General features: G+C 49.4%; 1 protein-coding gene and 1 long non-coding RNA gene across 4 annotated transcripts; one reads left to right on the plus strand and one right to left on the minus strand.

Moving 5' to 3' along the window:
- Window positions 1–5,503: 5,503 nt before the first annotated feature.
- SH3BP4 (SH3 domain binding protein 4) lies at window positions 5,504–85,074 on the minus strand. 3 transcript variants are annotated; one of them, XM_073217950.1, is made up of 5 exons: window positions 84,881–85,074; window positions 24,284–24,529; window positions 17,651–20,007; window positions 8,332–8,520; window positions 5,504–7,523 (listed from the first exon to the last, which is right to left on the minus strand). In XM_073217950.1, exons 2-5 carry the CDS (start codon window positions 24,399–24,401, stop codon window positions 7,299–7,301), a joined length of 2,889 nt encoding a protein of 962 aa, XP_073074051.1. In that variant the 5' UTR covers window positions 24,402–24,529; window positions 84,881–85,074; the 3' UTR covers window positions 5,504–7,298. The 3 variants fall into 3 exon arrangements, with proteins under 3 accessions (XP_073074051.1, XP_073074052.1, XP_073074053.1); XM_073217951.1 differs by lacking the exon at window positions 84,881–85,074 and adding an exon at window positions 83,673–83,935; XM_073217952.1 differs by lacking the exon at window positions 84,881–85,074 and adding an exon at window positions 44,666–45,534.
- On the plus strand, window positions 15,470–17,635 carry LOC140844908 (uncharacterized). Its single transcript, XR_012123441.1, has 3 exons — window positions 15,470–15,726; window positions 16,546–16,635; window positions 17,112–17,635. It is a non-coding gene; the product is annotated as an uncharacterized lncRNA (long non-coding RNA).
- Window positions 85,075–144,179: the final 59,105 nt, after the last annotated feature.

The following is a 144,179-nucleotide window of genomic DNA, read 5'->3' on the forward strand; positions in this document are numbered from 1 at the left end:
GGATAATTGGGTAATTCCCCAGAGGGTTGGGGCAGCTGAAGCACCATGCTCAATGCCGAGTATCCAGAATGGGCCTGATGAAGAATATGCCGCTGCATTGGGCCCCCCAGCCATGGAAACTGCCACGGCCGTGCAGCCCACTGACGCCACGGCTGGGCCAGGATCTCGCCCCGTGACCCTCTGCTCTGAATGCCGGGTGCTTCCACCAACGCCCTTGCCTTCTTCTGCAGGTTGCTGACCTCCGCATCAGAGGGCTGTGTGGTGGAACTAGTCACACACCTGCCCTTAGCTGCACCAGAAGTGTGAGTTTGCGTTTTCTGGGTTCCAAATATAGCAAGACTGTTGTCAGGATGCTGAGCACCCAAAACACACACTAAAGCCACCATCGCAGTGAGGAGCGGGGGTCTAGGTGGAAGCGGCCACAAATGTAAAGATCTGGAAACAGACACTCTCAACTTATATCCTCCTTTTTTGTCCAACAATCTAAGTCTTGGAAGGCGGGGCCAGCATCGTACGTACTTTGCCTAGAGAGGCATTAAAGTAACAGCTGCCCGATTTGCTATCCTTATCAGTTACCAAAATAGACATTTTCACACCAAACAGGATGAAGAGCTTGCTCGCAGCATTAGGAACAGTGATTCGGTTTGCATAAATCTGGTTTAGTGAAAACCCGCAGTGCCTTGTCCTTATTCCTCTGATTTGGTGTGTGGAGGCTGAAGCTTCCCTGGGGCTGCCGGGGACCTGTGAGCGGGCACTGGGGGGGCATCTTCTCACCTGCTCTACACACAGGGACGTGAAAGGCAGAGGGACAGTTGGGGGACGCGGCTGGAGCTGCAGGCACAGGGGAGCGGCTGTGGTGGCCGGACTAAAGTAGCAGCGTGAAGGGGGAGAGGAGATGAAGGGAGGCGGCACGGGAAACCTGAACGGCCCCTCCGGGAAGCGGGTGTGTGAGGGGGACCCCGTGGATGCTGCCAGGCCCTTCAGTGAGTTCTGCCTCTTCTCACTGGCTTTCCTGGTCTGAAATCTTTCAGCTACGCCTTAAGTCTTTCTAGGTGGAGCCGGAGTCCCAGAACTGCTTACCCTGCCACATTCTCCCTCCCACACTTACGCGGGGCTCAGCCTCACCTCCTCAGCCCAGCTTTAACCATTCTCTCCCCACTTCCCAGTAAAGCCACTCATGACACCTGGGACGCTGCCAGTCCTGACCCAGCCTGGCCCACTCTGTTGACGGGCTTCAATCCCCCCTGAGCCTCAGGTATTGCTCCCGGGTCTGGGTCTTCCCTACTGGAATACATACTTCAGCAGGGCCAGGAACTGACTCTACTCTCCCTTGAAGAGTCTCCTTCCACCCTCTGTGTGCCCAAGACTGGCATCCACACAGCACACACTGGATGGTCCTTCTGCCGGGTGGCCCACATCTCCTTGAGGCTCGGCTGTCAGTGGGCTCTGGTGTTTGCTGCTGCCCCCAAAGTGAAAATTACATACAAATGACATACATATACATGTGACATGGGTATACAGATATGCTTTTGAAAAGTAAACCAACTGAAACGGAGAATAAGAAAAATGATGTTGGATACGGAAAAAGCCATGGACGTGGCCAAGGAATTTCTTCAAGTTTTTCTTTCCCCTACTTAGGTAGAACATGGGCTCAGGGACACAAGCCTTGAAAACGCTGTGCTTGCTGACCTGGAGCAGGAAACAGCAATACACGCAATTCACAACAGGATCTGGGGCGACTTCAGTCCCCTGAGGATGAGCTCTTTTGATTTTAAATAAAAATGTTACATCCTTATTTTCATTAACCTCTAACCGAACATCAGCCTCTCCTTCAAGTGTGCACATAGTCAAGGACCCTCACAATATAAGAAAGCCCTCGTTTTGTTAACATCTAAATCTCAGATATTGTTATCCATTAAAGGTTTTGCAGCAGCTACTACACTGCTCCTCACCATTCTGAGCTCACTTATTGCTAGTAGGTTACTATTTGGAGCATGAGAAGACACAATTTAAAAAACATATTTTGGAAACTGAATGTATAATGGCTTTGGGACCCCAGGCTTATTTATGCATTTACATAATTCTGAGGAGTCTACAGGCTTCATCAAACTGACAATGGGGTCCGTGACACAGGAAGAATTCAAAGCCTTGAATTTCACTCCGCCCCTCACTTCACTCCCTGCTTTCTATGACCAGATGGGTGGGGGGTGTCAGGGAAGAGGCTGTGACATGCGTTCCCCACTTCACTTAAAAAAACCTACAGTAACAAAATCGGCCACCTTGACCATTTTTAAGTGGTTTCCTACAGTTCAATAGTCAAGGACATTCACGATGTGCAAAGCCACCTGGGATGAGCCCTTTGATGGGAATGACAGGGTCGTGGTTTTAGGGAAATGGGCACAAAATAGTAATGCGTTATCTGCACATACCCATGCCAGCAGACATCAGTGACGGCGGTGGAGGGACACCCCTTGCCTGCCTCCCTCCCACGCCCCCAGGCTCAGGGCAGTGGATTCTCAGGCAATGGATTTCATGCCTTTTTATTTCTAACGCTCTGACGTGGCTTGACGTCATCATGGCCGGGGTGGATGGCGCTCAGGACTGGCCACTGCGCCAGCTGGGCCTGTTCGCCCTCCCTCAGCCTGTTTCCTCGTCTTTGAAATCACGGTCATCATGCAGATTAAACAGGACAAACCCTTCATGTAACACAGGTGGGAAGCAAAGGCTGGGCACTTGGTGGCGCCCTCACTGCCTCCCAAAGTCAGGTTGTCTGCTTAGGATGAAAACATTTCAATTTATTTTATGCAAACCTGAACTTTATCACAGCATAAATCATAGCCCAAACTGACAGTTTACTTCATGCTAAAAAATGAGCTCTTAGGAAATTGGGGTACACCTCACTGAGTTTCACCCCTGCCACAAGTTCCCCTTTGAACTCTTCTTAAAATCTAAGCTGGGTTTGAACTCACTGATGGACACATTTTCATGTGCATTTTCTGTTGGTTTAAATCTAGCACGAAGCCCATTCTGACCGCTCCAGCAGCCAACACCATCCACATTCTGAGATGCACTTCTACCTCCCAGATATGGTCAATGCCCTCCCGCAACAGTTATTGCACCAGGCCCTGGGGATTTGGGGCAAGTTTAGACAGTCGGTGCCCTCCAGATGCTCAGGGTGGCTAATGGAGGAAAAGGTGTTTCAGCTCTGGGAACAGCCTACAGGCCGGGTGGTTTCACAAGGGGAGATGGGCCACGGGGTTCAAAGCTGTTAGTATGAGGGAGTGGAGAGCCCGGAGCTGGCCAGACAGCAGGAAGCACGGGGGTCTCAGGGTCTTAGTCCCCCCCAGGGATGGGGGGAGGTAGGCAGTGGGTAGGTGGACCAGGTGGGACAGTGTCGTAGTGGTTTTGCTAAAACAGGAGTGAGAGCAAAGGGAGAAAGCAAAGTCTGGTCATGACAGTGGGAATGGCTGGGAGACCTATGGGTGCTGGTGTCCGGCAACTGCCGGGGGCAGAAGGTCCCAGGACCAAGCCTGGGCTTGGCCACTGTCGCCAGGAAACATGAGACTCCTTGGAGGGGTGGGGGCTGGGTGATCACAACAGGTCTATCTCATGCCTGTTTGCTAGGACTGCAAGAGGGCCAGGAATAGGGGACTTACCATGCACAAAACCTGTCCTTTCCTTGGGAAATTGGAGCAGTTTTTCCACTAAATCTTCTTCCTGAATATTTGGTCGCCCAAAACACTGACAAGTATGGAAACATTATACACAAACTATTATCATTTTCAATGTCAAAATCGGTATCAGCAAAGGACTGGCGATTTTAACTGAACCTTCTTGAACTGGCCTGGAGAATATTCAGTGAAAGTATAAATAAAAGCCGTTCATATTCAGACTAGTACTTATTCTGGAGGCACACAGGCCAGGAGAAAGAAGTAAGGAAATTCTAAACTTTACCAGACATGATCCACACGTGGAAGGGATGTTTCCCTTTTAAGGACAGAGCCCTCTCCCCTCCAGCTTTTCTGTGACAGTGGTGGCAATCTGGCCACACTGTCCCTAAGGTCCAAGTCATGCCCGCTGCCTGAACAAAAACCTTCACAGCCTCCGTGGCCTGAGGTGACCGGACCGAAAGCCGCCGGGGGTCCACGCAGGAACCTGGGATCCTGCTGCCTTGACTCTTCACCTTTACACCCTCCGAGTTCTTTTTGTTTGCTCAGGACTGGAGAAAATATGTGGAAGATTCTGTAGCTTTAATGGCCATTTCCGGCACACTAGCCTCCACTGGCCGGAATCACGGGGTCCCATGGCCACACCCACAAAGGCTCATGGGAAAGTCTAGCTGTTTGCTCAAGAACCAGGTTTTAGTGAACACAGCAGGTGCCATCAGAAATGTTTCCCCTTTTAAAGAATTACCTCCCGCACCTGTGCAGTGCAGCGGGCAAGAGCAAACCGACCTCTCAGCCATTCTCCCAGGCAAGCCGCATCCAAAGGCCGTGGTGTTAGAGGCAGTGTTGGGGGTTGTACTTGCCCATGAGTCCCAAACTCCCCACCTCCCATCTGCAGATTTGGAAAGAGGGTCCTCACAGATGTACTTCAAGCTACGATGAGTTCATCCTCAATTCAGGTGGGCCCCCCTCCTGTCCTCATCAGGGGAGGGGTTTGGAGACAGACACAGACACAGAGGGAGACGGTCACATCAGATCTCTGGCCTTGGGAGTGACAGGGTAACTTCCCGGCTGTGGCACTTTGTGGCAGCCTTGATTAAAATGCTCACCTTTGCAAACTGTGTGTGCAGGACCCAAACATGCGCCGGTGCCTCAAATGTCACAGATTCCGAGGTCACAGCTCACATGTGCAGGCAGGGCTGGCAGGAGGCGGAGCAGCCCCAGAGGCCCTTGCCCGCTGGAGCCAGCCTGCGGAAGGGCTGCCTCTGTGGTCTCAGCCCTGCACATGCCGTTCCTCAGGTCTCGCCTGGCCTCCGCCTTCCCAGTTTGGATCCGTCGCCTCTCAAGGAGGCTCCCTTAGCCCCACCCCTCCCCTTCCTCCATTCAGCTCTGGTCCCATCCCTGTTCTCTCCCCCGACAACACAGTATTCTCAGGGCCTGCTCAGAGAAGGGCCCCTGGGAGTCCTGTTTGCTCCAAGTAGCACCTAATGGATGATGCCTGACACACAGAAATGGTTCAGTCCTAAACTGATCTGTGGGCCTGGGACTGCCAGTTCCAGGTGCGTGGGGCCAAGAAACAGGGAAGTCATCCCCTTGTGTCCTTGGGATGCTCTGGGCAACACTAATTCCCGCTGGTCAGTGATGGCAGAGACCCCCGTGCTCCCAAAGCAGTTATATTAATAGCAGGAAAACAGACACCTGTTCAACCAAGTGACGTCCAGGGCTGACTGGCAGGGGAGGGGGCCGGTAGTCTATGCACAGGTATTTACATATTTACACTAAGTCTTACCGTTTTACTTAAAGTTTGATTGGGTACAGAAAAAAACACACACACTTAATAGGTTAAAATATCCAAATAAAATTTACTGCAACTTTTGTAGAATTTGATTTGTGCTACAAGACATGTTGCATAGGAAACTATTTAAAGCCCCTGAGGAAAAATATTCATGGTTTAAGGTGCAACTGGTTTGTTTCTTTTTTGGGGAAAAGGTGAGATGACCTCTGGGAAGGATGAAGGCGGAGAGCTGAGGAGCAGAGTTTAAGGTCCATCTGTGTGGTGGGCAGGGCGGGTGTGTCTCGGTTCTTGCAGCTTAAGGGACGTAGTGTTTTCTTTTGGTCTGTGTGTTGTTGTTGTTTTTAGCCAGTTGGGCTTCAGTATCTGAATCAATAGATATGTAAGAATGTTTCAACCCAAGAAGGGATTATACCTTGACTATACTAATCGACATGTTTCAAGAAAACAGATTTACAGAATGAAAAGTCAAGATTCACAGATGGCCAACATCACGTCCTAAAAGATGGTGCACGTCTTGGCACATTCCTGGATTGCCAGATGTTTCTTCAATGCTACCCCTTATGCCCTTTGGAGATGCCATCACCAGAATGTAATCCCAGAACTCAACACAGCATGCCCGCACATGCCCTCCCTGACCTACGGCCGTAAGGGTCATCGATGCGACCCCCTGCCACGGCCCTGCTGGAAACATTTTCATTTTTATGTAGCATTCATCCTGCTCAGGTATTTATACTGTACAGAAAGACGGTTTCCCTTAGACTATTTAGTTCCTAGGAGACGTGGGTATACCAGGAAGAGAGATGGGTTAAATTTTAGGTGAAATGGAGTAGAGATTTGGCAAATGGCAGCTGGCACCTTTGCACACCAGTGAAGGTGTCCCTTGTGGGAAGTTTCCTTCAGGCCCACAGAGACGAGGGGCTTCCAGCCCTGCAGGGAACAACACTCCCTGCCCCAGTAAGGAATGGGACAATGGCATTGCGGAGGGGTAGGGACCACCTACCTCACTGGCAAAGGCATTCTTCTTTTGAATGACTAACTGCACGCAGGCAGGGGCTATAAAGACTGTCGACTCCTAGCCGCCACCTCATTTCAAGGGCACCTAATCGTTCTGGTAGATTGAACTCTGCCCACTTAAACCTCAACCAAGCCTCCTAGTCGATCATTTACTGCAACGTGAGGCAAAAATGAGGAGCAGAATAAAATAAGAGGGGTGAGTGGGACCTGGGACATTCTCAGAAAGAGTGCCATGGCTGCACTCATTTACTGAAACACTGCAATTCCTATTTGATTCACTCTTTATAAGTGTGGAGCAGAAAAAGCTTCAACACATACACAAGTGTTTTTCTGTGCTCAGTGTTGAAATGCAGTGTGGCTGGGGATCAGAAATGCCCCCCAATGACCTTAAATAGATACACCTGTAACATAATTTAAAAAGGTCTTTATAGAACATAAAAACCTCAACAGCATCTGCCTCTATTTAATTTTTTTTTTTTTTACTTTTATCGTCTGTTAAAAAATTAGATACTACCTTTCTCATATCCTTCCCCCCATACTTTAAAAAAAGTGATTTTAAATTTAAATGTATACTTAACAAATAGAAAGCTATTTGATTGGCAACAAACTGCAGTAGAAATTCCCTTGGGGCCTCCCCTGGGGAGGAGGAGACCGTGGAGCATTGCGTGTGCTTGGTCCTTGAGGGTGGCCCCCCTGGAGGGCCCCAGCGTCTGTCTGAGCAGCTGACCCTCTTCCCTCCCCAGCTCCAGCCCCATCCAGCACGGGCATCCAGGGCAGGTGGAGGGCACGGGCCCCAGAGCAGCAGCAGGTGGGGGGCCGCCCGTTCAAATCACAAAGTCGTCATGGTCCACAGGACTGAAGGCAGCGGCTCTCAGAATGTCCAGGGTGTTCACCAGGATCAGCGTCCCCGTGAGGTGCTTCCAGCGCTTGGTGATGGGGTTTTTCATCCTGTCCAGGCCTGTGTGCAGTTCCTGGATGACGTCCCGGTAGCTGTCCCCGATCTGGTGGCTCCAGGTTAGTAAAAAGTCATAGGCGGGTTTCCACATGGCCTAGACGGTTGAGTGGTCCGAGGTAAAGGGAGGGAGGGGGGGAAAGACGAGGGGACAGTGAGAGATGCGACCCGGTTACCTGTTCCAGCTCCTCCGCTCATTGTTTATGCAACTCTTTTAAGAGTGAAACAAACCCAGTGGCAGGTGGACCATCTCTGTCCAGGGCCAGCACATCTCTGAGGAAGAATGTGCTTTGTGCAACCATAGGTGTGTAGCAAACAGTGTCTGAACAAACAGAAAGGGCCTCTCTCCTCCTGTCCCACCGCCCTTTCTAGCGCTGCCACTTATTTAGAATAGAGGATGCCCTTATTCTTGGGACTTCCTGCTTCCCGGGGCCCCCAAGCCTGAATCATCTCTCCAGAAGCTTAAAGTGAGCTCCGCAAACCAGTGAGAGGACCAAGACTCTGTTATTCTGTGCAGGACCCCGACCAGCTCTGGCCAGAGGCCTACATCATCCCAGGCATTGGGTTGCACCCAGTCCTGGGGAGCGACCCAGACCAGGACTGGTCACAAGGGCTCTGCTCATGTGCTACTCAGCCTGACTAAAGGTAATTTAAGACGAGGCTTAGTGAGGGGCAGCCGGTTCTGCTGACGCTGTTCCAACATCCTGTCTGGAGGCCCAGCGGCCGCCAGCCAGAGCAGCACCGGCCAGCAAACCCCCTGCATGGGCCGAGCACCCTCAGGGAGGGCCTGCAGCGTGCCAGGCACATGCTTCCCCACTTAAATCCATTTTCCCCCATCAAAGCGCTATAAAGCAGATCCTGTTGTGATTGCACTTCATGGCTGGGAAGGCCCAGGCCCCGCTCACCTCACTGTCCACAACCCCGTTCCTGTCCCGGTGCGGAGACTCGTATGCGTCCATCTGCTGCTTGGACACCCTGGCGAGCTTCTCGGCCAGTTCCCGCCAGCGCTGCGCCACCTCGACGGCCGTGGTCAGGAGCACGAAGTCCTGGATGAGTCGGACCACCAGGCCTTGGCAGTCCATTTTCAGTAAGGCCTGCGGGGGAAGGAGCAGGCATGAGGTGGATGGATGGCAGGTCTGGCTGTGCTGTTCCAAAGCAGACGCGAGGCGCCCTTTACCCTGGAAGCGCTAAGCCCTATAGGTGTCCCCCCACCCCGGCTCCGGCCCCTCTGTGACTCACAGGATGGAAGAAGAGCCATGACTTACAGGTGCCCCGTGTTTAACAGTGTCCCCCACATTCATGTCCACCTGGAATCTCAGGATGTGTCCCCTCAAAAGTGGGGTCTTTGCAGACGGGGACTAGTTAAAACGAGGTCACGATGGAGTAGGGCAGGCCCCTCATCCAATGGGTGTGTAAGGGGAGAAACAAATCCAGAAACCCAGAGACGGAAGGAAGAGGCCCACGTAAGGGTGGAGGCAGAGGGGCGAGGCAGCCACAGGCCAGGAGCACGGCGGCTGCCGGGCAACCAGGAGCAGAGAGAGAGGCACGCGGCAGATTCCCCGCAGAGCCTCCAGCAGAACACACAGCCGCCGGCCGGTGACCCATGCGAGCACGTGTTCCTGTTGTCTGTCTGGGCCCCCAGTCTGTGGCCCTCTGCCAGGGCATGACACATGGGGAGGGCAGTGTGCGGCTGCGGGGAGTGCTGCTCTCCGCCAAGGCTGCGGCTCACGGGGGGGTGGGGTGGGGCTGGGGGATGGGGGCACGCAGCGCCAGTGGCCAGCGGGGTGGGGGGCTTCAACAGGCAGAAGAGATGCACTTGGTGGGCTCAGACGGGCTGGGTGCTCAGGTTTGGGAGACAAAGTGAAGGCCTCTTGTGGGGGAGAAAGAGAACGGAGGGCTGAGGCCAGAACTGAGAGTCCAGACACCTTCCAGAGCCACTGGGATGGCCCTCTCCCCAAAGCTGCAGAGTTTTCTGGGGTGCCTTTAGGACAGGGTTACTCACTGCAGAGGGGCTCAGCAGGGAAGGGAATGCCACCACCCTGGGAAGGACGTGTGTGCCTGCCCGGCCCAAGTCCCTGAGCAGCCCCAACCAGCCGGGGGCCACCGTGGGACTTGATTCCCCATCCGGGAAAGGGGCTGGATCAGGCGGGCTTCCAGCACAGGGCTGGATGGTCCAAGGTATTCTGCGCAATCCCGGGCTTACAGACACAGAATCAAGTCAGCTAGCAGGAGCCAGCAGGACCCCTGGGCTGCACATGGTGAGGAGCACATGGCACTGTATGCCCCAGGGTACATGACCGCTGCCATGTGCCGTGCATGTGGGTCTGAGCCGGCCAGGAGGATGTCACCCAACGGGAGGGCTGCCCTCTCACGCTTCCACGACGCCCCTGCCATCCAGCACACTGCCTGAGTATACCCCACCAGGGGGAAGACCTGGCTTCCTGGGAAAAGGGCCTCACGGCCACCATTAGACTCCCTGGGGCCCTGGGACACCTGAGGATAAAACCAAAGAGATGCTGGCAGCAGAAAACGTCACCAGGCCTGGATCCTTCCTGCCCCTCTACACTGTCCGAGCACCTCACGTCCATCAAGACTCCGAAGAGAAAGTGTCGCAAACAATGTACCAAACCAACCCTCCCGAGGACTGACCGGTGCTCTTGCAAGAACTCTGTCAGCTGTCTCGCCAAGACGGCAAGCGGCCTTGACTCGGGGCGTGCCAGTGGCCCCCGCTGGGCTGCTTACTTTAAAGAGCACAGCTATTTCAGACTGAGTACTTAATCCGCATTTTATGTTACATTGGGGGATTGTAACAATAGGAAGGCACGGGGACCGTTTGGGGACTTCTGGGTGCATTGCCCCACTGCCCTGGCACCTTGATCTGAGGCCACCCTGGACCTGAAAGGATGACAATTAACCAAAAACACAGCTAGAAAGAGGGAGTTTGGGGACCACGTGGCCTCTTCTCGTTTTTAATAAACTAGTACTACTTAGTACTTATTGTGGGCTGGGTGCTGGGCCCACCCACTCCTCAGAACCCCCACCCCAGGTGAGCATCAGAGGCAGAGGCTGACCCAGATTCCTGGTGCTCAGACCAATGGCCTATCCAGGTCTGTGACACTACATGACACCAGGAATTGACCCAAATAAAATGGTTGCCTGGATTACACTTGAACTACTTGTACGTTTCAGAAAAAGGTCGGTTTCCATTTGGATTTTGATAAATTCAGTGAAATTGTTTTAAAAAACTTAAATGTTTACTAGATTTGTGCTTCAGAAGATACAAACAGCATGTATGTTCATGTATGGCATAAGGATGTGTGATAAATCAGTGGAATTCCAGATTTAAATGTTTTTGGTGTGGTGTGGTTTAAGCCCCGATGTGCCGAGGCAGGCAGGGGCCCTGCAGCCAAGCTTGCTGTCCTGAGGGCTTCCTGGATGAACCACGAGGCTCGACCAGGCCACCGATGCTGACGCAAAAGCAAACATGTCTGTGTGCCCAGCTGCTTGGCACGGAGGCTGCCTTGTTTTCTAGGTAGCAGAACCTGTCAGAGTCACCTGCTGCTTCAGGTCATTCCTGGCAGGAGGAATGAGAAGGGCCTTATCCCTGGGGAAACAGGGCCCAGGACCTGTGCAGGGCAGCCCACGGCTCCATTCCAGGGAGTGCAATGCATGTAGGGATGCGTGTAGGGATGAAGGCGTCTTTTGTTGACTAGCTCGGGCTCCCTTACACAACTTGTATTGAGCCAGCACTGGTCTCGTTTGCCACAAAGCGCCCACACCATCGACGAGGAGCAGCCTAAGCATCGTGGGTGCCTACCAAGTCTTAGTAGTAGAAAATTGCACAGCTGGGCTCTGGTTCTGGAACCTCCCCCTGCAGTTTCCTTTTTAATTTTTGCACACACACAAGTTCACACAGGCTAGAAAAATACCCAATGAGCAGAGCACGGTGCTGATTCTGGCTGGAATTTCAGTAACTGAGTGTATGATTTAAGTCAGGGCAACGAAAGGGCAAGAGAGGCTCTGCGGGCCAGGAGCTCTCCTGTAAAGCCCGCTGGCATGGAGTGTAGACAGCAGTGTAGACAGTATATAAACGAGTGGGCATGGCTGCGTTACGGCAAAACTTCATTTACAAAAGCAGACAATCCATGGGCCATTGTTTACCAACTCCCGTTTTAAGAGCGATTCTTATGAAAATACGGCCAAGTATAATTTTAGTTTTGCCGTATGTTAATTCCACCCTTGCTTCCTTCCCATGAGGCTCCGACATCAAAAGGGCTGCCAAGCCTCTTGCTGTGGGGCCGCCACGCAGGAACCCTCAAGAATGTGCTACCTAAATGCGCACTGGTTAGCTAACTGCCTTCCCCTCTCGGGGATAAGGTGGCTTTTCTGCGGATTCAGAGAATGACTACCTACCATTCTCCTGGCACCCAGACCTCCCTCTCCCGCCTCACCCCTTATTTCCAGGAGCTCTCACGCTCTGGGTGGTCATTTTACCTGCACCCTCACTCCTAAAAACCACCCCTCCCATTTGCATGCTGCAGTGACTTCCCCTTTTTCAGAGAGACTCCTGCAAAGAGCCCACAGCACCCCTATTCCTCCTTCCCACAGCTCAGACTCAAAGCCACCCGGGCCACAGCCATCACCAGTGACTCGGGGTCACTATGCTCCAGTGGCTTCATTCTGGATCAGTTCTGGCGGCAGCCTGGGCCCCTTCGGGAAGGTGAGCCCACCCCCGAGGTCGGCTCTCCACCCCGCTGACTCAACTAGCCTCCCTGCAACAAGCCGGTGCCTCACCCGTGAGGGGATCCAGGCACCAGGAATGACCGCTTACATGGAAAGCATGTCACTGAATGAAAACCCAGTTCTTAGAAATCCGGGTCTCCAGGTTCTGTCTGCCTGTGCGCGCGCACACACACACGCACACGCACAATCACACGATGGACACTGCCCAAATACACACAGGTCTGCAGCTTGAGCCACACCCGCCTCTTCACTCAGCACTTGTAACTCATGGTACAAACACACACCAGTATGTGGTTCCCACAAACTACATCAGAAGAGGCACTACAGGACTCTGACACCCTGAAAATGAAGAATAGACTGTAGTTTCTCCCCTTCCTAAAACAAAACAAGAAACTCCAACGTGGAACCCAATGGCTAAAGTGGGGTGGGCACACACTCGGACGGGCTCACTCGGTCTCAGCACAGTGACCCTGACACGGGCACAACTTCAGTTCCTGCCACATTCAGGCCTTGCTCTTCCCACAGGCACCGGCCACCATGTAGCGAACGACGGCTTCTCAAGTCTGAGGTGGGCCTACCGCTTATGGGACACGGTTGGAAGCATTGTAGTGTGGACAAGCCCGCAGACGCACGGACATGGAGGTGCCAGGTAGCAGCGTCCCTAACGGGGGACAGCGGCCATGGGCCTCTGCAGACCTAGGAGCCAGCACCTCCCAGGATGAGGCCGCAGGCTGCCGGCAAGCACAGCTTCTATCCACCCCCCTGGGGACAAGCAGGACATGGGACGGCCACATGCCAAGTCCCACGGCATCCACAGTATCCACGGCGTCTCACACTGACGCGCTCGCAGAGGCCACCCGGAGCAAACGGGCTGGGAGGACCTCTGCTTTCATCTTCAGGATTGTGAAACGCCAATTCGAGAAGCACGCGCCATCTTTACAGAGAAATCCGTGAGGGTGAATTTCATTCTCGAGGAAACAAAACCTAGATGAGCCAGGGCAGTGGGCAGACCCAATACCTGGGAGCTCTGAAGGTCAGCGCTGGCGTCACGCGGCCTGCGGACAGTGCCTCTGACCAACACCGCAGCAAAGGGCCGACCGCCGGCCCTGTGGCTGGCCAGCCACCAGCACCGACCTGCCAGGTGAGGAGGTGGCAGCGGCTGCAAACCAACCGAAAGGGGCAGGGTGTGCTCTGTGCCGTGGCTGCCAGGCTCGAAAATCGGATGGCGGATAAAAGTCCAAAGGCATCTGTGCACACGCCATGAGGCTGTGCCAACCTGGCAGCCCGTGGATTGGACCTGTATTGCTCACCTCCAACCTCTGCTAAATATGAAATGCCCGCTCGTTGCTGCAACAAGAGTAAACCAGGGAGGAGTGTGAGAACCAGGTCCTCCAGCCCCAGGCATCCCGGGATTCTGAGGCAGTGAACGCCGAGCTGGGCACACCACGGACGGCTGCCCTCCGTGACCCCGAGGCTGTGGGATGTGGCAAGCAGCAAGCCCACCTGGGCTCCCGGAGCAGGGACACACCTGGGCCCGCCTTGATTCCTTCATGCTCCCCTCAACACTTCACCCCCTCAAGATCCACAGAAAGCACTTGCCGGCCCTGGTGGCTCCAGGCCACGACCCCCCTGCCCCATGGAGCACCGCACTGCCGCAGCTACAGCCTCTCCAAGCCTCTGGTTCTACCCCCACCCCAGGATCTCCCCCCACCTCCGCCCACGCTGTGCCTCCAACCTGAGCCTGGTCCTTCCAGGTGGGCTCCTGCGCCTGCCCACCGCTGCACCCTCCCCCAGCTCGGCCTCTCCCTGCAGGCCCGCACCGAGGGCCCTTCTCTTCGGAGCTCATTACAAGCCTCTCCTGCGCTCAGGGGTTGTTCCCTTGAGTCTTCCTCACGTGAAAGGCCTGTGTTCTTGAAAACCAGCACCCGGCATGGCCCCTGGGCACCGCAGGAAGGTTTAATGGCTGTGACGTACAGATGCCCACTCCCAGCTGCTTCTGTTAGAAGCTGCGGTGACGCACATTCCCCCACCATTACCACTGTCCTGCCTTTGACAACAGAATTTGACTTCAAAAGCTTTTCAAATATGGGTGCTCATCCCAACCCACAATCCCACCAGCAAAGAGATCCCCTGGGGTCCATCCACTGCCCTCTGAAACCCAGGGGCTCCATCCACGGGGCCCTGCCCACTGCCCTCTAATACCCAGGGCTCCATCCACCCTAGGTTCTCTCCTTCGTCAGTGCCACTAACACCCAGCAAAGCCCTGGTCACTTTCAGTGTGGTCTGGGGACTCATCGGTGCTGATGGCCAAACTCTGTCAGGGACAGTCGTGGCTTCCACTGGAGAGCTAGGTGGGCTGGGACAGAAGGGACATTTTCTGACCATGGTCACAAATCCCCTGGGTGATGAAGGGCAGACAGAAGCCCACACGGTCATGCAAGATGCCCTGCAGATGAGGCCTGATGCTGACAACACGCACTGTGACAATGACCGAGAAGCGTGGCCTGACCCCGTGGACTCCGCCAGCTCAGCTTCCTGACCCGGCCGAGGCCTGCCTGCATCATTCATTCATCGGCTCTCGGAGGCTTCCCTCTGCACCAGTGTCCTTGCTCCCCTGGAGTTTATGTTCACTTCAGGTAGTAACAGGAACCACGAATATAATAAGTAAACAAGACTGTTTGTAAATGAGACCATTTTGGATTTGAGAAGGCACGTGAAGACTACGGTTCAGGACGATGAGGTCAGTGACCCAGAGGCACAGGGTTCCCTGACTGAGGGGAGCAGGAAAGGTCTGATGGGATGACCTTTGCGCCGATACCTGGAGAAGATGAAGAACCAGCCACATAAGACTGGCGGCAGAGAGAACAGTGTATGCAAAGGCCTGAGGAACAGAGAGCTGGGCATGTTCAAGGTAGAGAGAAAAGGCGGCAGGGGCTGGTTTGCAGGGTGCACAGGTGGGTCCCCAGCAGCGTGAGAGGGGCAGGCCTTGTGGGGCAGAGGAAGGGGCCTGTGCCCCACTCTGACAGCAGTGGAGACATTCAGTCCCTGTACCTAAACAGAACACTCTCTTCAAAATGAGAGGAGTGGGGAGAGGTGGTCTGGGGGCTGGTTGAATCACAGCAGGACCCTCAGCTCTTCAGTTATTTGCTGTCCTCCAGGTGTTGGGGGCACCCAGTTTCCAGTGGCCCCCCTGAATGCACTGGAAGAAATTAGTTGAAAGTTTGCCCAGTTGTTCACATTTGCCTGCTCACAAGATGCTAGCGGAGAGGAGGGGCAGTGAGGGGGGGAAATGTTGCAGAACCAGTTCTTCTTTGCACCACAAGGGGAACCTCACCTGGGGCAAGGTTCCTGCCAAGGTCAAGTTTCATTTTCTCTTGGGAGTGCAGGCCGAGTGGGGGAGGGCTGGCAGCGCAGCGGGAAGAGGGTCCCGGCTGCAGACCCCCATCCCTCATACAAACTAACTCCAGCCAACAGCAGACAGCGCCTCTGACCAACACTGCAGCGAAGGGCCGACCGCCGGCCCTGCAGCCGGCCAGCCACCAGCACCGACCTGCCAGGTGAGGAGGCGGCAGCGGCTGCAAACCAACTGAAAGGGGCAGGGTGTGCTCTGTGCCGCGGCTGCCGGCTCTCAGAGAGAGAGTGCCCCAAGTTGAATCAAAGGGGGGAATCACTTAATTCTGACACGACTTTAACAGAATCCAGGAGGAAGCGGACATAAATGCCACGGCCTCAGTCATGGTTTTCCACGGCTGGGAGGGGGCTGCTCCCTGGACCTCATTTTTCACCTCTGCCCATTCAGGGCGAGCATTTTGACAGCTGTAATGAATGAACGATCGATATACCCTTTACGTTCCATGCAAGCACGTAATTCTACAATGCATGGAGTAGCCCAGCTTGAGGCCCCAGTGAGGGGGGAGGCACCCTGCCCACTGCGCAAGGTCCTCGAGGAGGAGGCCGGGCCTGGTGGGCCTGACCTGAGCTCTGGGAAGTGATTTCACAGGCGGACCAGCCAGGCACGCCCTGGAAAGAGGGATCTGAGTCATCGCTGCGGGAGACCCACACCCAGGGCCCGGGAGGCCCCCGGCACCTCTGCTCCCCACTAGCCACGACAGTCCTGCACCTCCCACTGGGTCTGCCGCAAACGCCCAACCACCTCCTGGTGGCCGAGGGTGCCCCTGACCCCAACCAAGTCCAGCTCCCTCTCCCTCCCCTGGGCAATGCCAGGGTCTCACTCTGCCTCATCCTCCTGCACCTGGTATTAGTGGGCCCGTCAAGGGGCCTTTCTTCATGCCCCACTCCCTACCAGGCCGCAGTGCTGCCCACACTGCCTGGCCCTGCCGCAGTGGTCTGTATCCCTTGTCTCCCTGGCTCCACAGACGGGCAACGAATGGACTCAGCTGTGTGCCTGCATCCACACGGGCATCCTCAGACTCACTCAGACACACCTGGCGCATCTGCTCCCACAGGTACTCCACAAGGAGGCAGGTATGGGGTGGGAGGAGTAAGTGGAGGAAGGCCGGGGGTGCTGAGAGCCGCATGGCACAAAGGCGAGGAGGCATAGACCACTGCTGGAGCCGGGGGGAGAAGGAGGCAAAGCCCACGGCCATGTCGCAAAGGCTTTCCCACAGGACTGAAACCCAGCGACGTGTCCCTACCGGAACGGGGAAGGGAGCTACGGCCGAAGGAAGTCAGCAGGGAATGCACAGTACAGGGCGAGGGGGCATCGAGGAGGAGCGCCAGGAGAACGCTGGGCAGCATCTCCAGGGCAATTCTCCAATGCGGCCGCCCGACTGAGGCGTTCCGAGTGGGGCGGCCGTGGGGGGGCACTGGGCAGGGCCCAGCCGGTAGGAGGCTGTGGAGAAGCCCCAGACGTGCCTCCCCGCTGGCTTGTGGGCCACAGTGTGTCCCACAGTGACATCAGTACCCTGCTCTCACTTGTTAGGATCCTAACACCCAGCTGTGCTGCAGGAAGAGGCTGCCTCAACCCCGGCCCACACACAGGAGGAGGAGGAAGCCAGAGCAGCCCAAGCCTCGAGGTAAGAACAAGAGCCAGCAACAAAGCCGCCCAGGGCAAGTGGGGTCCCAACTTCCGGATCACAGGTCCTGTCGGGAATCCAATCACAGGTGGATCTTCTCCCAAGAGATCTACACAGAGGCGGTTGGAGCACAGGCCTCCCCCCAACCCCACACACTCGGGCACACGGAGACCCACCCCGAGACCTCTGAGCAGCTCACAAATCCAGCAGGAGAGAACGAGCTGGTCCTCCCCATGGTGGCTTCTGTGCTGTTGGGGTGCTGAGGGCCCCAAGTAAATGCCCACCTCCAGGCGCACATGCAGGCTCGATCCCTGTGCTTGAGGAATTACGACAAGCCTGACACTGGTCCAGGGAGTCCCAGACCACAGCCACATGCATCAGGGAAAGGCCGGGAAGCTGGCCTCAGCTGTCCGCGGAGCCGCACGCTCGCCAAGCACTCACTCACCATCATGAGCTCCTTCTGGAACGATTTCCGGTCCCTGTTCTCTGCGTTGTTACAGTCCTCTTTTAGCTTCTCCAGGACGGACGCCACACGCTCGGGCTCACTGTCCAGCTCCGCCCGGCAGAAGAAGGTGAGCGGCAGGTCCCCGTAGCCCAGGGCATCGGCGAAGGAGCGCCAGCTGCTGATGTTCTCCATGAGCTGCGTGCGCACGGAGGCGTAGATGTAGGTGAGGAACTTGCAGGGCCGCAGAATCTGCTCCAGCAGCACCGAGGTGCTGAGCTCGGGCCCCGAGAGAAGGCTCGGCCGGGCCTTGCCCACCACGAGCACGTTCTTGGCGTGCACGAGGCCCACCTTCCCCTGGTGGTAGCCGATGTACCACTCCTTGGTCCAGAGCTGCCCCTTGAGGCGGATCTTCTCCTCGCTGAGCAGGGCGATGGAATCCCCCTTCTTGTACTCCAGTAGGTAGTGGTTCTTGCTCTGTCGCACCACCGTCTTCAGCAACTTGCCGAACTTGAGACTGGACACCGGCCGGTCCTGGAAGGTCGGGTACTTGGTGGTGGCAGCAAACGGAGACAGAATGATTTTCCCAACCTCATTCTTCTTGAGAAACCGTCTCTGCCCGGACGGCTTGACGGCACTTTTTGGGGGCGGTTGCGGAGTCTGCACGCAAAACTGGGTCAGGATGGCCTCCTGGTCGTCTTTCACCTGGACCCTCAGGGTGAAGTCGGAGAGCTCGCCGGGGTTCTGGCAGGTGATGGGGAAGATGAGGCGGCTCACCTTGCCCAGCTTCACCTGGAACCCCCTCACTGCTTTGGCCTGCTCATTGGCTTTGACCTCGTAATTGGTCATGTTGGAAAACATGCAGACTTGGAGGTCCTGGGGCCTGGACAGGACAAACTGGTGTTTGCCCCAGAGCTGGAGCGCCACCGGGGCTGGGCTAGGGGCCTGGCGGGTGACCTCGCTGACCAGGAGAGTCTTTGGGGCACAATCATGCCCAAAAATGGTCACCACGGTCTTGAAGGACGGGTGAATGTGTCTGGGGCCATAGAGCCCTACTGTGACTTTCTTATTGATGAAGTCCCACACCGTGGAAGGGTAGAGAATGTTCGGGCCGTGGGCAACAATGGCCAGGTACATACAGGGCTCCAGGTTGTCCAGCTGCACCTGGACCGTGTCCCCATAGCTGTAGGTGAGTGGGATGGGGAGGTAGGGCCCCTCCTTCGAGTCACTCCTCAGGCACTGGAGGCCCACTGTGCTTTTGCTAAAAATGTCATTTTTCACCTCGGCTGAAACTTTCATCTCCAAGATGATAAAGGTCCTCACCTCCAGAGCGCTCAGCTTCACCTCCAACACGGGGCTGACACAGCTGCACCGGTCACTGTTGAGTTCCAGCGGGGGGTCCAGCAGGGCTTTCATGGAGATCTGCTGTGTCTCGCCCGGAGCCACGTGGCCCTCGGGCACGTGGATGCTGATATTGGTGTCCGGCAGCTGCACGGCACCCCCGGTACTGTCCAGCTTGCACACGATGTTGGTCTCCACCGCTTGAGTCTGGCCCCATCCTGGGCTTTGGCCCAGCAAATCCAAGTCGTGGCAGGACCGGGCCAGCTTCCGGTGGCTCAGCCAGGCAGCTCGGAAGTCCTCCCGGCTCTGGAATTGCTCTGGGGCCGGTGACTTCAAGCCTGTGAAAAACCCCGATGATGCAGGAGTGTCGGACTTTGCCTGCAGGACAGAGAGTTCTGACAGACTGTAGGAGCGTTTGCTTCTGAAAAACGGGTTGTCCCTCTTGACCGGCAGCTCTGCGTGGAGTCGATGTGTGGCCGGCAGCTCGTCAAAGATGTTGCCAGTGCTGTTTGTGGTCACTGAGCTGGATTCAGTGAAGGAAGATGTGCCTGTATCAAAAAGCAGCAAATCCACATTACTTCTGGGGGTCATCTCACCCACACTGGGCATCACCGGCCCGTTGCCATTCAGAAAGGGGTTTGTCTGGGCCCCACTCCAGAAGGGGTTATTACTGTAGGTTTTGCTGGAGCCCTTTTCATCTGTCCATCCTCCGAGCAAATCTAACTCCTTGGCTACTTCGTCTGGGCTGTCTGGAAGATTGTCTATCATCCCGCTGTCACTCAGCGTGGAGTTCCGGTAGTTTAAGGGCTGCACGTAGGAGGAGGGGATGTAGCCTATTTCCGTGGTATTGTGTGCATACCACCACTCCCCACCAGACGTGTCCAAGACGTAGAGATGGTCACCCTTGGAGAACTTCAGGGTGGTGAAGTTGGTTGGGCAGTAGTCCTTGATTGCAATCACCTCCTTTGCATTTCCGAAAGGTGTGGGATTGTCTGCTAGCAAGGCACTGGGAGAAGGCACTGCGCAAAACACAAAGGGACAGATGGTGAGGATACCGCAGAGCGCTGTCCGACGCTACGGAGGGAGGCGGTCCCGAAGCGTACCCACGTGGACGCTGAGCCCGGCAAGCAACCAGAGTGAAACCCGGGGGTGGGTCACTGGCCAACACAACTGGCTAATAAGAGCCCCGGTTTTGCCACACTCGACCACGTCCCACTCAACAGTCTAAGTCAGGCGAAAGGCCATGAGATCTCTGCATCACCTACAGAAATGAGAAGCAACGTGACAGAACAGTAACACGTCCCTGTGCTTCAACAGTCCATTCTGACCAAATATTTCCTTATGTAACCAAGTGGACCTGCTACTAGGTAGAGAAGTTGAATGTGATTTACTTGGAAACAGTGATATTCTGAGTTCAGTGAGCCACTGCACATGAGCAGGGTCTGGGAATGAGCCTCAGCAGAGTCTGGTTTGAAGAGCTTTTCCTGCTCTGCTCCACCTTCCACAGGAACTGCAGAAATGGGGGGAAGGCTCCCCGACAATCAAGCCTGTGTCTTACCTTTCCAAGCTGAACCCATTCTTTACCAAACTTATATGAAAACAGATTTTTAAGATCCATCACTTTTGTTTAAATGATCGTTCAAAACAACATGGAAACGACCTGTCCCACGTACCTTGAAAATCAAAGGTTTGTGTCTCTGGCTACGGTTCCCATTATTTCTAACTGTCTGAACAGCCTCAGAAACCCCAACACTCTGAACAGGGACTCAAGCTGATTTACGGTTCTTGGCACTCAACGATGTGTGTTACCAATGTAGTTAGCAACTGGAACAGCAAAAAGTCACCTGAACAAGTGGTGTGTGTTCTGAAAATAATGGATAATGAAATAACTATGTGCTTTCTCTCCCTCTCATACATACACAACCAAGTGTATTGAGAAGACGAAGAAAGTTCATACACTTCAACCCCGCCAACCCTAATTGTGCCTTGTTTTAGGGTTGTGGCTATTTTGGCTTCCTGTAACAAACACTGAGAGAAAGGAAACTATTTTTACTTGCCTAAGTAAACAAGCAAAGAAAGAACCATGTTTTTAGTTGAGCTATACCTACATTTCCTCTAATATATGATTAAGTCAGCGGAGTTTCTAGTCTATTCCAATTGGCCCGCCAAAAAAAATCATCTGCCTGTTTTCCTCCCTCCTGAAAGGAAATAATGAAAATTAAATTGTATTTCCTTGGCACAGTCTAAGGAAATAAAGCAGGATGCTTCTACTCACTTACACAGATTAGGTTAGAGAGTTATGTTTGGTAGGAAGCATACCTGGGCCTTGAAGGCTGTCACCTCCCACCCTCCGTGCGGAAGGTCAGGGAGGAGCCGGGTCTGGGCTCCCGGGAGCAGGGCTTCAGCCCAGGCCCTGGACGCCGTGTGGCCTCAGGGGCCGAAGAGTCTGCAGTATGGAGGGGAAACACCCTTCCGCCACGGGCTCTGGGGAGGGCGAGGCGGGATGACACCGATAACGTGTGTGGCATGATGATGCTTTGCCCAAAGTACAGACTCACAAAAACGCATGTTAAAGAGACCGCTCCTCCCCCTCCTGATTTTCGTTTTCCTCCCTAGCACTTAGCACGTACCTTACATACCTGTTTTGTCTTTCTCGGGGGAGGGCTGTATTGCCCATTAGTCTGTTTTGCTCCCACTGGTATTCCAGGGCAGGGCCTGGCACAGAGCAGGTGCTCAGTAAGCACTCAGGGGATGAGCAGTCGTCTCACACACACAGCAAGACAGGCCACCCCCGTGTTACTGGGTCAAGGTGTTGACCAAAGGCAAAGTTAGGAGTCCCCCAGGCGGAGCCCTCCTGCTCAATCACCCCAAAGACAGATCGCTTAACACCCAAGGGAGAGGAAGTGAAGAGCAACTGCCACATACAAGCAAATGGTTCGGAGAGGAAGGGAGAGGGGGGAAGGATCAGGCTGGGGTCGGGGACAGTGACGATCTTCTCTCCTGCTCTGGTTCCCAGGCACCATCTCCAGGAACATAAGCCACTTTGCGAGAAGCATCTAATGAAAACGTCACATAAAAATTAAAACCAAATGACAATTAAAGAAAGCTTGCTGGCTGTTAAAATCTTGTTGGGATCCCTCAGAAGTTATATCCCTATTATGTCCCCTCAGAACAATCCCCTTACAGTAATATTGTTAACATTAAAAACCCAAGCCATTCAGCAGGCTTTGCACATAGCCTAAGAAACAGCATCAGTGCAAAATATAACTTTGGCTTCACCAGCTTGAAGAATAAAAATGGTTCTCCTTAAAATTCCAATGCAGTGTCCTTAGCAGAGAAGCCGTAATGTACTTCGCTCAAGGACATGGCTCATCTCGGGGAGCCACTCGCTGTGCAGGTGGCAGGGCACCGCGGTGTGGTCTTTCCAGACAGGTCCTCTGTCGGTCAGCTGCCACAGAGCAGCCAGGGAGCGGAGCTGGGTCCTCTAGCCAACCAAACACAGGAAAATCCCTATCGAATTTCATCTTAACAAATTCTCCAGACGGCTGCCCAGATTCACAGCCACCTTGATTTCAATACAAAAAACTCCATGTGTCAGGAAGTTAGTTCAGTGCACTGCAAAATACATTTCCTAGTCCTCTGCCTCAGTTCTCAGGCAGGCAAAACAGTCATCAGGGCCTCAAGATTTCACAGTCAGATCCTTGGGCTGCAATACACTCCCACCTTGAAGCCTGTTTTTCCCTTGGGATGTGAGAGGCTGCCGGGCTGGAATGCCGCCCAGGCCACACACACACTGTCTCCTGGGAGTTGAGTCCAGGGGGTCTCTGGGCATCCCGCCCCCAGCGCACACACAAGCCAACCTGCTCCTCACATTTCCCAGGCCAGCTCCTTTGTTTTCCCCAGTGTGGAGTGCTTTCAGGAACGACAGCTCCTCCCAGAACATCAGCATTGGTAAAAAAAAAAAAAAAATTCAGCTCTCTGCCCCTTGTGTTTCAGGATGCCTGCTCAAACCCTTTATTTTATGCTCACATTTTCCAGCTTTAACTGTGATTAGCTTGGCTAGAAAGTAAGAAAATAATGTCCATTACTGGACTATGAAAAATAAATGGTTCAATTATTTAGCAACACCCACTAACTCTGCTGCTCTGATTAATAAAACCTCATGATTCCCTTTGCCAGGCTTTACTTTTGAAGAACATTTCAGGCAATGCTCAGAGCCCGGAGCATAAAGCATGGACAGGAAGAGGGAGGAGATGAGGATAAGCTGAAGGGAGAAGAGGTAAGAGATAAGCATGGTGCGCACAGTTTTTAGTACATTCGGGTAGAGAGCCTCAATTTCACCTGGGAGATAGCACTTTTAGCTCAAGAAACATTTACTTAGCACTGACTTTGTGCCAAGGGCTAAAGACATCAAGGTAAAGATAAAGCCCCCCCTGTTAGCTGTCCTGGAAAAGGCCTGATGGGGAATTTCAACAGAATGTCACAAATGCTGTGAGAACATCAGCGGGTGATGATGACGTGGCACACAGTACCCGGAGCACCCAGGAGACCCTGGCCATGGCCTGGGGAGGTCAGGATAGGCTTCCGGGAAGAAAACGGCCCACTGGTATTCACCTCAGTGTTCAAAAGGTAGGTTTTCTCATCACCCAGCTTTATGTAGGTCTTAGAGAAACCTGGAGACTCATGATTACACCCTGGGGTCACCTCCGGGTCAGCAAACTACGTATGCCCCCTGGACCAAATCCGATGGTTGTTTTTATAAATATGTTTTTGTGTTTTATTGAAACACAGTCCATCTGTTTGCTCTCTTCTACGGCTGCTTCAGAGCTGCAGTGGCAGGGCTGAGTGGCTGGGCCAGACCCTGGGGCCTGCAAGGATGTGAAAACAGACCCTATCTGGCCTTTTACGGAGAAAGCTTGCTGACCCCTGTCCTAGACCCCCCTTCTTCTAATGCTCTCGACATTGCACTGACTTGCCTCACTCTCCTCTCCTAGCTTTCTGTTCCACCAAGCTCCCTACCTCAGCGTCGCCAAAACTCAACAGAAAAACAAAACATGTTCTATACGAGTAAGTTCATTACTAAAGGGGAAGTTCCAAACCACCTCCCAACACATCAAAAAAACAAAACAGGACAAGTGGCTATAGTTCCAGGGCTGCAGTTATAAGATGATGAGGTTTCAGAGAGCTAAACTTCAGTTATCTGAACATGAACTTGACAGCCTTTCAGGAGAGAGGTCCTTGGGTCTTAGAGAGCTTGTAAATCCCTCTGCCGCCGTTCTGTCCCCAGGAGCTCACCTTTGACATCGTTAAAGCTCGTTTCTGAGAACCCTTCGCTCAGGTCGATCAGGGTCCCCTCGGACTTGCACCGAGGGAGGCCGCTGGAGTTGGCGGCTCGGATCCGTTGAGCTGCCATCCTGAAGCTCTCTTCCTGGGTAAACTACTAAGGTTTCATATTTCTTCCTCCAGTTTTTCCAGCAACTGCTGATCCTTCTGGCTCAGGGACCCATGCCGCACTATGTCAGCTCTGCAATGTGTTTCTTCCTGAAAGCACGAAAGAAAAAAGAAGGAAATTTCCTTGAGCAAGAGAAACATGGGTTAAATCGTAATTTTACAGGAATTAGGAATGCTTTCTTCCAGAGGACATTCCAGTGAAAGCAGCCCTACATCATCTTCCCTGGTCCTGGAAAGCAGAGGAGGCCCCCTCCTGGCTTTTATGCCCACTTTATGCCCATCTCACCAGTTCCCTAGGCACCTGGCTTGCACCCTCTCCTCCTGGGGCACAATGGGGTTGTGAAATTTGTTCCAGCACCTGGCCAGCCTATTCATTACAGTCAAAGAGAAGGACAAAACAGGATCTATAGAGTCCACATTACTCGTTTCAGCGCTCAGGAAAGGGGAAATCCACCTCTGCCCAGAGAGTGGCTGGTCACAGCGTCAGGAGCCGCAGCTGTGACTCCAGCACCTGGGAGAGCAGAACTCAGCGCGGCTCGGTGCGGCTCAGCGCGGCTGGAGGGGACGTCCCCTCCACACTCTCCTTAGATCTCCCTGGACCCCAAGTGAACAGTTACAGGTAAAACATACAAGTGGCCATTTTTGTGTATCTGGTATTCTTGTGTAACTCATTCAGATGGAACCATGGGATATTTGCTGAGTCACTGTGTTGCTGCTGAGTCAGCAGAGGGAGTGAATGCAGGAAGGCCACAGGAACCACGCCTTCAGGTTTTTCTGGGAAGGGGAACCAGGTAGTGAGGGGGCTCTGGAGATGAAGGTGATGCCTGGCTTCTTCCCAGAGCCCCAGGACAGGAAGAGAAGGGCTAAGAGCCAATCTCACGGCAGGGACTCTCACAGGGTCCCGACAGAACTGGGCGGACACCACGGCTGGGCCACAGCGCTCAGAACAGAGAGCCACCTTGAGCAGGAAAATTTCACCCCAATTTAACTGGGTTCATGTGACCCTGTTCTGAGGTCCGTCCCTTGTTCCCCAATTGCTCTATCTAAAAATGGCTGGAAACGTGGCTTCTGATGCAGGTGTGTGGTCTTTACTAGTCAGAGGGACTTGGAAGTCCAGGGGTCCTGTTGGGGGTGGCGGGTGACCTAGTCTGACCACTGCCACCCTTCCCCCCGACTCGCCTGCAGCATGCCTGGCTGAGCGCCAGCAGGGCAGAGAGCAGACTCCAGCGCTCACGGGATACCTTGTGTCTGATATTTAATTCCTCTAGGACTCGGTTTTTGTATTTGTGACCTGAGGCAACGACAGCACGGTCCTGATTTGATTTGTATGCAAAGTATGACAATCCATGTAAAGCACTTGGAGCAAGGATGGGCTCGTGCCTCCACTGCCATAGCTGCATGTGAGCGACCCCAGTCCTGCCTCTAGGGTGTGTTTCCTTCCACCTCTGGGCACAGAATGCCACAGTTTTTTACCTGAATGCTCTTGAAGAAAGGCATGTGCTATAGACCGATGTCCCCAAATTTACATATGGAAACCCTAACAACACCCAATGTGGTGGTATTTGGAGGTGGGGTCTTAAGAGGAGATGAGGGTTATATGAGGTCATGGGAGAGCTTCCTGGATGGGCTCAGCACCCCAACAACTAGAGAGACATGAGAGAGCTTGCTCTCTCTCCACCATGTGAGGCCAGAGTGAGCAGATGGCTGTCTACAAGCCAGTGAGACGGCCTTCACTAGGAACGTATGAGCCAGCGCCTTGATCTTGGACTTCCCAATTTCCGGAACTGTGAGGAAAACATTTGTACTGTGTAAGTCGTCCTCCCCACCTCCCAGCCCCAGCCCCAGCCTGGCCCCAAGTCTGCACCATTTTGTTACTGTAACTGGAGATGACCAATATGGTGTGTGAACAGTGGGTGGAAGCGGGCAGCAGCGGCCTGGATGTCCTGAAGCCTGGGCCAGGCTGGACGCTTATGCCAGGAAGCAAGGCCTCAGGGGCTGCTTCTTGGGTGGGGGAGCAACGCTGCCATTCTGGGGCTGATGCTTCCCTTAAAAAACACCCAGCTTGGGCCCAGCTTTACCGCCCCTCCCACCCCCGTCCCTCCCAGAGCTCAGGAGGTCGGTCCCAAGCTGGAGTTAGAAGTGTAAGGAAGGCCCAAGCTTGAGCCGCAAACACACACACATTTACTGTGACGTGTGCATCACGGCTCACATGTAGCCCAGCACAGTTAACTGAAGGATGCAACAAAGCACTTGGTGGCCCTCCCCGACTGAGAGTGATCACAGACTGCTCCTGCCTTCCCCTGTGAAGTCATACCTGCGTGCTCTCACCCCGCCACGCCAGCCCTCCTCTCCAGCGTGTGCAGGGGAGATGACAGGGCTCCCGAGCAGGCTCCAGACCCAGGCTGTGAGCCTGGGGGAGCTGTCTCCTCCCCACCCAGAGCCCACCCTCCAGGGAGACATGGGGCACGGACGGGACCCGGGGCCTATCAGCAGCCGTGGCTGCATGGGTCGCTGTGCACAGGCCAGGTGCACAGCTGGGTGCAGAGGCGGCACTGCCCAACCAGACGCGTGGCAGCCCACAGGCCCCGCTCCTGGCGTGGCCCCTCTGAAGGGGAACCATGACACTGTGCTACATGCCTGAGATGAGAGGAGGGGAAAATCCTTTGGGTCTAAAATTCTAAGTCTTATTTACTGGAGAGAATCAACACAGAAAAAATGGGATTGTGTGCGGGCAGGAGGCAGGGAGGGTGAGCTTTAGGATGCTCCAAGTCCATTAACCTGTATTTGTAAGATGGACACGCAAATTTAATGACAACTAAGATTCTAGGTCTGACAGCACCTCTTGGGTGGGTAGCAGCAGACACAGAAAAGGAAGGAATTGGGGCTGGTGGGAGGTGGGGACGTGGGGAAAGCCTGAATCTGGCGGTTAGCTGTGCAATCTGGCTGCCGCCCACTCCGCCTATCCTGCAAGGGCCCCCCTGCCCAGTCCAGGGCTTCCCCAAGGACCCACCGAACAAGGAAAATAACTGCCTGACACTCACAGAGGGACACCCTTCCTCCCACGCCCACCCCGCACCTCCAGCACTCCTGTTTAGGACACATGTAGCCCAGCACAGGTGTGCTCTAGGAAAAAGGAGCCCAGGGGTTCTCCAGGAGGGTCCGTCTGACCAGCTGCACAGAGGCCCAGAATCAAAAGCGGCTGCATCTGCCATTCCACCTCCCTTTGTGAAGGTGTACCTGCGAGTTCCCACTCAGCCAGGAGAAATGATTTCATGGCGGCAGGAAAGGGCCGCGTGGGGATCAACAACAAGTCAAACCAGGTGCAATCATGAGGCGTTAGTACAAAGTGTTGCCTTGGCCCCCACAGATCCCAGGGCTGCTGGGGGAGCCCTGTGCTGTGACGGGGAGGGTCCTGAAAAGATGCAGAGAAGGTGAAATGCCAGTCACCAGACAAGTGGACATGGCAACAGGGAGGAGACGGGAGGGGACAGCAGGATGAGCCCACCTCCCTCAAAGGCCACGCCTGCAACATACGAGCTGGGTGAGGTCCAGACAAGGCAAATTTTACACAGGGCCGGCAGGGTGAGCGCCGACAGCTGGCCCGAGGCACCGGAGGACGCGGAGGCAGCTTCCGTGGGGTGCTCGGAGGACTCTGGAGGTAAAAGTGGAAGCAAGCATTTAGGGGCGGTCAGACTCCCGCACTCCCCGTCACTCCCCAGCCGCAGCCGGGGTGGAGTCCCGGTCTCAGGGGTGGGCAGAGGAGAAGCACAGAAGCCACTGGAATTTTTGGAGGCTGACCACAGTTTTTGTTTATTACTGATGAGGCTTATAGTAATTACACTGGCCCAGTGGCGAGACAAAAGGGGTGCTAGCAGTTACATAGAGGTCAGCAATCCTTTAAAAATGCAAGGTACCCTCATAGAGGCTGCCGTTCAGGGACTAGGTAAGCCCCTAACTGTGTAGCCCCAACAACGTCCCCACTCACTCCTCAGCTGGAGCGAAGCCAAGGAGTTCAAGTTCAATTCCCAGAAAACCAAAGCGTCCCATTCACACTCTTCCAGGGACGTGGCACATTCTGTCCCGTGGTGCTCAGTGCCCCATGCAAAGGCCAGAATGGCAACCTGCTCTCCAGGGATGGTGGGAGACTGTCCTTGGATGGAGTCTGGACACCCACCAGTACATTCCCCATCAGGACTAGAGAGACACCAGCCATCACCCCTTGGGATGTTATTTTACAGCAAGAGGCAGCCAGCCCCTGCTGGACCTCCCTCCTGGAACCCCACTGCGGCTCGGATACAATCAGGTGAGGGTTCACGGTGAGTCTCTCACCTCCACCAACTGCGGGGCCAGGCGACCCCCGGATAATGTGCCCAGGGTAACGCGCCAGCAGACAACCCACAAATCACCCTCTGCTCTCCTGCCTTGCTAACCACATAGTCACTGTCAGTGGCTGTCAGGCCCCTGATTCCTTCCACTGTCCATTCCGGGGGGCCCTAGATTCTCTGAAGCTGTCCTTCGTGGCCAGGCCATTCCCCAGTTCAAAACCCTCTAGGGGTCTCCTGTGGAACTTACACCAGCTAAGTCCAACCCCCTACCCTGGCGCAGAGAGCCCTCCCCCAGTGGCTCTCACCGCCCTCCCGCGTGTGTCACTTACTGCCACACCCAAGTGCATCAGCGACCACACTCAGACATGCTGCTTTTCCAGCGTGGCGGCACCTGCCAGCCTCTGCCGCCTGGAACTCACTCCCCTCACCTGTGCCCCCAGGGAAACTGTCCTTTCTCTCTCTGCCTTTTCTGCCCCACCTTCCTCCCATAGCCCTAGACTGACTCATGAGCTGGCCTCAGATCTGTAGTCAATGGCCCCGAGCCTCAAATTCAAGCCACCCAACTCAAGGACCACGCCCCTGGAATTAGTCTCTGCTTTATTAGAAAAGTAATGTTGAGGTAAGTGACATAATGCTCTGACTTGCTTTACAATGAGTTCATGAAGGTTCACTCTACTGTATTTTGCATTATACTGTGTTCCCTACTTATTTCTTGCCATTTCCTTATTTTATTATGTATTTTTACTAGTATTACTTTTTAAAATTATTTATAATTTTTTCTATTTTCCTTTTTGTGTACATGTTCCAAAATGTCTACAATAAAACATTTTTAAAAATCAGGAAAGTATTACCAAGAAACACATCACTTGTCTTCTCAGACACGTGTCCGGGGTGACTATGTGTGTGTGTCCCTGACAGGCAGTCTGAGCCTTCACAGTCAGATGGGCATAGCTGGGTTGTGCTTACTTGACAGGTGACCCTGAACCAGACTCAGACCACCAAGAGCTCCCCTTCAGGGGATGGTGAACCTCAAACTTCCCAGGTCCAAACCCAGTTCTGGGTTGCCCCAAACCTCCTCCTGAGGCTTCACCATCTCAGTCAACCGTTCAGCCAGCCAAAGACCCGACACCCCTCCCACCGCCCCTCCCCCCTGTGTACACCCTGTCTCCACCCCGGGCAGCTCCACTGTCAGAACAGGCCCTCCATCTGGCCTCGGAGCACCTGCATACCACGGTCCTCTCCTTTGCAGTAGTTGGCTCCTCTCCACCTGGTCTATGCATCTGACTCCGGCCTCCGGTAGTCCATCCCTCGACTGGCAGCCAGAACATTATATAGTCGGGCCTCTGTTCAAAGCCCTTGAAAGACGCCTTGACTTCAGTGGGCTTGCAGTGCCCTCAAGGCCCTACATATGCCTCCTGGCTAGCTCTCTGGTCCCGCTGCCTGAACTTAGACTCTCCCCCAACCACGGGGCCTTAAATGTGCTGTTCCCGCAGCCCGAGAGGCCCCTAGCTCGGGGCATTTACTGCCTGGGCATTGATCCCTCACTCAATCCAGGCCCACTCAAAGGTCACTACGTCAGCAGGGCAAGAGTAACATCCCTCAGCCACCCTCTTTCCCTACTTTCTTTCTCCACACTAGATATACCATGTGTTTTTTTGTTTCTAGCATTTTTTCTCCAAGAGAATGCAAGTTCTCTAAAGACACGGGACTTGCCGTTTCTGTATCTGTGCTGTGACAGACCTGTGTAGAGCAAGCTCTCAAACACGAATGAGTGACTGACTGACTGACTGACTGACTGACTGACTGAATGAATGAATGAATGAATGAATTCCCTCTCAATAAAGACGAAAGCTTCAGAGATACTCTGATAGTTTTGGTAGGAATTATTTCTGATTTCTTTTAAAGAGCCAAAATCTCAAACAAATGTCAAGTGTCCCTCCCCCCAGATGGCCATGTGACTTAATTACACAAAGCAGGCTGAATTTTGGAATCTTTATCTTATTTTGCAAATTCTAGCTTAACACACTGACGCGTCACCTTGGACGGCACCTCAGATGTACCTGGATTGCCAGGCCTACAATCTCCGCCCCTAGATTCTGGACCTCACCTGAAGGGCCCGGAGGCAGGTCACCTCTCCAGGACAGCCAGCAGCTGCATGCAACCTTGGTGGCAGCCAGGACTGGCCCCCAGGGCACCACAGGAGGGTAGGCTGGAGCAGCCACTGCACCCCGCAGTCCCCCAGCCCGTGCCTGGAGTCAGGCATAGAATACAGGCAGGGGTATCAAAGCTTACTTGTGTCTGACTCATAGCTAATGAGTTTTCTTTTTTTTTTTAGTAAAAAGGCTGATTCATTTAGAGAGAAAAGAGCCTGCTTCCAGCGTCTTCCCAGGAACCAGGAGTCTGGCCTCTGAACAGATGACATAGTTGTTCTCGGACGGAATTATTTACAGATGCTGGTGGCGAAGCTGGGAACCCACATGCGGCCCCTCAGCCACTCGCCCGCTTGCATATTCTTGCGGGGTCAGTCTGCCAGCGCTCTGCCCCAGACCAACCAACCAGGAACCACGACAGAACCTGAGCATCTCGGGGGCCTCCTACGTGGGAGCCCCGGGGGCACAGTGTCGTTCTGGTGGCCCTGACCCACGAAGGGGCCGGGCCTGAACCCCGCCTGCAGGAGGAACGAGCATAAAGACCGCTCTGCGTTCCTCCCTGGCGATTTCTGCCGGGGCCTTAAGATGACTCATTCTCCACATTTGATTTTAATTTTTGCAGTAAGAGTGTCATGTGGATTTTATCAGATTTCCTGTGTGTTAAAAAGAAAGCATGAGTTTCGACCCTCTGGGAGATCTCGCTGCCCGGGCTCTGCGGTTGGAAACCACACCAGGTGGGCCCACCTCGCTCCCTCCCCACACAGCGTGTTCCGGGGGACCACGATCATCCCAAGACCCCAGCCAGCCGATCCGCCTTCCCAGACGCACTGCCTTGAAATGCAGCACCCCGGGACCCCGACCGACGGGCGGGCCACAGGGAGTTGTGTGTGGCTGCCAGCCTCGGGGGCCGTGGGGACGCCTGGCTTTCCCGGAGGCCCACTGAGGAGACAGAGGGAGGTAAGTTGGTGGTGACCCAGCGAGGCAAGAATGGGCCTGTTGGTACATCTAGAAGCCTCTCAAACAACCCTTTCCCTTGACGCAAAGAGCCAGGAGAGAGGCTGGTCCTGCAGCCTCCAAATGGGCACCCGTCCATGTTCCAACCCGTGGTCCCACCGGTCTGGGCAATGACCCAAGTGCGATGTCACACGTGACTGGGATCCCCTTTCCGGGCTCTCCTCAGGCTCAGGTTACAGAGAGGATAGGATGGAGATGGCAGGGGAACTCGAGACTCCCTGTCACCTTGGTGGATGCTTCCGCTCACACACAGGAGGCTGAGCTCCACGCCCTTTCTGATTCCACCTACGCACCAGAGGAAGGGCTGCCCAGTGGCCCCGGGGAGAGGGGGTGCTGCCTCCTTTTGGGGGTAGAAAGAGCACGGACCCACTGAGCAAGTGGAGTATCTATCTGGGTGCATTTTGCTTTGGCTCAACAACTGAGCTCAGTGCGGGGGCAGCAGCAGTTGGGAGCCCCTGCCGGGTACAGAATCATGTACCCAGTCCCAGAGTCTGAGAAGGGCGGGCGTGCCCTGGGCGGGGCGCCACATCGCCTGCGTGAGGACCCCTTAGCACCTCCTTCTAGGAACAAGGCTCTGTGCTCAACAGCAGGAAAGGCAGGAGTAGATGATTTCAAGGAACCCATGTCTGAGACCAGCCCCCAGAGCTAAAACTCGGAGGAGAACAAGGATTCTGTCACCAGACACCAGGCTAGGAACGTGCACACATTCAAGTCCTATCTGTTCACCCCAAGCCGGTGACTCAAGAACGACGAGCCACAGACTCCGTGAGGCAAGCAGGGGGGACGTGCACCTGTGAAGGGTGCACACATGCCAGGTGCTTCTCACCCGCTGCTTCTAGTGTGATGCTGCCTGGAGTAGCTGCGCAGTGACTAGAGATGTTTGACAAACTAAAAAACGGGGTGTGCAGAACCACAGGGTGGAGGCTCTGCAGGCCAGCCGCTTCCCCCCGGCCTCCTCCCGCCAGGTGACTTGACGCCGGGCTGGGGACTGTTCCTCCTGGCCTGCTGGACAGATCCTATCATTTCCTTGGGTAAAACCAACCATCTCGGGCTCTTCAGAGGCTTCCCACAGTCTGTAGAAGACAGTCCCAACTCTGGCTAACCCTTTCAGACCCTCCCCACACTAGCCTGCTTCCGTGTCTGGGCCCCACTCCCCTCGGCCCCTCGCCAGACACCACCAGGGCTCCCTTCGCTTGGCTCTAAACCTGCCCCGGCCAGCCCCGAACGCCGCACGTCCTTCCCCCCACCTTCCTGAGGACCCGGCAGCTCCCGATCTCTCCTACGTGAAACACACCCATGAGTGGGACCCTTGTCAAAAAAGGCCTTTGCAAATGGAATTCGGTCTTTTCTGAGGACTCTCGGGACTCATCCGTCGTCCTCTCTGGGCATTTACTGCTTTTATTCTCAGCCTTGCAGCTGTAACGTCACACGTGGCTCCCTAATTCCCTAACAACCACACTTGTTTCCTTGAAAGCCGGCCACTTGGCTTTTCCTATAATTCCCCAGCACCAAACACAGTGCTGGGCCCCAGCTGTTGTCTGGTGCCACCTGCTGAATGGACGAATGTTCTGTTCATTTATTAAGTAGCGCAGGCCATGAGGCACCATCGAAGACCCAGCAAACAGGGGAGCTGCTCCCTTCCCTCTACTGCTATCACTTAGCTGGAATGGCAGCACGCACGAAACCCACCCACAGAGACAGGGGGGCGGCGTTTCTACCACGTCTGTGCAGGCATGAGACTGGACACCTGCAGACATCTTGGTCTGGCTAACATACCAAGTGTGCTATGGTGGATGCTGGCCGTCTGCCCCAGCACCCTGCTGCTGAAGATGTGGAGGAGTTCGAAGACCGGCCAGCGTGTGGCATGCCGCATGCATGCACATCTTGGGCTCACCAAGCATGGGATACAGGAGGTCTGGTGGCTTGTGGTCAGCCCCCTGCGCCACAGGGAGAGGCCAGCCGCCCATGTGAGGGAGCTTGCAGCAACAGGCCATGAGGTAGGGTCTTGTGATCTTCCCAGACCAGAAATACTGCCCTACTCTGGTCCCCTGCCAGTGACTGGACAGAGAAAGCATAACTATCTCTGGAAATATTATAACAGCAATGAGAGAGAGAAGCTCGTTCACTTGACTGGAGCAGTCGGGGGCAGGGCCCAGTCAGGGGTTAGGTGCACAGTCCAGATTCTGATCTGACATGTACCTCAGGACAGTGAGCCATCACCACTAGAAGGAGCTGTGGTTTCCAAACATTAGTCACTGATTTCTGTCTTTCTTTAAAATAAAAAAGAAGAAACTGGATTATTTAATACTTCTCTTTTAAATCAACCAACCCACAACTTCAGTTTATTCATGGAGGTTATTTTAAAGGCTTTCTATGGCTTTAAAGAGGAAGTTCATCCTTTAAAAAGAAAGGTCTTCCTTAGATAGAATGACAGAATGCATCTTTTCCAGTATGCCCTAACTTAAAACATTTTTTTAAAAGTCCATCTTAGGTACCCCTTGGAGAACGCAGATCTGGCGGGTGCCACTCATTCTACAGATGAGGAAATGGAAGCTTGAGTGGCTTTTGATGAAAAGAGATTTTCCCCGAGGCCTTGTGTTTGGGCTGCAGAGGAAAACACTGCATTCAGACAAGTTAGCAAGGGGAGGCAGTTTCCAGGGTTGAATGCTGCCCTGATCCTACTGACAATTTTTAATAATGCACATATGCCATGTCTGCGGCTCAAGTTCAAAACAGGAATTTAATACCCTGAAGACATGGCAGGAGCTGCTGAAGCCCGATGGGGCATGGATGAGTGACAGCCCTTGCAGAACTCCACAGGCAGAGAGCAGAGTAAATCCAAATGGTGACCCACACATACAAGCGGATGCCTGACATCCTAGTTCAGTGTATTCCTCCTGGCCTTACGGTTCTACTAACCAGCCTAACTAGCAAACACGGGCTGCCAGATAGAAAGGAGATCACAGAAGGGACCAAGTCAACACAGACACATGCTGGAACAGGCAAGCTCCAGCCAGGTCAGCCGCCTGGCGGGCAGTTCTGCAGAGTACCGCCCTGCCTGACCCTGCTTCTCGCAGCCGGCTTCCACATTTCTGCTGTTCCAAATGGCCTGGCAGTGACCATCTTTATGCCTAAAATCTTCCTCAACATTTAGGATTATTTTCTTAGGAGGACTTCTAGCAGAGTAGGAAGCATGCCAAACAGTTTGCTGGGAAGTTGTGGCAATCTATACTCGGCAGCAATGGGGTCCATCACCCACCCCTTTGCCTGCAGTCCCAGAAATGCTTTGCTAATTTGACAGATGGGGGATGGAAAACTGAAGTTTTAAACTCTCCTTCCCGGGACTACTAGCCAGAAAATTTTCAAATAGCTACTACTTATTTTCTGCTTTGTGACTATCATTTTGTATCCTCTGCTTAATTCCCACCTACGATGTCAGCAAATCAGTTGCCTGTATCTTCCCTACCCTGTTGCTCAGGCACCCACGAATCCATTCCCTAGCTTGATAAAGTCCAACTATGCAACCATACCAATCTGTCCTTTGTGATTTCACCCTGAAACACAGATAAGCCTCCCCTAATGAAAAATTTGATAAACATTAGATAAACACATCTATTTTCCTTTATTGAAAAAAATGGCTTTTGTACTGACATTAATGTACAAAGCAGTAATTTTGCGGCTGTGAGAAACTTTACAAAATTAATTACCAAATGACTCAGCAATTAGTCCTGCATCAGTTCCTGAACAATTATTCCCCTCCTGACTGGTATGATGTCATCTTGATGAATTTTAAATGTGTATGGGCACTATCGTCGGGGTCTGATCTCTGTTATTAGCCTACCTATTTTTTTAAAAAAAGCAGTTCTTATTTAACTATGGTGGTTTTACTGGGTTTGGCTACCTCGATGGACTAGTGCCTTTCTATTTCAAGGTCTCTTCTCAGTTAGTTTTATCTCTTTTTTTCTTCCCAGTGAACTTGAGAATAATTTAATATTTTCCCACCTCCTCAGTCCCTCAAGAAGGTAACCTCACTGGGATTTCTTGGCATGGCGTTGATAACAAGGGGCATCTTCACACTTTCCTTCCAGAAGCACAGCAGTCTCCACTTACTGGACAATGAGACGCAGGGCAGTGTGGAGCGGGGTCTGGCAAACTCTCTCAGCAAAGGGACAGGGAGTAAATCAAGCTTTGGGGGTCATACATTCTCAAAAAACCTTAACTCTGCCCTCAAATCTAGGCAGACCAGCAAGTCCTGCCAGTGTCACCTTCAAAGTGTGTCCATCTGACGCCCTCTCTCTACTACCTGCTCCCAGCTGAGCACCTTATCTTCCATCTGGGCTGCCTGGTCCCACTACCTCACCATCTGCCCTCCAGCACACACGAATAAACCATTTTCCTTAGAGCAGCCCAGAGCCTTTTAACAAACTCAGCCTCTCCAGGGGCATCTCCCTGCACTTAGAACAACAGATCTACCCCCTTCGGGGAACTGCGGGGCCTGGCCCTGCCCGCCCTCTGTGACCTGGCTTCTGTCTCTGTGCACTCACTTTCTGAGGGTCACTCTAATCTGCCCCTGGACCCTTGCACTGGCAGTTTCCTGTTCCCACCAAACTTCTCTCGCTGGCAGCTTCTGTCAGGTTTCAGGCACAACGTCAGAAAGGCTCCATCTGACCACTCACCACTGCGGGCACACTCACCCCAACCTCTCTGTGCCTCAGTGCCCCCATTTGCAAGAGGGAGAACAGAAGCCAGGGCTTGCACATGGGATAATGCGCCCAAGCCAGGGCTTGCATAATGGATAATGCATCTGCACAGGGCCCAGGGCCTGGGGCATGGTAGACATTCCACAGGTTAGAAGTTAGGCTGTTGATTATGACCTGGCTGTCACACAAACCCTGTACTTTCTGTGAACAAGAGTTTTAGGTCTATGCAAGACACGGCCTTTCTTTACAGGGCTTTACTGCTTCCCATCTGCACCACTGTGGTGTAGGAATGCTATGATTTTCGCCACAGCAAAGATTTAAACCTAGTTGCATTTACAGGTGCTTTATTAAGTGAGGTGGCATAATTTCTTTATAAACCACTAATCACTTCATAAATCTACCTCCATTGCTAGTTATATATTATAACTGTGGGTTCTGTGTAGTGGAGGTTTAACGATGCCCACTGCACCTTATTTCCATTTGTTGGAGCTATTTAAGGCCAGACAAAGGGGTTTTGGTTTTAGGATAGCACAGCAAGTCATGTGGTAAGCACACAGCTCTTGGCTAAAACCTGTGCCACCAGGACAGGGAGAAGATGATGCCGGAAGTCATATATGCTCACATTTTCCCAATACCCTCCTCCATTATGAGTTGAACTGCGCTCCTCTGCCAAACGATGAAGTCCCAGGGTCCAGTACCCGCAAGTACGACCTCACCTTGAAAGGAGAGGAACAGGGTGGCACGAAGTGCTTAGGGTGGGCCTTTATTCAGTAAGACTGGGGGCCTTCTGGAAAGGAGAAACTGGGCACAGAGGGAAGACGGTCGTCTGCAAGCCAAGAAGTGAGGCCCGGAGGGACTCTCCCTCACCGCCCTCAGCAGGAACCAACCTGCTGCAGACTCCGGGGCACTGGACCTCAGGCTTCCTTACCTGTGAGGGGACAGTGTAGCACTTTGTTGGGGCGGCCCCAGGAGAGCACACACCCCCTAAAGGCCGAAGCTTTCTGAAAAAGGCTTGGACATAGACCCATCTTCTGTTTTCTCGGAACCTCCCTTCTTCTGGGCCGGTGAGGCCTCTCGCATCCCCGTGCGCCTCTCCCCGGACCTCCTCTTTCTGTCACATCCAATGAAAGCGAAATCCAGGAAGCAAATGGAAGTCGAGTTCTCAAAACAGTCACTGCATCTACAGCAACACGTGGCCTTGCCTGCACACTTCCAGGACATTCCTTCATAAGATCCCCAACTACCAGACTATGGCTGATGACGGCTCACCTCACATTCCTGCAGGATGAGCTTGATGTCGGCAGGCAAGGCGTCATTACACCTCTATATCCTAAGTGCTATTATCGCAAAAATCTTGCTAAGTCACCTCATCCTTGTAAAGGCCTGCTTAGTAGCAACCAAATCATTGGGGTTTGGAAGCAAGCCACTTTCACTATCTGAGAACACACTAGAACCATTAGAAAACAGGAGGGGAGGGGATAGCAGGACAGTGCGGAATGGTGCCCCTCAGCTGCAGGTGAGACTGGGGAGGCAGGCGTGGGGACACGTCTGCGGGAGGAGCCAGATGCCACCCATCTGACTCCGTGGGCCCCTGCCTAGTGTCACCCACTCCTGCCCCAGAGGGAGGAATCACGGAAGATCTACCTGATGGGAAGCGTAGGGCAGGACCACCACTTTGGAACACTTCTTGTCCACGAGACACGGCATGTGCACCCAAGGCACCCAGGAGGAAGGAAGTGCCTGTTCATGGAAAGCCTCACGCAGGACGTCTACCCTGGCTTTGTTCATAATCCTCCTGGCTGGAACACCCCCAACATCCATCTATGGAATGAATGAACACACGGCGGCTCATCCATATAAAACTACTGATAAGAAAAACTCATCCATGCAACAGAGGGACGCCATGAGTGCTGCGCCGAACCCAAGAAGCCCGACACAAGATCATATGTCACATAAGACCTGTGTCTTCACCTGGCTGTCTACTCAGGACACCATCACGGGGTTAGGGTCCCCCAGCACGGCCTCATCCTGTCTAATCCGAGCACCTGGACAAAGACGCTATTTCCACATGAGGTTGTACTTTGAGTTTCTGGGCGGTCATGACTTGGGGGACACCACTGCACCATGTACACTGAGGAACAGACCAGGGTGGGGTGGGAGGCCAGGTGAGAGTGTGGGCCTTGGGCTGGTTCCCGGCAGGGCAGCCCCTGAGCACCTTGGCCCAACCCGCCCAGAAGGTGAAAGAGGAAAACTGAGTGTGGCCCGGGATCAGGCCACACCTTGTGGGCATGTGGATGACCGGGGTAAGAAAGATCCCACTTTTCCATGAAGAGAGTCACATGTCCCACTCAGACCTAAGACATAAAAACCCATTTTGGAGCTTTCTTTACATAAGACATGAGAAAAGAGGAAAGGCGGAAACCCGGCACTACCCAGGTCTCTCCCTCAGCTTCCACTGAGCATGTTCTGCACACCCCTCACCCCAACAGCACAAATGGGGCCGGTCTGATGACCTGCCTTCTGGCGAGGACCCCGGTCATTCACCGCAGCTGTCATCCACAGAACGGGCTGCAATGCGGGGGGGCCTGGGGACATTCCTGCACCAGTCACTGTTCTTGCTGTCCCCTTGGCCAGCTGTCCCTCAGGGCAGGAGGCCAGAAGCTGCCAGAGACCACAGAATGCCTAGAGTCCTCTAACCAATAAGCTTTCCTCTGAGCCATGTCTGTGGTCACCAGCCCTGGGGTGACCTTTGTACTTAACTGTGTCTCTCCCCAGAAGGTAGGCAAGGCTGCTCTGGGCAGGCACGCGCAAGTGTGGGAGCCACAGGCACAAACCACACCACGGTACAGGTGACACAAACAGCTAGGCCCACTGTGGTCGGCTGAATGGTGTCCCCCAAAAAGGCACGTTCAAATCCAACCACCAGTGCTGGGAATTTGTCCTGTGCAAACAGGTTGTGCAGATGTGATCGAGCTAAGGGGAGGTTATACTGGGTTAGGGTGGACCCTAAAAACCAATCACTGGCATTCCTCCAAGAGGGAAATCTGGATCCAGAGGCACAGAGGGGAGGCCACGTGAGGATGGAGCCAGACCTGCAGTCATGCAGCTGGAGCCCGTGATGGCCAGGACTGCAGGTAGACCACCGGGAGGGGGAAGGGGCGAGGACGGCCTCTTCCTGAGCTGCAGAGGGCACCCAGCCCCGCCGACACCCTGATCCCAGGCTTGCAGCCTCCAGAGAGGGAGAATGAATTTCTGCTGTTTGAAGCCATGCAGTTTGTGGTCATGTTACACAGCCCTGGGAAACTAGCACACCCAACATTTGCTGGACATTGAGTGTGTGTCCGGCACTATTCCGAGGGCTTTCTAAGTGCTCATTCACTTCAACGTCACAGCCACCCTATGACATACACGATCTCTGCTCCGCTGTGCAGGCAAGGAAACTGAGGTACAGAGAAGCTAAGTAACTGGTCCAAGGTTTCCCAGCTACCGAGAGGCAGGACTGGGGACCTGGACCACTGCACAAGCTCAGCATAAGGACAAGATGGACCAGCTCATCTCCAGTCAGTTCCAAGAACTCGAGCCGTCCCTCCACCTGCCTCGCTGGGAAACATCAGCCGGGTCCCCAGAGTGCAGAGCAGAGTCCCCAGTGTCGTGCTGGTGCCTGGGTTAACAGGACAGTCAGACATCTGCTCTCACTTATTTTTTAAATCAAAGCATAAATCAGCACTTTATGTGACTCATCCTCTGTTCTTCCAGAGGTCCTGCCACAAGTCCGGGCCAGGCAGAGATACAAGGGATTCAACCGGTGCGATGTGCTTCCGACTGGGAGCAGGGTCCAGCGGGCTCTGGGACCCAGGCCGGGCCTTTGGCTGGTCACGGCCTCTTTTCCCCTCGGTTCTGAAGGTGACACCGGAGAGGCCTTTGGGCAGGGAGCAGCGTGACCCGGCTAGAGGGCAAGGCGGAAACGAGGGCAGCTTGCGGCTGTGTTTCTTTCACCTCCAAATAAAAATTCCCCGAGGACAATTACTTTATGCAGAGGGTGAGAGAAAAAGCGGATCAGAAGTGGCCGCCACAAGCAGAAGGGGCACCACCTCCACCGTTTCTCTGCCCTCTGCTTTGTCACGGTTCACACCCAGCCGCTGGCTGACTCCTGGTGGCATCGCCCCTCCCCTCCCTCCGCAGGAAGGCCTCCTCGCAGAGGCAGGGCTCAGAGGCCCGGCAGCCAAGCAGCACACGGGCCCCCTTCCTGCAGAAGACCTGCTCCACATGGGCTCCACGCAGCCAGTGCTGGGAGATGGGGCTGGAACCGGGCCTCCCTCCTTTCAGCTTATAAGCATCCTCCCGCTGCTCCCACTGTCCCCCGAGAGCGGCTGCCTCCTTCCCACCTTTCCTGGAAGCAGCCCCCACCTCAAGGCTGGGAGCCACTGTCCTCACTGGGGCTGACGATGAAGTCCCAGCTGGCAGCTCTCCCCAGGGGGGCGGCTTCCTCCTGAGCTGGCTTTCAAGGGCCTGCCAGCAACTTATCTCCTGGCACCCCCAAGCAAGTCCTTCCCTTTCTCTTCCTCTGCCTGCGCCCAAGTGTCCAATGTCCCCAGTGTCCCTCCTTGTCCTTTGGCTCTGACCGCACAGGGCATTCTCCTTTGGGGCCCAGCCACAGCCGGGCCTCCCCAGGGCATGGGCTAAGGGCTGCCCAGCCTCCCGCGTCTCTCTGCCAGTCCTCTGTCCCTGCAGCACCACAATCACCTGACAGCTGCGCAAGATGGCCCACAGCCCTCCAGCCCAACACGCCCAGCCTCACACTCCTGTACCCCCAGCCTGACAAAGGGCACCGCCCGGGTATCACTCATCCTAGACTCCTCTCCCCCAACTAGCCCATTCTCTGGTTGAAACAGAAAACTTCCGGGAAACAGTGCTTCTCAGCCTCAGCACTACTGACCTTTGGGGGCCGATCATTGTGGCTTTGGGGGATCCTGTGCAGTGGGATGCTCTGCCGTTGGCCACTACCCGTGGGGGCCAGCAGTACCCCGAACCCCATTGTCACCACCAAAAATGTCTCCAGACACTGCTCTGTGTCCCCTGGCGACACCACTGCTGGGAAGTGGCAGGCAGAGACTATTTTAGGGCTTGTGGGCCATTTGGCTTCTAGTGTAACCACTTAGCTCTGAGGCAGCCACAGACAATGCGTGGGCATGGCTGGGTTCCAATAAAACCTTATTTACGAAAACAGGGTGGACACAGCATGTGCTCCCCTTGTCCCAAGGCCCTGCTCTGCTGGCCCTGCTGCAGACCTGCCCTGCCCTCTAGCCAGGTCTCTCGCCATCCCCCACATCTGCCTTCCTTCCAACACTCACCTGGGCCCCCCACCCCCAAACTGCCTGCAGTCTAACCCCCTACTCAATTTCTCAGGACTGGGTCCATCCTTATCCTAGAAAAGCAGACATCATTTCAGTTCTAACTAGGAAGATAACTGTGTGCTGAAGGCCAGGCCCTGTGCCAAATGCTCTTATCAACTAATTTAAATCTCGGAAGCAGGTATGATTGGTACAGATAATGAAATGGTATTTGAAGAAACAACTTGTCCCAGGACACAGACGCTGGGGGGGGTGCCCTGAAGCCTCCCCATGATGTGGACACCACAGGGGCCCTCTGCTGCTGCCACTGACCCGCCAGGCCCCTCCCCATGACCTCCCTTGAGCCCACAGGCACAGCACAGAATGGAGGGTGGCGCTGAGCACCCCCCCAGCGGCCCTGCTGCTGCACAGACCCAAGCTCATATTCGTAGAAGGCTCACCTTTCTGTGCTGAGCTGGCAGAAAACCAGGCTGGCAGCCCCACGTGGCAATGGGGTAAGGTGGGCCTGAGGATGCTGCAGGCCTGGCTGCCTTCATCCCACTGGGTTCCCTTCCAGAACTTTTCTGTATCACAGCTAAAAATCCATTAAAAATAAAAGGGAATATCCTGGTTTCCTACAAAAATGCCACTTGACAGATTTCTGATGGATCCATTTTTACCAAAAACTAGGAATGTTAAGTAGTGATACTCCCAAAGCAGCAAATAGTCCTTCTGGGGTTTTCTGGACATGCCCACCCCAAAGAGAAACAAAAAAGAGAAAGAAAGAAATAAGAGGGAGGAAAAAACTGATCCCAGGGCAGGATTAGTGGCTGGAGCCAGAGGGCGGGAGCTGGACAGTTGCTGGGGCTCAGCCTCCTCCCCACCCACCCGAACAGGGGCACAGAGGGAAGGGGCCTCGGGATTCCAAGCACGGTCGCTAAAACATCTGCCTCCTCTGATGGATGCTCCAAAAGGCAGAGACAGGACAAGAGCAGTCAGGCTGGGGTCTGGACACAAGGATGCTGAGAATGCCAGTGGGCAGCTGGGCACTCAGGGGCTGCAGAGTGCAGGTTCCGGGCCCCGTCCTGGAGGGACTGACTGGGGTATCAGCTGGAATCCCCACAGGAAGGGATGGTGTGCTCAGATTAGCACCATTTAAGGCTGGAGGGAATGTAATCAAGGGCCTGTTACAGCAGGGTGGGGGAGCGGGAATGCATGAGGAGCAGTGGCAGCAGGGAAGAGGGGCAGGGGGCAGTTACTGGAACCTGGGGCGACAGGGACCCTCTGTCAGGGAGAGGCCACCCTGACCCCCTCCCTCCTCCTCTGGCCCCGTCTCTCCACTGGCCAATCCCACCAGCAGGCAAGGGAGCCCCAGCTGATGCAGCCGTCTGCGCTCAAGCCCCAGCCGAGCCCACGGCAGGTGTGGAAAGCCGGCCCAGAGGGCAGCTTCCCTGCAACCAGCCTCCCAGCCGACCCTCACAGGGGACACCACGGGACCACACCTGGAGAAGCACCTGGCCTGGGGCTGCTGCTGACTCCTCTCACGGAGCGGCACTTCCCGGGGACTCACCTCTCCTGGCACTGCCGTGTGACAGAGACGAATGAATCCACACGGCACCAAACGGGCCTGTGACTTCAGCACCAGGCCAAGCCCTGACTCTAGGCGATTTGGAACATTGAATTATAATGCGCCTTGGCAGCACTATTCACAACAGCCAAAAGGCAAAAACGACCAAGTATCCACTGACAGACAAACGGCCTATCCACACAAGAGAATATTCCTCCTAAAAAGGAGGGAAATTCTGACATACACTACAACCTGATCGACCTTGGAAACATGATGATGAGTGGGAGAAGACAGTCACACACAGTCACACACCCGTGGGAGGGAATGATGTTGAGTGACTCTGATGGGAATCCTTTTGGGTCAGTAAAATGATTTAGAACTAGGTAAGAGGTGGAGGCTGCAACCAGTTTATGAATATAGTAAATATCTTTAAGTTGGAGCACTTTAAAATGTGGCCATCAGAAACCCATTTGGGGCTAAAATGTGGACATGCACGGAGAACAGTCTGAAAATATACCTGTATTCCAAGGAGTGTGCGTCCTGAAACATATTTTTGTTACAATCAGGAATAAATACTACAGGGCAGAAAAAGGAACCTACATGTAGTTAGGAGGGGCCGGCCCGGCAGAAGGAAGAGGCCATAAATGGGTGGAATCCAGGCAAACTGCATCCCAGGACCAGCCAGGCACCTGCCGAGTGCGTCAGAGCCCTGTGGCCAGAAAGGGACAGGGGCGGGCCACCCCAGGTGCATGTAGGTCTCTGAAGACCCAAGTCCTACACGCTAGGCCAACACGGAGACAAGCCAGGGCACCCGGGCTGGAGCTGACGAAGCATGGGGTGGGTCTGGCCCTGGAGCCGCTCGGATGCAGACCCAACCCCACGGCCTCCGCCCCCCGCCACCATCCCCGTGGGTTTAGCCTCATCACACGTGGGAGAGCAACTGCGCAAGGCCACACTCACTATGCGCTTCTCACTCCCGTTTTACAGATGAGCAAACCGAGTCACAGAGGGTGCCTCAGCAGGGCCACACAGCTAAGATCAGCGCCTGGACACGTTCACTTCAGAGTCCAGGCACACATGCCAGCCCCACACAGGCCACGTGGGAGGAGAAGTTTCCCTAAGGAAAGGGGGTCTTCTTACCAGATGCGAATCCTCAGCTGCTGCATCCCACTGATGACCTGGTTCCTCTTCCTCTCTCCCAGAGCCCGCCCTGCTTTACCCCCTCAGATTGGCCTGGCCTCTATGGCCTGGATTTCTGGGGTCCAAATCCACCCCAGAGTCCAGGGCTGGAGGGCCAGACCCTGGCCAGCACAGAGCCTGCCTCGGTTATGCTGGCCCTGGCCCCGGCCCCGGGTTGGGCTTCCTGGACCAGCCTACTGGGGGGAAGGATGGCAAAGGCAGGGCGCTGCAGGCTCCTGTGCCTGCCATGCCCTGTCCACAGGCCCTGGTGGCAGAAGCCTCATTTAGGCTGGGTAGGTAGGGTTCACTCATGTGTGGTACCCCAAAGAATTCTACAGACACTTGGCACCATACGGTGGGAAAACTATGTCCCCGGGACTTATGCCTCCTGACAAATATCTATGCCCTGGCAGGTGGAGGCTTGGTTCTCAAGGTACAGAGTCCTTCTGAAATCAAGAGATGCAAACCGCACAGGAACCCGGTGTGCAGGGTTCCTGCCATCCAGGCCCCACCTGGACTCGGCTACAGTCAGGTGACGCCTTCTACTGATGGATGGTTCTAGAACCTCACTTAGCCTTCCACTGTCCAGTGCCAGGTCTTTTGTTATGGGGACTTCCTGTGAAGGTGCTGGGCTGGAAGGTTCTGCCTGACTGCAGTTCAATCACTGTGGGGCTTCTCTGAGGCCTGAGCTTCCTGCTCCGCAGAACAAGGCTACTGATGGGCACCTGGCTCGGCCTACTTCTCCCTAAGAAGACCAAGAGCAAATCTAAGAGAGCTCTGCAAACTGTAAACACTATGCAAAATTTAAATATCAAACAAACCTACAGAAGAGCTCTTCAAGCACTAAGTAACAGTCTCTCCCTGAAGCTTTCTCTTTGCCAAATCTGACTGTGGCCCCAGAATAATAGGCACCGTTCATTAAAAAACCCAGCCTCCTTTGAAAGCCTATTCATTAATTTGTTTCCAAATGCTGCTTGAGACCTGAACCCTGTGTAGCCTGAATGATTCAGCAGGACCACCCTTTACCGTCACCTACCCCTGGTGGCCTGTTACCAATCTGGTTTTAACTGGTTTCTGTCAAGTTTAATCTTGGTTTCGATTGAGCACTCCAGCCCAGGAGAGACACTTCTGTCACTGTTACACCCTGCCCCAGCTTATCTTATCTCCCAAGTTATCTTATCTCCAAGCCTGATTTAGGCTTTCCTCCAAGTGGGGGGCTATTGCCTTTAAGGGTGCAAATCCTTTGAGAAATCTGGTAAGAGCTGTAGACTTCTCGTTAGAACATCACCTACGCCTGTAGAGTTGAGCTGCAGACCCTCTAGAAGCCCACACTGGGAGTCCACGGACCCCAGGTTTAACACACCTGTTCTGTTGTTAAAAATTGTCAGCAGACCAAGACTGAGACGACTGTTCTCCAGCAGAGGACATGGGTCAGTGAAAATTATTGTCATCAAAAACTGAAGGCAAAGATGAGGATGCATATTCTAGCCCATACGGAGAAACTGCAGTGTATACAGGATTTACAGGAGATGACGAAGAAGGTAGAAGAATCCAGTGTGTTTATGGGTGCAAAGTCTAGGCTGCTGGAGACAGATGGGGGTACAGGGGAGGCCAAGGGGTCCCTTGCACATGGAGCCAGGGGGCTGGGCACAAACTCAGGAACAGAGCAAGGCAGACCCTCACCAGGGGCTGACAGCAAGCAGGCCAACCCCGGACCGCTGGACAGTGGATGGTGGGTTGAACGGGAAGGCTCTGTGACCTTGGATAGACACTGGCCTTGTAAGTCTCCACTTCCTTTTCTACCAAATGCAAAGCTCGACCCAGCTGCCTTGCAAGTCCCCTCCTACTCTTGAACGGGGTGGAAAGGATATTCACGGAGACCCATAGGTGGGCTCCAGGGCCTGCATCCACCCACTGGGGAGAGGGGCATCTCAACCTGGTATCCTATGAATGCCCATCAGAGCACGCCATGACGATGCAGGTCATGGGAAGAGGGGCCCCAAGTTATTCACTCTGGCCAGTGAGTCAGTCATGTTAATCCCTCCTCTGACCTCTGGGACCCCTGGGGCAGCCTGAGTTCAGAGGCAACATGCCTAAGAAACAGCATGAGCTGAAATTTAAGGGAGCAGGGCTTGGCCCCTCAATCACATCAGCTGCATGCTCACAGAGAAGCCACATGGCTGATGCTCAGGGCCCCGCAATGAAGAAATGAGAAAATGGAGGCCCAGAGAGGCGAACTGGCTTGCCCCAAGTGAGCAGGGGTGGCAGAGTCCAAAGGAAATAAGGAGAGGGAACGTGCCTATGAGCCTAGGTCGGGGTGAATTGAATGCAGAGCACTCCCTCGCTCTCCTGGGGGCACCCAAGCTCTCATTGCCCAGCCCAGGGCGCCCCTGCAGCACTGCCCCCTCCCTGATGGGACAGCAACATCCGCCACGTGTGGGTGAGCCAATTCACAGCCTGTTTGCTGAGCCAGCAGTGAGGACTTGCCCGAAAGTGTGAGCTGGCCCAACCAGCTGCTTCTCAGAGTGGGAGCTGGGAAATGCAAAAGCAGCCTAGGGGCCGGTCCAGAAAAGGGCGGCTGGGCATCGGCTGGCTGCCATTCCTGGGCTGGGAGTAGGTTGGGTGAGCGCATAGGCCAGGCGACAGGATGAGAAACACAAGCGGGGAGAACATGCAATTCCTGAAAAGCAACTTCATTTCTCAAATCCTGGTTCCAGGTCCTCTGTGCCCTGGTACACCTGGTCTCTGGATCTTTCTAAATACCTTCCTGTTTTCATTTCTTGAGCAAAGCTGAATGCTCATTTAATTCCCTTTTATCTTTGAGAATCTTCTGAGACACTGGCTCTATTTCTACAGATGAGGAAACTGAGGCCCAAGGAAGTTAATTTATGTGAGATGCTTAGTATGTGCTCGTAACTGAAATTAGTCTATACCTAGAAAAGAAGATGAAAGCGCTCAGCTCTCTGCACTGGCATTTGTCTGACTCAGGAATGAAATATATCCCACCCCCCCCCCTGCCTTTCCTCAACTGCAACCTGTCCAGTCAACCTTAAAGAATGAACCGAATTGGGGAAACTCAAGCTGGAGAGGGAGGGCAATGCAGGGTCCTCAAGAGACTGGGAAAGTCTCTGTAATCTAGGCAGGTTTCAGCAAGAGATTAGAATGCTTTTGAAATAAACAATGGTGGTGGAACCTTCCTTCAACTCACACCTTTATCTCCAAAGCCTCAAGTATGTTAAAAATTTCTCATCTGTCCTCATGACAGGCCCACTTTCAGAAGAGAAGAAAGGCACGCAGGTTACATGACGACAACACAAGCTCTGAACAGTACAGAGGCCGTTTTTAGCACTTTCAGTTGGACGTGTTGCGGGGTGTGTGACTCAGGTTTCTCATCGGTCCCCAGTCCCCGGGCTTCACTGCAGGGGCTCAGGACCTCGCTGAGTGAGATTCACTTGCACCCTTCATTTAATATGGCAGCACCGATGAGAGGCATTGAAAGCAGAGGTTATGAAAGAGGCTGAGCAATGTCTCAGGCTGGTGCATGGCTGCGGGGCTCCCCTCTCCCAGCTACCAGGGCACCTGCTGACAGCTGTGAGGTCGCCCTTAACCCCAAGGGGCCCAGGCAGCCCCCGTAGGGCTAGGACCTGTGCTTCTAGGTCACCTGGCCAGCGGCAGCCCAAGCAGGCTGGGTGTCCTGCCACTAAGGACGCTGGCCTTGGTTGTTCTGTGTCAAAGCCAGGCTTCTCCCCACATGCAAACTGGAGCCCAATTCAAACTTTAGAAGGAAACCAATCGATGGTTGCCAGGGGCTGGGGGCAGGAGCTTCTGGGGTGACAAAAAGGCCCAACACCAGAGAGGTGGTGGTTAAACACTATAAACGCGCTAAATGCCAATGAATTGTATGCTTTAAAATAGTTAATTTTGAGGTGAATTTCACCTCAAGGAAGAAAACAAAAACAAAACTCCCAAACAACAATTAAAACACATACACACAATCAGAAAAGTTTGGAGACCCCGGTCTGAAAAGTCATCCCTGAAGAGAAGAACATGTCCAGCCATCCTCCACGTGGTCCAGGCAGCCTGACTGGCATCATTCTTAAAGATCACCCAACGTGTTTCTCAATTTTATCCTTGACTTTCAAGTAAATTTATTTGACTTCACCTGTTTATTTTTACTCTAAAAATCAGCAATGTGGCTCATGTTTGTGGCTTGCCATTTGTTTCTACTGGCCAGTGCTGGATTTGGGGGTACTTATCCATGTAGCTCCTGTGCCCTCCCAGGCACCAGGGAAGGGGAGAGGCCGGGGCACACAAACTGGGGCTTTGCTACCTACTGACAACCCTCTGAACTTGAAAGGTGTATGCTCTGCACCTCACTGCTTACCCGTCAAACGGCAGAACGCACGCACCAGGGCTTGAGTAGCTACAACAGAGGCTAGTGGGATGAGGCTTTCCCGGGCACGGGCAGAGCGGTGAGAACATGCCTGGGTGCCCCCCACTGGTCTCTCCCTGAGGAGCTGCTGGCCAACTCCTGCTGTTTGCAGGTTTCACTGGTCTTTAAGTGGAGGGAAGTGCATCAGGCATCATTCCTGCTCCCTCGCTTAGTCTGCCGTCTTGAACTCTAGCCACAGGCGCTCACATGAACTACTTCTGACTGCGGTAACAGTGGGGTCAGTAACAGGTTACCCGTTGGACTCTGAGATGCTGGAATCACATGCAAATCACAAAATTATGCACTGGCCAAATTCTAGACCTAGAAATTGAAACCCGAGGAAGCTCCACCTCACAATGAATGAGACAAATCAGATCATGAATATCAAGGGCAAAGAGAAAACACTGCAGCTGTTTCTGGGAGGAAAAAGCCACAACTGGCCAAGTGTATCAAGATCCCATTTTTGCCACAGCCCGGGGACAGTCTCTTGAACTGCCCTGAATCCACTGCCCCAGATTTTACCCTGACGGTCGGCCCACCTGCCATCTCCAAGGCAAACAAAGGGGAACCTCCCTCCTGGCTCCCAGGGTCCCTTTATGCCACGCTGGAGACTGTGGGCGCCGCTAGGGCCCATCTTAAGAAGGAAGGGTGCCCACCCCGTCTGCTTCCTCTTCCAGACGTCTTGCTGTCCCAGGAACCCTGGCTAAGTGTCAGAAAAAGCAAACCACATACATAGCACTCAGGTTACTGCTGGGGCTGGAGAGGGGTGCCAGGCAAGGCCCATCAGCCCCCTCCTGCCTCGCTCAGCAGGGGGCTGGCACGCCCAGCTCCCTCCCAAATCCATACCAGGAAGTCAGGTGGTACAGCCCATTGGCATTGATCACATTTATCCAGAGAGAACCAAGCTGCCTGTTTGCTGGTGGATTCCAGAAACCCCGGCATCCGCCAATGCCAGGCCAAAAGAATGCTAGGAATGCAGATGCCTCCACGGGGTTTCAACCGGAACACACCACAGCCTCCCAGGCAAGGGCTGAACTTAGAAGGATGGGGCAGGATTCTAAGCAGCTGAGACCTTAGTGCATGAGGACTGATCCCAGGGCCAGCAAGCCGCTGAATTCCTCACTTCGCTATTAAAAGCCCCCAGGTTGTAACATGCAGACATCCCATACATTTTTTCTATCCTAAAGCACAGACACTGGAAGACAGACTGAGATAATAAAGGTGGAGGGAGAGGAAAGCTAGGACAAAATCCCATCATCTTCCCCCAGCTCGACAGAGGGCATACTTCCAGAAAAACCTAGAAGGATTAATTCAAGCAGCTGCCCACTTTGTTAGGAAGGGCTTTTATTATTCAAACATGATCCTGAAAGGAAGCAGCCTCCGAGCTGTTCCTTCCCAGAAGCTCCCCCTTTCTGCCCAGGTATCCAAATGATCCATTTAATTATAGCTGTGCTTCCACTGCTGAGGACACGTTTGTTGTTCTGAAACACATGAAGGCTGCACCAGCTTATGCGGATGTCCTACCCAAGTGGCTCCTCCTACCGCCAGCCAAGAGAGGAGAGATGAAGGTCAGCCAAGATGATACCTGAGAACACTCCACCAGGACACCACTGACCTTTTCTCTGCTGCTGGGAGCTGGAAAATGCCTCTGGCTCTTCCATCAGCACCAGCCAATGAGTCCCTGCAGCACGTTCTGCCATCATATCCCTGGGACAGTGCTTTTCAAGACTCAGGGGTGACCATGACCGGATGCAGCTCTCTCCACTCACATCTTGTCACAAGTGGCCACCGTTTGGAGCTCATAATCTCTTCTGCATAAGAATAGTTTCTTTGTGCCCACACAGAAGGACAGCCAACCTGGGTTCTGTCCCATGGCTGTCAGGGTGGAAAACAAGCTGCCCGTCTGGTTTCTGGGCAGAGCAAGAATGTCCCATTGATGGCAACAGAAAGGGAAGTCCAAAAGCAAACATAAATGAGGGACTCTGCTGGGAACTCGCTGGTGCCAGGTACCCCGGGGACATATGACCTTTCCCTGCTGGGGACACTGAGAGATGACGAGGGTAAGAAGACTGCAATGTGAAAGGCCAAGATGCAACACCAGAAGGTTCCAGAAGCTACTTCTTCCTCCTGAGCTGCTCTTCAGGTTAAAAGGGCCCGTCTCCCCACACAGGTCTGGGCAACTTGGCCATGACACCGCCGCCTCTGTGCAGCAGGCCCGGGATGGCTACTTGTTCAGACAGCCCGTATGCATCACTCACCTACACCAGGCCACCATCTTCCCAACGGCAGAGGAGAAGCCCAGAAAACCAGCCTCTGTCCAGGAAGAAGCTGCATTACCAAAGGGAGGCCACAGGTCTTGTTCAGCTGAAAACCCCTTTCTGTGGGTTCCCCCTGAGATGCTTCCACCCTGAGAGTGAGCTGTGCTCTACGCTGCATCCAGTCCACCAGGAAGGTGGGGACGGTGGTGGACACTGTGATGGGAACCCAGATGCCGACTGCTTCCCCACTTGGACGGTGGCCAGCAGAAGGGCCTGTGCTAGGGCTGCCCTGCTGGAGAGCCCCTGGGCAGCTGTGCAGGGGTGAACAGGTGATCCCCACCCCACTCCTGCCTCCTGACAACCCCAAAGGTCTGTCCCAGGGCAGAGCTCCTGTGGGTTCTCAGGGGGCTTTGCTGAGACTGCACTGCAGCCCTGTCTTCCTTCTGCCCACTTTCCCTCCTGCTGACCCTAAGAGCACTCCCCAGTGACCTCCTGCACATGTACCAGGCTCAGAGGAGGAGCCCAGGCTGCCACAAGGGCTTTTTTGCCATTTTGTCCCCCAATGTTGTGTCTTCTCTCATCTCCTTTCAGTTCTGCTGCAAAAACTGGCTGTTAGTTCAACAGAATAATCTTATCAGCTGAACCCTAAAGACACATTCCAGGAGCCTCCCAGTCACTTGAGAGGGGGCTCGAGTCCTGTAGTACTAACATGATAACCAGAGCATGCAGGTTCTTTAAACAAGAATGACAATGACAAAAGAGGAACAGAATTGAAGGTCACCGCCGTGTGACTCCCCTCTTAGTCACTTGCATCCAGGCTGATGTTCTGAACACAGTAACAGACCTGCTCTGGGCTTTGCAGGCATCCTGGACCCCACCAGGTTGTGAATGAGGAAGCGGAAATTTCATTCTGGGTAACTTCCCTAAATCAAGTCCACTCCCTGCAAAAGTCCCCTCATTCGGAACACAGAGCCCAGAAAAGTCCCTCTTCCATGTAAATATTTCACATGCAATTAAAAGGAGGATTACAGGAAGGCAAGGCTTATTCCCCGCACGCCGGGAGAGCTAGCCAGTCCTTGCGACACCGTCTCCCCCTCGGGGCTTCAGGAGCAAAATGAGTTCCAGGTGCACATAAAGGCTTGCGGGGAAGGAGATCAACCAGGAAGGAAGAGACAATTGGGCGTGACGTTGATCTCTAGGTGGAGACAGACCTGCACGTGGGAGCAGCGTAAGACGCCACTAGGCACAAGTGGGAAGCTCCCTTAGAGCCAGTGAGCACGACAGGAAAGGCAGCAATGTGAACAAGTGTATCCAAACTGCACAGAAGACCTTGATCCCAAAGGAGGCACGAGAACGCAGGGACAGGGTGTCCAAGTCGCAGGAAACAAGAAGCCGCGCCCACCCTCATTCTGGACGCGTCTGCTGTGCTGCTCACAGGCCCGGGAAGACCCGTGGTGCTTCACCAAAGGGCAGCGCTCTGAGGGTCTGGGCCGAGACGGGCAGCAGAGAACCTCGTCATATTAAAATGGGAAAAAGCTACCAAAAAAAGGACCCGAAGAAGTGAGACTTGAGAGATGGCTCCTCAGGAGTGGGCTTAGGGGGGGGTTTCTACTTCTGCAGATTCCTCTAAATTTCTCCAATTTGTTCTACAGGGAATAGAGTGTGCTTTTTTTCTTCCTTCCTGATTTTTAAGGCACTTCTCAAGAGCGACTAGCTCAGCCTATCTAAGAACTTGGGTGCCCCCTCTTTATGCTCCAACTCCCCAAATCTAGGCTGGGGCCGTGGGAATCTTAACCTACACTCCTGAAAGGTGCCAACACTGTTGGGCCTGTTACCTCTGCCCTGGTCCATTTGGGGCCCCCCTCGAAGAGTGAGGGGTGGTCAGCGGTGAGGAGACAGGGCCTGCGCGGGAGGAGCACCTCCACGTGGTCAGTGCCTCGGCCTCCTACGTCCTCTGGACAGGTCACCCCCACCCCGGCTGCCCACAGCTGAGCAACTGCAGGCTGTTACCTCGTCTTAAGCCCCACAAGTCGCCGGGTTTCTTTCTTTACACAATGATTAGTCTGTTCATTTTTATAACTTGCTTACATCCTTATTCATGGTTGCTCAGCATTTTTGGGTAAGGGCCTTGCAAGCTCTCTGCAGCTCTTCATTCTCTCCTTCCAGAGGATTATTAAGGCTAGGGAGCTTTCCCTTCCAGCCCCATGGCCTTGAAGCTGAGTTTACGTCATCACACAAATACCCGGCAGTTCCCCAGAGGAGGGTGACTGGGTAAACTCACACCTCATCCCTGATAGGGGATGACCCAGTGCTGCCCGACCAGCTGATGCAGATGCTGGTGGTGGGCTTCAGGCAGGTACACGTGGCAGACATGGAACCCTCTGCCAAGCCAGTGATGCAGTGGTGGGGGTCAGGGGGCAAGGCGGGTCTGGCTGTGAATGGCCATGCTGGTGAGGTCCTGGTGGATGGATTAGGTGGCCAGGCCCAGATGGCTCCTTGCACCTCCCTAGCTCCAGCTTTGCCCTTTCTGGAAGCCCCAGGTTTCTGCACAGTTTTCCCAGTTCTCCCGAGGGGAGGGCAGGCACGGTCTTTCCCAGGAGCACCATTACCCCAAAGGAGCACCCCCCATACCAGGGGGCTTGTCAGCTCTCCGGGTCCCCTCCACACGAAAAAAAGCACAAGATATACTTGGCGTGGGTCTGTCAAATTAGCATAAAGTCCCAAAGTCTAGAAGATCGCTAATCCCAATTTTGTTTGTTTCAAGAAATATGAACGCTGTCCCTTAGACAAAATGTGGGGGACATCTCCAAGAACCATGAAGCTGTCCAAATGCCGGGAAGACAAGATTCCCTTGTGTGCAGGAGTCTCTGCACACAAGTGTCTCCTGCAGTCCAGCGGATGGCATTGTTTGTGTCCACTTTGTACACCCGTTAGGAGCTGTTCTAACAACAGCTTACAATCTCAGCTGAAATTGTAACGACAGAGGGATTCCCCTAGCTGAGGAGGTCTGGAAAGGGGGATGGATAAATAGTAACAGGCTCATGACATTTAGACAGAAATATATATTCCTGCCAAGACAGAGGTGGCAGCTTTGTCCTACCTTCTCACCCCAGGACAGTCACCGCCCAACCGCTCCACAGGCCAGTCCTTGCACTTCCCATTACACATGGAACGGTGTGTCCCCTCCCCCAATTCAAATCTTATAGTCCTCACGCCCAGGACCTCAGCACGTGACCTGATTTGGAATTGGGGTCTCCACAGAGGGAACAGGTAAAGGGAAGTCCCTTGGGTGGGTCCTAATTCAATATGACTGGGGTCTCAAAAGGGGGCAATGTGCAGGCAGACAAGACAGACACCCAGGGAGGATGCCACATGAAGAGGAAGGCAGGGATCTGCCAGCCAGAAACGCCAGAAGCAGGAGACAGGCCCGGGACAGAAGGCACCAAGCCTGCCGATACTCGATACTCGGTCTTAGACTTCTAGCCTCCAGACCTGTGAAACGATAAATTTCTGTTGCTTAAACCACCCAACATGGTCCTTTGTGTGGCAGTCCCAGGCAATGATATACTGTATCTGAAAAATGGGAAAGGAATTCTCCTGGCCCCGCCATCTCAGGGCTAGACGGCAGTCTCTCGGTGGCAGGATCTGGGTCCCCCCCACTTCCCTCCACCATACCTGAAAAGCGCCCAAGTAGTAGAACAAGGGCAGAAAGCAGAGCCACATGAAGTCCTGTCCTACAGCAGAGGCAAGCTCTGCCCCGTGGCCCAAACCCAGCCTGTCACCTGTCTGTGTGTGGCCCATGAACAAAGGACATTTTTGTATTTTTAAATGGGAGAAGTTAAGAGAAAATGATCAAAAAAAAGAATGATATTTAGTGATGTGAAAATTATATGGAATTCAACTTGTCGTGTCCATAAGTAAAGTCTTGCTGAACACATCCACCCACACCCATTCATTTACATTTGACTGTAGTTCTTTCTGTGCCTCAAGGACAGAGTAGCTGGGATGGAAACCTTAAGGCACAAAAGCCAAAAATATTTACTATGTGCGCTTTTGCAGAAACAGTTCTGCCAACCCCATTTTGATACCAGCCCATATATGAAATGGGGCCAAGGGCCAGGCAGTAGTAGGCTCAAGCCAGAAGGAAGTGGGCATGTACCCACGGGGGTGTGGCCGAATGCCCCAAGTGCTGGCCTCTGCAGCAGGTGGGATAAGAGGTGGCAAGCGGGAAGGAAAGAAAAACAGGAAGGTGCAGCTAGACACAGAGATAGAAATGGCCCCAAAGGTAAACTGCATCAGCTCAAAATTATTATCTCAAGAGGGGAGGCACCCCTGGCCTCCTCCGGCAGCACAGTGTCCCCAGCCCCTGAGGGGCAGTTAGCATCACCGGTCCTTTCGCCAGTGATGCCGCTGACAACCCAGGATCTCATGTCCTCACCTCACCCTAGGCTTCTCACTGTTATGGAAGAAAATTATTCCACTCAAGACAACCGATCTATAAAATGGAGAAAAAACACCACTTCACTAGACTGGCAACGGCCTTTACATTTAATGCTATTAAAATCAACAGTATCCGAACTAACCAGAAAAGTTTTTAGGCAGAGGGTAGGTGATGCGGCCAAAGGAAAGCATCCAGAGTCTCACCTGGTTTACGTGGTGGAACTTTCTTACCACAGAACAACACAGAACTGGTTCCCTCACCTTTCCTAAAATTACATCCCATTTCAGATTGTATAGAGTAAGTATAAGGAACAGCCTTTCTTTAAATAATATTAAACCAATGTTGAATATTAAGCACAAAGGGACAGGGTTTGTGGAGTCCAACAATCAGACACCAGATGACAATGGTCCCATTTATGCACCCGCCCATTCACGCTGACATCTGTGGGTCCCTACCTGGTACTGGACATGCTGTCAAGTCCGTGGCTTAGTTCACTGTGTGGGGCCCGCATTTCTGGCTGTCCTTCCTTCCTGCTCGGAGGCTTCTGTTTGTCACTGTATAGGAAGGTGGGAGGTGCTGTCACCTGTCCCCACTCCCTCTGAGATTTGCGGACTCCCACACCTGTGTCCAGGTGGGAGAAAGCCAGAGGCTCCTCTCCCCGCCTCCCTTGGGCTTCTGGATGCAGCTGGGGGCCCTCGTTACAGAAATGTTTATGTTATTTACTTATTATGTAAACAAATAGTCATGCATGAGATGAGTAACACAACACATGAAGCCAAGTGGAGTATTTCTTCAGGAAGACTGGATAAAGGTGAGTCGCTTATAAAAGGCTGCCAAACTAGACAACATTAAACATTTCTGGAAAAAATAATAAAACTCTAGAAGAACCCTGGACCCTGACTGCTTCACTGGCATCTTTATGCCGTTGTTCAGCTTTAAACTGGACACCAAGAGGGGGCACATTACATGTGCGGCTCGTGCAAGACACAGCTGTCAAACTCAGAGAAAACCTCATCCAACCCTCGGAAGGCCAGAAGACCCATCTGCATTGGGCTCTTTCCATTTTTTAAAAATTCTTCTTCTTCCAGGCTTTGCCTAACCAACTCGCTGACGGTCACTCAGGGCCTCCACACCACGAGCCAGCTCACCATTCTGGGCTCCAGCAGCGGGGCTGGAGGTGGACATCCCGAGAGCTTCCTGAGGGTGGGGTCCCAGGCTTTTGATGCTGACCCCGTGACCTCCTCCACAAGTGAATGCAGAGAGGGTTCCGGACAGCCCTGCGGGAGGCAGCTCAATAAATGAGGGGCTTGAGAGATGCTCCCAAGGCTAACCTGTGGGGTCGCATTCCAGCTCAATGACCTCTGCGAAATGACCTAACTTGACTCTGAACCTCGGTGTCCTCAAGTGTAAAACGGGGGCCCATATTACTCAAGAGCAATGGGGCTTCCTTCCTGTATTTATCTATTAGCCATGGGACTGCGTTCAGGGGAGGGGCCCCGCCTCTTCCTTCTTCAAAACATGAAAGACCAGTTGGTCAGTGCCAAATATGATGTAGGAGAAACCTCACCAAACGCTGTGCAACAAATAAATGGTTGAGAACCTAGTGCGTGAACATTTGAATCAGGCAGGCCTGGGGCGGCCACCCCTGCGCTCCTAACCCGCTCCCAGTGACGTCCTACACACCAGAGTTGATTACGTATTTTTTCATCTGGTCTCTTGGTAGTTTTCCAGAACAACACTGGGAGGCGGGCAAGGCTGCTGTCGCTGGTCCCACTGAGCAGCTGTGAGAACAAAGGCTCCCCAGAGTTTCGGTGACCGATGAGTCCGGGAAGCAGACAGTGGGGATCCCAACCTGCAGGGCAAAGGCAGCACCAGGGGCGGTGGCACCGAATCAGTCAACTGCACAGAAACCAAGGGACACAAAGCAGGTGGCACAGGCCAGGCTGTGTCCGAGGGAGGAGGGCGCACTTCCTTCCTTCTTTCCTTCTCACAGGACAGGAGGTACAGAACCGCCCGTCTCTGAAAGTACAAAGAAGGTAGATTCCTGGCTGAAGCGGAGGGAGTCCGTGTGCGTGCTGGGAGGGAGCAGAGGAAAGAGCCCCCCAGCAAATGCTGAGGAGGCTGAAACACCTGGGACAAGTCGGTGCTCTGAAGCCTCAGACTTCCGCTGCACTCCCTGGGGTCTCAAACCCCGGCCCTGCCACTGCACGCCGCCCACTGCACGCCGCCCACTGCACGCCACGGCCCTGGGAGTCTATCCTGTTCCCTTTGTGCTGGGCAGGGTACTGAGCAGGGAAGAACGGGGGCTGGTGGACTCCGCACAGTGGCGCTCGGAGCTGGTCCCCTCCTTCCAGAATATCATCAGCTCCTTCCTCCAGTGCCCCCATGCCCTGCTCACGCCTCCCCAGTGGCAGGGAGGGACATCACCGATGTGGACCACCAGTCATCTGACCTCTTGGATTCTTCTTACTGGGGGTCAATTCTTCACCCCAGCAACCTCTCACCTTGGCAACAGTGAAAGAGGTAAGAGAGGGAGACATGCAGCTGGAGCCCCACACCAGCCCTTCCCACTGACCTAGATTCCCTTCCGCGCCCGACGTGTCCCAGACTAAGGCCCTCCAAAGCCCTTGTCCCTTCAGCTCTGTACAGGGACCAGGGGGCAGAGGGCCTCCGCCTGTCTCGCTGTTGGGCCGTGGTGACACGGTTTAGAGAACCTAGCCAAGGCGACAGAGCAGAGGACAGAATACTTAACTTTATAAGACACCAAATGATGCGCTAAGCTGACTGTGCATCACAGACCATCCCTGGCTCTTCAGATAACAAGCCACACTCAAAGAATATGTGGACACTCCGTCAGAAACAAAATCACTGGAACCAGTGTTTTCTCAAGCCCAAGACCTAAATAAAGTTAAAGAGAACAATTCTGTATTTTAAAATATGTCTCTGATGACTGGTTAGCCAGAGACGGGTAAGATTCCTCAAGGGAGGAACAACCTAAGACAGGCACAGTCGCAGGGGGGCCATCAGGTGAGAATTTGGGGATCAACAGAGGTGAGGCTCAGAACCTCACCCCCCCTGCTTTGAGAGAAATCTTCTGCATCCGTGGATGTCTTGCTGCCCTTGTCTAGCCTGGATTAATACTTAGTCCATAGGCACACACCTGATCATCTGATCATCTACATTTGCCCTCTTACAGCACTAAACTATGTTTTCTACCTTTATCTTGCATCTACCTACCACTTCAGCATTTTATTTAAAAAATAATAATAATAATAATAAAGGGAGAAATGTGGGATTCACATATAAACCAAGTATAAAAATCAAACGAATATTCATATTTGACCTGATTGTTTATAGTTCATGATGCGTGATCAAAACCGAAAGTTTCTGTGATGACTGCCCTTGTACTGGTCACCATGTAAGAACTTATTCACTATGTAAGAATTCGTTCACCATGTAAGAACTTGTTCGTTATGCTTCAGAAGATTGGAGACTGACGAGAATTAGGCTGGGGTTGATTAATGATTGTGCATTGAGTCCCCTATACAGAATTTTATTGTTGTTAACAAAGATTTGATCAATAAATATGAGAGATGCCCTCTCCAAAAAAAAAAAGTAGAACTATATGAACTGACAAGGGAAATATCCAACATCAATTTGTAAGTGAGAAAGCCTCAGAACTATGTGCATAAAATGATCTCATTTCTGTTAAAAATTCATAGATGAAAAAGGAAAAAAAAAAATACGTCTCTGAAATGAATCCTCAGTTCCTAGATCTTTTCATCAAGTTAAGCATGATGCTATCCAGAAATGCAAAGTAGTCCCCAACCTCAGGCAAAATCCTACTTTTTAAGCATGACATTTAAAAAGGTGCAATCTTAAAAAAAAATTTTTTTTTTTTAAATGCAATCTTGAAAAAGCCAATCCAGAAGCCAGCCGTCTGAGAGAGCGGTGTGCGCTTTGGGAGACATTCCCACTGGTGCTCCCAGGGCTGGTGACACCATTCTCCAGCCCGCCAACAGGCTGAGCAAAGGGCACAGCGACTTGGAGAGTCACTTCCCTCATGATCCCCGGGGCCCCTAACTACAGGCTGAAACAGGCAGAATGGGGTCCTGGTCAAAGCCCAGCCGTCCAGGTAGTTATTATGGGGCATGAAAGGGAGGTTCGGAAAGGGAGGTTAGGAAAAGTGACCTTTTCCTAAGCAGCCATCAATTAAGCATGAAAGGTTAACACGACTATGAATGCAGTTCAAGCTTTCGTGGCTGGTGCTCTTCGGCTTCTAGGGACATGACGTTAGAGTGCCGACCCACCACTCCGTCATCTGACGGATCCCCATCAGCCTCTCCTTGCAAAGTACAGAGGGACTGTCAAGAGAAACCAAAAAGTTGGGTCCTGCACCCTAGAACTGGCAGTAAGACAAAGCAGGTACCTAAGCACAAGGCTGAAAACAGGACACCGAGACATAAAGCTGCTCCTGTGAGTTCAGAAGGAAGTGGAGAGAGGACTCCCGGGACACGGGGTCCTTATCTCAGGCTCTGCTTGTGGGAATCCCGACCTGGAACAGATGGCAAACGTAAAACTGGCACTAGACCCCTGGGCCTTTTGGCTAAGACAAAACCACAGCTGTGGGATATGAATGAGCATTCTCAGCCAGTTCTGGTCAAAGTCAGCAGCTATTTTGTAGGGTCAGAAATTCCCAATTTAGAAAGACAAGGAAATATTTTGTTCCATCAATAAGATGCATTTATACTCAGCTAAATCTGGAGAAAAGCATAGGGTATTTATACCCCAAATGACATTTTACATTAAAAATACATAAATTCACTGTGGCTCTGGTCCAGACTGGAGTCCATCAGAGCTCACAGTTCCCAAGGAATTCCTGACTCTAAGCCGGGCCTGGATCCCCGTTCAGACCCCTTAGTCCCTGCCCACATCAGAAGGGGAGCCCATCCCACCTTCTGGAAGCACTGTGAGTTATGGCGTCCAGTCACTTGCCATTAGGGGTCTGCTCAAGGGTCACCTCCTCAAATCCACGGCCCCTGCGTGACTGTCCCAGGGCTGCTGTACCGAATGGTCACAAACTTGGTGGCTTAGGATACAAATTTATTCTTTTACAGTCTGGAGGCTAGAAATATGAAACCAATTTCACTGGCTGAAGGTGTCAGCAGGTCTGGTTCCTTCTGGAGGCTCCCAGGGGAGAATCCACCTCCTGCCTTTCCCAGCATCTGGTGCCCACCTGTATTCCTGGCTTGTGACCCCCCCTCCGTCTCCAAGCACATCACGCTGACCCCCGTCTCCATCATCACCCCTCCTTTGTGTTCTCCCCTGGCCTCTCTCTAAATGACACTTGTCATTACATCTTTAGGGCCCCACCCCAATAACCCAAGGCAATCTCTCCATCACATGACCCTTAAATTAATCACATCTGCAGAGTTCTTCTGCCACACGGATTAATAGCCACAGGTTCTAGGATAAGGATGTGACATTCCTGGGGACATCACCAGCCCACCCCGAGCCTTCCCCAGCACCCCACGCTCTCCCTGCCCTCACTGGCTCCACTTATGCCTCTGCCTCTTGTTTGTTGACTTCGTTTCTCCTCCACCAGAATAAATGCTTCGTGAAGGTGAAGGTTCCTCCTGCTCACCTAGAACCACCTGTAACCCAGAGGCACTCAGCAAATTCCACACAACCCCTCCGGGAACTGGCCACTGAGGTTTTAACAAGCTACTAACCTGTAGGGTCCACGGGGCAGGAATCTACCTTCACTCGCTGTCAGGTCCCCAGCCCCTAGGCCTGCCCCTAGCACGTACAGTAAGATGCTCCATTAGTCGTATTTGCTGCCCAAACATCAAAGACCCCCAAGGTACCTGTGATGTGCAGCTTGGCTTTGGAGCCAGGGATACTCAGCTGGCGCTCACTGTGGTCTCAGCTGCATCTCCTCCCCTATCTCACCGTCCATGCATCACGCCTCTGCTCCTGAACACCAAGCCCTTGCTTCCTCCAGCCACCCGCCCACCTTGAGACCACGCCTCCCTGCCCTGCATCAGAGCTCTCCCCAGGTGGGCCCTATTCTACCTCCAGCCTCCTTAGCACCCACCCACAGCCAATTCCCTTCACCCCGCCCAGGTCAGCGGCCCACTCTGAAGTGCCCCCCGACACTTCCTCCTCCTCCTGCAGGGGATGCCTCCCCGGCCCACTCCCTGCCTCTACAGAAATGGCCTCTCCTTCAAGGCCCAGCTCCTACCACAGCTCCCACAACTCCTGTGACGCCCCCCCACCCCACCTAGAGAATGGCGCTTCTGGCCAGTCCAGCAAGGTGAGCTCCCGCCGCCTCGGTTCCCTGGGGGTGGGTCTCTGTAATGAGCCTGTACTGGCTCCAAGAAGAGGCGTTACATTCCCCCAGTGCCCTCCAGCTCCTCGGCTTTCCATCAGGCAGGCCAGGACATTCAGCCCGGCTCTGCCGTTTATGGGCTGCATGCTGCTGGCCGGGTTGTGACCCCTCCGGCACACGCTGCATCCCTCACCTGCAACTGGGCACAGTGTGACCCGCCACTGCCTGCCTGTGGCAGGGGAGGGCAGCCAGCCCAGCACTGGACGAGGAGAGGTCCAAGTGTGGAAGTGCACCAGAGCAGAGAGGCCACAGGTGTGCCCACAAATGCCACCAGCCAGCCAAGAGCAGGAGGTGGCCCTCCTCACCTGGGAAAGGCCCAGGTACCAAAGAGACCAAGACTAAGGACGGCCAAGCATAGCTGGGGGTGAGGGGTACACTAGGGTCTCCAGACAAAATACAGAATATTCAGTAAAGTTTGAATTTCAGACACACAATAGGTGTACCAGTGTAAACATGGCACAAACAGCCAACTACATCTGGGTACTGCGCATTTTTATTTGCTAAAGCTCCCCAGGCTGTGCCAGGCAGAGGGGCTTCCCAGGGAGGCCAGCCTCTAGGTGGGAGGAGGCCTCAAAGAGAAAGAGGGGTCATCAGGAGCCAGGCTCTCCACGCCCAGAGCTCACTATGGAGGGGCGCACTCTAGGTCATCAACTCCCATTACAGAGCTTTTTTAAAAAGTAACTTAAAATATTTCTTGCTAGCTATAAAAGGGATTGGTTCACTACTATTTTTCCATTCGGAATAATTCTGCAAGAATTCTGCAAGAATTCACAAACAAAGCAGTGGCTCTCAACAAAGATCGTCATGGAAACAGATCACCTCCATCCCAAAAACCATGACTTCACCTCACATTCCACCAGAAACCGACTACAGATTGTTACCAGAAGAATCCTTGTGCAAACAAACAAGAGCCAACTGCGCCTGAATGGCAGGAAACGTAGCCGCTTTTTCTAATTTTAACTTTCTCCAGGAATGCATTCGTGCTCAACACGCAGGGCACACTCTCCCCAGACCCCACATTTCAGCAGAGCAATCACCTCCAGAGGCCACAACCAAGTGCTGAGTCGATGAGTGTGCTGGGGGGGGGGGGTGCACCCCAAGCCTGAGATCCAATGCAGACTCACTGATACTCTCCAAAATGACTAAGAGACAGAAATGAGCTACTGACAGAGGAAGGGACTCCCAGAGCAGAGGGTGACCCACAGAGGCGGTCAGAAAACGAGCAGGCTTGCCCCAGGAAGGGGGTGTTAAATAATTGTGATAAGCAGGAGCTTAATTTCACAGGCACGATGCATGGCCCAAAGACTGGGACCACAGGCCAGACCTGGAACACCCAGAAACCTGTTCTGTGAGGTGTCCCCTGGGACAGGATTCAGAACGCCGTTACTTGGTTTTTAAAGTGCATATGGCCAAGAGACAAATTGGGAGGTGATATTTCTAACACTAACAGCTAAGAAAGGCTTATTTTCCAGAAAATTTAAAAAAGTCCTACAATCTAATAAAAAAAATGGCCAAAAACTATGGAAAAAGGCTCTTCACATTAGAAGAAACTGGAATGGCCGGTAAACACTGGTTTATGGTTAGCAATAAAGAAAGCATGTCACGTTGGATATTTGAGTTACGATGTATATTTACGGATAAACACCGTCTTGGCCAGATCAAGGCTGCTGCCTTGAATAAGTTCAGTCAGTTTTCCATTGGAAAAAGAAAATTGGAAGGTAAATGTAAAGCAATGTGCTTCTATATTTGTGAGATTAAAGCCATCTACAAAATGGGAGAAAAAAATGAAAAGACTGCGTCTTAGCTTTTCTTCTCTAGTAAAAGACCTATAAACTAGCAGGGAGAAGAAAAAGGAAAGCATACATTAAAAACACATCAGATGTCCTCTCACATCCACCAGACCTTTTTCCAAAATGGGAAGTCCGACAGCACCAAGCAAGGGCGGGGATGTGCAACGATCTGGGCGCTGGAGCGCTGCCCGTGGACAGTGAAGCTGGACACCACCGCCTCACTGCTGGACTTATCCCCAGGGGGGCACAGGCACACAGCACAGCAGGTGCAGTTTGTCAGCAAGCTGTGGTCCTAGAGAATGAAGGAATAGATAAACTGAGATGCTAGCACACAACAACAGAAAACCACACTGCAGTAAAAGTCCGTAACCTCAGGGACCTACTTCAGGCTGCAACCAAGACCTCAGACCAGGGCTGGGATCTCATCCAAAAGCTCGACTGGGGAAGGATGGCCTTCCATGCTCAGATGCGTGCCGGCAACATTCAGTCGCTTGCGGCTGTGAGACTGAGGACCTCGGCTCCCTGCCCCGTGGGCCTCTTGATATGGCAGCTTGCTTCGTCCAAGTCAGCAAAAGAGAAAGTCCATTATCAAGACGGAAGTTATAATCTTACATAATCTCATCACGGAAGTGACACCATCACTTTGGATTTCACTTTGGATGAATTCTATTAGAAGCAGGTTTCCAGGCAGCCACGCCAAGGAGAGGGGGCACACAAGGGTATGAATACCAGGAGGTGGGGGTCACTGGGGACCATGTCAAGGTTGGCCAGCCACAGACAGTGCGTTGTTCCATGAGCAGAAATGTGAAAAACACCAAAAACAAAGGGCAGTGCTTAAGGACACAGTGTTTACTGGCTACACAGCCCAACTACAAATACAAGGCAAATCACAAAAACAAAAATTCAGGGTAGGGGCTACCTTCAATGCTATGGTACCTATATAAAGACACATCTGGTGGAGGGGGGGTGAGAGGGCACTGGGATTGGGGAGACGCATCAGGACCTCAAAGTCAAAGGTAAAGTTCCACTTCTTGGCCAGGGTAGGGCTAGAAGTCTATACAAGTGTTCACCTTTTTTGTAATTTTCTATTCATTCCCAATATTTTCAAGTATTATTTGTATCTATTCAAGATTTAGGGACCACATGGCCTGACGCCCCAGCATACCAGGGAATAGTGGACAGGCATCCAGCACACTGTGGGGACTTGGAAAAAGCCACTGCCCCCCTCACCTTGCCCTGCAAAGAAACAGACCAGCCCCACCTGGAAATCCGCTCTCTCTCCTTGCCAAAGCAAATTCAAAGGCCTCCAGGTTTACCTTCCCCCTGCAATTAAAGGCGGGGGTGATGGACCCTGCAGAGCTCGGCCCCTCTTCCTGAGTCCAGGGCTCCCCTCCAGGGCCTGGAAGTGCTCTGGGGTTGGTGAGGGGGGGTGCGGTTTACCTCTTGAGGAAATTGAAAACAAGAACCATCGATTGCTGGAAGTTGGGAGTCACCCAGACCACATCCTGTTTGGCTCTGCAGCATTGATTCAATCATGCCAATATCACTTAACAAAAGAAGTTTCTATGCCGGCTTACAAGAGACATGACGTCTGCACCAGGGAAGGAGCCCAACCCGAGATCCCCCCACTGGTCAGCGCTGGTCAGTGGGCACAAACGGCCCGCGCGTATGCCAGCTCGGCCTCAGGCATTTATGGGGCATAAGGGAAAGTGTCCGGTCCATGGTGCCCGGGACCCTGCACCTTTCAAGCCCCTTCACACCCTGCACTGGCTCTCAGATACTTGTTGAGTGGATGAGTGGATGAAGTGCTTCTCCAGGTGGAGGGAGGAAACACGAGAACAAACGGGTCACCGGGGTGGGACGCAGCCGCCTCGGGCAGCAGCAGGGCAGCCGCGAGAGGCCCACAGCGACAGCAGCACCCTGCTCTCTGCGCTCCTGCCCCACAGCCAGGCGAGTCTTTAAAGGGAAGGAGGGACACAAGGAATAAAGACCCCTGCAAGTCCACACCCTACAAACCAGCCCGTCTCTAGAAAAACCCTCCACAAACCGCACAGCCTGTTCCTACTGAGGAAAAGACCAGAAAATGTGCTTTCTCTAACATACCTTAAGCACGGAAGGAATTTGGAGGAGTTTCTTTTAAAGCTGGGTTGGGAATGTGGTTTTTAGCTGAAATGTGCTGTGAGTCTCAGTCAGAGTTGGAGATCTGCATGCCTGGTTTTGAGAAGCAAAGAATGGTGAGGAGAAGAACCTTCTGGAAAGCCCACAGCATTGAAGCGGCCCCCGGTGCCGTCAGGACACCAAAGTAGCCGTCCCGGCTCTACATCACGTCACACAAGCCCTATGGGCACCCACACTCATCTCTTAGAAAAGGGGACACCAGCAGGTCACAGGCCTCGGGTGCTCACCTAATGCAGGCTCTGCAGGCTCCGGTTTGATGCATGAGTGTAAACATCTTCGGGCTGCCAGGGGTCAGGGGCCCGGCTCCCATGCTTTCCTGCCAGTGGGGCCTTGAGCAGGTAACAGACCTTCCCTCACCTCTGGAAAGGGGGAGAAACTGGGCCCATCTCCCAAGAGCTGCCGTGGGGAGCAAATAATGTGTGTGAAGTGCTCAGAACAGCACCAGGTCCACAGTGGGCACTGCATAAGCACGCGCAGTTCTTATTCTCAAATGAGGGGACCACACGTGTGGGTGCACACAGAGGCCACAAAGGATGCTCCCACTCTACTGCTCCTTCCACCTGTAACCCCCTTGGCCCTTTCTGAGCAGGATCCCCACTGCTCCTGGAGGCTACCCAGCCATCAGCCCAGACGGAGTCTCTGCTGATCACAAAGCCCACTGCTACTCAAAGTGTGGTCCTCACCTTTTCATGTCATTAGGGAGCTGGTCAGAAATGCACCCACACCAGCTCTTCAGGGTCAGAACCTGCATTTTCACAAGATTCCCCAGGTGATTCTGAGCATGTAGGATTTGAGAAACACCGGGCTGGAAGACAGAACCCCTCCACACACTCTCCTCATTCTGGGTCCCTGAAGAAAGCCTTCTCGCCTAGGATACAAAGTCCATGCCTGAATGTGAGCTTGGCGACCTGCCTAGGCCTGGGCGTAGGGTGCTCGCCCCCTGCACCGACTCGCCATGTGAGCAGAAAACATGTATAGGGGCAGGTGCCTCACTGTGGGCAGGTATTTTCTGGACACACCTTAATCAGCCATCTTTGGAGGGGACAACTTCATCCCGCCTTCCACACGTCAAGTGTGCGTCATTAACAGGATTAGCGGGGCCCTCGGCCACCACCCCACCACCCCACCAGCTGATGCCCCACTCCCAAGCTGATGTTCTGGACCCGGAATTTCAGAACAGAGTATAAATGGGCTCATTGTCCCCACCACTCTGCCACCTGCCTTCTCAGGTCCACCTGGCCGAAAGATGATCTGGCTTTGTGCTGAGAAGCCAGCTCTCTCTCTCTGGCTAGAGAGCAGCCCATCTCTAAGTGTCTGCTCTGGGAAAGAACAAAGACCTTGCTGATGGGAAGAGATGGCCTGCATGCTGGCCCAGAGCAGGGCAGGCAGGGCTCACCATGCTTGGCTTTGTAGGAAAGGGCAGTTACTGGCCAGGGCGAAGCGGCCCTGGGCTTCTGGGAGCAGGCACACACGCCTGTGATCACGCAAGTTTTATGATTATCCCCTTTGCAAATCGCCAGGTGTCACATCCAGGCAGGACTGCATCCCAGTGTGGGCACACTGACTGGCTCAGATCCACCTAATGTCTCCCCCTGCTCCCATCATTGGCCAAAAAGCCCCCCAACACCAGCCTAAGAACAGAAAGGGCACTGAGGGGCAGGAGGAAGTAGAGAGAAGCCCAGGAAGTTGTGCCTAGCAATGCATCACTTGTTTTTCTGAAGAAAGCTGGTCCATGCAGCCCGGGAACTGAGCCCCCAGCCTCCCAAGCACCTGGGGCTGCCCTGTGTGGCCGAGCACAGGGCCAGACCATCTCCAAGGCAGGAGCCTCTGGGCTGAGTCAAGTTAAAGATTTCAGGTGCTTTGGGCTCTTAGGGGCCCAGCACACCCAAAGTTGTGGTTCAGGGGTACCACTGTTGGCTGAGGGCTGTGTGAACACAGGATGACTCACCCCTCCCACTCTCCCCAATGCAGCATTTTAGGGGACAGCAATGTGAGATCAAGTTCATGGCTCTCTGGATCTCTAAATGAGCTTTCCCCAGGCTGGCAAGGAGCTAACCCCCTGAGAGAGGTGAAAAGATTCCTTCTGGAAGGTTCAGGCCAAGTTTCCAAACCACACCCATCAAATTAGACCTGGGGTAACACTTCACAGTGGGCTTGCACTGTGCAAGCAGTGCCACCTAAAGCCCCCAAACCCAGGCTTCAGAAAGGGGAGGAAGGCTGAGGGAAGTGAGAGAAGGCTTTCGCTGTCTGTCCAAGAGGATCTAAAACATGCATTTCTTCCCCATAAAGAGCAATGGCTTTTAGACTGGTGCCTGTCACACAGAGGTGGTCAGCAGTGCCTCGAAGGCTTGAGTTCACAATAAAGCACTGGAGATGCTTCTGCTGGTGAAGCTGTTTATTCTGGCTGGGGATGCTGGGGGTGGGAGGAGTTAGAACTGGGAGGACGCAGGAACTGGTGCTTCAGATCCACTTGTGCGGCCATGATTCGCAAACAATCCCAGAGGCGTCGCACCTGGCAGGGCTGGCTAAGCAGTGGGGTGGTGTGTAGGCGACAGGAGTGCGGCCAGCGAAGGCTGCTCCCAGCAACTGCTGAATGAAAGCAGTTTGCAAAACTGAGCACGAATGACCCCTTTTCTGAAATAATGTCCATGTGATTTATGCCACGGTAATGAAATTATAGGTAGTCAGCTGACTTACTTTCTTCTACAGGCTGTATTTTCTAAGTCTATAATAAGCACAGATTACTCATAAACAAACAGAAGAAGAAATCAACGGACAACCTTTAGAGTCCCAGGCAGCTTCTCTGCTCAGATTTCAGGTCTGTAGCATGACAGGTGTGTTTTATGTTATTTATCACAAAGGACTTTAACCACATCAAATCTTTATAAACAATCTGCAAGGGTGAAGGTGGCTTTCTGGGAGTACAGCCGGGGGGGGGGGGGGGGCTTGTTCCCACTTTCACAAAGGATCGCATCCTTAACGGTCTATTCAGGAATAAGCATCCCAAAAATATGTGTAATGGGAGAAAACCCACAATATCTAAAACAATTTGCTGGAGTTTTCATTTTCACCACAAATAGTTTTTGTACCTATAAAGTAAAACAAAAGGTTCATGAAAAACACTATAGAAAACCTAAGTCTATACATGTTTAGAAAGAGCGAGCCGGCCAGCAAACATGAAAAGATGCTTAACATAAGTAATCATTAAATGCAAATCACTTTATACCACCTCATACCCATGAGGGTGGCTCCTATCAAAAACAAACAGAAAATACAAACTGTTGGCAAAGTTGCGGAGAAATTGGAACCCTTATACACTGTTGGTGAGAATGTCAAAGGGTACAACACTGTGGAAACCAGTAGCCGTTCCTCAAAAATTAAAAACAGAACTAACCATATGACCCAACAAGCCCACCGCTGGGAATGTACCCAGAAGAACAGAAAGCAGGGTCTCAGGGGGATATTTGCACCCCTGTGTTCACAAGCAGCATTAGGCACAATAGCCAAGAAGTGCAACCCACATGGCTCTGGACGGATGACTGGATAAACATGATGTGGTCCATCCACACAATGGAACATTACTCCACCTTGAAGGGAGGGCAATCCTGCCACATGGCACGACGGGATGAGCCCTGAGGACATGATGTTAAGTGAAGTGACTTAAGACATGAGGGGACAAACGCTGTGTGATTCCATTTGTGTGATGGACTTAAGACAGCCTAATGTGGAGACAGAAAATAGAACGGTGGTTGCAAGGGGCTGGGGAGAGGGGGCCTGGGGAGCGGTGCTTTTAATTGTTAAGTTTCAGCTTTGCAAGATGAAGTTCAGAAATTCTGTTGCACAACAACATGAATACACTATACCAATGAACAATGTGCTTAAAAACTATTTAAGATGGTAAATTTTATGTTTTTAACCACCATTATAGATAAATACAGACTTTAAAAAGAGAGGGAAGTCACATACACTAGTCTATTATTTTTTTCTTCATTTAGTTTCTAAAGAAATGTGTGTCTGGCAACATCCTGCAGCCACACACATGCCTAGCGCCTTTCGATTTGGGCCTAGTACCCCACGAGACATCTAAAGCAGTGTAAAAAAAAAATCCCTCTCCAACTGTTTTACAAGGCGAAAAGGTGACCCTGAGTCCCAAAGCTAAGAAACAAAAAAGGAAACCATACCCAAACCCCACTTGGGAATAGACGGGAACCTGAGCAGTACAGGCCTGCAGAAGAATCCGGCGCAACCCGTGGCATCGGCCCTGGAGACAGCCCACTCCAGCCGGAGAGGAGCGACTCCTTCCTCACTTTCTACGTGTCTGTGGTACTGCGAATCATTACAAAAGCGCTTATTATTCTTAACAATATAAAGATTTCAGCACACCAAACATTTAGAAAAACTATCATCTTGGGAATGATACCACTCAAGACACGTATTCCCATGGGGGGATGGGGGTCACATTAACATGGTGATTTTCAGTCTTTACCAGGTAGTCACCTTAAGGTGCTTTTACATTAGAGATGCAGGGGCCCTAGCCCCAGACCAAGGGACTCTCTAGGGGAGGGACCTGAGCAATATGCAAGGAGAACAAGAAGGTCCCTGAGGTATAGAGATGCGCCTTGAGGATAAGGAGGCAGGAGGGGTGCAGGCACGACTGGGAGCACCGTGCAATCTTGGGGTCTGGTCAGGATGAAGGAAGGGCAGGCTAGAGACGAAGTGGCTCGAAGGCCAGCCCGCCAGCGCCGAGGCATGCCACGCTGAAAAGCCTAGGTTTACTCAGTAAAACCAGAAGGCTTTGGAAGTCTACAGGCCAGGAAGAAATGTGGTCAGACTGTATTTCAGTTCTCAGTAAAGGGCAAAGGCCATGACTGAACCTTGTCCAGCACGCCGAGCCACCAGCACATGAATGCGCTGAGGGAACGAATGAATGAGCGGAAAGAATGGGGTGGAGGTCAGACTCTCAAGCAGGGGCTGGGGTCCCAGAGTCACACCACTCAAGCTAATGTCAGCACACACGGGACGTCACGACTGTGTGGGGTCCCACAGAAACCCACCAGTACATGCAATCAACACACAACCTCCCAAATACAGAGCAGACTCCAAGCACTGCGAGGGGTGGGACCTACATTCTCACTACATCTGAGTCACCTGCAGATGGAAGCATTCAACATACAGAAGCAAAACCACACACACACAAGACTGCGAAAACCACCTGAGATATCCGACGCAACAAAAGATGGCCACAGGGTTGACAGATTCCACAACACATGATTAAACCTGGTGAGCAGCGTGCCGCTGGACCCTGGGAGGGGAGGGGTGCAGGTGCCGGCCCCCGAGAAGCTCTCCCTGCTAGGGAAGCTGCGGTACCATCTAGAAGGGGGCTTCCTCCAGTGATAAGAGCCACTCATACACTGCGTGAGATAAATCTAAACAAAATGACCCAGGAAGGCTGACAATGAAGGTCAGCATCAGAAAACAGGACCAGAAACCCCAAATACACACAAACAAGCATTTTGACATTGACAAAACTGTAGACTGACAAACAGATCCAACTGCCATGCTGAAAGAACCACGAACACGTGAGAAAAAACTGTTAGTGTTGCAGAGAAAACGACAAAACCACACTTACATCGGAAAACATGAGCCCAGTATGGAGACCCAACAGTGAGTGCCCAGACAGCACATGGCACACAACATAAACCACATCTCAATGGGCTGCACTTAACCGGTCTGCATCGAGCCCCATGCCTGGAGAAAATGCACCTGCTGTGCAAGTGTCCGAGAAAAGCTCCCGACCATGGGACACATCCCGGAAACCTCAGAAAGTCCCTGAGGAAGAGAACTGCATGGGACACCTCTTGGCCCCAGGGTGGTTGTATCAGAAGTTAAATAGAAATTAAGAAGGAGAGGAAAAAACAGAAAGGTAAACAAGTAAGTACTTAGAAGAATGCCTCTTGGGTCATACAGGGCATTAAAATACCAGGCTGATGCCCGGGTCCTCATCAGGTGACTGGAGCCCTGGTCATGGCAACACAGCTGCAGTCACCGGGTCCCCACACACGGCAGAGTTCTAGGAATGCTGCTCCCAAACAGTCCCTGGGTTCTAACATGCAAAGGGCCGAGATCGGGAATGTGCGGTCAACCCGTTTCCACACCCTCGTGGCAGCACCGCCAAAGGAGGGAAGGCTCCCCCGGGGGCAGCGGGAAGGCCAAGGGGCCTCTACCCTCTGGGCGGGGAGTTTCCCAAAGGGCACCGGTCCTTAGACGGACTCGCAATGGCTAAGAGAAAGCACCACCAAACAGGAGGAGGTATTTGAGGGCAGGCTTCTTAGAAAGATTTCCCTCTCAAACGTCTCAGGGCTAAGGATCCGTGATTCTAGGTTATTTATCTTGACTACGTGTCCTGCACATGCCTCACGTGGCACAGACCTCGGCAATGACAGCTTCGTGCCCACAGCGCCACATGTCAACACGGGCTCAAAGGTGTGTGCCAGATGTGAGGGCACAGTGGGAGGACGATGGCTAAACAGGGTCCCCAGACCCCACCTCCATCCTCAAGGCTTGGACCCCGCCGGTGCTGTGGACTCAGGCCCCTCAGGCTAGCCACCTGGCCGTGCCCTGCCCATCCTCACCTCACCCGGGACCTTGCCTTCCTGCCTCCCCACAGCACAGCCCCCACTGCTGCCTGGCCTGGGGCCCCTGGATTTCCCTGCCCTGGGGGGGACTGGGCATCCAGTGTGGGCAGACCAGGGTTAATGGCTGCAGCTGGGACTCAAATCCTGGCTTCTGCACTCCTGGCTCAGACAAGCTGCTGGTGCCTCGGTTCCCCTATCTGTTACACAGAGATGGTGAGTCCCTCCTGTCCTGGGCCCTGAGGAGCGTGCAGGTGAAGTGAACACACTGCCTGGCATGTGTCCCCAGCCCCCAGCCTCTGCCAGGACCGCAAGCATCATATCTGCGTTACGCAGGGACGCCCAACAAGAATCCGTAGGAGAGGGATGCATCTCCCGACTGTCAGCAAGGAAGGATTACGTTGTTTTCTAATACTTCTAATATCAGTGTAACGTTCGCTCCATGAAGCAGTGTTTTTACTCCCTTTCCAGAAAGGCCTTGTTTACATTAGTTTGATACCAGGATTATCTAAAGTCAATGAAAATTTATTTCCCAAATTGCTGAGTATCCTTTTAATTCAAAGGAAGATAAGGCAGTCAACGGCACAGACACCCTCAAGGATGTGAGACAGTTGGTATAAAATGGAGATTGGTGTCTAAGATGAGTGTGGCAGGAGGTGGGCGGTGGGTGGCATGCGGCATGCAGTCCAAATGTGTTACCCTATGGCAGGGCCCATCCCAGAAATGCTCACGAATGCGTGCCCTTCAGTGAAATGCCTGCTTTGGGGTGATTTTCAATGACCCCCAAAATCACTGATATTAGAAAGCGATGTAATCCTGCCTTGCTGACGGTCGGGTCTATTCACTTCCCAGTGAGCAGTCCATGAATCCACAGTGGTGATGCCTGCATTCAAGTTTTTGGGTAAAGAACCCCCTCTGTTAACTTCCAGGTATAAACACTACGTTTACATTTAGCTCCTGGTACATTCGGGTGCTCGTTGCTGTGTCCACGGACACAGTAATATCCTCTAGGATTCAGATTCATCATAAGATGTGAAAAATCCCACTCACCCCACTGGCCTAGTACGTGGCAGACCCTCATATGTGATGGCCCGTAAGGTGCCTGACAAATACTGGCTACACTTGTTTCTCCTCTGTTCTTCCAAAGCACTTCAAATGTACAGTTTACTTTGTCTTGTTAAAGAGAATGGAGGGGATTGGGGAGGGCAGGAGAGACCATCCCGAACCTCGCCTGCCCATTTTCGCATCCAAACAACTGTCATTTCTGCACACTCCCTCCCAGCCCTGTTTGCAAGCCTTAGGAGTTGCCTGTTTGCAATTCCCAGCGGGAAAACTGGAAGGCAAAGGACCACCACAAACAGCCTGACATATTCAAAGTCACACACACTCAAGTGTCTGCTAGTTTACAATCAGCTGCTAAGCCACAAATCGGCATTTTGTCCTGAATGCGTTCCTCACCTTCTGCCCGTGGCCTTCCCACACAGCACTCCCCAAAGGAATCGCTGCTCTTCTTTCCATTTTCCTGCCCATCAAAATAATCTTGCTTTTCCCAGAATAATAATCAGATTCCCAGTTTAGTAATGAGCCCATTTCTTGATGATTCCACTAATGACAAAACAGCGATGTTTATGACGTTACTTTCTAGCTTGTAGTTTTGTCCTTTTAACCTTGAAAAAGGAATGGTTTTGCTCTGAGCTTGCTGGGGACAGGGGGCTGTCCTCCTAGAGCAGAAGGTTCTACTGAAGTTTCCCCAGAGGTAGAAAGGGGATTAGCCAGGTTAATGTGGGTTAAACACAGAAATCCACTGGGTGGCCAGCAAAGCCGCAACCTCCCAGCGGCTTGAATGGGCCCGAGAAGGGGCTTTCAAAGGGGAATACCTGCCCAGCCTACGGAGTCTTGGAAGGTGACACGTCCTCATCCTGCCACGGACATGCCATGGCCTGGGACAGCCACATTCAAAGAGGGGCAGACACTCAACTGACGAGGGACAAGGGGCCCCCATCTGTCACCCTGGGTCCCTTGGATGTTCTAACTGGAAAATCTCTGATTCATAAATACTTTTTCCTTTCTGGAATACAAAAACGCTTTCAATAATCTGACAGTTGTCTTAGTTTCCTTAGTGTCATTTTTTGTAATAAGCATAACTCTTAAAACTGGACAGAGTGGTCATCTAATCAGATGATTTTATGAGACTCCCAGAACAGGCTGGCAGGGAGCAGCTCTGTGGGGCACAGAGCCCCAGGGGGGGAGCCCAACGTGGCTGCAGGGCTGTCAAGGCTGTGAGCAGGGGACTCAGGTGGAGGCGTGGGTGTCAGGCCACCTCCGGTCCCTTTCAAGTCATGCTCATGTGTTTATTCAAGTCTTCCAGGCATCCTGGGATAAAAGTTCAAAGCTGACTGAAGCCCAGCAGGACCCATTGGCTCCGGGCACCTGCATCCCCTCACCCCAGGTGCCTCCAGAAAGCTGTTACCTCTTCTGGCTCCTGGCACTCACCCAACCAGCCGCCACCTCCAGTCCCCACATGTGCGGCTTCTCTGGGGAGCCTGTCCTGAACCCCCATGCTTCCTGTGACCCCAGACCTCATCTCCTCGTGGACTGGCAACCCCGTCCCCAGACAGGCTGCCTCTGGCGGTCTGTCCACCCTCCAGCTGGCACGCAGCAGGCTCAGCATGAGTAAGGGAATGAGGAGGCCAAGGCAAACGGGAGCTGACCAGGAAGAGAGAAGAGGGCCAGGACAGCGTCCCAGAGGGTCACGCAGGGGCTCGCTCTCAGGGCCCATCCAGGGGGTCCCCGCCCCCCATACCGGGAGGTGGGCTGGCATCCAAATGCATAACCAGAGAAAGAGGCTCTCCTGCCCTGCTGGCAGCCCCCGAAGTGCTGCCTGGTGTGACCAGGGGGATGGTGACTCACAGACACTGCAGGTGCCAACACCACAGGGGCAGCCAGCCAGGCCCCTGTGCAAAACCATGCTCAGGACACAGGCCAAGAAACGTTCTGTCTGTAGTTTAGTTGTCCTCTCCTGCCTCAATGAAGAGTCCTGTGATGCCAGGCCATGGTCAGGAACCACAGGTCCGGCCTTATCATCGGGAGGGATCAAGCACTTTCTCCTCTCACTGAACCTGGAGGCCCAGAAAGTCAAGTCTGTGTTACAGTCGTGTGCCGGATCACACTGCAGCCCCCACAGACCTCTCCAGACACCTGCAAGGACCCAGCCCCAGGGGAGCTTCTGGTGACAGTTTTTGAAGCTGAATGCATGGAAATCACACCCATCCTTTTCTAGGAGGGGGTGGGTGCTGAAGACCTCCCAGCAGAAATACCTCCTGTGTCCTATGAGACAAGGTTTGCCCCCATGTGTTCATGTTTCTGGAACTGGCACATCCATGTGCATCCTAAAATCAAGAGGTGCACTTCCAAGCCCCTACCCCAAAGCTCACAATGCAGGATTTGGCCAATCAGAATTCGATCCCCCCAGAGGGGTGCCAGCAAGTCTGAGACTACTCTTAAAGTGCACTAAATGTATACAGAAAATACAGGAACTCTCTCCAGTGTCACTCCAGCTTACAGGTACTTTCCTGAGCAGTGACAATACTTTTGCCTAACAATTAATATAATTAGAAATTCTTCATAGACTTTGAGCACAATAAAAGTTAAAGATTCACTTGAAGGAGGAACTTACATCTACTGAAAGATGCCATGTATCAAGATGTTCACTGCAGTGCTGTTTATAATTTCAAAGTAACTAGAATCTGTCCATAGACAAGGACGAGTTCAAACAGGGTGCATCCCCATAAAAATCTGACAGTAAATTTGAAGATGCAAATCTGTACTCACTGATCATAAAATATATCAACAATTTTATACAAAAAACAGTTCTGAAAAAGCATAGCAGTGACTTGATAAATACTTACTAAAGAATTACTACCTCGGTGTGTCAGGTACTCAGTGAATAAGACACCTCCCACTCTACCATTTGGTTTGGTTTGGGAGGTCTACATTTACGTGCGAACATACCTGAAACACGCACAGAAAAGTGTCCAGAGTGGTTCTCATGAGTGGCAGGCTTCCACTGATGCGAGTATTTTTCTCCTTTAGCATTTTCTAATGTTTCTAAAATAACAAGCAACTACCTAAGTAATTAAGAAAAACTTAAGTGGAAAGGGTTTTATAAAGAAAAGAAAGAAGAACCACAAGAAACTGTTCCCCAAACAGTTTGTGCATCTAGAAAGTACTTACACTGAATTCAAGATGCTTCCCACCTCCATCCCCCAAGGTAGGCAGGGCAGGTCCCAGGCCCAGAGGCCTCCGGCAGCTGGCTGCTAGTTCCACCAGGCTACCAGCCAGGTTGCCGGTGGAGGCCTGGGGCAAGGACGGGGGTCCTAGTCCTTATTTAGACACTTACCAACACATCATGCCAGTAGTGTTGCCTGTATGCTTTTTAAAAGTCAGATCAAACACCTAAAAATATCAACCCCCACACTCCTGTTAAATTCAAATGGTGAAATGTCACAAAGAAGTCTCTGTTAACTCAATATTTCAGAAAAATCCATGGTGCAAGCAAGACTCCAAAGAGGCCACAGTCACGGAGAACTCCCCAGGATAGGTATGGGGCTCAAAGCCCGAGGCAGGGGGATGATGCAGTAAAATCCACATCTCTGCAGGAGCCAGGTTTTACCCCATTCCCATTTTACAGATAAGAGTGCCAGCCTCCTAGCGGTCCAAAACCTGTCCCAGGTCACAACTTGAAACAAACAGAAGCCCAAGATTCAAACACGGTCAGGAGTATGGGACTGGGAATCGTATGTCTCCTGAGATAAAAAAGTCCCAAAGAGCCACTGGCGGACTCCACTGAAATAAGAGACTTCCCTCCTCCAGTTTGTGGAAACTGAATGTCAGCTGTTTCTGTCACCTGACAGTGGCTTAGGTACAAAAAACAATGTTAGAAGAACAAGGATTTTCCTTGAATCACAGTTGTGCAAATCGGGCTGTTTCATATTTGACAGAAAACAGCCATTTGCAGAAGACTCCAGGCACAGTGCCTGACACAGAGGGTAAGCCCCCCCGCCAAAGACACGTGAGGCCACAGGAACGATTCCTATGTCGAAAGGTGCACGTGAGTATCTCAGGTGTGTGTGTCCCCGAACAGTAACTATGGTTCTGAGAGGTCAGCATCTAAATGTCAAATTACCTAAAACCTGGAATTGCTCAGGTTCTTGAACTATTTAAAAATAAAATGTGAGTGAAGAGACAGACAAATCCCAGGTTCACACCTGGAGAAAATGGGCTCCTTCCTGGCAGCCACCTCCCTCCCCAGGCCTGAGCCCAGCACTGTCAGCCGCAGCCCGATTGTGCAGCTGAGGTTCTTCACTGAACAGATGCCGGGATGTCTCTGTGAACAGACTTCCACAACTGAACAGTCCTGAAACATTAGGTGTTTCTAATAAAATATAAGCAAAACATGTGTACTAAGTAAATTCCAGGGAATTCATTTTTGATGCCCAGAGACCGACCTCCTGGGAGCCCACACAGGGCCGGCATCCTCTGACATGGGCACGAAATGTTACCAAAATTGCTAATTTTGGTGTCCCAGTCCAGCGTCGTATGGGTGAAATATCTAATGGCTGCCAACCAGTATGAAACCAGAGTAGCGCTTTCCCCTGTAAACATCTTAAACGCTGATTTCTGAAACCACAAAGGGAAATATATTTTTTAATTAACAACTTCTTCTGATGGGGAGGAAGAGTGAGATGAGACAACAGCAGACTATGCCTTCATCACCACCCCACCCCCACCCCCGTCAACACCACCTCCCGAGTTGCTCTAGCCTAATGAGGGGCCCGGCCCCACGCTTTACCTGAATTATTTACATATATACATCAACTCTAACCACCATTATTTCCAGTTACATATGAACATGGTACCTTTACTTTCCATTTATGCAAGGGGTACATAAAATACTTCATACCACTTGTCAAAGCTACAATTCTTAGGGTAATTTAAAGAAATTTAACTGTATGTGCATTTTTAGGACATTCCACTTCTTTGTATCTGAAACCAATTAAAATTTCAAATCCTCTCAAAAAGGAAAGTAGTGTAAAACGAGTAAACAAAGACAGGGTAGGCCTAGCTGAATGAAACATGAAATGGCAGAGAATGGTCACCTGACAGCATTTATAAGTAAGCTGACTATTATTCATAAGTCAGAATTCCTAAAGCAGGAGATTACTTCCGTCACACATTCTAGGTTAAACAGTTAAGATGTTAAGGAAAGAGTATTCGCGTTGTAGCTATGTGGTTACAGGGTAAGTCACCACCCCAAGTTTTCACCTGGGCCATCCCCTCTCTCCACCTGCCAGTTCCTTTGATCTTGGGACAGGTCCCTGCACTGAGGACAAGGAGGTGGGAGGCAGCCCCGCACCCAGTGGCACCCTGTCTGGGTAAAGGGCAAGTGAGGAAGCAGTGGCCAGCCTTGACCTCAGGGAGTCAGGGAAGGTTTTCTGAGAAAAGAGCCTTAGCTGGGCCTTAGGGACAAGAGTCCCCCAGCTGGCACGTGTACCACCTGCAAAAACATTAGGGGAAGTCTTTTAACCATCCCCACCCCCACGACAGCCACTCACACCCATCTCTTTCCCTCCCAGCACCCCGGGATCTCCTGTTCACGCATGCCAGCCCCCCTCCCCAGGCCTCTCTGGCCCCAGCATCCCCTTTGACGCAAACCTGAGACCCCTCCCCCGTCACCACACCCTCAAATGACAGTCCTATTTCTGTTATCACTAACTTTGTTCTCAGCGGCCTATGCTCCGTGTTCTCTGTTCTTGAAGCTTCCCACCACAATCATGCGGGTCTAATAAGCTAAACCTAGGGGGCCCCAATCTTCAGCTGTTACTTCTCTGACCACTCATCATCCAGAACGGTCCTGCTGGTCCCCAGCCCCAGCCTCCTGCCGTGGCTCCCGCCTCCAGCATCTGCCTTATTCCTCCCCCCCTCGGCCCTCCTGTCCCATCTTCCCGGGTGACCCGGAGGCACGCTCCCACCTCCAGTGATAATGGTGCCTTCCCGACCAGCAGAGAGGACCTGCTTGTGCACCACTTGCAGGGTGACGCACCCTTGGATTCTGCACCCTAGGGGCCTGGCTCTCCTGTGGCTGGTCCAGACCTGCTGACAAGATTGGCTCAGAGTTTGAGGACGCTCCCCTTATCATGTGCTTGCTGCCTCCCAAGGAAGCTCTCTTATTTTAAAATAATTGTACTGCTAATTATGACAGAGAAAAAATAACCAGTTCATGTGTGCAAGCAAGCTCAGACCTTACAAAGCCCTACACCTCCAGTTTTCCTCTTACACGAATTCCCTACGTCAGTGGAGTTCAACCCTGGTATTACACATGAGAATACCATTCTACTGGGGACTTTAAAACACTGCCCATGTCTACACCCCACTCTGAGAGATTTGGATTCTGATTTCACTGGGGAAAGGCCTGCAAAGGGTTGTTTTTCTTTTAACCTCCCAGGTGGTGTGAATGTGAAGTTTGGAAGCGCTCTTCTCCTGCTGGCCGAACCAGACTGCACAATGCCACCGAGATCTCTCGGCACAGCTCCAGGCAGACATCGTCCACGCAGAAGCAGTGCAATCGTTGCACCCATTATACGAGGGGGCCGGCCTGGTGGGCTCGGCACAATGAAAGGTGGTGCCGAGTCAGCTCCTACCGACTCCCACACAGTTAAGTATTTAGTAATGCCACCAGTCCCAACACTGGTAGCTGGAAATCTGCCACAGTGGCAGTATTTACACCACACCATGGCAATTGGCAGATGCTACATCAAGGCTTTCTGCCTTGTTTCTCAAAGAACAGGTCTGCCAGCCCCCTACAAGCTCAGGGACCTCGCCCGCTGGAGAAGCCAGCAGAGGAGACATGTATTCTGGTCAGGCGTGCAGCCTGGAGCACACGTCCCAGCTCCTAAGAACAGGCAGGGCTTGCCCTCAGTTCCTGGGGCTGGGGAAAGACGCAGGGGGCTGGGGGAGGACAGAGGGGGCTGAGGGTGACTCAACAAGAATGCAGCCACCAAATCCCCTCGTAGGAAGTGCAGCCTACAATTTGTTCAGAAGAGCTGGGCTAACAGGCACGGCAGAGTTCCCTGCAGACAAGAATTATCTCATTCACCTGTCACTTACTAGATTGCTAAGTGGAAGGCGGAACCCTTACCTTACATTTGCCTAACAGCCTTCCCATAATCTGGATTTTATTCTTGGGACCCCATCTTCCCAGAATGCCCTCCTTTCATGGTACAAGGGCAATCCTGTCCTGAGGGATCCCAACTCCAAAATCACAAACTCCCACATAAATCCAGCTCTACCGAGCAGACAGGGCGAGGGCACGGCCCCCAGGAACCACGGTGCAAACTGGCTGCCTTGCATCTAGGCTGAAAGATTTCATCACCTTCAGAGCACAAGCTTTTTTGTTGATTGTGTAAGGCAAGCAGGCCCTCTATTTTCACGCCTGTCTTAATGCTGCCAAAACACAGGATTGAGAGTCATTTGTGTAACTTCAGCACACGCCGGTTCATGTGATTCAGAGCTCCGGGCAGGCAGATCCGAGCTCAAATGCCAGCTTCAGCCTTACTGCACTGACTATGTTGGAGATGCTGCCTAAACCCTCCCAGAGTCCCTGAAAAAATGCAACTTTTTTGGTGAGGATTATACACCAGGCCTGGTACACACAGTAAACCCTGAACAAGCGATACCTATTTCTACTCCTTAAAACACCCCAAATCTTGACTTCAATTAGGTGAGCGCAGCACCACTCTACTCCCTCCCGATCATACTCACTCAGTGAGGGTTTAGGAAGCTATTTGTGCACCTGGCGGACACACAGTGCAGAGGCTGTCATTTACTTTGTGGTTTAGCCCTTATCACAACCCCCTTCTTTTCCAAAATGCCTCCTGCATTCCCTTGCCTTCTAAAGGCTGAATCATGACACGCTTTCCCGAGATGCTGCTCCAGATGGCATCAGGTACATTTACGTAGCACCCAGGTGCCCTCAGGGCCACTGAGCAGGCTCAGACGACCCGGAGAATCCTGAATAAGTAGCTGGATCATTCCGTGGGTGTTCAGTGAATTATTTTCCTGTCGCTCCTCCAGAGGGTGATGGCAGAATGAGGGGCTTCTGTTGTTTGAAGAGCCAGCTCACTGGAAGCTGAGATTACTCGCTGGGTGGCGGAGCTCCCCTCCCAAGAAGGGCACTTCCTGTAAAGTCTTTTTAGCTGCTTGGTGACCTTTTCCAATTCCTTGTTGGCAGGCAGCTACCTTGGGACAAAGTAGGTCCCAGTGCCCATCTCCAGGGCCTTCCTTCGGAAATATCCCAGGGGCCTGACTCCAACTCTCAGAAGAAAAATCGTAACATGGCCCAACTCAGGTGCTGAATTTGAAAATTACAACGCTAAGCGCAGCCCACATGGTTGGCCCAAGGCCCACTCACTAAATAGCAGTTCCACTCAGTCAAAACAAGGCTGGTACCACAAACAGGGAACCAGGGAAGTTTGCCCGGAGCCAAGGATGAGGTCAGCAAGGGCCAAACTGGGTGCCTCTTAACCTTGTTTGGGTCAAGGCCTCTCCTGAAACCTGGAGAGAAGCCAGGTGGCTGCTTCCCAGGAAAATGAACAGCTCACACACACCTCCCACACTTAACTGGCCCGAATCCGAGGATTTTAAGACAGAAGCGGCCACCCAAGACCCAAGGGCTTAAACCCCATTCACATTAGCATATCTTACTATTAGACTAGAAGCCATTAGAATAAGAAAAGTCTGTGCCAGCAGCGGGCAGGAAAACAATTCCAGGCTGCCGGGTAACCAGAAATCAAGTTAGGAAACAACAGCAAAGAAAATCCAGGAAGACTCCCCTTTCTTCCCTACATGAAGAAAATGAAGGGCTTAATACTAATAGATAATGAACCTGGGTATGAACACTTATCAGCTACTTGTCCAGCCCACTTCCTGGGTCCTTCCGGAAACCTACCAGTATCTGGGCTGGAATCGGCTACTAGACCTTGTGCAGATCAAAGTGCTGGTGGGAGGGCAATAAAAAAAAAACTCAAATGATAAAGTGGAGCCCTCAAGTCCTGCTACAGAAAGAGGCTCTTCCATCAGTTTCTCTGCAAGGGGCATAGGCAGTGGGGGACTCTCCCGACCTGGGCTTGTTTTACCTGAAATTAACAAATCGTACGATCCCTATTAATTGTTTTAAAAGGCCACTTAAGTGTGGGGCCTGAATCTTGGGACAACAGGAAAAAAGTAAGGTTCATAGAAGCTTCTCAGGCACTGCAGAGCTGAACTGGTCATTGTTCATTTCGTAAACAAATGAGCCATAAAGCAAATCCCTGGAAGCCAGGTCTGTTCACGTTCCAGTCTTCCCAGAACTAACTGTTTCCGTGGCCTCCGCATTCCACAGATGGACAAGCATCAGGCCTGAGCAACCCGGGGCCAGTCTTCATTATCAATGCCCCTCACCCTCTCCATATCTACCCAAATGCAGTGAAGCATGGAGATGTTGATTTCGGAGTGCCAGCTGCTTCCAAGGGCCCCATTTTCTGAGGGCCTTGTCCTGGACAGACTACACTGAACAGAGAAGCAGGAACATTCTCCAGGCTCCAGCAGACATTCCTGGAGTCTGTTTCCTGGTCAGGATGGCCAGGTGGGAGGTCGACTGTTTGATTTGATAACAACAGCTACACAGAAGAGCAGAATGTTCCCTAGCCCCTTCAAGTACACAGCTGCTGTCCACCCAAGGATGTCAAATGCTTTGCCAACCACCCATTAATTTTTATGGTGGCCCGAGAAGCAGATTGAGAATCATTACCTTTATTTTTACAAGGCAAGGAGGCAAAACCGCAGGGGAGGGTGAACAGGCAGCGGCCAATCCAGTCTTAGCCAGTGTTCTAAGCTGACTCCCTGCTTCCATCTCTGTCTCAGGCCTGCGGAAGACCAGGAGACCACCAGTGAGTGGAAACCGGGCTCCCCACCAGCTGATAAGGGAGCCAGGCCCCAAAGCCCAAACTCTGCTCAGAAACAATCTCATTTAGAAAAGTGGGGAGGGGAGAGTTGCATAAAGGTATCACCTTGACTTAGGCAAGAGAGGCCCAGTCTTTAATTATGGGTGAAATCGGCAAGTTTGTGACCCCAAGAATGTAAATATTAAAGGCTGGTAGGAACTCTTGGCTCACGGATGTTATCTGTTTCACTCTTCGTATTTTTCTTTATTTCCATGTTTTCCACCCCAGAGCATAAATTGCTTTTGTGAGCAAAACAAAACTTACTTGAACTTACTATACTCCTGATCAAGAACACAGTCCCAATCTACGGCACTAACGTGGAAAGAACAGAAGAAATGCAGCCCCGGGTTTTCTTTTCACATCCCACTGATCCGCGAGGTTCTACACCCCTCTTCGCACGCAGGGAGTCGTCTCTCCCGCCCAGCACCCCGCGAAGCCCGCGCGGGCCCGGTGCCCCGCTGCACCACCGGCCCGCCTCCAAGGCTGGGACCTACCGGCCGCCGATCGCGCGGCGGAGCGGGCTTTCTGGGAACACCACCCAGCCGGCAACTAGCCTCCCGCAACCATCCCCACGCCCCCGGCCGGCGCTGTCACCGACGCGGCTGCTGCGCCCCCAGACCGCCCATCCAGAACACAGGGTCTTTCACTTCCATCCTCAAACAAGGCATCTCCGAAAAAGTTGAAATATGCATTGTCACCAAGTTTAACCCGGGTCCGCGCGCCCGCCCCACCGCCCCGCGAGCCGAGCGCGACCCCCGACTCGCGTCTGGCCGCTGCGGAGGCCACCGGGCAGGGCCGCCCCGGGAAGCTCCGGGGCCGGGACGCAGACCAGCCGGACACACGCGGGGCTCCGAGGGCGGCTCGGCTCCGAGAGGCGCGCGGGGCTGGCGGGGCACCGGCAAGGCGAACTCAGGCGGCGGGCAGCGATCGGTGCCCGGAGGAGTGCACGGCCGCCGAGCCCGGCAGGCACCGCGGGAGCGAGGCCCGGCGCGGGGCCGGGGGGCCGTCCGCCTACCTGGCTCGCATCGCGTCCTCGCGGGCGTCTGGGCTCTCCTCGCGGTCTGGGATCTCCGCCGGCGGAGGCGCGCGCGGCTCGTGGGAATCACCGCGCGGCAGCGACGACCGGCCGGGACCGCCGAGAGAGCCCCGAGCGCCTGGCCCCCGCCTCCGCGGGCGGAGGGCGGTCCCCGCGCCGGGCGGGGCCGGGCGCGGGCGGCGGGGGTGGTCTCCGCGCCGGGAGGGGCCTCGGGGCGGTGCCTCTAGGGGCGGGGCCTCTGGGGGAGCTCTGGGCGGCAGGGGCGGAGCCTGAGCCGAGGCCACTCTGGAGACGGCGGGGTGCCGGGTTGGGGGGCCGGGGAGTGGCCGAGGCCAGGCCGACGGGAGACTGGGCGGATGGGGGCGAGGCAAAGGTGGGGGGCGTGGCCAAAGGGCCGTAGACCGTGGCGGGGTGTGAATAAGCAGAGGGCGGGGAGGGAGGGGGCGGGGCCGAGCCGAGGCCGCCGAAAGGCCAGATTTAGGTAGGGGGCGGGGCCAGACCGAGCCGTTGTCGCCCGGAGGCTGGGGGCGGAGCTAGCGCCCAGGGTCGGAGCCGAGCCGGGCCGCCCGAGGCAGGGGGCGGGGTGTGGTTACAGGGGCGAGGCGAGCGCGGACGGCGGCGGGAACCGAGGCCGCCAGGAGGCCGCGCCGGAGCGATCGCGCAGGCGGGGGTGGCGCCGAGTCTGCCCGAACCCGGTCAGGAGCCCGCCTCGGCGCCGCCTCCTCTTTCTCCTGCCGGCGCCTGCAGGGGCCCGGGCCGCCGGGCGCTCTCGGGATGGTGGTCCCTGGTGCCCAGCAGACCTGGAAGCGGCTGTTTGTTTCATCGCGGCCTTTTGGCCGGGCTCCTGTGCCCCCACACCCCGTCCTCCCTGCCCTTTCTCGGAGACCGCTGGGTGAAGCTCGGATCCGCGAGAGGGCGTCGGCCAGGCGGCCGAGCGGGCGCCTGATTCTGAGGCGAGGACCGTGGAAGGACGGCAGGTGCGCAGCTGTGGCGGGTAAACGAAGTTAAAAAGACCGAAATACGAGGAGGCGGTCAGATGGAAAGTTTCAAAGGGAGAACTTCGGGCAAGGCAGAATGCAAATGGATACGTAGCATCCTAACCACTTGTATACACTTTGTCTGGCCTGCGCACCGCGGGGTCCCCAATGCCTGGAACATGAGTGGCACGTAGTAAGCGCTCAATGAATGCTCAGTGAATGAATGCACCACTTAATGTGTGGCAAGCACTTTCCATGCACCGATGCACTTAATCCTCAAAAAGTGCCACACATGGCTGCTCTCATTAGTCCATTTTACACACGAGTACACTGAAATTTGGAAGGTTGATTTGACAGCAAGAAAGTGGTGGAACCAGAATTTGACCCGAGGCACTCCAGGGGCTGGGTTCTAAGCACTTCGGGGGTCTGCCAGCCACCTTACCGCAGGACTGGAGGCCCCTGCAAGACAGAAACCAGAAGGAAGCGAAGGTCTTTAGGGGGAGAAAAACTAACATTTATTGTTCCAGGTTCAGAGCTAGATACTCCTGAGTCATTCCTCACCATCACCTAGCCAGGCAGGTATTATTCCCATTTTATAGGTGACCTTAGACTTTATGCACTGTATCATGATCACTGGGGTGTGTAAGTCTAAATTCAAACCCTAGATTTTCAAGATCCCAAATGCTTGTTGCTCCCCCTGTTTTGGAGACCTCACTTTACCTAAAAAGTCTGGTTTTCTATCTCTGGACTTGAAGTCTACATTGAATTTTCAGGAGACACAGGAAGACAGACATGGATCTAGAAGCGTGAAGGTTGGTGTTCTGATTTTGGTGTCATCCATGTGAGGATTGAATTCCTGAAAATGGATACAATTGCCTAAAATGTATGCTGCAGATTTTAGAGGAGGCAGTCACCCAGAAGGGGCAGGTAGGGGAACCTCAGAGAGGAGCACGCCTAGTGGGTGTGTGGGGGCCCAGGGAGTCCTAAGTGGTACAGGCGCATGTTAGGAACACTGACCCGGGAGCCAGCTGTGCTGGGCTTGAATCTCTGCAAGTTATTTTGCCCGTGACTTAGTTTCCTAAATGAGTGTGGAAATTCAGGGTAGCATGTAAAATGCTCAGCAGAGTGCCTGGTGAAGAGCTGCTTTCTGTGAGGTTTCGCCACTGTTACTGCTGCTTTTCCAAATCACTAATATCCTTACTGGGTAAGAAAATGCCTATAAAGCACTGTAGAAGATAAGCCAGTAGGAAATGGACAAAAGGTATGAGAAGATGACTCTGAGAGGTGTCACGAATGGCCCAAAGCATGGAGAGCTCGGCAGCCACACTGATGGTGTGACAATGCTAATGAAGGAAACAAGGGCAGAACTCGAAATCACCAAGCAGAAAGCCTGAGTCCTAGCTGGGAAAAGCAGAATTCCCTGGGCGTGAGAGAGATTAAAATCATGAGGAGCACAGTGCTGTGGGAAAGCAGGCTACGGGGCATATAAACAAAGTGCCTGCTTTTGGGGGGTGGGGGCAGAAGGGTCAGAATGTTTCAAGAGAATGGCAAAAAAGGCATGAATGCATTACCGGGCACTCCCACTGCAATAGCTCAAATGGCACCTGAGGCTGGCCAGGGCTGGGGAGACAGCATTGCACCGTTAGGTGGTAAGTGATCTGTGGACTGTTTTGTCTTTCACGTTCTGGAAGGCAAGGAGGTTTCCAGATGTCACTCCCTGTTGAATTCATGCTTTCTCATTCCACCAGTTTTTATTACTTGCCCTTCCAAAGACAAAAAAAAAAAAGAAAAAACATGAGTTATTCGTAACATTCAATTACTCAATAAAGACTTCTAGTGGGAACATACACAGCAAAACCAATAACTTGGGTTTTTTGTTTTTAAGTAACAAAATAACACATACTTGTCTCAAAAGATTCAAATGATTAGAGAAGCGTGTAGAGTAACAAGCATCGATCTGCCATTTCATACTCATCTTCCAAGATTCCATAGTTAACCGTGTGTGTTAGGTATCCATCCAGAAACTTTTTCTAAGCATTTACATATATGTTAGCATGCACGTGTGTGTATTGGTGATACATATGTGTGTGATGTGTGTGTATACATATTCATCTATTTTTGCATATGCACAAATAAATACAGACAGATTGAGTGCTATGGGAACTGTAATCAGGCAGCCCTAGGTTGAATGCCACTTCACCACTGGGTTTCTTAAGGAGGCAAGGATTAAGTGAAAGAATGTATACAAATTGCTCTGTGTAGTGCATACTTCATTTATCAATATAAGCTACTGTCATGATTATTTATACACACACTTACTTACAAGGTATTTTTTGATTCACATAAAACTCAAGACGACAATCCTGGTTTTATAGCCACTGCACATAGAAATACCTTTTTTCAAGCCACTGTAGTTATCAATGGGCTGGTCACACTATGCTGAGGGGAAAGGGCTGAACAGACAGTCCGAGAAAGTGAACTTCAGACTTTACAAAAGGATTTCACCTGCCGAAGTCCGCCCTGAGCGCGCGCTCCTCTGTCACGGCATGTCCGCAGTGAATAGGAAACACACCATTTTAGGAAATCTCCCATGTGGAGGAAAGTGAAATGCATGGGGAACTTATGGGAAGGGTGTGGAGAGGGCTTGAACTGTTGATGTGGTACCACTGTTATTTAAAGCAGCAAGAGTTGAAGCTGCTCCACACCACCCACCACCAAGAGGCATTCTAGGGGCTTCTCAGAACAGATGCAGCACCCCTGGGAACAGCCTCTTAAACAGGAATGACTGCTAAGAGAGGTATACTGTCCTGAACTCTAACAAAGTGTGCTAAGGGGTTGTGGCATTCTGGCCATCCATGAAATGCACTCACTTAGGAGGTAACCACTCAGAAATCACAGGTGGGCCTGTCATGGAGATATCTCTGCATTCTCCACAAGGAGATACGTGCATGGGCATTCTCAACAGAGATGAGAAGAATAGCGTTCCTTTGGTGGAGTGAAAACCATAATGAGCCAAATGCCTACCTCAGGGGGAAAATAGAATAAAATGATACAAAGCACAGCTAAGGGAGAACAGAAGAGTATAAGGTATTTGGTATTTTTCCAGTGGCATCTATAAAATAGAAACTGAATCATCAATGTGGCTGAGTAGAATTTCAAATTTGTTGTCTCTGACTCAGAACGTGAAAACCCTAGCTTGGATAAATACCGTGTATCCTCCTTGCATGATTCACAAACCTGAAGAATGACATTTGTGCACTCGAGGAATATTTATTGAACACATACTGTGTGCCAGGCCCTGGGCTCAGCCCTGAGAATAGAGGACAAGAGAGCCCACCCTGCTCTCCTGGAGCTGAGACCAGTGATAGTTTGAGACAGAAAGAGGGACCAGCTGCGGGTCGTAGTGCTGTAACAGATAGCCCCAGGGGCCGAGAAAGGAGATATTAGAGACACCTGCCTTGGGAAGGAGGCTAGAGAGGGCCCTCAGGGGAAGGGGTACCCCAAAGTGAAAGAAGCCGGGGCGGGGCATGCGGGGCGGAGGGAACCGCGTGTGCGAAGACTCTAAGGCCAGAAAGAGCTTCATGTCTTAGTGACTGAGATGCAAGAGTGATGTGGAGAATGGTCGCAGGTGAGGACAGAGCCGTCTGTGGGTACTGGTCCCCCAGAGCCCAGGACTGGGCAGGACGTGAATAATCACGGTGTGCTCACGTGCTGCTCCATCCTTAGCTCAGGTAAAGTTGCTCTGCCAAGCATTTAATAAGAAACTAACTATAAGAGAGGGTCTCTGTTTTAGTCAGAAAATGTTGGCTGACTTTTTTTTGCCATCGTGAAAAGTCTCTATCCTTCCAACCCTGAAATGCTGTGAGGCTGAGCCCTCCATCCTGCCGGGTGTCCTTAATTAATTCATACACACAGGGGCATAACTAGGGCGTCAGGGGAGCATGTGATTCTCTTGTGCAGAATCCAGAAGGGATGCAGACAAAAGAGTCAGGTGGAAGGAATTCTGGGGCTTTCAGGAAACTTCTAGAGATACTTCTAAATAAATACTTATTTCCTCATTCATTTATTTTGTTGTTCATTTCACAAACATGTCTAGAATGCTTGTATGCCAGGCAGTGCTAAGAGCTGGGGATAAGAAGATAAGTACATTCTAGATCCTTCTATCTAAGAAGCACACGGCAGTGGGAACCAGCAATTATGTGATAGAGTGATAAGTAGTCACATAGGTGTCAGGGTGCATACAGGACAGCTATCTGATCCATCCTGAACACAGGTGGGGGATATATGAGAATACAGAAAATAAAAGACATGATTAGTACAAAAACTAAGGTTCAGAGAATTTGAAAGATTCAGCTAAGATCGCAGCTAGAGCAGTGATAGAACTTAACTCTGTGTCCTCCCCACTCCCATATCTGAACTTCCAGCCACTGTTCAGTGCACGGGGACCCATTTCTCCAGACCACTTGGTGTCAAGGGGAGTCGTGATTGTTGCAACTCTAAGACTTGATCTTGGTCTTGACCTCATGATTCATTCCTTCCCAGCTGCCGACAGACCTTAGTGTTTAACTGAAAGCAGACAGCCCAGGCCTGGAGATGGATCCTGAAGCTGTCAGGCAGACCTTCTGCTCTGGTCAGCAGAGAGCCAAGCACCCTCTGGATCTGTTACAAGGAAGAAGAGAATGGTGTCGGGAGGTGGCCTGCTATGGGCTTGGCATTGTGGCAGTGCTTTCTAGTGGCCCCACTTTGAATTGAATATATCAGCCTGAGATGCTCCAGCCACAAATCTGTATTAGGGTTAAGGTAAGACAGAGGGCAGGGGGCAGTTGGCCTGCAGAGGTGACCCTGCTCCCTGTCCAAATAACTAGGCATGTTCAGAGAGGGCCACCATGGGGCGGTAATCAGGTGGACTCTTTGTCCAGACACACTTGCAAATAGGGTCAAGGGGGCTTCCTTGTTTTTCCGTCTGGGCAGCAGACTCTAAACTCTCTTAGATGCGGTGAGGGGTCTCTCTGTGGACTCTAATATGGGAGACGCTCTTTTAGAGAGCAACGAAGCACTTGTTCTAGAAGTATGGATCAGGTGCTTACCATTAAAAATGTGTGGCCCTGCATTGCACACTGAAAAACCTCTGGTGTCTCATGCCAACTTCCAGGTCCTTCCCATACAGGCCATGGTGTGGAATTTACGCAATGAGATGCTGGTTTCTGGACTGCTGCTTAGACCTTTGTGGACCTGACCTATTTCATCTGCATAAGGACACCATTGCTAGGTCTTTGTCACTGCATCTCTCAGATGAGGGCTCGGGTGATTGCACTCTTTCCCCACTTGCTCAAAATGTAGCCTTTGAATTCCACACCATCACTAGTTTCCACAGGAAGCTCTTTCCCGCATTTATTCTGCTCTGCACCTTGCAGGTAGACCCAGCCTGAGTGTGGGGTCTCTCGGGTCCCCACACCGTGGGTCTTGTTTCTCAGGCAGCTGCAGAAAGAGCCAGTCAAAGGCACAGACCATTTCTGTCATCTTAGGATCCCACATGAGCTTTCCTGGGTAGCACCTTCCCCAAGCAACAGGGAGTCAAATTAAACAAACAGCATTTGTGTGCCTCTAGAATGCCAGATACGATGGTACTTGCTTCACCTCATCTTATCTTCATTTTTACAAAAGTTATTCTTACTGATTAGACGGGGCTTCTCAAGGCCACACATAGCTAGAAAGTGGTACATCAGGGTCTTGAACCCAGGTCTCTTTCACACCAGATGCTCTTCACAAGCAACTCTTGCGCCTGCTAATTTCGGTGACCAGGGAGGCCCAGGTGGCTGCAGCTGGGCCCACACAGCCTGTGTGACCTTGGATAGGCCACTTTTCTTCTCTCAGTCTATAAGTAAATAGATCACTCTGAAGTCTCCACAAACCCCAGGGTTACCGATTCATTGATTCAATTAACCAACATTTAAGAGCTGGTATGGACCGAGTTGTGTTTGTGCATTGAAACCCTGGCTCCCAGTGTGACTGCATTTGGAGACAGGGCCTTAAGGGAGAGGGAGTGAAGGCTGAGCAAGGTCAAAGGGAGGGGCTCTCATCAATAAGCTTGCTGGCTTTATTGAAGAGGAAGAAATGCCAGAGATTTCTCTCTCCACACCAACAGAGGAGAGGCCGTGTGAGGACGCAGTGCAGAGACAGCCTCTGCAAGCCAGGAGAGCTCTCTCCAGAAACCAGATCCGGAGCCGGCATCTCGATCTTGGACTTGCAGCCTCCAGAACTGAGAGAAAATATATCTCTGTGGTTCAAGCCCAGTCTGTGGCATCTTGTCACGGCGGCCTGAGCAGCTAGTGGAAGAGATCCCTACGTAACCCCAGTGGGCATGCTTTCACACAATTTAAGATCTAGTAAACACAATAAATAACCACATAAAAAAGTGTAGGCCAGCCGTCTTCCTTTCTCCTTCCCCCAAACATGACAAGCACTGCCAAAGAAGGCCATTCAGGGTTCCCAGGAAAGAAGAGCAGTTTAAGGTAAGGGAAGCTACCATAGGCAGAGATGGCCTGGGCTGCAGGTAAGCTCTGAGCCCGAGGCTGGCCACACCTGGGAAGGGGCGATGGAAGGAAGATCTGCTTTCAGGCTTATTTTTCCTGCCCATGTGCCTCCAAGAGGATTTAGACAGTTGATAAATACATAGACTGTAAAGCCATTAAAAGGAAAATAAATGTTTAAGAAACTTGTCATATGAATTAAGGATGGTAGGAGCTCTTTATCCCATCAAAACATGACTGGTCAGAGTGCCTGCAATTGAGCGTGGGTTGAACTCTGAGCTCCCTGGAGCCCAAGAGGGAGAAAATACATTAAGTCAGGGGTGAGTGTATTATCTGCTAACAGGACTCCCACCACTTTATCCAGAGAGACCAGCTCTTTTGCATCTAATGGGCAGAACCCACCTAATGGCATGTTTCTCTCTTTCTCTCAATGCCCTTAAAAACATTGTGAAATTTCTAGAGATGGTTCTTGCTGTGGTTCTATTTTTACCTATTGTGGTTCACGGCAGATGATTTAACAGCATTTTCAGTCTGAAAACACATGTGTTTAAGTTGCGGGAAGTATTCCTGAATTTTTAAAAGTAAATCGAGCCCATGTTCCTTTTATGGAAGTCCTATTATTTGGGTATTTGACCTTCTGGATTGACACCATCTTTTCCTTATTTGGTTCTTGCCTGCCTTCTATCTTTTTGTCCTTCTGCTCTGCTTTTCTGATGTACCACTTCCATTTTATTGTCTAAATTTTCTACTGAATGTTTGTTTCTTTGTATTTCTAATATTCTCTCTCTCTCTCTCTCTTTTTTTTTTTACATAAATGCTAGCATCCATATACTGTGTTTTGTGTTATTATTGCTTTTTGCATAAACAGAATACCCTGGAGGCAGTTCTGAAGCCATTTTCAGAGCCTTGCCCCCTTCTTTTCAAGGGGTCTAGCGGCTCACTGTAGGAATGGGCCAGAACTGACTTAGCCTTTTGGGGTTTTATTTTGATGGATGAGAGGCATAAATTGCTCGCAGAGGATCTGGGCATTACAAGCAGCTTGGAAAGGCATGGGGACCTGGAAGGTGACTGCAGATGGCTCAGCTGTGTGTGACTGTGGGCCGGGCGGCGGGGGGAGAGTCAAATGATGGACAGAATCACTTTTCCAAGTGACTTGAACTAAAACTCTGGTCGTAAAGCTGAATGGGAGCATAATGAGAGTCCCCTTTCTCGGGAGTGTGGAGGACGGACCAGAAGCAGACCAGACCTGGGTCAGGTTAGTGCAGAAAGCAGGGCACGAAGTGCTGAGAGCTGGTGCTAGGCAGAAGCAGTGGGCAGAGAACACAAGCAGAGACCGTGAACATTACAAGGCGGAGACGAGTTTGGCGGTTACGTGGAGGCGCCTCCGTTTCAACCCCTTTGACTGATTGGACCCTGTCTCCCTTCGTGGGATGGAGAATCCCGGATGAGGAGGAATTCTAGAGGAAACGGTGAGGTGAGGTTTGGACACGTTGAATCTGAGGTGCATGCAGAACATTCAAGTAGAGATGCCTTGACTGCAGGGTCTGATTCTTAGCTGAGAGGTACGGGCTGAAGTTGCAGATTTGAAACCATCAGCTGAAGGTCTTAATTGGAGCTCTGGGTGTGGGTGAAGTCCCTCCATGAGAATACACAGAGAAAGAAGACTAATGTCAGCAGCCCGGGGAACACCTGCCTTGGTGTTCAGGGGCCCCTGTGCTTACCCCCAGGTGCCTGTCCTCGCGTCCCCCCCGCGTCTCAAGGCCCCTGCCTCAGAACCTTTGGACCTGCCGTTCACGTGCACGCCAGACCCATGCTCCCCCAGATGGTCATGGCGCTCACCTTCTCACATTATTCCATTTCTGATGGACAGTGGGCTTCTCAGAGATGTCTCTTCTGAGCCCCTTAATCCAATCACTGCTACTGTCCATCAGCTGTAGCCCGCTCTCCATCGCCGCCTACGCTTAGGTCCTCTGATAACGGATTCCCTGCTCATCCATCCATGTGTTTACCGCCGGCTCCTCGCTCTTCCTCCACCCCCGACACTGGATTGCAAGTTCCCTGAGAGAAGAGGCTCTCGTCCCCTCTGTGTCCGCTGGGGGGTACTTGGTGCTCCGTGAACATTTGTTGAGCGATAAATGAAAATCAAGAGAGGAATTACTAGAAGACTGAGAAGGAACAGTCAAAGGAATAGGAAGGAGTTCAGGGTAGACAGGAGCCTCTCAAGGCAGCTAGAGAAAAATTCAAGTATGGGAGGGATCAGCAGTGTCAACTCTCAGCAAGACGACCAAAAAATAAACGCAGAAGAACCTCCCCTGGGTTGTCAATAGGCTGCTCGTGGGTCACCTTAGCATTAGCCAGGACAGAGGTGCAGGGGCAAAGGACAGTGGGTTGGGCAAGGAACAGGAGGGGAGACGGTTCCCAGTGCTGAGGACTTTCCCAAGAAAGTGGTTACGGAGACGAAAAGGTGGCCAGGTTTGCTCTTCAGCTCGCTCCGTGGCGGTGTTGGGGTGCAGCAGCCAAATCAGGGGGGAGTTCAGTGCCACTGCAGAGGTGCAGGCCTTTGGCATGGTAGCACCAGCCAAGACAGGCCATGACGGTGGGGGTGAAGGGCTCCACACCTCCGTCTTCCTTCAGTACGTAGCCATTCACGTGTCTGAGGTCCAGTCTGGATTAGAGTCCCCTCCTGGCGCATCCCTTCTGCAGGTCCTGAGTGCCAGTAGGTGGTATTCTGATAAACTGGCCTTTGTAAACACTATGTTCAGCCAAGGAGAGAAACAAATAAAAGGACCACAACCCGTTGTTCTACTAAAGGGGATTTAATGTATGTTTGTGTCCCCCCAGAAATTGTCTGTTGAAACTCTAACCCGCAAGGGGATGGTATTGGGAGGTAAGTCAGTCATGAGGGTGGAGCCCTCGCTGTGGGATCAGAACCCTTATAAAAGAGACCGCAGAGTCGGTGGTGTCTGCAAACCAGGAAGAGGCTCTCGCCAGAGCTCCACCTGATCTCGGACTTCCAGCCCCTGGGAGGGGAGAAAACAATATTTGGTGTTGCAGCCTCCGGCCTGTGGTGTGTGCATAGCAGCCTGAGCTGACTGAATCTAGGAGAGAAAGAAAAACTACACAAAGGACAGCTCTAAAAATTACAGATAATAGCATTTCAGAAGAGTCCAGAATGGAGATGGAGTGAAACCGATAATTAAAGTAATAGTGGAATGAAATCAAATGAGCCTTGAAGCAGAATGCAAAACTGAGGAAATCATGGCCGGAAAGACCAGGCACGGAGCCGCATTAAACATAAGGAGATAAAGCTATATAACTGTTAAAACAGACTCACCATCTTCCTTAAAGGATATTACAATGCCTGCTTTTTGCTGACTTTGATGGCTTGTTTCCCTTAAGGTTAAGAATCCACTGTAAATGTATTTTTAAAATCTATGATGTAACATCAAACAGGATTAAAAGGCAATTTGCCTTACCAATCACTTAGAAGTCTCTCTACAGCAAAAGAAAAAAAGGGGAAAAACCCATCCAAACAAAATAGAAACAAAAGCAAACAACTGGAAAACAAACCAGAGCATAAAAGATGACAGAAGCTAGATGGAACGTTAAAGATGAGTATAAGTGGGTTAATTCTCTAAGTAAAGGGAGAAACATTGATTAAAAACAACCAAAAAAATCCAATGATATGCTACATGCAAAAATCAGGCCTAAAACATGGTGACAAAGGAAGAGATAGATAAACACGTATCAGGTAAATGAGAAGTGAGGATGTGTGTGAGGGAGGGTGTGTGGGTATCAGTGGAGAGCTCAGCATGGAAACCATCCCCAAGAAATGGAGGTCTGTGCACCTTGATAAGGAGGCATCAACAGCCTCTTTCCAGGGGAGGGCCTTCACCTCTCCCCCAAGCTAATGACTCTCAATGTGCTAAGATCCTGGTGGGCATCTCAGGCCTCACTGGCAGCGGTCCGCCCACTGTACCTCCCAGCAGCGGCTCAAGTGCCTCCCAGCTAAGTGACCGACTCTTCCAGGCTGCCCAGCCCTGAGCCATATCCAAGCACTTGATACTAATCTGGGACAGTCCCAGGCAAACGGGATGGTTGGGCCGCCTGAGTCTCTCAGCCCAGAGAGGCGAGACACCCTGTTGCTTTCCTCCATGATGCTCACCGGCGATGGTGATCCCTGGCTTTCTCCTGTTTGCTTTGTATCCCACCCTCTCTCACAGTGTCTGACACTCAGCTTCTGTTGAATGAATAAATAAATGCATGAGAGTAGAATGGTCTGGAAACTTCTTGTGCTGTGAAACAGCATCAGGACAGATAATGCAACTTACAAATACATTTTAAAAAATCAGTATGAAATGATAAAACATAAGTGCATGTGTGTGTGTGTGTGTGTGTGTGTGTGTGTGTGTGTACCACTTGGCCATCTTCTCTTACATAGATCATTCTGGAATGCCTCCATCTCCTCAAGCCCCTTCCACCACCTTTCGGTTGTCTGTATCCCTTTGTTTTGCTTCCCAAAGGGTTAATGTTTGTAAACATCTTAGTTTCCTAAGATTTTCGAATTTCTTCAACATCCTTAGGTAAGTTTGGATTCTCAAAATAAAGATTTAAACTGGACTCACCACTTAGTACTGTCTAAAGATAGTAATTTCTGTTAATGTAAGGACTGCTCATCTTGGTACTATTCACAGAAACACTTTGGTTTCACTAAATATTTATTAATGAAGTATTTTTATCTGCAAACATGCCTTCTAAATATTTACGTCTCAGGAATCCTCTTGCAAAATTCTGTTTATAAAATTGCCTGGAGAAAGCGAGAGCGACCATCACTTCACAGGACTGGCTTGACTTTAGCAACTGTGGGGAGAGTTTTTGGCTGTTGGCTTCACCGCTATTTATGAATAGATTTGGTTCTGTCATGGTTTGTGCTGTGGTTCTAATGTTTAGAAATAGTTACTCAAGAACTTATGCATGCAAATCGCCTGTGGGAGGGGCTCTTTTCTTAGTGCCAAAGAGAAGAGTGAAACCTGAGAGTCAGGAGCGAGAATTCCTATTTTTGTTTCACAGAAGTGCAGGCTGATGAACAGAGACCAGCACACCTCGCGAGGCACCAGGTCACACACCGTGCGCACCTCAGTCGTGACGGACAGGGCTGCTCCCAGGCTCCTCTCTGCCTTCCCAGAAGAGCTTCCATTCCTAATTATCTACTCTGTCCCCAGTTTGGCTGAGCAGCACAGTCCTCCCCTTGTCAGGATTCGTGGCATGGCCTCGATCTTACAGCATCATCTTGAATTTAAATAGTCTGTTATCTGACCACGTATTTCAATTTTTGGCTTGAAAATTGATCTTCCATAACTGGGTTCCTTCCAGCAGAGAGAGAATGGGTTTTCTTAAGTGTGTCTACACTCAACTCTTCTAGGAGACTTTGGGCTTAAGTTTTGTATATGTAGTTGCTTGCAAAATAAATCCACTCTTGTATTTTCTTTGGAGTGTGCTACTTAAAATAATGGGGGTTGTTTTATGCTCTACTCTATGTCAGCTTATTTCATGTGGGGCGTTGCACAAGGGGAAATTCTACATGCTTGGTATGCTCTGGTTTGTTACTGGCAATATGTAAAGGAAAAAGTTGGCTGGTGATCCACTTTAGAAGGAGTTACAGTTGTTACCTCGAGGAGGGCATCCGTTTTGCTTTATTGGAAGGAAAGAAGAGCTGGAGTGGCAGCCAGCAGGCACGGGCTTGCTTCTGAGTCCCGGCAGAGCCCCAGGACTGTGTCACGCCTGCGAGCGTCATCTGGTCAAGTTTAACTCGGGACGCCAAGCTTGAGGACCCCTGCATTATGTCACCTGTTTCCCCAAAATGCTTCCAGCTCTTTTCTTTCTAAGGCGAAGGAGGCAGTTCTGAGAAAGGTGCTTGATGCCTCATTGGAGATGGAAGCCTTTAAGCAGAGCTAAGGAAATAGTCTATTACAAGATTCATGCTCACGTAATAGTTTCGATGTACTTTATAAACTACATTATTTGTGCTAATGGAGGAGCTGATGAGAAGATAATGCAAAATGGGCACAAAACCTAATGGTCTTTACGTTCAGCTCTGGAGCATGTCTCTGCATGACTCCACCAGTTGTCCCACCACCGTCCTTTTCTTGGATTAGTATTCACGGAGCACACATTCCTGTGTGCGGTGAGAAGCCTCAGCTGATCGCAGGAAATATTTCCAAAATGGCTGCAGAAGAATACCTGGAACTTAATATTTATCATAGAAATCCACAAATGGATAATCTACATTTCTTGAGTTGAGTGTTGGGTAAAAACAAACAGACAAACAGAAAGCAACACTGTCCAAAGAAACAGAAATCTCCTAATTTGTCAAGTAAGTAATATTATCAAGATTTAGTGAAACTAACCACTTCAGTTGCTCCTAATTACTCATTCTGATGAAAAATATGTTTTCTAGATGACTGTGGGAGTTTGTCTACGATCAATATTCTTCAAATAGCAATGTCATCTTTCAAGTCATCTAGTGATTATTCTCTAACTGCCATATGGCACCCACCCAATTGTTACCTTTAGCTATTATTTAGAATTTTAATTACTCAACTTTATACATGCTTATTTTTCACCATCTCAGTTAAAAAGTGGGACCCTCTGGTGTGCCCAGAACAGTGTCTGTGCAGAGTAGAGTTCCAGCAAATTTTAATTCAATTTGCTCCTCTCTTCTTAGAACAACAGAATGGATTTTGAGATCACATGTTCACAGAGCTCTTTGAGGTACCCAACACTCTGAGGTACTGGGGATTTGGACTTGGACATGGGAATTTAGAGGGGACACAATTCAGCCCATAATGAATGTTCTAATAAATACAGAAGAGTACCAGCGCCTGACATGCTGAAAGCATTCCCTCAGCCTTAAATACCACGGTAGGGATGGTCTCTGAACAGACAGGACTCACCCGCCAGACCTGGCGGTCAGAGAGCGTCAGCTGCTGGCTGGAGACCCGCCCAGGACTGAGCTGGGTCAGTGGGGGTATGTTGCTGCTCCTGTTTTTAGCATCAACCACTTGGATGACGTAGCCCAGGAACTTGAGGCACCCATGGTCCCCCAGACCAGCGGAGGCTGAGCACCTCCACGCTGACCTCTTTTTCTTGGTTCCCAGGCTTGGCTCATTGCTGGCCCACCCCTAGCAGGTCAGCTCTCTTTTTTCGCAGGTTTGCCCCGAACAGCAGTGAGCCATGGAGTGTCCCTGTAAAATGCCTTGTTGCCACAATGGGCTCTCGCTCGGCCATGTATCTGAGGGTGATATGGGCAGGCTGGGCATATGGGGCAGCTTTCAACCATCTGTGCTGGCAGGAGAGCTGGTTTCCCAAGTTGGCCCTTCTGCAGTCCTCCCCTTCCTTGGGCTTAGTAGGTGTTTCTGCAGAGAATGGCAGGTAACATTGAGCATATTTTTAAATCCCAGAACAGCCTCCCAAACCTCCAAGTGCCCAGCTCAGTCCGGGGGGACTCACAAGGCTGCCTGCAGACACTTTCTGCTGTTCTTGTCTTCCTTTTAACCCCCCAGTGACAAAACTCATACAGGTGAAAGCATTTTCCAGAGGCAGCAAAGCGGATCAGGAACAAGCTACAAAGGGCTGCTGGGTTCCTCGTACTTTGTGTCCTAAAACAGGCTGAATATAAAAGTGTACATTGGAGTCTTGCTGTGCTAGTAACGGACTTTATGATTTGGGATTATGTTGAGAAGCAAGTTTTAAATATGGGTCCCCTGGTACTTCCAGGAATCTGCCTCTAAATGGACTTGGAGATGGAAGCTGCTTACATCTGCCCTCTCTCCTGTGGATGACTCTGAGCCAGCTCTGAACAGTATTCACCTGCATTCCCTTTTTCTGAATATTTAGCACCCCACAAATGTGTTTGATGTACAATCTGAATGCATAGCAATTTGTATTTTACTGTAAAATGCATTGTCAAAATGATGTACTATATTCACTCAGCTGTGCATCAAGGATTTGATAGCAAGTGTCATAGTCCAATTATCAGGGATCTCATAAAAAGGGAGGTCTGGCTGGAGGTGGCGCATCACCATAGAAATGAGAAGCTTCCAACAGAGAGTGAAATAATTAGGATCATGTTATCCTGGAATCCTGAAAATTCAGTGTTCTTAAGGAGTGTCTATATTTATCGCTATCCATCACCTATCTCTTCCATGTGTGTAGGAAGATGTAAATTTTATGAGCTTAACGACTAGAACTAGAATTAGTCTTAGAAAGGAACCTGTCTTTTTTAAAGAAATACTGTGGAAGCTACTTGATGAAAATCTGAAGCCCAGAGCATGTTGAATGGTAAGGTACAGAGAGACAGAAACGTAGGCCATCTGCTTCATTTTAAAGAAATATGCAGGAAAATGGGGGAGAAGAATAAAAGGAGGTGGGGTGTAGATCCATGCTGCTTCAGTCTGTGAGTTGCAGAAATGATGAAGTATTTCTAAGAACTGTAGTATTGACCATAATACTTTAAAAAAGTTATTGGAATCTGTGAAAGGTGACATACATACAGAAAATAGCATAAAACATGATTGAGTGTTTTAACAACTAATTATGAAACCAAAAGTCCTGTCCAACGTTGATCATGAGAATGTTCCAAGATCCCAAGACCCACCCATGTGTCTCTTCTAGCACACCCACTACCTTCCTCTTGTGATAAGTTCTTTTCCTTGTTTTTGACTTTTGCACCCCTAAAAATATAACTTAAGTCTCTTCTGGAAAAATTTATATATGATGCAATGCTGACCTCCTAAGATGAGCTTGACAAATGTATAACCAATATCCCCATCAAGATATAAAATATTTCAATTACCCCAGAAAGTTCCTTCTCACCACGTTTTGGTCAATGTTGCACCTAACAGAGGCATTGCAGCTCTGATTTCTATAATTGGATTATTTGCCAGTTCCCCAAGTTCATGTAAGTGAATCATACAACACGTACTCTTTTGTAACTGGGTTCAACCTATTTTGAGATTTGTCCATGTTATATGCAGTAGCATGTTATTTCTAAGTCATAGTCATTGTATACACACCATAGTTTTTTTTTTTCCAGTTCTTATATTAGTGGATATTTGACTGTTGTGTGTCTGTTTTAGCAATTTTGAGTAAAGGTGCTATAAATATTCTTACATACATCTTTTTGTGGATATACTTTCCTTTACCTTGGATAAATACCTAGGAGTGGAATTCTGGGGCCATTGAGTAGGTATATGTTCAACTTTTCAGGAAACTGCTAAATGGTTTCCCAAAAAGGTTGTATCATTTACACTCATGTGGGTCACGCTACTTCCTCTCCAATACTTGGTGTTGTCAGTCTTTTTAATTTTAGAATTTTCGGTGAGTGTGGAGTGGCTTCTCAGTGCCAAAATCACACTCTCTTGCATGTGGCATTTATAATAATTTATAATATTCAGGAAAATGGGTGGGGGAATATCGGAGATGGGCAATTCAGAGCAATGCTGCTAGACTTTGAGTTGTGAAAACAGGTAAGAGGACTTCTAAGAACTGGAATATTGGCCATTAAATTTTTAAGATTTAATTAAAAAGTTTGAAATATAACACACATATAGAAAACTTGAAGTCTTGAAACCAGGCAGTGCTAGTTCTCCTACTTGTTCCTCTTTTTCAATTTTATTTTGGCTATTTTAGGTTCTTTGCATTTCCAAATAAATTGGAGAATCAGCTTTTACATTACTATAGAAGCTTTTTTGGTTTTGATTGGAATTGCACTAAATCTGTACATCAATATGGAGAGAGTTGACATTTTTACAATATTAAATTATCCAGTCCATTAACTTGATATATCTCTTAATTTACTTAGATCTCTTTTAATTATGTCAGCACCATTTTATAGTTTCCAACATATAAATCTTGCATAGAGCTTGTAATTTTTCCTTTAGTATTTCATGTTTTTCAAATTTCATTTTTTGGTACTTTTATAGTGTTTTTGTTTTGAATTTTATTTTCCAATTATTTGTAGCTAGTATATAGAAATACAATTGATTTTCATATGTTGTTTGCTTATCCTATCATCTTGCTTAATTCCCTTAGTAGTTCCAATAACTTTAATATAAGATCCTGTGGATTTTCTCTATGTATGGTCTATAAAACAAAATAGTTTTATTTCCTCCTTTCCAATTTGTATGCTTTTATTTCATTTTCTTTTCTTGTTGCATTGGCTAGGAACTCCAGTGTAGTTGAAACAGAAGTGGTAAGAGTGAAATTCCTTGGCTTGTTCCCAGTATAAGGGAAAAAGTTTCCAGTCTTTCAACTTTGAAGTATCCTGTCGGCTGTATTTTTTTTTTCTTGGATGCCTTTTATCAACTTTGGGGGGGACACTATTCCTAGTTTCTTGAGAGAGTTTTTAAAAAAATAATTAATGGGTATTGAATTTTCTAGATAATTTTTATTTGTTATATCTAATTAAATTGTCAAATGGTTTTTTCCTTTATTGTATTAATGGTTCATTATATGGATTGATTTTTAAATATTAAATTCAAGCTTTCATTTCTGGGATAAACCCAACTGATCATGATATAATTTCCTTTTTTTAAAAAATATTAATAGTGGTTTTGATTCTCTAAAAAAGATTTTTGTATGTCTGTTCATGAAGGAGGCATAACTGCAGTTTTCATTTCCTGTAATGCCTTTTTCTGGTTTTGATTTGACAGTAATACAGGCCTCATAAAGTAACTTGGGGAATGTTTCCTCTTTTTCTGTTTTCCAAAATAATCCATGGAATTGGTAAGATTTCTTGCAGTATTGCTGACATTCACCAATAAAGTCATCCCTATCTGGAGTTTTCCATATGGAAATTTTTTTATTACCAATTCGGTTTCTTTTTTTCTCTTTTCAATTTCATTAGTAGATATGGAGATATTCAAATTCTCTTTTTTTTTCTTTTGTCAATCTTGTCTGTCTTTCAAGGACTTTATCTAAGTTGTCATTATTGGTATAAAATTCTTCATAATATTTCTTTTTATGCTTTTGCTATCTTTAATACCTTAGCAATGTCCTCTTTGTTATTTCTGGTATTGGTAACTTCTATGTTTTCATTTTTTTAATGACTTTAGTTTATCAATTTTAATAATTTTTTCAAAAATTAGCTTTTGGTCTTATTAGTATTCCCTGTTACTGACCTGTTTGCAATTTTATTAATACTCATATTTATTATTTACTTCCTTCTACTTACTTTGGTTCTAATGCTCTTCATTTTTTACCTTAAGTTGGAGGCTTACATCATTGTTACTAGATTTTTTCAACTTTTGTAATATAAGCACTTAGGATATAAATTTTTCTAAGCCCAATTTTACTGCATTCCACTAATTTTGATATACTAATGTATTTTTATTATCATTCATTCTGAAATATTTTCTTGGATATTTTCTTTTTTCTTGAACCGATGGATTATTTAGAAATGTGTTATTTAACTTCCAAGTTCGCAGATTTTCCAGGTCTCTTTTTCTAATTTAATTCCATTGTGCTTAGAAAATATAATCTATCTTATTTCAGTCTTTCTATATGTGTTAAGACTTGCTTTCTGGATGCAATGCTTTTCTTAGTGAGTGGTCTGTAGGCACTTGTAGAGAATGTGTGTTCTGCTGTTGTTGAATATTGCGTTCTATCCATATCAGTTATGCTAAGTTGGTCTATCATGTTCAGGTCTGCTGTATCTTACTGATCTCCTGCCTATTGTCCTATCAGTATCACTTTTTAGTTGCTAGTACTGCTACCATGGAAGTCTCTGTTTCTTTAAGACTAAATGACTTTTCTGAATGTTCAATCCATTAAACCAGTTTAAAAGGCCGGATCTCAATGCATTCAGAAGAGGGGCAGCCCAAGTACCATGAAGACAAGGTACCTGAATTGAACTGTTGGAAATCCCAGATGGTAAGAGCCAGAAGTAGCCATGACATATCCGGACATCCCTAGAGCTTGGAGAAGGCTTGGAGGGGAGGCCACTGGACTGTTGTACATGAAGTGTGATTTCATCAATCTTATCTGGAATCCCAGAAACCGAGGGACACTAGCTTCTATACATCAAACTGGTGTTTTTAAATTGAGCATCTACTGTGTTGCAAGCACTGTTCTAGGCATTGGGTCACAATAGTGAAGAAAATAAAGTCTCTTTTGTAATACAGAGTATATTTTAATGGAGAAGACATATGTCTGGCCAAGTAAACAAATGTACAAAGTACAGATAATAATAAAGCTATGAAGACAAATAAACCAGAGAATGAATATGGAGAGTAATGGGGAGCTTCTAGAAGTGTACTTCTTCTAGACAGGAACTTCATGTTCTTCTAGACATGTTAAGTATGGAAGATCTTTGTAAGAAGATGATATTGTGCAGAGATCAGAATGAAGTGCAGAAGTGAACCATGTAGATTTGAAGGGGGAGGAGCTATTTCAAATAGAAAGAACAGCTAGTGCAAGGGGCTTGAGGTGGAAGGATGCTGATATGTTGGGATCAAGAGTTACATCTGTCATTTACAATGTCTTATGATGATGCTTGGGCAGGAATCTCCCTTCCCCACTGACCTTTATTTTGGGATGGGCATTGGGGGCATAGGTCATTTTGGCTACACCCAATGTGCCTTCAAACCAAGAGGAGTTATAGTTTGGTTATTGCAATACCTTGCAACACCATCAGAAGAGGGAGGCTTCTGTCTTGTTAGAAGTTGCAAGAGGGTATAAGGACAGAGTTCCTATGGTGGTAGGGACATGTGTGTTGACTTAAAATGCGAGATGAGGGTGTTCCAGGGAAGATACACTTTTTCCTTGGAATATTCTAATGCCTCTGGGACAATAGGTTGGAAAGGCCTCCCACCATCAGCCCATGGTCTCTGAAGCAGGGAAGAAGGACACATAAAATGCAGGTAGGATGACCGTTGGCTCGTTTGCCCAGAATTAAGTCAGTTAGGGACATGACCCACGCAGATCAGGAAAAGTGGTCACTCTGGTGCAGACCCAGGCTATGGGTTGAAATTTCTTGTTCTCCTGAGGCTCAGCCCTCTCTCAGGGATCCTCAGACCTGTTGACAATTCAGGCGTGACTTAAGACTCTCTTAAGCTTGAGGTTCTTGACAGCTGGTTGGTGTTGAACTCTGTGACAAGGAACCCAAAATCCAGTGAATGATTTATTGTGATTAAATTTATCTCCAGGTGGTGTTACCTGTACCACTTACCTTGCGCAGCTCTTTAAACTTTACAAGGTTCTATTTATTTGTCATTGAATCATTTGCCACACTGCAATGAATGCCTGTGTGCCAGCCAGCTCACGTTTGCTCCTCAACACGTTTTTTACATCAATGAGGAGTCATAAGTATGACATCTCATGTGAGACCAAAGACAACATCAAAAGAAGGAGAAGAAAATTGCTGATGGGGAACAACTCGGAAATTTGGCCAGGCCTCCACTGCATGTGGCTGCAGACTTATGTCAAGTGGAACTTGGAAAGAGAGCCCCTGAGCCAGAGGGACTGCCATTACTCCAAGAAGAAATATGTACTCCACCAGGCACTAGAAAATGAGACCCATCTGCTGGTTAGCATTCTTCTATTTAATGACTCCTTCTTTAAGGAAGATTTAGGGCCTATTAACAGGAAATGAGTCGTAAAATTTATACAGGTTCTAGGACCAGGATTTTATTGGCTCTAGGGATGATTTAAACTTACGACAGTGAACTTTCCTATATAAGATGTGATTTTTCCTAGGTTGTGAATGTGCTGAAGATGTGACTCTCCTTAAAGGGTTGTTTTAAAATGTATTTCATGTTGATTCATGAAGCAGAGTGAAAGGAATTTTTAAAAAATCTGGGCTTCTCATGTGAACCATGAATATAGGTGTGATCAGATATTTTTCTCATGAAAAAAAAGGAGGAAGGTAAATGAAGCCAACATCAAGTCATGTAAGCAGACAATGGGATTGCCATGGCAAGTCCGGACCCTTGCAGGCGCCTCCCCACATCTGTGTGCCCGCCTCCCTTCCTGACCACAGTGGCCCTGGCAGTGACGGGGATCCAGGCCACTGTCGTTTTGGGGACTTACCAAAGTGGCTGCCCTAGTCCTTCGTGCAGACTGAGGGCAGGACTGGACAGCATCTCGCCTCAGACGTGGCTCTTGTCTCTTGCCTCTCGGCATCCCTGCGCACTGAGGATTGGCCAGGTGGCCCACCAGGTGCATGCCTGCCCCCATGCAGAAGCCCGGGGCCATGACACTCTGGTGAGCATGCTTTGACCAATAGGAGTGGACACTGGAGGGTGCATTTGCCCTGCTCCCTCTGAGAGGATGGGGGGATTTGCAGTCACCCCAGCGAGTCTCTCCAAAGCTGTCCTTCGAGACAAGCAGTCAGCTTTTCCCAAAATAGTGACCAGCTAGTAACTAGCTCTTTGTATCCCACCTCCTCCTTCCCTGCGCCGGCAAATCTGGGCCTATAAATGCTCAGAAAGATTTGCAACGGAATAGCTTTTAAAATTTTATAGATATTTGGAAGATTTCACTGTTAGCCACTCTATTTATACATATATATGAAGAGATATATATTATGAATATGTATACACACTTATGTACATACATATACATTCAAAACTAATGGACTTCAGTTTGTTAATTCAGTTATGCCCTCTCCTTTATTTCAAATTAAAATTTGCAAGGACCGTCACATCTTGTGATTATTTGATTGGCTAATGATAATTTGTGGGTCAGGACAGCTGCTCTTTCTGCTCTAAGATAATTGCATTAAGACCTCTTCTCTGGATATTATAACTGCCAGCCACTGAAGCCCAGGCCTGGGCACTGCCCAGGTGGTCCATCAGCCATGCCCTGCCTCCCCACCTGCCCTTTTAAGTGACCAAAGTCATCCAGGCAGCTCTCAGCTGCCAAAGTAGCTCTTCCTCATGAGCATCAGACCAAAGTCTGGCTATTGGCAGCACCCTGCACTCCTGTTTTAAACAGAGATTTTTTTGCTGTATATTTAGAAAATTAAATTTGAGTATATTTCAACTTAATATTTGATGATGTCAATCCATGTATTAAGATATGAAAGGCTCTTACATTCATATTTGATTACGAGCCCCATGGTCAAAGACAAATTGAGTTGAATTTGATGGTATAGAATCACAGAAATCAGAGCACATATAGTTCAAATTCATTTCCTCAGAGGGGAAACTGAGTCCCAGAGAAAGTATGTACTTGCCCAGCACATCACAATCAATGCCAGCACGGGGACTAGAGCCCCAGTCTCCAAGTGACCAGATCACAGACCTTCTGTCACAGGGGCTGTTTCTTTTGACTTTGCTCCCGTTCCAGTACACTTAAATACAAGCTGACGTCTTTCCAACAGTCTGAGCCTTCTCAACCCTTTTATAGTATTAAAAGAGAATCTTTAAAAGAGAGTTTAATTATGACTCTCATACTGACATAGAACAAACACATGGCTAAGATTTTATTTAGCTTATTAATGAATGAGGGAACCAGTAAGATGTTACAACCTGTTTGAAGCACTACACCTATAAAGGCAGACAAGGGATACAGAAAGGATATTACAAACAGATGCAAGTCGGTCAGTAATCAATTGTATTCACCAGACACAACAATCTGCATTTTTATAGGCAAAAAGAAAACTGCTTTGGTATCTATTCTCTGACTTACAGAGTTGTAAAGTTGCTCAAAGACAGTGAACAGGGACCCAGGAAATGTATGCTAGACAGGACACATAGTATCTTTTTTTTTTTTCAACTTCAAAGTCTTTCACAACTTTTCCTAAGAATAGTTGGAACTGATAGGGGTGATTTAAGAATCAAGAGTCTATAGTAAGTTTCTTAAGCAAATGTTTCTCTTGATTGTCTTCTCTTGGTGTATGTATTGTTCACTTATTTACCAGAAATCTGATTTTAAAAGCAATTAAGTTTGGGGACAAATGCTATTTTTTGCCTCCTCCCCTTTCACCATGTTTTTAGAATAGGTATTTTTACAATCATGTTGGGTCAAATTAAATCATTTTTGTAGCCTTGCTGGAATGATTTCAGTTTTGGTGTAATTATCTATGTTGGTTCTGACTTCTGTAGCGCAGCCTTAAAAACCCTTGGCCAGGGTCCCAGGGACACTCCTTCCTCCCTTTTCCTTTTTGGACATATAGTCAATCTTGGCCATACAACCCTGAGAGCCTTAGCTTGGTTTCTACATTGTAATTAGCCGAACTCTGACTAGGTGGCTTTTATAAATGAACCCTCCTTTATTTCTGAGCCCCAAGACACTGTACTCAGTGAGGTCTGAGTAATTCCTCCTGGACCTTGGCCTTCGTCCTAATTTTTGTTCTGGTCTGGTGTCTGTCTCATTTCCGTTATGGCCCCGGCCTTACTGGGGCTGTGTGTGTCCAGCCCAGAGGCCAAAATTTAACATGACTTTGTGCTTCCTTCCCTCCCCCCAGACCAGGGTTTAACATCCTGCCTGATGTCTGACCCTTTTCCATTTCATATCAACAAGCTTCCCTCTCTGATCCTGACATATATTTCCTGAGTCATGTCCGGATAGCTTGGCATCCCTTCAACATAGGGGGTCCCCCAGCATCCGCCTTGTCCCAGTGCACAGCCTCGTGCCAAAGCCAAGGGCTTCTCTCCTGCAGAGCTGGCCATAAGCAGTTAGCAGTTCCAGATGTCATAAATAGGTTGTGCAATTTCTTAGGCAGAGTCACACAAACAGAGGTTCCCCAGTGATGTACGTTTCATTAACATTCACTAAACATACAACTTAACATGTGCCAACTATGTGCCTGTATTCTTAGATTTATCATCCTTAACCCTTAGAAAATGGAAGTGTTGGGTGGGATAGGAATTTAGACTAATTGCTTAAGTGTAGTCACACATGAACATCAGCCATGTGACCCGTGGTGGAACAGTTCTCAGTATTTTTTTGGTAAGCTTAAGGAAATTTTTGCAATTAAAATTATTCATTTGTCTACGTGTATTTGGTAGTGTGGCTGTGTCTCTACTATGCCAGCTCTTTCTATGAAAGTTCTTCAAACCCTTTTATCAATGGCAAATAACAGTGCAAATAACAACATAATACAATACTAGAAATACAACCTTGACATGATAGTTAGAAAAGGGCAACAGACAAATGAGGGTTATTCTTCTGTGGCCTTCGAGTCTGCATGGCTTACAGGGGACACGGATGCTCTATCCATGAAGCTGTGGGGGAGCAGAGGACAACGACCTGAGCCAGAGGTCACTGCTCTGTGAGGGATAAATTTGCACCCTTCCCGGTTCTTTTATATAATGCTTAGTTAGCAAAACACATGTAATTTCAGATATAACCCAGAAATCCTGCTTCAGAGCCCAGCTTTGAAGGTGACAAAGGACGAATACCTTTGTTTGCAGTTTGTCTACTATTTCCAGGACAGAAAGTTCTTTCCAGGTAGAGCTTCTCCATGAAGCACAGCTGGAAGTCTGTAGGTGGGAGGCCCAGGAGAAAAGCAGAATGCAAGAAGCTACCGGATCAATGGAGAACAGTCATTTTTTTTTTTAACCAAAATCTAGGGTTGCAATTATCTCAGTTTAGTTAAATCTAGGATAAAATTAATACCACTTTATTTAACACAGTATTCCAGTGAGAACATGGCTATGAAAATGAAGGCTTAAAAAGTGTGTTATAATTTTATCTGGGCCTTTATTATTTAATATGTAAATCCATGATATGGTGGCAAATTGGGTGGTTTCCAGACTTGGCTCTTGTAGTATTTCCTCTTAATAATGACTCATAAAGTCCTTTGTTAAACAGAAAGTAGCTTAGCATAGTTAATGGCAAATAAAAATCATTTTTTTCTGTTCACTATTTGTCCTGAAATTCCAGCTAGATGTGTATTGCTGGTTTAAATTTATAAAGGCTGCAGAAAATTTTTAGGTATGTGTTTTATAAAAGAAGACATGTTTTAGCTGTAGTGTCCAATAACTAAGCAAAAGCTGGTGATATTAATTTCTGTGCTAGTAGAGGCCATGGCTCATTAAAATAACAAAGGGTCCGCTTTGCACATCTGCATTTGGCCAAGCCCTCTGTTTACTGGCTGCTCTTTCAGAGGTCCCTGGTGACCTCTCCAGAGCTGTGAACTGTATTTGGCCTCTGGGCAGTTGAGAAAAAAGCTGTCAGGTTTCAAATGGGTGCTCCCCGAAAGTGCGGAGCATGTGTGTGACACCCAGACCCTCCGAGCCGCGGTAATGATGGCTGCTCTCGTCATCCATCCCTGCAGTGAGCACCCTGGAGGACAGCACAGCCTCTCCTTTCCTTCATCCCCTGATTTCAGAGGTGAAATAGGCAGGTCCCTCCACGGCTGGATCTCTCTGGACCCGGCCTGGCCTCCTGGGCTCCCTGCTGCCCACCCATCCTCCCTCACCCCCTTCCCCGTAGGCTCCCATTCCACTTGTCTTAAAAGGTGGGTCTCCTAAGTTTGCAAAGAGCGGGTGTTTAAGCTGCCCTGGGTCTCCATCCTGGACCTGGAAGATAAGGCCTATTAACAAATTTGAATAATACGGACGGATGGATCGACTGAGCGATTGATTGCCATCTATAGTTTTTCTTTTGTGAATTGTTTGGTGTCATTATTTTCACACATTTTACTTTGGGGGGCATTTGTGAAAACATCTATAAGGGGTGTTTTTTTTCACAGTAATGATATTAATCCATGGTTTGTCATGTACATTGCACATGTATATTCTAGTTTGCATTTTTATTTTATTCATGGATTTTTTTGTTTTGTGTTGTTTGTTTTATATGAAGGTGAATTTTTCATGTTGTTAAAGCCAATGGCTGTCGTGGTACTCCCAGCACTGGTAAGGTTAACAGCTGTTTTGACTAATGTCATTTAGGTACCTGGAAAAATATTTGTTCCCTCTTCTCCAAGTCCTTAAAACAAAACTGTGTGACTGTGTCCCAGCAGTAGGATAATGTGCGGGTTGTGTTGATGCTGAAGCTGGAAGCGCTGTTGTCCCTGAGTGGGAAGACCTGGGTGGAGAAAAAAGTTTGGTCACACCCTGCCATTCGAAGGGTATGAAGTAAATATATTCTTCATATTAAAATGCAATTTCTTGGCTGGATTGAGTGCTGATTTTATTAAATCTTCTTGTGTGCGAATTCTTGAATTTGGAGGTCCTTCCAAATTATCACAACATATACAATTGCACATAGTGGCCAAGGAACATATTCTAACAGTGAATAATTCAGTCTCTGTGTCTCCATATACACGTGTACATACACTTCAGTCACTCCACAAGGATTAATGTCATAGACACACACTTATGCGTAAACATAAAAGGAGTGAAGTGTGATTCCATTTCTTTTTATTGGCAACAACGATAGTGAATATTGGACTAGCACATAGTGCTATTTTAATTAAACTATTTAGTAATATTTAATGGGAAAAATCTCAGCTCTGCATAAGTAATTGTGACTTAACATTCTGATAGCTATTAGTTAAAACTTTGCCTTTTAATTTTAATAGATAATCTTGGATATTTTAGAAGAAAAATATTATTTGACCATTCATGAAAAGAATTCAAATTTTGCACATAATGGAATGCAATTAAATCTTACTTTTTAATCCTTTGGAACATTAGTGTTGATGAATTGCAAACGATGTGGAAAATTTTTTTAAAATAGTGATTTCTGCTTAAGTGAAGGCAGAAGCATGATTTGTATAGAGTGAGTATAACCCATTTTATTGGTTATGTGTGTATTTGTTATGTGACTCACCCAAATGTCGCTGACCTGGCAATAGGAGACCAGGCATAGCACAATTATTATTAAATTTGATATTTTGCCAACTTCCAGTCATATAAAAACCTTAACTTCATGCAAATATTTTGTTTTTGTTGTTTGTTATGACAGAATGTTTGTCAAGTTGGAAGGATAAAACATTCATTTGACAACATGTTGGCTATTTATACATGTGATGTGCAGGCTACCGTTTGCACACTGTGTTTCTGGCCTTGTAAATGTCTGGCCGTCCTGGTCAAAGTTTTCCTGTTGACATGTTGGTGTTGAGCTCCTTAGTCCCCATTTCACCTTGACATTATATCAGCCTTTCACTGGTATTTTCTTTCTATTATTTTATGACTATTTTTACATTAACCCCATAATCTATTTGGAATTCATTTTGGTTTAAGATGAAAAGTACCTCCCAAATCCTTAGCCAAGGGTACAAATATGATTTTGCTGAAAAATTTCTCATTGCCTCACTCCCTTGTAATTTTACCTTTATCTGTTACAGTTCTTGACAATGTGTTTTTGTCCCTTCTGTCCTGTCTGATTGCTGCTGGGCCATGATGGTGCTGTTTCAATTCTTTTTTTTTTGGTTATTGTTTGTTGTTTTATAATACTCTTTGGGATCTGTCTCATCCTTATTTCTCAAAAATTTATCAGATATTCTTAAGAACTTATTTCCCAGGTGAACTTTACAGTGTTTAGCAAGTGAAATACAGTTTTCTTCTTTGTTAAAACAAGAACAAAATAGTTATAAAATTTGGGGAATAAGAGAAAAAGAAAATTCATGATAGTTCTGATAGCATTATGCTTAAAAAATATTTTCTTTCAGGTTTTGGAGATGATGAAAAACATTTTTGCATCTTGATGAGTTCGGTTCTGCTTTGCTTTGTAAGAGGAACCTGCTGGGGCATTCTGGGAATCGTGTCAGGGATCAAGTCCTGTGCCCAGGCTGAGGGACTCTCATCAGGGCGGGGAGGCCGGCTTGGCTCCAGGCGATGGCAGTGGGAAGCCAGCTGGGGAGCCCCAGCAGAGCAGTGGAGAGTCTCTGAGGAAACCACTAACCAGAGAGCTGGGGATGCTGTGTCTCTGGGGTCTGTCTGGCTATGGCGGGTGCACACAGGGAAGGGGTCTGGAAAGAGTGAGGAGGGAGGGAGCGGTCCAACCAGAGGTCAAGATGGGCCTTGATCTTGGGAGGGACTTAGGGCAGGAAGGGAGCCAGCGTGGGCTGCGGACCGGTGGTTGTGGCTGAGCCAGATCAAAGGGCAGATGACATGAGGGGGAAGCACCACTGGCTGGGATGCACAGGGGTGTGGACGGCAGCAGGCCAGCTACAGACCCGGTGGATCTTTCTGATGCCCCAGTAAGAGCTGGAATGAGATCCACAGCTCATCAACCTATTAGAGAATTCTTCAGAATTCTTTTTTGTTTAATTCTCTCTTTCAGACACTGGAGATTGTAAAAATATATTTTTGCATATCGAGTTCCAGTCCTGCTGGAAGCATACCACTTTCCAAGCAGGCTCCTAGGCTGGCTTTGGAGGGGTGACACGGGAAATCAGTGACATCCTGAGCAAGCCTGGCACAGGTGGTTCTTTCTTGATGGACCTGCTATCGTCCAGCACGAAGTGTATGCAGCTTTCTCAGCAGCCAGTGGTTAATGATATAAGAGTATGGATTTTAGAAAATGCTCCTCTCTAACAGAACCAGCTACATAATTTGCAGGGCCTGCTGTGGAAACTAAGAAGTTCAAGACACCAGGGCAGAGCATGAAGCCAAGCATGGGCGTGTGAGCTGGGGCCCCGTGTGACTTTGCTCTCTCTCCAAAAGGGACTCTGCTCTCTCTCCGAAATGATGTACTCAAACAACACATTCCAATAATCAAATATTCAATCTGTGCAAGAATTGTAATTATCCTCAGAGAAATTTTTTGGCTTGAATGTCTTAAGATAAAAAAAGTTGAAAATATTTAGAAAACCAGCACTAAAGGAGGTGGACGATCCATTAAGGGACACTGAAGAGCAGAGAGAAAGGAGAGAAGCCTCATCCATACCCCTGCACCTACGGGGTGCATGCCGTGATAGCCACAGCCCTGTGCACTAGCATCCAACCTACCATGTGAGAAGAAATCATGTTGACCGTGACAAATGTTAATAAGCCAACCTGATAAATTATTGAGAGGAACAGATGCAAAAAATGGTGTTCTCTGGCGATGCCTGGTGTTCCTTGGCTTGTAGACGCACACCTCAATCTCCGCCTGTGAGCTTTCCCAAGTCTGCCTCTGTGTCAAAACTCCCCCTTTTTATAAGGACATGGTCATATTGGATAGGGTCCAGTGTGGCCTCATCTTAATAACGAGATTTGTTAAGTGCCCTGCTGCCATATAGGGTCACACGCTGGCATACTGGGGGTAAGGACTTCAACGCATGAATTTTGCGGGGGGACACAGTTCAACCTGTAACAATGATAAAGAAGATAAAGATAAAGGCAGGACAATAAAGAGATCATTTAAGAAAAAGCATTTGAGAGCTATAGATCATAAATGTAGATTATACTGTAACAGGTGAATATAAGACTTTCAAAATTAAGATACTAAACAGAAATCGCTTATGTGAACATAAGAACACTCTCTTATGACAACAAACAAACAAAAAAACCTTTCTGGAAGACAAATCCAGAAGAAAACAAATAAATAAAACAATGGGCATATTTAATACCCAAAAGCAGTTCCTTAGGGCAGAGAGCCAAGAGGGGGTAGGTTGACCTGGGTCAAAATAACGCCCTCATAGCAGGGCACACCGGCAGACCCACAGCATTCTGCATAGAAAAGTTATTGCCAATCCCACTACTTCCTTCTTTCCAATGTGGCTCCTGTGTGTGTGTTCATGCATGTGTGTGTGTGTGTGTGTGTGTGTGTGTTTGATCACAGACCAGAGCACAGAGAAAATAGCCATGATTTTGCAAAAGAAAGTGTGTCTATCCAGAAGAGACTGCAGGTTGTGGTAGACCAGAAGGGAGGAGAGACAGTCAGGAGACATGCTGTCTGGGTGTCAGAAGAAGTTTTTTAAGGGGCTGATTTGGAGAGGAGAAAGGTGGCTTAGGAAGCAGTTATCAGTTGTGGACAATATGAAAAATGACAGAGAAGGGGAAAGGATGTCAAAGAAAGTTTGCTTCTCCGCATTTTTCTGTTTTCCTTTTGGCAGTTTTCTGACACTGAAGGCAACTCCAAGCAACCTGGGCCAGGTGAGCTGCTGTCTTTATATTGGTTGCAACTTACTCAGCATTCTTTATCGAGCATCACCAAATGCAGGGAATGCAGCAGGGAGAGGGAGGGGCGTGGAGTGATCTCTGGGAAGGTATTGTCTGAAGCAGTCCGTGTGCATTGCGGAAACCCGAGCCCACGTCCCAGCTTCCCTCTGGCGCCTGCAAGTGACTTCTGCAAAGTTCCCAAATCTCCTCACCCTCTTTTGCCTCATTCGTCATATGAGGATGATTAATAATATTAATAAATAATAAATAATAAATAATTTTCCCTAGCTGGCTGGTCAGCACATCTCAGATGGTCGAGCTGAAATGTTAGGTGCTATTATCCGGAGCAGCTAAAGAGATGTAAACGCTCAGCCCTCTACACTGGCATGTCTGGACCCCCTGTCCACTCCCAGTTTGCAGAGCTGTTCTCCTCCCAGGGGCTGCCTTCTCCTGTGACAATGTTACAGGTTCCACTTGAGCTGTTTCAACTGGGGAAACTCCAAACCTTTTGTCTTGGTTAATTATTATTCATCTCATGATCTCAAGTTTTCAAACATTAATGATGAAGTACCCAATGTGGTACAAGGACAAATATGATACAGGACATAGGATGTGTGATCTCTGGGTCGCTGGGCCTCTGTCTATGCTTGGGGCCCCAGAAGGCACCGTGCAGTGCCTCTTGGGAAGAAGCCACTGGTGTGCGCGTGTGTTTTCTCCGTGGCCTCTTCTCCCTCCAGACATCTCCCATTCCAGGCTCTCAGTGAGTCCTTGCGGAAGGAGAAAATCAGAAACACTCCAGGAAACAGAATGAGTCAGCACAGAGTGAGAAATTAATTATCAAACTAAAAGACCAGAATATATTTGAATGAGGAATGAGGAAAATATGTCCATTTTTGTCCTGTGAGATTATTTGAAATTCAAGATAAATGATGTTTATCCATACTTACATCATCTATTATGTGCTTTTCCATTTGGAAAGATGTGTTTATCTAACTAGAGATGAGTTCAAAGTGATTTATAATGGACCTGGAGTGCACGCCTCCCTCCATTCCCACACTCCCTGTCCAGGTTGGGGGTGGCTGTCCCTGCCTTCCAGGCCTTCTCCGCCCTGGCCATCTGCCCACTAGAAACCACACTAATGCTTGACCACACTTGTGCATGATGGCCAGGCAAAGTCCTCAGGGGACTGTCACTTGGCTGTGGACAATCTGCAAAGTTGAGAAAACATATAATGTAGGCCATGTGTGGGCAAGGACCATATCTATAGGATTATTCTTCCTAGTTCATATTTTTTGCCCTTAAAAACAAACCTTTCTATTATGGTGGCACTGAAGATTTTTTCTATTCTTGTGGCAGCCACTGAGAGAAAATTATTTTATTTGCATGTACTTGTCCTGATTGGACAAAATATGATAAGTAAGGTAACTTTCCCCCCCAGTGAATTCCTTCAATTTTCTGTGGTACCCAAAAGTTTCCAACTCAGAGATTATTTCCAAAGATACCTGGTGATTTCCTTCTTACTGCACGCTGGAGAAAAGAACAGGATATTCAGAAAATAATTATATTCAATATAACATTTCCTCAGAAAACAGCTTTATAGGCTGTATGCATGTCCCCCTTTATGGATCACAGACTTGCAATTAAAGAACTCCATTCCTCTCAGCAAAAACCCTGCATATATCATTGTTTACTAGGCCCAGTATCAGCAGCACAGATTTCTGTATAATATTTACTGTTTTTTAAAAACAACCTCCCCAGGTGATCAATCTCTTTGGAATATATTGACTGCACATGTCCCTTGGCAAGTGGAGCCCAGAGGGGGCTCTCATTGTGCAACGGTGCTGATGCTTTTTATGTGAAGTGGGCAAACCACCCATCTTGCCCCAAGTGGTGAAATTCTGCTGGCGAGTGTGTCTGGAGGTCAGCCACGGGTGGGCAAGGATGTGGATCCTCGGGTGCTGTGTTCTCCTGACACTCATGCTGTGATGTCGAGGACTTCTCTGCTCAGCTCGGTGTCTATTCCAGCACCACTCTGCGTGGGCCGCTTTCGCAGCCCCTGGGCCACCTCACTTCCTCAGCCTGGCCCATTCTCTGGAACCCACCCTGGGTTTTGCTATGAGATGGGACTCAGAATGCCCTTCGCTGGCCATCGGCATCTCTTTTCTGTGCCACTTCTGGGCCTCCTATCCTCTCCTTTCTAACTCCTTGTTAGAAGACAGCAAACATTCTGGCCATAGGGTACCCGGGGAACCTCCAAGATGGGGGGCTCCCAGAAGTCACACCCAGAACACTGTCAGGGGCTTTCAGAGCCACAGGGGGAAGAGATACCTCAAAAACCTTGACTGAAGATCACCCCCTTGATCTGAGTTTCCTTAAGCACTTTTAGTTCTAAAAGAATTAAAAATGTTTCTCAGCAAAGGAGTTGGGGAGACAATTCGAGGAGAAGCCGGGCATTGCGAGGGTTACAGGCCCAGTTCTACAGCTAGATGGGCCCGGGCCTGGGTGTGGCACCACCATCTCCCAGCCGAGCGGCCGCAGCTGCTCATGCCCCCACGCCAAACCTGTTTTCCATCTCCGACACCAAGGCAGTGATGGCAGCCCTCCCGCAGGAGGGCTGATGCGAGGATGGCCTGTCGAACTCACTGTGTCAGCACAGAGGACACCCTCGGTAAAGGTGGGGTGTGCACTTTCTTGTTCTGACTTTTGGGATATGAGAGCATGTTCTTTATTCCCCCATGAGGCCGAGTTCCTGGACAGGTGGACCTCAGGGTGGCCAATGGTGGACACCCTGCAAAGCCCCCAAATTTGAGTGTCACTGACTTTTAATGGCATGGGGCCTATTGGCGGCTGGTCCCTCCAGGGCTGAGGGGACAAAGCTACCTACCTCCTGGTTAATTTGTCCACTGCCACTGTGATGCTGTTACTGGCTGAATTATGTTCCCCCCAAACTCAAGCCCTAATACTTCAGAATGCAACTGTACTTAGAAAGGGGGCCTTAGGGAAGTGAAAGCTGGAAGGCAGCTGTTTGGGTGAGCCCTAATCTGACCTGATGTGCTCTGATAAGAAGAGCAGGAGACTCAAGAGTGGCCTGTGCACAGAGCGCAGACCACGCGATGCCGCAGCGAGAAGGCCCCACCTGCCAGCCCACGAAGGGGTCTCACCAGAAACCAGCCTGCCACCACCTTGATCTTGGATGTCCAACCTTCAAGACTGAAGGAAGTAAATGCCTGCTGTTTAAGCTGCCCATCTGTGGCACTCTGTCGGAGCGGCCTGACCTCACGAAGGCAGGTGCCATCCCACCTGGACAGAAGCTCCTCTTGGTCAGGGTGGGTGGTTCCCTAGCGCCGTGGATGAAAGGATGTTCTGCAGGTATCGCAAACTCAAGACCAGCAGGCATCCCTCAGTTGCCTCTCCTTCCTGATTCTTTATCTCTGTAGGAGCCCTTCCAGCCACGTTGGTCCAAAGCCTCAGTGGTTCCCAACTCCAGCTGTTTGGTGTCCTCACCTGAGGAGCTTCTGACAGAAAGAGTCATGTCTTTGCATCGCTACTCTGTTGGCATCCCGAAAAGCTCCAGGGCGGGTGTCCTGGGCGCCGGTGTTGTGGCCCATCTAAATGTCTGCACTCCCTCCCTCCTCCCGCCAGTGGGCCGGTCTCCTCACCTGAACTTGCCTTTGCGTCCTTCCCTACTTGCCAACCTCTCGGCCTTGATCAGACCCACTGCAGGGGTCTCCAGAGGTGTCTGCTTGTCTCTCCGGTCCCCACATGTCCAAGCTGTCCTCCAGAGGTTCTTCCACACCCACCAGAGTGTCCCTCTCCAGCCTCCCTTCACCCACATTTGCAGGCTCCCCTTTAAGTTAGGATGAGTCTGCACAGCTAAATGCAAATATGTACATGTATATTATACACTCAAAAATATACATACATGCATGTATGTAGGATACATATGTAAGTCTATACATGCATATATATATATATATATATATAAAATAGTTCTCATTTATATATGTATGCAGTGAGCACCACATAGGCAGTGTTGTTTACCTGAGTCTTCATAAAATTTATCCACATGGAATATATAAACAAGTATTAATTAAATATTTCTCAAATGAAAATGCATAAAAATATAAAATAAGTAAACACAAATTTTGTATCACTATATAAATACAAATTAGGAGATCCATGACATATTGATATATAAATGTGTTGGTATATAAATAAATATTCATAAATATATTTTTACTAAATGAAAAACTGAAATTGTCCCAAATCAGGAGGGGAAGGATTTGAAATGCTGTCTCCATATTAAACCAGATTCTCATATGTACACATGTCTATTTCTGAAGTCTCTTTCTGTTTTATTAATACATGTCCTTTTTTACGCAACTATCACACTATTTTAATTACAGCTTTGTACTGTGTTTTGATACTTGGTAGGGGAATTTCCTTCTCCTTTTTATTTTTTAACTTCCATTGCTATTCTTGCATATTTTCTTTTTCTATATGAACTTGAGAATCAAGTTCTAGTAAATCCCTGCTGGAATTTTGATTGAGATGACTTTGGATTTATAGACGCCTTAGGATGAAAACTGATGTCATTATGATAACAAAAATCCCCATCCAGGACTATTCTGTTTGCTTATACAGGACTTTCGGTTTTTCAGTTAGAGGTTATAGATCTCTTCAGGTAGAGCCCATTTCTTGGTAGTTTCAATTTAATGGTCTGATGGGTTTTGCTATTCTAAATGTGATACTTAAGAAAAAAACTTATAATAGTGGAAAGTTCCAAAAGTCTAAATAACTGGAGAGACCAAGGGAAATGTGATGTGGCCAATCCCAGACTTCAACAATTATTAACTCCTGACTAGCTCCCCTCCTCTCTCCGCACCTAATCCACCCCCTCCGCCAGTCTCTGTCCAACTGTTATCATGCAAATCCTGCATTTCACTTCACTTCCGTTATTGACTTGTTCATGCTGATTTGGGGCCTGACAACTTATTTAACTTTCTTATTAGCTTTAATAACATATAATTAATTTACTTTGCTTGGTTATGATAGAAACTCTTTTTAGCTCTCCAGTCTTCAAGTGCTGCAGAGCACGAGGCATGTCATTAAAACTTAGCTGGTTCAAAATTAATTTGTTCCTGTCATGATCACATCTCTCCGCTGTCTGTGTGCCCCATGGAGGTCCTGGAAACCCTAGTGTCATGTGACACTGATGGGCAGTTCTTCCCAGCACGCGGTGGCCTTAAACTCACACACAGGCTTAGCGGGGCAACGTCGGCCTCGTGCTGTTTACCATTCCGCAGACATGCGCTCCCGGGCCATCGGGAAAAGCATCCTGCCGTTTGGACCACCTCCCTCCCCCGCTGAGCCCCCAGGTCTCAGGCCGCATAGGCTGCGCCTGGGTTTGTCCTCGCTGAGCAGCAGCGACCCAAGTGGGGCAAGGGTCACCCGAGCACAAAACTGGGCGCAGCCTGGCTAATCATTTACGCAGAGCTTCTACCGCTCAGTACCTGAATCTCTTACTCAGCCTTAAAACAGGAATGAGAAACGCAAATGCGGCGCGCAGATGCACACGCAGCACCCCGCATACTTCAGTTTTGGCAACTTCTAGGCCCACTGGAGTTTTAGAAAGAGGGAGATGTTTCATTTTCTCTGCCTGCACTTCTACAGAAAGAGATACAAACCTCAGCCATGGCCCGAGCGCCAGGCCCATTGTTTGTCTTCAGACCTGACCTTCAGAGATGCCCGCATCGGGGCACAGCGGCAGAGATCACAGACCTGCCTCCCAAGCGGCCTCGGGTCTGGCCAGCCTCCTGGTTAATCCCATTCTCCTGTAAAATACTCTATTTTGGCCACCATCTGAATAATAATAGAAACTCCCTTTGAAATTTTTTGTATGACATTTTGGGTTATCGGATTCTGCTACTTACTGGGTAAAGTAGACACTATTCCTTATTCTGATGTTGACCCTTATTGGGTAATTCACCAAGCAGAGCTCTACTCTCACCTTACTCACCCGGGTCATGATTTTAAGCTCTCATCGGTAACACAGCCTCAAGAATTCTTTGTTTGGAAAGCCGGTCTCATGAAAACTCCCAACGCATCCTCGCCCCGTTCTTCTCTGGCCCTGGTGCGCCTTTCTTCGGTCCTCTCTCCTGAAATGGAACCGCTTGGTCATATGCCTAGGCTGAGAAGGTTTACTGTCATTTAAAAGTAGCTGGTGTTTAATGAAAAGAGAGCTGAATTTGAAATCCCAAAACACGGGTTCAGGGCCAGTGTGTACACGTTCTATTGGGACCACCCTGGTGGAGTGATTTTACATTCCAGAGCATTCAGGGGCCACGTCTGTGCTATGGGGAGAGCGGTTATCAGAGCGTTACTGTAGAAAAAATAGGATGACGGGTGTGAAAGTGTTTGGCATGGTGTGTTGTTTATACTAATACCACTGGAACTGTATCCAGCTGATGTGCCCTGGAACACAGGACATGTCGTTCAAATAATTGAAGTCGTTCTGTTTGTCAATAGCTGCCTTCCCAAGCCCCCTCCCAGTCCCCCGGGCTCCTCATTGCTCTGACTGCCCTTACCCCTGTTTACCCCTTCCTTTCCATTCCCACTATCTAGTGACAAAAGGGTTAATGCCTGGCACTCTTCATGCGATTCACAGTTTTCTGCCTTTGGCTCCAAGCAAACACATTTATTTTCAGCATTAACTAGAGCTTAACCTCAGTGTTAAAAAGAAGAAAATGCAGAAACTAAAATTAGCCGCTTTAGGCAAATTCTCTCTCCCTGTCTCTGAAAGTATGAATTAGTACTTCTACCTTCTGGGTAAGCCGAACCGATGTGATAGCCCTGATCTTGTTTGTGCCAATGAAATATTTCATACAGTAAAAAAGGCTAAATTATGTGTTTTGAAATTCCCTGAAGCTGCAATTCAAGAAACATATAATTAAGCCCCAGCGTTATCAAAGAGTAGAAAATTTTTTCTTCCAACTTTCCTAGGGTTTAAAAACTACTCAGCATTGTGACTCTTGTGACAGCAGTGTAGCTAACACATCAAAACTCTAAGAGCAACTGTTAAATAATGAACAAAGTCAACAAATATTCTTCTATCACTTAGATGTTATATTAGTTTCCTAGAGCGGCTATAAAAATAAGCAAAAACTTGGTGGCTCAAAAACAACAGAAATATGTTCTTCTACAATTGCGGAGGCCAGAAGTCCAGAATCAAGACGTCCACAGAGCCCTGCTCCCTCCTAAGGCTGAAGGGGAGGATCCGCCCAGGCCTCTTCCAGCTTCCTGGGCCTCCAGGCATCCTTGCCTGTGGCCCTAACGCTCTCTGCCTATGTCTCCGCACGGCCATTTGCTTTGTGTCTCAGATCTTCCTCCGCCTTCTCTTCTCTTGAAAGGACCCTTGTCCTGGGATTCCAGGGCTACCCTAAATCCGCGAGGATCTCATTTTTAGCTCAATGCAATTACATCTGCAAAGACCCTATTTCCAAATAAGGGTCACACTCACAGGTATTAGGACTTGGACATATTTTGGGGGGCCAAATTTAATCAACTATAGATATATATTTAAAACTCTTAGGAAAATTGTCAGAGAACAGGGTTTATCTGTTTGGAGAGAGTGTTAGGAAGTGAGGAGAAGGCAGCAGGAAGGGAAGGGAGAATTTTGCTTCTACGTCATTTTTAAGCCATGTATAAGTGTTGAGCCCGATAAATTGGTGAATTCTTAAATAGTAAGTAAATGCATTTAATCTAAAAATGAGAAGATAGAGGTATTATCAGTTATGATGCCAACAGAGATCTTCAACACAACTGAACCTAAAGATGAAGCATAAAGCAGCACAAGGATTTTTTAATAAGAAAAGCTGGAAATTTTTAAAGTTGACAATTCATTTCTATGTATCACAAGTTACACAAAACATCAGCAAAGACTTTAGAAAAATAAAAGCACGTAGGCCCATTTTTGTTCTGATTTCTGTTGTCCTTCATGCCACGTGCACGTGTGCTTTACATGCCCAGTGGCTCGCTCAGGACCTTATTGAGCAGCTACTATGTGCTGCCCACCTTAGTCACTTGGATATGAAATGACAGAATGGACAATAAGCCAAAGGGAATTAGTCATCTCATTTAATTTTTGTAACAACCCTGAAAGTGGTTGTTTATCAAAAGCTTCATCTTATAGATAAGGGAACTAGCCGAGGGAGGTTTTTTGCTCAAGGTCGAAAGCTAGAAAGCTGCCGACCAACCGTAACTGGAGCCCAGACCTGTTTGACTTCAGAAACACATCCTCTTAATCACCACACTTCACTGCCTGGGAGGTCGAATTTCAATTATAAAAAGTTATTTATTAAGTGCAGAATTGGTTTGATGGGAATTCATTGGATTTTTGGAGCCATGTATTCAATTTTTTTAAATTAAAGCCTAAAATACATATAAAAAATTAAAAATAAAACAGAAAATAGAAAAAAACTTCATCCCGTAGTCCAGAGATAGCTTGCAACTTTATGGTCTTTGTTCTATTCATTTAATAAATAAATAGATAACTGTTTATACTTTCACAATATAACTGGCAAAGCTAAGTACACATATTTATTCTGCTTTTCCAATTGCATTATGATCATCTTGACATGTACACTGCTAAATATTCTTTTAAAAATATACTTTTTACTGCCTGAAAAAAAATCATGCAAATACTATAGTCTATTTTGCCAATCCTATATATATGTATATGCATATATGTTATATATGTGTATTGTATATGTAACAAGTATAAATATATATGTCAGTTGGATTGTCTAAGAACTACTGTCACTGTTTCATCTCCATGTACCTTGAGGGGAATTTGCTATTTGAACAGGTGTCACACCACCTAATGGGTTATGGATATTAACATACTCATTCTTGGGGTTCATTTATCTAAATTCCAGCTGTCTTTTTTCCTTTTGTCAACCATTTACCAATTGTCTATCAGGCTCCCAGCTGCAAGGAACATAGAATTATTCAAATTATTCTAAATAATGAGAGGCTCTTTGTAAACATAAGTGTGATAATCAGTAACATTTTAACCTCTTGTCCAGACATTTCGTGAAATGCAGAAACTGAGAGAGCACAGATACCTCAGAGAAGGGGGTGGCTAAGGACAGTTCTAGACACCCCAGTACCGGAGGAGCATGAATATGATGCTTTGTGTGTGTGGCTCAGGTATTTTCTTCCTCTGTTTCTTTTCTAAGAACTTAGTGACTGATGCTTCTCATTGTTACGTCTCTGTTTAAACCCCCAACAGAGAGTTGGCCGACCTAATCACTCTGATTGTAGTTGCCAAGCTGCAGGGCCAGCTTTGTGGATGGGTGACCTGTGCAGCCACACAGGTCCCTGAACCCAGAGCATCTGTGGGTTTGGTTTAATGCTTTGCTACTTGAAATTATTAACAATTTTACCTTTGAACTTGTGTTCTGTTAGGTGAAACCCAATGGGACAATGGAGCACATGTGTGAGCAGAGGAGATACATGCAATACATGTGTCCCCATTCACATATAGCATCTGTCATGTCCCACGAACATGGAATTCTGGGAATTCCCATGATGTGTGGGAATCCAGCAAGACTCAAAATGAGTGCAAGGTGAGCGGTAATCTTGCTACAGCTATGGCTGAGGAAGGGAAGGGAGACAAGTGACCCAAAGAGGCCATACTTTCCATTAGATCCAGAACTTGCTTCACATGCAGGGAGGGGTCAGTGGCGGTGTGAGAAACACAAACGCCCAAGGAACCCAGTACTCCCTTTCCTGCGTTACTTCCCTGGATCAGCCAACCACTCAGGCTTACAGTGACCGAGCAGAAGGAAAGGCCAGAACAGGGAAGCTTGCTTCCCCCCTTCAGTGGTTCCTCACTATCAGTAAGTCCAAACTGGAGGCTTTGGAGAAAATGCACATATCAAGAAGTGAAATAAGAACAGTTGAGTTAATGCTCTTCAGCATTTCCAGTGTTCTGGTAAGAAGGAAATATATGATGCATGTGCAAACAAATTGTGTGATTTTGGCTATTTGGCATGAGTTGAAACACTTTTGTATTTGCACTCTAAACAAGAATTGCACAACATACAGAGAAAGGTACAAATTTTTAATTTTATCTTTGTTTACTTAAAACAACAGTAAATAGCAAATACAAAGCACCATGATAAGGAGAGAAGAGAGAGAGAGACAGAGAGAGAGACAGAGAGAAAGAGAGAGAGAGGGAGAGGGAGAGAGAGGGAGAGAGAGAGAGAGAGGGAGAGAGGGAGAGAGAGAGAGAGGGAGGGAGGGAGAGAGAGAGAGAGAGAGAGGCACTGTGGAAAAAAGGGAGACACCTTATATCTCATTATACTAATGGCCCATTGCCCTGCCTCTGGAAGGATAAGAGCCCGCATGACCATTGCGCTTCCACTACAGGGGGCTGACCTTGGCTCCCATCAGCCCATGGGGCGTGGCCTCCTCTGCTCCAATCAGCCTGTGGGCCAAGGATCACGTGATGCAAAATAACTCCCATGGCCTCCTCTGGCTGAGCCTGGGGCAAGTTCCCAGGGAGTTTCGGTGCGGAGAGAAGCAGTTATTTTAAGCAATAGTAGTTTGGCAGCGCTGTTCCCTGCCCGCCCCACTCCCCCAAAAAACAGGTGGGTCACCTGTTGCTTTTCTCTGCTTTGAACAATATCATGGCAAGTTTTGGGCATGATGTTTCCTCAGCTTATTTAACTTAAGCATGTCATTTTTTTAACTGCTCCTGAGAAAAAGTTACAACAGGTGTTGCTTCCCTTTTTATTGGGCACAGCTTAACCCCTTTCCTGTACTAGGCTTCACATTAATTTGAAGTAACCGATTCTTTTGGGTAAAGGCAAAACATGAAATGGTTTGAGGATGTTTCAGGTGAAACCCAGTCAATTAATTATTCCCACAACAGAATGTCCATGTATTTGAGTAAAAATGGGTCTTAATGGAATGTTAGGACTTCAAGTCTCTCTCTTTTTTTTTTTTTTTTGTCTTTTTAATTTAGATGTGCAGATCTGTGAAATAACTCTCCCATGGGCAGCCATTCCCAACTTGGGTACTTTCTGAGCACGGAGAATTGAGGATGCATAAACCTTCCCTCTCTGGCTGTTCCCCACTGTTGCTGCACGGGAGTCCCCCGACCTGGGCAGTCGGGCCAGGCACGTCAGGGTGCGTGTCTGCGGTCTGGGCACCCGCCCACCCGCACATGCGCTCCCTTTCCCTACCAGAAGAGTAGCGAGGGCCTACTGATCCACCCTCCCATGCTAGTAACAGAGCGGAAAGCCCTAACTCTGCGGGAAATGCGGGAAGTGGGATGTCCCCTTCTATGAAGTCCCCAGGGAACAGTTGTTCTGGAAGATTCACCATCCCAGAGGCTACACAGCTCTTGACAACCCCTGCTATTTCAGGGGAGAGGTGCAAACCTGGATTCAGCCTTTTTCCTACCAGGTTCTGTGGAGGCTTGATTTAGCAGTTTTGCAAGACTAGAGGAGACTGTGACCTCTGTGGAATCCATACGTTTGCTTTCCTGGGTTTCATAACTTGGTCTCAGCTCTTTGAACTGCATCCAGGCACCTGGTTCATGACATCATAAGTATTCTCCTGGGAAGAAGGCAGAGATCTGATTTTCTATCTTAAAGGGCAGTGCACCTGGTTACACATAATAGCTGTATAAGAAAAGCATTACATCAGCTGTGATTCATTCCTATGATCTGGTTCTTGGACAGAATCTGTAAAACAAACCAAATACTTCAACTGCTAGAAGATGCTTAATTAACTGGGAAAAAAATCATTGCTTTTCCTTCAGACTTTAGGTTTAATCATATATATGTATTCCAAATAATCTATATGACTTTAAACAACAATAACCAAAAAAGAAAAAAAAAGAAAAAGACCTCAAGGGAAAAGGACCTAAAATGTATTTATCACACTGAACTCGGATGCGCTTCAGTGGATTTGCAGGCTGTGCCGTGCAGCCTATGAAACCAGTGAGGTAAACTTTAATGCTCATTGGCTGTGTGATCTTAGGCAAATGATTCAAACTCTCTGAGCTGAAGTCTCCTCACCTGTGGAATAAGGATAGCAATGCTTATCTCGAAGAATTGTTGTGAGGATTAGATGAAATGATAAAAGCCCCTTGTTCAGTGCCTAGTACACAATACAGGCCCAGCACACGTTGGCCTTTTTCTCCTTTCTATCCATGGAAAATACTGATGTGGTGCACAGAGTGGGGTTCTCGCCCCACATCAGGCCCCCTCTCACTGCGCAGGGACTGAGGCTTGGTGGGACTGACTCCTCTGGGGCTCTAGGGACAGGTTTTGACCGGCCTCAGCTAATTACGGTTACCTGTTCCTCCTCCTGCCAGTGTGATTGGTTCTGAAAACTGTTGGCCAAAGCTGATGAGCATATGGCAGCCACCTGGCCATGACACTTTCAGGGTCGGCCCAATCAGCAGAAAGCTCAGCTGTTTATCTTTCTCCTTGTGGATGTGAGCAAAGCTGCTGAAACCCTAGCTGCTGTGGAAGCTATTCTGTGACCTTGAGGGAGGCCTGACATAGGACAAAGTCAGTGACAGAAAAGAGTAGACCAGGGACTATCTCCAAGAACTAGGTGGGAGTTCTGTTTGAATAAAGCCTAAGCTGGACTTGTCGGTTATGCAACCATTCCACCTCCTTCAATGCACCAACGACTGTGCACTTCCATAAAAGAGCTAGCCGTTGGCACTCACCGTGGGGCTCTGGTGCAGAATTACAACTAGGCGAGAATGGAGTCCTATCAGAGAGCACCTGCTCCAGCATTTCTTCTAACTGAATCTTTTAAAATGGATTTTTAAGACCAAATCCTCCACACTAGAATGCAGGAGTGAAACTTCCACTATTAGACAAAACTCAGTTGTACACAGTTGCTTCTGTTTTTCCCTGATGGTGGGAACCACCTACAGAATGCGGCATCTCTGAAATCCCTCCACCGTAAGAGTTGGCACAATTTTGAGAGTATGCCATTTAATCCAATAAGCTAACTTTTAGATACTTCCCCGGAGACATAGCTCCAAAAAAGAAAAACAGCTTGTGCAACTGTTATTACAGAATTCTTTATTTACATGTTCTAAATAAAATTAGAAAAGCATTACATTTAGTTGTACAAACTCTGATAGTAAAGACAGATGTAAAGTGAAACTTGTAAGAACATTCCTACCACATGACCCTTCTCTCGGATAACACTTCTCAGAGATAACCACCAGATAACAGGTTATTTTAAACATTTTATTGACATAAAATGAGCATGTCAGAGATATTTTTATAAAATCTTCAGTTTGTGTTTTGAAAAGATTTAAGGGAATACTGAAGCAATGCAGAGTCCGTGAAATGGACTGCAAGCAGAACCCAACTGGCCAACCAATGAATCCTGAAGCAACCGGAATGCCACCAGTGTGGGACTGGGTGAGTGAATTTGAGGGCATCTAATGAAATACTAGACATCCATAAAAAATGGTGAAGGAGACCTGCATGTACTGCAATGGAATGATAGCTAAGGTATGCCATTAACTGAAAAAAGCAAGTCACAAAATCGTACATACAGTGTTATCCCTTTATAGCTCTAGAGTGTAGTGTAGTACAGTGCACTATACTGTTTCCTAACCTTGTATCCTGTTACCTTGCTATAATTGCTTCTTAGTTTCAGGAAGTTTTTGGTTGATTTCTTTTGGATTTTCTACATAGATGATCATGTCATCTACAAACAAAGACAGTTTTATGTCTTCCTTCCTGATTTCTATACCTTTTCTTTTTCTTGCCTTATTGAGTTAGCAAGGACTTCCAGTATGGTGTTGAAAAGCAGTGGAATAAGGGGCCACACTTGTCTTCTACTTGATCTTAGTTGGAAAGCTTCTAGCTTCTCACCATTAGGTGTGGTGTTAGCTGTAGGTTTTTTTGTAGATACTCTACCAAGTTGAGAAAGTTCCCCTATTCCTAGTTTAATGAGAGTTTTCATTGTGAACATGTGCTGAATATATTGTCAACTACATTTTTTGCATCTGTTGACTTAAGCATGTAATTTTTCTTTTTTAGTGTGTTTATATGGTAGACTATTGTGCTATTCTTTAATTTGCTTTTGTAAGTTAAGATATTTTTGGATAAGTCAAGATATTCTGGATATTTTTAGAGCATAAGTCTCAGGATTTATGCTCTAGTATTAATTGCTGGGTGTCAGAAGGAATGTGGGAAGAGGCTCTCTGGAACTGAAGTGATGTTCTGTGTTGCTATAGTCACTGCTTCAGGCTCCCTTTTTCAGTCTCTATACAATGCTGCATACCTGATCTGGCTAACTAAATCTCTAAATGTTTTAAAATTTCACTGAGTCCAAAGAATCTGGAAAGGATTCAAATAAGATGTGCTAGAATCCATCTTCATCCATGACAATAAACAATCAGGAACTAGCCTTCATAAGAATTAACAAAGACAGAAAAAAGTTAGTAGCTTTATAGAGCAATATTATAGAGAAAAATCACTAACTACAGAAACAGGCTGCTTCAAAATAAACCAAAGAACATGTTTTCCAGTGAGACAGAGTTCTGGAAGAAATAGGAGGAATTGTTACAAGTTTTCTACTGTGTGTTCCTTAAAACATTGGATTCTGCACCTGTGAAAGGTGATCAGACAGCCATAGAGAAAGACCAGTGAGCTCCGGCAAGAATATGTTGTAATGAAAAAACACAACAGCAGAATTTTAAGTCCTGAACGGAAGCAGTGAGTAACAGATTCAATGCTGCAGAAAATCAGATCTAGTAAGGAGATGATATATATGAAAAATTCTCCTTGTACCTAGAAAATGGAAGTCAAGAACATGAAAAGATGAGGAAGTGGAAATGATAAGAGGAAAAGGGACACAGATGACCGTTCAAGGAGACCCTATGTACAACGTCAGAAGTATAGAACAAATGGAAAAGCAGCATAAATAGACTTTTTTGGCTCTTTCTTGAGCTAAAGAAAGAATTAGACTTTCAGATTGAAAAGGCTCATTAGAATCAAGACAAAATTAATTCTTTCTTTTTGACTACTTAATAGCCTAGTCTCCAGGCCATGTTCTAGATTATTCCACAGCAAGTTGGTTTACCGCTTAAAGTTATTGGTTCCAAGAGGCTGTCCTTTGTCCCTCACTCAGGGACATGGGCTCACGGGGAGCAAAATCTGATTCAGATCTGGACTCTGCTAGCTGGAGTGACCTCGGGCCAGGTATGGAACTTCTCTGAGCCTCAGTTTGCACATCTTTAACAGGAAAATAGTAATACCAACTTCTAGGTTAGCTGTGAACTAAAAGGGACCAAAAATGTGGCCATTCATACAGGGACCCAGGGATATCAACCTCCGTCTCTAAACAGTCAGATCAGCTGTGATGTGAAACTGTTATCTATTTGTAAAATATCATTATTTGTAAGGCAGAAGTAATCACCATAGTGTTGGGCAAATACGATTATATTTGCATTTTCTGAGACATATCCCTGATGTAGTCATGGGCAATCCAAAGTGGAAAATTACCTACTTGATAGTTTTATGTAATCAGATTCAGAAGGTAAGCACACTATTCCCTGGCCTTTTATGCTTTTTGAAATAGGATCCTGTGAGGTTTAATTAGGCAGTTGATTTTGAAACATTTCATATTTTAAGAAGATACAGAAATTGAATATATGTAACAGGGCAACACATGGCTGGGCATTATGAGGCAGGAACCAGGATGGTTTTGAAATAGGAGGATGAAGTGTGTGGCCATCTACACGAGAAACAAGAAAAGGCAGACGAGGATGGATTTCTGACCCTCGGTTCTCAGCGGAGCTGAGAGATGGCCAAGTTAAACCGGAAAGAGAAAGAACGGTTTCCGCGTAGACTCAGGCAGACATTTCTTCATATCCTACTGTTAGAAAACAACTTCTGAGCCACACAGACTGTGTCCTCAGAGTGAAGTCAGGCCTGCGGATATGAACTCCTATGGGGATATCGCTGGCTCTTGACTAAGAGCTCCTAAGGGGTTTCAGCACCAATTAGCCTTCCGTGCCCCAGGGCTCTGACACCTGGTCTGATTATAGTCATTTTTTTTTTTTTTTTAAAAAAGAAGGCCAAGTGATGCTTGCAAGACAAAGTGGGGCAAATTCCTGTGGATTTGAGACAGAGCCTAAAAGAGGCATCTTTCATTGAGCCTCTAATTCCTAATTCACACAAATCCAAGACAGAGGTGATAGTCACACTGCACGATGCACAGACACTTTCCTTATCGGGCAGAACAAACAGTGCTGTGTGCAGGGTCGAAGGCTGGGGAAAATCAGTAGAGCTGCGGACAGCCTTTTGCTCTTCTGAGCACATTCTCCATGAGACGATGACACAGAACAACGGAAGGGTGGTGCTGCGTCTGCATGCGTCGTGGAATCTCATCCTGAGAGGGTGGACATGGCGTGCAGTGAGGTCTCCCCCATAGAAATGATTTAGTCTAAGCTTTTCAATGAAATACGAGAGGAAACAGCATGGAATCTGTTCTGAAGGAGGCAGAGGATCAGGATCACCGCAGTTTAGAATCTCTGCACGTGGTCAATCAAGATCTCTAGTGAAGTCCATCCGAGGCCTGAGTGTCCCCAGACGGTCCTTATCGCCCCATCTAATGACCTAGCTCGGGTCCTCCTGTAAAGACTTACTTCTATCGGAGGCCATGATAAGTTTAAAGGAAGATTAGAACTTCATAGACCCCTGAGTAATTTCTCAGAAAGTTTGTTTTCATTTCACTTGTCTAAAATGGCCAGTTTTTTCTTTCTCTACTAAATGTTCTGTCAAAACAGATATTAGGATAAGTCTTAACGTTTTCTAATATAGACAGGAAAAGTTTATTTCAGTTCATCAGCAATGCATTGATGGGATGTAGTGAGGGAGAATTTTCTTTTCGTGTAGAGGAGAAATCTGAACATAGGAAGAAAAGGTCACTGAGAAGAGGTCTTGACTCAATCTCACCAGTTAAGTCGGGGGTACGAGTGCACACTGGGTCAGTATGCAAACATTTAAATGAAGAGGAAAATGAGCACTGTATATTCAAGGATATTTATGAACAGCCTAAGGATGGTGGTGAGCCAGGGGAGGCCCACTGCGAGGTAACCCCTGGTGCTGGGCCCCACGGACTGTGTGCGACCACAGGCTGCTTCCGTTCATGGAAAGACCTAGCAAGAAACGTCCCACCTAGGCGGACACACATGTCTGAAGAATAAATGCCCTTCTGACTCTAGTGTGTCTGTTTAACCTTTCCTGGGCCCTCAGGTAATCCCTCTGATAAATGTTATGAACCATTTTCATGAGGAAAAAAAAACATGCACACACACAAGTATAAAACATGCTGCAGAAAATTTCAAGGGACTCATGGGTGCCCTAAGTTCTCCAAGACTCCCTGTAAGATGCTTAATGGTAAAGTGATAGCTGTACTGTTTGCACTTTACAAACAGAATGAGAAGATCTGGGGTGTGTCCACATGATCAGAATGATTTGACAGAGTCTGTGAAATAATTAGAACTATTGCTTTAGTACATATACCGCAAACTGGTATGAATCTTTCCTGGCATGGATTGACTTGGCTTTGGGAGATACTAGTGTAAGAATTGAACGTCTGATCCTTGAACCAACATGGGGCTTAGGGGTGCTGACCCAGCATGGCTGAAATCCACGTAAACTTTTGACTCTCCTGAAATTTTACTGATCACCTATTGTTGACCAGAGCCTTACTGATAACATAGTCAGAGAACACATATTTTGTATGTTATTGTACTTATTGTACTATATACTGTATTTTTACATTAAAGTAAGCTAGGGAAAAGAAAGTAGTTTTTCAAAATTTTAAATCTCCAAAAATTTTTCCAATATATTTATGGGAAAAAAATCCATATATAAGTGGACCTGCACAATTTAAATCTGTGTTATTCAAGGGTCAAGAGTATTACTGCCTTCATACATTTGGTAAGATATGTTGCATCTTGAATGTAGAGAAATTAAAATTTAAAGGTATTCTCCTAGAAAGCAATATAATACAATAATTAAAAAGTACACATGAATTCCAGATTAGGAGAAGACTCATGTGCAATAAATTCAAATAAACCGCAGCAAGAGTAACTGGTGAAAGCCTCATCACACTCGTCAGGCCAGTCATTCATCATGTGGACACATCATTAGTTTTGTCAAAAATGAGGTGTTTCGGTGGATAGATCTTTCAGATTGTTTGGAGGGGTTTGCGAACTGATTCAGGTCTGTTCAATGTGTTTGTACAGAAAAGAGTTCAAGTGGTGCCCTCTGGAAGCAATTTGCATCATAACTGGAAAGACAGAATTCATTGTCACCACACCAGCCTTACAAAAATTCTGCAGTTGACATTTATTATGAAACAACAGCAGGTAAAATGTCTTTGTTTGCCTTGGCGGCCTGGCTAAGGCCTTTGTCCCCACAGAGTTAAGAGTGTCTTTTTCAGCTCTTTCGAAAAGTGTCCCAGGTGTGTGATAAATTGTTTGGTTCTTTTATTAATTAAGCAGGAAAGACCGTTTCTAAATGGGTAGAATGTAGATTTGTGTAACTACAAGGGAATGATTTGGTGATGGGCTTACATTCTAAATATTACAAACTGGTAATATTTAAGGTACTACTTAAACTCTTAAGGGATCAATGAAGAATAATAACATCCAAGAACTGCCACCTTGAACACATTTGGACCCTATTATAATACAATTATGTTTTTTGTATCAGATTTCTCATGCTCAAAACAGTACAATTAGAAGCATTCGGAAAAAAGCGTATTTTATGTGGAATCATGGGCCTTTTCTGGTAAGCTTTTTCTACTAAGGACATTTCTGTCCCTAACATATTCCAATAGTGACTATACAGGAACGCCATCAATTTACTGACAGTACTTTCATAAGAGGAAAATCAGAAAAAACAAGTACAGAAAACCAATAATAAACTTATATTATGTCTCAATACCGCAGTCAAAATCTCCTTTACTTAGAAACAGGAATTAAAGCCGACATGATGTAAGCTATGCTTCTAAACTTCAGTTCCTGCATTTGAGTTTTTTGCCGGCTTCTCCTCTAACAAGCTGCCCGCTGCGCTTTCCAGGCTCGTATTTTACATGAGGAGCAAGATGCTTCTCTACGGGCCATTCCATCAGGCTCCTGGGTCTTACGGTGGAGACATCTGTTGTTTGCAATGTGGAACATTCAAAGTTTAATTACTGAACAATGCTCTTGATCTAACTAAAATTTTCACGAGCAATGCAGTGATAAACGTTAACTTTAGAAACCAAAATGGTGCAGAGTGAAAATACCTTCAATCCTCATCAGCCATTGGGCCCGTTTCCACCCTCATTTCCAAATGCCGCGGCTCTATTTGGAGACCCTGCCTGCATCCATACCGCGAATACAAACGTCTAGTCTTGTTTCCTATCCCCTCATTTTTACCCCAAAGGTGACATATTATCCACATTGTTCCTCTTGCTTTTTCCACTTAACAATCTATCTTGAGGAGTTTCCATGTCACACCTACTGATTTTTATTATTCTTTTTTAAACAGTTGTGTTGTGTCCCGCAAAATGGATATATCATTATAAGACCAGTCCTCTGTTGAAGAATATTTGGGTTATTTCCAATATTTTGCTAATTGCAGAGAAAGCTGAACTATCTCATTGTAGGTTTGTCAGGTAAATTCCGCAAATGGAATGGATGAACGAAAGTAACTAATTTGTTATTTGGTAGATTTTGTCAAATTCCTCTAAAAGAGGACTGTACAAATTTGAACTTTCACCAGATGTGTATGGAAGCATTTGTTCCTTGAGAACCTTGCTAGCAGAGTGCTATTAAATGGATTCTGGTACTGTTTTTATTTGCTTTTCTCTTATGAAGAATGAGGTTCAGCGTATATTCACTGTACCAACAACCTTTTGTATTTTCTTTGCAATGAAGCAAGCATCTTTGCAATGAATTCATACATTTCATGTCATTTGTCCTTGTTTCTGTTTCATTTTTTAAAGTCTTTTCCTAAAACTTTCTAGGAACTGGATATATATTGTCTGGAGATTAGCCCTTGATCTGTGATTTGAGTTGTAAGTATTTGTTGCATGTTTGAATACGTTTCCATTGCTTTTCACTGTAAAGATTGTGAGTGATTGTAGAGACTGGGTGAGCTCAGGGCAGGTCACTGACGTTTACAGAAGAGCTCCGGGTTAACCCTCAACCCCTGTCAATTCCCTCACTCTATGCTTTTTCTAAAGACCTCTTGCATTAACTACTCTTTTACATAAGTAAGTAAAGTGAGTGCTTATTTACAAGTATTGGAAGATAGAAGTAAAGCAAAACAAAGAAGCCTTCAGTCATTTGCTGTGCCATTTATTGAACCCTGTGATGTGCCGGACGCAGTGTTGTCTTTTTTTCAGCGCGATAGATGGATGACAGTACTATATGGTGTGTGGTTCAATCCATCCACAACCTGCATTCCCCATTGCCATGTAAGGCAGCATATTCACAAGTCCCAGGTTCTGGGGCATAGACATCCTTTGCAGTGAGCATCACACTGTGGGCCTCAACGCCTGTCTGCCAGCACGCTACTTCCCGTGAGGACTTTCCGAGTCCCCTGGGAGCCTGTTGCATCTTGCTCTCTGGCTGTATGTCACAGAGTCACAGCACCCAGGGCACTTTATAGCGACTGGGGAAATGGGCCTTGGCCAACCCCCAGTGTATCCTGGGAGTGTGAGGTGGGCCTAGACCTGCCTATGTATGGTTGTGGTATTTCCCAAAGGGGCCGAGCAGCACTGACCATTTCCCCAAAGTCCCTAGGTTGGAGCAGGGTGCCTGTTCCAGGATTATTCACTAGGATCGCTTGGGAATATTTGTCAAAAATGCTGCAGACCTACCGGTTCATATATTTTAGCCAGGGTTGGGTAAATCTATGTTTTTAACAGGCTTTTCAGGAGCTTGTTTCTGAGTATGTTCTAGATCACAGTGGTTCAGATGCAAATTCCTGGCACTTAGCTGGGATCAGACTCTGTCCTAATTGGATTTAAACATGTCTGAGTTTTTTCAAAATCCTGGATTATATGACTGGCTGCCTTATCACTTTCCTTAGCTCCTGTCTATATTTTCCTTAAAGATGCAGCCAGGGCTGATAGTATACCAGTAATTCCAAAAGCAACCCTTCTGAATGATTACTTCTACCCTTGTGGTGGGTGTTTGGTTGAAACATCTCTTGTGGTTGTTGTTTTGTATCAAATAATAGCAGTTGTTTTTCCCGTGCTCTGGCCGAGTGTATTTTCCAAAGATGGCCATAACAACACGTCCCCACTACATGTGGAGACCAGTTCTCCTTTCCTTGAGGCCAGGCCTGCTTGGAACCAACAGAGGGTGGCGCTGTGACTCCCAAGGCTGGGTCAGGAGGGCCACACGGCTTCCCCATGGTCCTCAGGATGCCCCCTCTGGGGGAGCCAGCGGCGCCTAAGAAGCCAGTGACCTTGGGGCCCGCATGTTGCAGAGGCCGTGTGGAGATGCCCAGGTGGGCAGCCCCCAGCCATCCCCGCAAAAATCCCACGAGGTCCTCCTTATTCACAGACTTCGATTTTGTGATTCTCCTGCTCACCCCAGAATCCACCCTGGCGGTACCTTTGCAGTCGTTCGTGGACTTGCCTGAAGGGGCAAAAGAATTCGAGTCTCCCAAGCATACACGTTCCCAGCCGAGGCTGCACAAGGCGATGCTCGGCTCTCTCATTTCAGCTGTCTTGTGTGTAGGTGTCCTTCTCCAGGTCCATTTTGGGCCACTTTTTCCACATTTTTGTGTTTTTCTTGGTGATTTTGTTATCTAGAGGGGCCGCCTGGCATAGCGCTGAAAGGCTGTCTGGGGCTCCTACCTCAAGAGGCTGCGACATGCCTTTCAGAGACAACAGCTGTGCCAGGGAAGCTTCATTCAGGCATGAGTTTTAGTGCTGCTGGCCGCGAGTTCGACCTAAATGAATGAACATTCGGTACATCTCAGAGAAGGAAGAGGGAGCCTGCCAGCCTGTACGGGAGGCCACTCCGGAAAGTGCTACGGTAACACCTGCAGGACGTGATGAGGCGATGGAAGTGGCTGAATGTGTGGATTCATGAGACGATGACTGATAAAGAACAAATACTCAAGTGTCGTGGACCGCACCGTGGTGAGCCTCAAAGCCCAAGACATTCGCCGGCACATTCCTCGGGGTCAGCGGCCTATGTCTTCCTCAGCTAGCATTTTAGTGTTTAGTATAAAGAAATACTGCTAAGTTAAAATCAATCTCACTGATTATTTTGAAGAAATATATATTAACATGTCTTTAAACAGCAACACCCATAAAACAAGGTTACGTACTGACCAGCTGACAGAAGTATATAGGGGCCAGAAGCTCTTGAGGACCTCACCCTGACATCCCCTGTGAGCAACGGCTCTGTATTCACTAGGTCAGGGTTCATGATCATTTTATAGAACATAACTGATGTGAATAAGGAGAGTCAATACCTACCAGTGAAGCTGTCTTGCACGCCCCAGGCCAGCCCCTCCCCAGCAAGTGTATCTGTCATCAGCCAACTGCAAGCAGCAGGGGAATGTCCTGCTGAAGCTCGTCCTGAATTCCCAGCTCACAGACTCTAAGATACAATAAAACGATCACTCTTTAATGCACTGTGTTTTGGGACAGTTGGAGCTGCAGCAGTAGGTCAGCAGAACAGCATTCGGGACCAGCTGTGGTAACTTGGGTTGGTGTCTGTGTTTCCTTCCTAAGGATAATACTGCAAAGTAGGTTCTTCTCAACAATTTACAGATGAGGAAACAGGTTCAGAGAGTGCAATTAGCTCAGGATCAGGTAGTTCTAGAGGGATGGCCTGATGATTCAAACCCAGCACAGATGTATCCCAAACTCATGCCTTCCACCTGGACTACACTGCGTGCGGAAATAAACTCAGCCGGTTCTATTTCAACCACTTAATGTGATTATGGATAGGACACTTCTTTCCTTTGTGCCCTCCAAGTTGTGTGGGTACAATAATTAAGACTGCTACAGTTTACCCATTTCTACAGACTCTTCAGTGGAGAGTTTTAGCGGGAGCTTTTACCACCTGGGGACTGCCCAGGCTGTTAGCCTGCTGAGTGGTGCACATATTAAGCAGACAGGCCACCTGGAAGTGAGGACGTCCTGTCAGCTAGGAATCGTGGTTCAGGCTTTAAAGGAAAAGGATGTGGGGAAAGGCCCAGGGAGAACGGGGACTGGCTTCCTCGGTCCCGCTGTGCCGGGGAAGAGACTGGCCACGCACAAGGGTTTAGTTACTTCAAGAGCAAAAAAGGGGCGTGTTGGCTCCAGATGGGATCCTGGGGCTTTGTCCCCAAATACCAATAGGGGAGGTTCACGGATGTATGACGCTGTGTACCCTGGAGTTCCAGGGGGGATCCTGCTTAGTGTCTTTGCTGCTGGTGGGTGGGGGTGGGATGGGGGAGGGTATTTGTTTTGATTCTAGGAAAGCCAAGGCTGCAGGGGGTTGGCTACACCCTGATGGATCATTACTTTGTCCTAAGACTGGCAGTGGGCGGGAAAGGTTGGCTTGCAGCCTTTTCTGGGACAAGTGGGTCCTGAAGACCATGCAGGAAGGTGCCTGTCTTCCAGGTTCCTGGTGTTTATGTGCCCAGCATAGCAGCTTCTGGAGAAAGCCACCCCATGGGATCGCTGTGCTGCCTGCCCTCATGTCAACCTCGCCGCCACGCCATCAGGTAGGAGCTGCGGTCTGCCGCGACGGCCCCCTAAAGACGGCGCATCCTAATCCTCAGAGCTTGTGACTTGGCAAACGAGAATTAGGATTGCAAGTCAGTTTATTTTAAAATAGAGAGCTCAGCCTAGATTACCCAGGTGGGCCCAGTGTAACCACGAGGGTCCTTGTACAGGGAGGCATGAGGCAGAAGCCAATATGACACGAGAAAGACGCAAGCAGCCACTGCTGGCTCTGCGGACGGAAGAAGGGGCCACGAGTCAAGGAATGTGAGCGGCTGGAAAAGGCAAGGAAACGGATTCCTCCCGGGGCCTCCAGAAGGAACGCAGCCCTGCTGCTCACCGATCGAAGCCCTCTGATGGCCAGAATGGTAAGCTAATATGGGTGGTTATAACCCACAATGTTTGTGATGGTTTGTTACAGTGGCCATAGGAAACTGGCTTGTTATCTCCCACACTTTAGAGACGTCAAAGTGACACTTAGAGAAACCATGGAACATGCTCAGATCAGCAACAGTCCCAGCAAAAATGACAGCAGAATTCTGGCCCAGGTTGCACAACGCCAGGGTCTTCCCTGCACAGCTGGAGGGGGCTTGTTCTCCATCAGCACCTCACGTCATTTTCTTTCTCCCTGGAATTAGATTTGGCACATGTTGGAGATGCTGACGTGAAGAAGCCAGAGACTCCTCTCAGCTGCTGGGGAAGTGACATTGTGACATTGCCAGCAGACCTTGTGAGGAATCGCTAAATGTAAATGCAGAATTTGGGGGTTTGGTGGGAAGGAGAGAATAATAATAGAATTAAACGCAACATTTTATAAAAGAGCAAGAGCTGCATCTTAATTCAACCAGCTCCTTGTCCCCTGAAGTACGAATGCAGAACTTGAACAGGAATATTCAGGAAATGCTGAGCCCATGGCCATTAATATTCATGAGGTGTCAGTCTGTGCGGCCCAAGGGTTCTCGGAGGCAGGAAGGTCCAGGTTTTGGCCTTGGTTGCTCGGCTCTCCGCCCTCACTGTGTAATGAACTAAAGGTCGCTCTGACCGTAACTTCTCCATCCATCCATATGCCAGGCTACCATGAATGCCTCCCCATGGGTCTCCTCTCTTCCCAAGGTTTTCAGGTGCCGCCCGAGGGGTAAGTCACCTGGGCATCCTTGTCAGCCTCCCTTTCTGCGGCATGACCTTATTTGCATGTCCGGCCGCGCTGTCTGCAGCCTTAGGAATCGCAGGGCCAAGGACAGGAACCATCTCTTCTTCAGTCCGAGCAGCTCCTGGCTGATCCGTTGTGTTTTTTGCTTCCACCTGATGTTCGGTGTCCACAAAGTGGTCTCCCGAGACAGCGGGTTAAGAATGGCTGATGTCAAAGTCTGTGGTGGTGAAACTCTACAGCAAACTTACTCCACTGGTAAGTATTGGCATGACTATATAGCGGGCCCTTGCCTAGTCCTCGGAGAGAACCTTCAATAAAGGGGGACAGCGACCTACACCCTCAGAGAAGGCCATTATGATCCAGATTGCCACCGTGGAACATCTGCACTTTCTTGGCCCCAAGACTGAAGTGAAAGTGGGTGAAATTTTCACACTTAGACCTCCATTCTTTTATTCTCGTTCTTTATCTGGCAGCGCAGCGCTCCCTCCCCGCAAGGTCTCTGAGAGTCCCTAGGAGAGATCTCATCGCACTTCAGGGCCTGTGGCTCAGCCCTTGGTGGTCACCCCAGATGCTTCCCCAGCCCTTACTCTCCCACAGTCCCTTCTGCTGACCCCCTGCCCTCAGTCCCTTCCAGGGGGCCGTCTCTGTGCAGGCACAGCCAGGGCTGCTCTGGGAGAAGTGGACGCCAAGCCCTCCCCTCTCCGAGCCCCCAGGTCTGGCTGGCTGGCTTGCGATGAAGACCCCTCTTCCTGTCTCGGCTCAGAACCTCTGCCCCAGGATTCCGTGTGGGTGTCCGCTGGCTGGACCAGGGCCATCTGGGCTAGGGATCTGTCATCCTCTGGTAACTAAGCCTTTGTGCTGGCCTGACCGTCCCTCCGGGATCTCTTTTGGGAAAATTCTCTCCAAAGAGGCTCTTCAGCAAGATCTTCTCAAAATACGCTTCTGCAGGCGCTCGTACCATTTTCCAGGTGAGTTCAGCTTGTCCTTGGGCTGTGTCCCCTCCCGACACCAGTCTTCTGTCCTTGAACTCATCAGGACGTCCTCTCCTGCCCAGACTGGGAAGGGGCCAGATGCTCTGCCCCCTCTTGGCCTCCATGGTCCTAAATGACATCATCACTTATAAGACTGTCACCACTGGGAACCAAAGGCAGGTCCCAGTGGCTTAAATCTTAGAGAAAAAGCCCCTAGACTTGCAGACTTCGGGGAAAAACCTTGCCTTCCATTCTTAGAAGGATTTTCTACATGGGACACAGACTGATCCCCAGCTTAGCCCACTGGCCCAGCCTCAGCACATGCACCCTACAGTGGCCAAAACTCAGTCCCAACTTTCCTGAACCTCCTAAGGAACAGTGAGGACCGTCCCACCTTAATCCCTGACAACATCGCCTCAAGGCCTTCTGGCTTCTTCACCCAGGGGTGCTGCACCCACCTGCACCCCCCTCCCGTCCCCCCTGCTCCCTCCCCACACTCCTCTCCCCAGCTCTGTCCCCCTCCCCCCACATTCCCCTCCTCCCAACACTTCCCCTCTTCCCACACTCCTCTCCCCCTTTCCTCCCCTCCCCCAGCTTGTCCCAGGCCTCAGCCTGCGGGGTCCCTGCCTGTTGGACTGGAAGGATGAGGGGAGACAGAGGCTAGAAACACTCAAGTGTTGATACGTTTTGTGGAGGTGCATGGCTTTTATTCTCCAGGGCGGAGCCTGTCCGAGGCCCACCCCACCCCCTCTGCCTTCCCCACTCGGCCTCTGACTGGGAGACGGATGCCCTGGAGGCCGTTTTCCGTGGCTTGAGTCACAGGGCTGGCGGTGGGGCTCAAACACAACCAGATGACAGCAGCAGCGGCCCTGTCGCCCAGGCCAGACGCGGCCTTCTCCGCTGCTGTGCTCAGCTATCCTACCCCTGAGCAGGGCAGTTCCCTGCAGGTTCTTGGCCCAACGCTGGCACGTGAGAACAGGAGGCTAAGCCTTCAGGGGGGTTATTTACTTCTAAGTCTACGTGAACATCGACACTTAATTACTTTCAGCTCAATTGCTCTCTCTTGTTTAGGGAGATGTGTTTTGTACAGTAGCAATCAAAACACTTCTGTGGTTCGGTCATGCTGAGCAGTATAAAATGATCTCTTATTAATTCAATGTTTTAAAACAAGACATAGTCTCTATCTAAACCATGAACACTTCAATGTGATCTTCTTAACTTTTTATTTTGCAATAATTATAGAGTTAAAGGAAGTTCCAAAAATAGGAGAGAGAGTTCCCTGCACCCTTCACCCAGCCTTCTCCAATGTAACATCTTGTATGTTTATGGTACGATGTCAAATCAGGAATTGACGTAGGTGTAATCCACAGACCTTACAATTTGTCAGTTTTATATACACTCGTGTGTGTGTGTGTGTGTGTATGTGTGTGGGTCCATACAACATATCACTTGTGTAGATTGTGTAGCCACCACCCCAGTCGAGATACAGAGCTGTCCTGTCCTCCCAAAGGTCCCTGTGCTGCCCCCTTACAGTCACACCCATCTTTCCTTCCAATCCCGTGCAACTGCTGGGCTGTAAATGGAATCAAATAGCATGTACCTGTTTTAGTCTGTGAGGGATGCTGTAACAAAATACCATAAACTGGGGACTGGGGGTGAGGGGGACTTATAAAGATGAAAATTTATTTCTTACAGTTCTGGATGCTGGAAGTCCAAGATCGAGTTCTGGCTGCTTCAGTGTCTGGTGAGGACCCTTGTCCTGGTTCGTGCACAGCTGTCTTCCTGCTGCGTCCTCACCCGGTGGAAGGGGGACGGAGCTCTCTGAGGTCTCTTTATAAGGACACTAATGCCATTCATCAGAGTTTTGCCCTAATGACCTAATCACCTCCCAGATGCCCCACCTCCTAATATCATCATCTTGGGAGTTAAGATTTCAACATATTAATTTTCGGGGAAACACAAACATTTTATTTAGAGCAATATCCTTTTGGAGACTAGCTTTTTTCATTCAGTGGAATTGTCTTCAGATCTATCCAAGCTGTTGTGTGTATCAGTAGTTCTTCCCTTTTTATATGAGTACTATTCTGTGGTTGGGATGTACCACTGTGTGTTTAGTCATTCACCTCCTGAAGGACATCTGGGTGGTTTCCAATTTTTGGCTATTACGAATACAGCGGCTGTGAACATTTAGGAACAGGTTTTTGTGTGGACAGTTCAGGGTGACTTTTTGTTTCCGATTTTCAGAAGAGAAAAAAAAAATTCTTTATATGGAAATTCCCATAAAAAGATTGACACCGGATGTACAATCCAGTCCCTCACCCCCCTCACCCCCACCCCAGGTAGCTTCTTTTATTGAGCACTTACCATAGTCAAGATTCTCTGTGCAGGAGTCTGCAACATACCCTGTCTCATGAAAGTTATAGTCTAAGCACACAAACAGATGTAAGTGCTCTGGAGAAAATTAAACTGAGCTGTAGATGGAGAGCCACAAACAGCACTTCCCAAAAATCCTCTGCAGCTACGCTTCTCAGACGAGGGTGTTCAGGCTCCTCGTAGCACGTGGCAGAGTGGCACTTCTCACATTTTGATGTGCAAGTGAGTCACTCCAGGCTCTGGGTGAAATGCAGATTCTGATTCTTGTGGCTGGGATGGGGCCGGGGGTCTGCATTTCCTGCAGCCGCACTCACACTAGGCTAAGGTATGAGATGGAGTCGCAAACATAGCACATTTGTTGTGCTGGATGGTAATTTTTTTGGGTGTTATTAAACAAATATACATATACTTATTATTTGTATATTATATTTATTATACATATGAA

This window comes from Manis javanica, chromosome 12 (genome assembly GCF_040802235.1).
Source record: "Manis javanica isolate MJ-LG chromosome 12, MJ_LKY, whole genome shotgun sequence".
Taxonomy (NCBI): Eukaryota; Metazoa; Chordata; class Mammalia; order Pholidota; family Manidae; genus Manis; species Manis javanica.

Bases quoted from the DNA above. Each gene is read 5' to 3' on its own strand.
- SH3BP4 (XM_073217950.1), bottom strand. From the start codon at position 24,401: ATGGCAGCTCAACGGATCCGAGCCGCCAACTCCAGCGGCCTCCCTCGG. The intron at 20,008-24,283 runs GTGAGCTCCTGG...TGTTTTGCGCAG, and splicing joins GAGCTTTAACGATGTCAAAG to TGCCTTCTCCCAGTGCCTTG. The intron at 7,524-8,331 runs GTGAGCGGGGCC...TCAACCGTCTAG, and splicing joins ACGGGGTTGTGGACAGTGAG to GCCATGTGGAAACCCGCCTA.